The following is a 144179-nucleotide window of genomic DNA, read 5'->3' on the forward strand; positions in this document are numbered from 1 at the left end:
TGGCCACCATTCAAGTCTGAAGAAAAATCCCTATCTGTTGATTCCAAAATCACAGAAAAACAGAGAAACAAGCCATTTGAGAAGATTATTTGTCACATGTTCTCTGTAGCTAGCGCTGTCCTCCACATTAGAGCAATTGGTAAGGACCAGCTTCTTTCAGAAAAACTCTCCTCTTCCCTCTTCAGTAGTCTGAGGCTCTCACTAGCCAAAAGCAGAGACATGGAGTAATCTGGCAATGCAAACATGCTTATTGACTTGCCAGCCCATATTTGCTAATCATCCAGTCGGTTGCTGCAAACTAAAACTTGCAATAGTTGAGCTCTTACTGCCTTTGTCATGAGTGGGCACATTTTGTCACGTCTGTGTGGCTGTGTCCATACTAAGAAAATAAACAGCAAAAGACCTTCCTGGGCATTGGACTGCTTAGCATGGGCCAATGGGCAATTCAAAAGTCAGTTTTGATGGGACTTTTCTTGAGGGTGAATGGGTTGAGCTTGATGGAGAAGGCCAGATTGTTGCCTGGGACCTCATGGACCACAGGAAGGGCACTGACCATGGTGACTTTCCTTGTAGGCACCCTTTTCCTTCTCTCTATTAATTTTGTTTTGAAGAGGCCTAGAAGTTGAACGGAGCACAAAGAAATAGATAGAGAGAAGAAATTAGAGAACAGGACTGTAAGCCTTATTTAGCTAGAAAAGGAGGAGGAAAATGAACTCTGAAATCCTTCCTTTGCTCAGATTGGTTTCAATATGGCATCTGGGGTGCTAATTTTATGGGCATATTGCATTTCGTGAAGTTTGCTGAACATTTCTGCAAAACCATCCTGTTGAATCTGACGAATCTGAAGCCTGGGTTACATCCTGACTTCAGATCAGGTGCCTGAACATTAATTAGTATTTTTCTCTTGTCTGTACAGGATGGCAAAGTCTCTCAGACTTGTGTTTGAGGTGGACTTAATCACTTACCATTGCTTTCACACTGGAAGTGTAGTAGTCATGTTGAGAGATCACAGTGTTTGACTTTAGGAGATATGTAATTATCCAAGTGACTGAAGTTAGGCTTGGGATCAGGGTGCTGTTCTGAACTGGAGTCATAGTCCCTGCAAGTCATCATGGCTTTAAGTCACATGTCTAACTGGGATTTTCCTATTTCTCTATGTGGAGAGAAATCTTCCCAGTGGACAAAGGGAAGATTTACAGTGAGACCATCACCCAACCAGGCTAATAAAGTGCAAACGAAGACACCTGTTGTAAAAGATGAGGCTACAAAGATAAACAATGAGATGGCTGCACAAAGCACTCCTCATATATCTGTGACTGACAAATGAGTTGGTGACAATTAAAAGTCTGTGCACAGACAGTTCTTGAACAGAAGATGCTGGGTTGTTTTTTTTTTCCCTCCACAGTATTTTGACTTTTTAGGTGGCTCCAGATCTCCAATGATCAAATGCTGGACATGCAGCTTTGGAGCTTCTGTCTTTGCATATATCAGTTACCATGCAGAAAAAAGTGAAAAACATTATTTCTTAAGTTCCAATTATGTCTAGAGTCCATCCAAGACTCTCTTGAGTTTTGCTAGATGTATAGATATAGAGAGACTAGATCTGTGCCAGAGAGCTTAGGGTAATCACATTTTGCCATATCATCTAAGGTGCTTTCGTGTTTCCAGCTTCCACTTAAAGGAAGTTAAGCATCTCAATATCCTGAAAAAACAAGGCAATGAATTACAGTTTGATACCTAAATTCTACAAAACTAGTCTTTCTGACTGTACAGCATCTCTGAATGCTTTGAAACACCACTGGAAAACACTAGACACATGGGCTGAGGAGGACTTCAAGCTAGTTCTGGCTTGAGTGACTTCAATCCTGTGTTTACTTGGGGGCCTGGGTATCTAGAGGATTTGGTGATGGGTTTTGTGGGTCATAGGCTCTTCCATTGTCTAAGCACTGCTGGAAACACAACTGCAACAAGCCAGCCATGCATGGGGAAGGCAAAAGACACACGAGAAGGGATGTGGTTCACAGGAAGTCCGATGGCAATTTGAGCCCTCATGTACGTTTCCTTGGTAGGGCTAAAATCTGGTTGTGCTCTTCTATGGGTCCATAAGGTGTCTGTCCTGCTACATGCTTTTTACTAGTCTTTGATTTTTTTCTGCATCTTCAGAATTTGTTTACAGTCATCTACATTTAATGAGATTAAAAGAAAATACTGAATAATTAATTTGAATGAATAATTGAACTGCAGTGACCTTTATGTTAATAAAAGTGCCCCTTTCCTCTGTTCAAACACTTTAGCCTTTGCAAAGCAGGGAATTCACTGCATCTGTTGAATTCACAAGTGGCTTTTTTTGTTTCTGTTTGTTTTGTTTTAAATAACTGCCTAATAGCTGGAACCAGCATTGTGTTCCTCGTGCTGACTCGCTGGTTTCAAAAAGCTCTGCAATGAGTGTGACATCTTTAAACACCACAGAATGTACTGTTTCCTTTCAACTGGACATAATCTGCAATGATTGAACTCATGTAAAAGAACCATGTGGGTAGAAGTATCCCAACTGAATATGGCAGCCTCCATACCTCCAGCCTCCACGCCTCGCACCCCATGTGCTATGCCATTCAAATACTATTTACTATGGCAATCTATAAAAAGACTTTGCCTTTGTTTCAAAAATCATGTAATGAATGTGGAATTTGGCTGTGGCAAAACAGTCCATTCTCATTAAAGTGAGTAATTCTAATTCTTGCCTCTACTAGGATATGAAGTGGATTGACACTAACTATAAAGTAGTTATACAGGGTACCCTATATAGGGTAGCACATTGCTTGGAGTTGTTAAAGAGTGTAAGGCCAAAAATCCATACACTAAAAAGTCCCTAAATCACTGCCTGGTAAAAAGTATCTAGATCTGAACATTGTTCATGGATGGGAATTCAGAGAGAGTAGAGGTTAATTCTGTGATTCTGCCATTTGCTATCGAACTTAGGGCAAGCCTCTCCATTGTGGTCAACATCAGTTCCTTGTCTGTAAAATGAGGACAGTGTCATGTCGGGTTTTTTTGTGCACTTAGATGAAGCTCTTCAGGAAGGAGGTAATTTTCCATCCTTGCATCTAAAGAGTTGAACACAAGAGGGCTTTTCTTCTGGGTGAGATTTCTAGATAGTGCTGCAAAATAAATAATCTGTGAGCGTTTTTGTGCTTACGTGCAAAACCTTTTTATTTGCTTTTTTGAGATTGTTTGAGTGTTTACTTGTAAGAATGTCTGTGGAAAGTTAAGTTGTCAGGAGAACTGGTGAGAATAAATATTCATGAGAATACTTTCGCTGCAAACGCTTTTGTGGCAATCTGTAAAAGCTTTTTGATTTTTCAAACAATGCTGAGATTTTTGCAGATAATTTGCCAACACAAAAAAAAAAAGGAAAGATTTTTTTTCTCCTTTTTTTCTTCTTTATGAGACAGCTGATGCTGTAGTGGCACAGTCATAATTGCTGGTGTGTGATTTAGTATCCAACACATGGCACAAATAGCCAGGAAGGAGTAATGAGAACCCTACTGTCCTGCTATCAGAGAGACAAAAATATGTTTACAACAACTATTTGAATAAAGAACACATTAGTAAAACTACCACCTGTTTATGAATAATTAAGGCAAAGAAACAAGATTCTCAGTTTATCAAATAACTTGTTTATAGCAGCAATTCCCTTTAATGTTGGTGTGATGCCTTAGTGTTGTTACACAGCATCCTTCTGCTCAAAAGGAAAATTCTTCATTGTGGGAATTTTCTTCTTTTTTTGATGTGAATCAGGAGTAACATGACTTTTAAACAACTTTTCCTTTATTGGTCTTTTCGTCTAGTGTCTGTGTTTTTTACCACCACATTAGCAGAGCATCTCCAAAGTGCTATGGCTCTGTACTTACCACACCTCCTTTTTAAAGAAGACTTGTAATCTCTTTTTTATAGGAAAGGAAGTGTGCAGAGGTAATATTTGCCCTTTGCTAAGATCGTTCTGGAAATTTCTGGCAAATCTGAGAAATGGAATTTTACCCAAATCCCTCCTGTATTGCCATTGCCACAAAACCATCTTCTCTGTTGACCATTCTATTCCTTCTTTACTTTATGTTTGGAGCTGAAAGGGAGGAAAAATTGGGAGGATCTCTCTGTTCTTAGACTTTTTCCCCGTGCAGCGACTTCTCACCATGGTTGGAGAGATGTTTGTGCACCATGAGGGCTATCGATCTGACCCAGCTATGAGTTTTGTCATTATTTTTTTTCCTATTCCACAAGTGTTTCAGTAAAAATTGCTAAAACATTTGGTGTGCTGTTAAACTCTGTACTATCCTTCAGCAGTAAGTTCCACGAGTTAGTTAGAATCATAGAATCATAGAACGTCCTGAGTTGGAAGGGACCCACAAGGATCATCGTGTTCAGCTCCTGTTCCAGCATAGGACAACCCCAGAATTCACACCATGTGTCTGAGGGCATTGTCCAAATGCTTCTTGAATGCTGTCAGGCTTGGTGCCATGACTGCTTCCCTGGGAAGCCTGTTCCAGTGCTCCACCACCCTCTAGGTGAAGAACCTTTTCCTAATATCCAACCTAAACCTCCCCTGGCATATCTTCCTGCCATTCCCTCGAGTTCTGTCACTGGTTGCCAGGGTGAATAGGTCAGTGCCTACTCCTCCACTTCCCCTTGTGAGGAAGTTGTAGACCGCAATGAGGTCTCCCCTCAGTCTTCTCTTCTCTTCTCCAGGCTGAACTAGACCTAGTCGCTCCTTGGACGGCTTCCCCTCCAAACCCTTCATCATCTCTGTGGCTCTCCTCTGGACACTCTCCAGTATCTTCATATCCTTTTTATACTGTGGCGCCCAAAACTGCACACAGTACTCAAGGCGAGGCCGCACCAGTGCAGAGTAGAGCGGGACAGTCACCTCCCTCGACCAACTAGCAATACTATGCTTGATGCACCTGAGGACACCGTTGGCCCTCTTGGCTGCCAGGGCACACTGCTGGCTCATGTTCAACTTGCCATCGACCAGAACCCCCAGATCCCTTTCTGCAGGGCTGCTCTCCAGCCTCTCGTTCCCCAGTCTGTATGTACATCTAGGGTTGCCATGTCCCAGGTGCAAAATCTGTCACTTTCCCTTGCTAAACTTCATGCAGTTGGTGATCGCCCACCTTTCTAATTCATCTAGGTCTCTCTGCAGGGCCTCTCTGCCCTCAGGAGTGTCAACAGCTCCTCCCAATTTAGTGTCATCGGTGAACTTGGATAGTAGTCCTTCAAGTCCTGCGTCCAAATCATTAATGAAGACATTGAAGAGCACTGGCCCCAAGATGGATCCCTGAGGAACCCCACTAGCGACCCGTCACCAGCCTGATGTAATCCCATTTACTGTAACTCTTCGAGCCCTACCTGTCAGCCAATTGTTCACCCATTGCATTATGTGTTTATCCAGCTATATGCTGGACATTTTGCCCAGGAGGATACTGTGAGAGACAGTGTCGAAAGCTTTACTGAAATCCAAAAGCATTACATCAATTGGCTTCGCTTGGTCAACTAGGTGGGTAACCTTGTCATAGAAAGAAATCAAGTTTGTCAAACAGGACTTTCCCCTCATGAACCTGTGCTAGTTATTCATTGCATGCAAAGTTTTTCAAATTTTTTAATTGACTTTTTTTTTTTTTTTTTTTAGCTTATGAGAATGTGTAGGAATTTTTGCTTCACTGCGCTGATCTCTTTTCCAGCCTGTCCATATCTCAGATTCCTAGGTTGTGGCTTCTGCTGAAGGTCCTGGGGCCAGATATTTACCTCCGTATTGAAAGGGTAAATCTGCTTGGAAAGAGAGTCGTTGGGATCTCTTACTTTTTCTTTAAATGGGGATTTTTCTAAAGCACCTTGAATCTGTAAGAAATTTCTGCTGAAAACATTTCAATATAATCTGTTTATGGTATTTCAGCTTCTCTGTAACCAGTCATTGAAAGCTTTCAAAATGTCATAGGAGCAAAGGAGAGAGTTTCCTCCCAGCTCGTTGCATCAGGGTGGGAAGAAACAGGGGCGCCCAACCCCACATCATGGATGAAAATCAGGGCTCAGGACAAATGGTTCAAATCGTTCAGCAATTAGGGGAGCCCTGTGTGCTCTGAATCCCTGCTCTGTTCAGGCAGTTGTCTCTGGGGAGATGAAGGCAGCACGATCCCAGCCTATTTCCTTCTGCAGCAGCAGTGGTGAACACTTGAGGGAAGCAATGTCCTTCTGGAGGAGGCATCTCCAGCATTTCAGGGGAAAGGGCCAGCCCTGCCATCAGTGTGGGTGCATCTGCATGGGTGCACGTCCTTGCGTGCCTGCTTGAGTGTCTGTGAACGTGGCTGTGCTGCTGAACCGTCCCTTGGTTATTGGTTGAGCTGGAGATAAAATAGGTTACTGCGAAAACCAGGGAATCGGTCCCCAGGAAAATCCTGTCTTCTCCCAAATGAATAATTTGCAAGACCCCTTTTTTTTTTTTTTTGTAAAAATATCCTGTTCCCCAGCTTGAGCTATCGTTATCATTTTGAACACTCCTCATGGACTGACTCTGTGTCTGCTGCAGACTTTGTCCTGATTCTGACTGATCAGCATAGATGTAAATCAGGAAAGCATTGCATTTACACCAGTGGTAATAGCAGACCAAACTCAAAATCTTTTTTTTTTCCCTCCAAATCTCCTCTCTGTTGCCTAACCTTAAAATTTTAATCTACCTTTCTACCTCACCTGGCCATTCAGAGTCATGACCACGCGGAGGAGTTGGGTACTGTGCAGATGGATTTTGAGCATGGACTTCACAATGCTCTCAGTTCAGAAGGACTTCACATATACCAAACATGAACCAAAATCAATAAGGATACATTTCATCCATGGATTTATACCATGCCCTGCCTTAGACCCCAATCTGAATGTCACACACACCAGCGTGAGTTTGGGCTCAGACTCTGAATTTATGATGAAAAATAAATTTCCCTCTCTCCTCCGAACAAAACTGGCTTGCACTCTGCAGCTCCTGTTCTCCTGCTCTCTCTCCCTCATCAATTCTCTTTTCCCTTTCACACATCAGCTGCAAACATCTCATTTGGCTGGGATGTTGAAGGCAGGCTCATCTCTAGCAGTTCCAGACTGTTAATTCAGTCAGCTCTTATATCGGCACTAACATAAGTAAGTGAAAAAGGCACTCGAATTTCATCACCTTGTTAAAAACTCGGATAGATTTCTGGAAGGATTATTTGATTTGCTTCACTAGGTTTTATAAAGGTTTGTACACAGCATTTAAACTATTATTATTTACTGTTAACAAGCTATTTATGTCCTACTCTCAACTGCATAATCAATACTGCTCTCCCATCTGTTCAGAGACCCTGACATCAGCAAATTTCAATTCTCTGCTGACTGAGTAAAAAGGAAGGAATAATTTAAACACAGTAAATGAATGAGAGAAAAAGAGCCCAAGATAGAGTGATATGAACAAAATCTCCATGTCCAAAGATGTCCAGGCACTCAGGAATTGTGGATCCAAGTCCTAAACTTGCTGAGGACATTGCTGAGAGCATTGAAGGAAGGTGCTATGCCTGGGAGTAGATTAACGTGCGTTCTATCCCTGACAAGAAGAATATTTTGATAGCAATTAAAGTTGCTTGAATGAGTTTTCTTTCAGATTAATTTCTTGAGACTATTAAGATTTTTTTTACTTTGCCCTGGAGCAGACCAAGGGGTCTCACTTGGGCATGTCCAGCCCCTCCGCTGCATGGTTGGCACAAAGTAACTTCTGAAACCATTTTGGCTAGATGAAATCATCCCTCTGTATGGTGAAAGGTGACAGAAGGATGAACATCTGCATGTGCAGAGGGATGCAGAGGCACAGACGGGTGATAAAAAGGGAAGAGGTCCCAGTCCATTGCTCCCCCGCCATTGTCAAGGCCTCAGGAGATAGATACCCAAAATGATGGGGACCAAAGGATTCTGGCTTAATTCACAGAGGTATAAATCTGGAATAACAACACTGAAGTGTCTGGCCAAGGTCATTCTGTAGCAGCAGTTTTGACTGAAGAAGCACAAGATGAATCCAAAATCTCTAACCAAAGGGATGATGGTTGGGTCTGAATCCCTGGTGTAAATTTGGCATCATACTAGGGACACTAAGAGCTTATACCTCTGGTAAGACATGGCAGGAATCTTCCTCCATCTGAATGCTTAGTTATTTCTTCCAAAACTGAAGAGCTTGATCTCAGTTTTACCACTATTCAGGGTCAGTGTTTGGTTGAGCACTGACAGCAAGGAAGAAATGTATATTTTAGAGAGCTACACCATAGGGACCAGACTTGGTTGTTTCTCCATACCAAGAACAAACGCACCTTTTCTCTTGCAGTGGTCCTTTGCAGCCCCAGCCTGTACCTTGAACTTTCCTAGTCACCTTCTCAGCTATGTCTAGACCCAACATTTTGGCAGGCTTTGGGTGCAAGAGATCTTATTCTCCTGTATGCTCCTGTGCTGATAAAGAACCACGTCACAGTTCCCAAGAGGTCCACAAAAGACCCTTCATTTGGAAAATGGTAAGTGGTTCAAGGTAGTTGCTGCTGCTAAAAATAGTGGTTTGAGCTGATATAACTGGCTCCCTTTAGTGGTTAGTCCACATAAGTGTGTGAAAGTGTTGCTGCTTTTCAGCCAAGGCATTCAATTGAAATCTTAAGGCAATGGCTCATATTAGCAGGTTGAAGCCCTGCTTTTGGCCAAAAGATAGTTGTTTTTCAGCTAAATGTGCTGTGGTCTTTTGTGGAGACGTTCTATTTACTCCTTTCTTTTCAGTCCACCCAAAGAAAGAGAAGCAACTGTATTATTTGGTGTGGAGACAGCCCAGCACAAAGAAACAGCTGATGTTTCTCTTCCCATCTGAATTCCAGTGTCACCGGATCTCCTGCAGAACTAAAACGCATTGTTATGTTTTAACATCATCTTTTTCAAGAAAGATCACTTTGTGTCACTGCTGACTCCACCTCACCATTGCAAAAATGCCACTGTGGTCTGGGATTTGTTATCCTTACGATAACAGCATGCTCCATTTTTCCCATTTTGTCAGTTTTTTTACTCTTTTCATCATGCTTAGTGTGACCAGAACTGAGTCAATTTGCTGGGTGGATTATTGTTTATTTCGAACAAGGGTTGCTATTTTGTCCCTTTTTCACCACTATTTTGGCCCCGTGACATTTTGGAGAGGAAGGAGGGTGGCAATGAGAGGTTATATCTTGAAGAATTTCACCCTGGTGGAGAATACCAATATTTTAAAATAAATATACTCTCTGAGATATCACATTACCTTGCCGAGCTCATGTACAGCAGAGATAAAATGGCTTTTTTAGAACTGATTTTTCTTTCTCTACCAGCTGAATGGAATATCAAAGTATGCAATTTAAAGTAACTGTTAGAAAAAAAGGTTATACACAACGCTATCAACAGAAAGGAGCTGAAAATTAAATGGAAATGATTACCAGAGAACTCATTTCCTTTGCTACGGGGAGGCTAACAACAACAATAAAAAAGAATTTAGAAGTGAAAGCTGAGATTCTTCCTTTGATGTCTGACTATTTTCTGTTTATGTTCCTTTAAAATGAAGGGCCACATCATAAATTAAATGTGAAGTTTAATTTTTATTTTCCCTCCACTCAAACAGCATGTTTTCCTTTAGGTGATTAAAATACTGATTCACCTCTCCAGCTGCCATATATTGGCAGGTTTTTGTTTAGGCAGCGGAGCAGCATGGGTTGAGTGATAGCTGGGTCCCAGACAGACAGAATCCAGTTGCCTCTTGGAACAGAGATTAAGGGTTTTTAAATTTAACACGTGAAAATGTAGAATGAGATTCAGCTGCTTACACAGAGATGCCCACTACTATTGGGGTGCTTTGGGGTAACAGGGCTGTGGGATATGCCACAGGTTGTAGGAGAAACTCATGCTCAGTGGAAGTCCTCTGGGGTACCCCAGGGTGTCTCACTGATGCTAGATGACTAAAGGTGAACAGCTAAACTGCATTCCTATGCTGTAGACAGCTGAATTAATTTATTTGAATCGGGACCTGAAAGCAGATTCGTGACAGAAATACTTGGATTTTTGGAGGAGACGTCAGGGTAGGAGTGGCTGCTCCATGTCACCCAGGAGGCCAGATTAGAGCCACTCATCTGTTCTAGTCTCAGGCTGTCTCATCCTTTGAAATCTCCAAAAATCCTGTGCTTCATCTACAAAAGCAACTCTACGATGGTACTGGTGGCTTTGAAAAAAACTAGCAGAATTGTAATTGAAACCATTGAATGAAGGGAAGTGTTGCATAAAATTATACCAAACTGTATCCCTCCTTTCTCCCCTACTTCCCTTTTTTTAATGCTTGTTTCATCTTCCACAACTCAATGATGTTTTTTCTTTGTTTTACTTTCATTTTTAAATTATTTCATATCCTTGTGTGTATAAACATTAAGGTAATATAAAGGATAAAGGACTCAATTGTGCCTGTTACCAAACAGCAGACTGGACCCCAGCATGTCAGGTACAGTCTCTGAGCTGTACAGGACCACTGGTTTGCAACCAGTGCCGGTTACAGAAGAGCCAGAAATACATTAATTCCTATATTTCACCAGCTCTGCATGTGCTGTCTTGGCTGCTGTGATACAGCAAAGATAAAACTTCTTTGTAAGCAAGGAAGGTAGAAAAGCTTCCTGTGGTCTGCACTGAGACGTCCGCTGGCTTCACAACACCTCAAGGTACAGTTTGGGTCACATATTGATTATGATCTTAGCTTCTGTAGGTGATACACTAGCTGAGCTGGCATCTCTTGGAGTGAGAGAGCAGTTTAGATCCCAGCTGTGATTTCTTGCTTGGGTTTTAAGTGTCTAAGGTACAAATAGAATAGTAAAGGGAGGAGCGTACCTACTTGCAGTACCCATTATTTGGAGCTGCACTGGCAGACAGGAACTTTTGGTGATACCTCTCCACTGCAAGATGTGCCTGGTAACCACTGGGTGAAGTTGCCTTTCCTTTGTGGATGGGCAGCAAAGAGCATGGTGGAGTGCAGGATGGAGCTTGGTCTTCCCTGTGGGAGAGACAACCATACCCCTGGGCTGCAGGCTGAGGAGCTGTGAGACCAACCAACCTCCTCTGGAAAGCAACTTGGAGGTCTTTGCAGGAGGGCTGAAATCAGGGCTGTCGCTCACTGGTGACTCCCACTCATCCTGACATGTTTATCAGTCTGAGATTTGGTTTGGTGAATGCCAACAAGGAGGAATTTGTGCATCTGTCGAGTGAAGCAGCAAGACCAGGGAAGAAGCAGTTGGGTGGTGAGGACTCCCAAAACTTGAGCTGAAGCAAGTGGTGCTGGAGGTCGGACCCTGATGTTTGCAGGTGCCATGCTCCTACAGCAGTACTGTGATCCCATGGGGCTCCAGAACAGGACTGGGCCTTCAGCAAATGAATAACCAAACCTGGCAAGCCCCATCTACTATGCCATAAAATGAACATTTTATGGAGGAGTAGAAAGAAGAAAAAAAAAAAAAAGAGAGAAGACGAGTATGGAGGTGCCAGGTTTAGCCAAGGCAAAGGAGCATCTCGAACTACTGGAGAGAGTCCAGCGGAGGGCTACAAAGATGATCAGAGGACTGGAGAATCTCTCTTACAGGGAAAGGCTGAGGGAGCTGGGTCTGTTTAGCCTGGAGAAGAGAAGATGGAGGGGGGATCTTATCAATGCTTACAAATACCTTAGGGGTGGTTGTCAAGAGGATGGGGCCAGACTCTTCTCAATGGTGCCCAGTGACAGGACAAGGGGCAATGGGCACAAACTGAAACATGGGAAGTTCCATCTCAATACGAGGAAAAACTTCTTTCCTTTGAGGGTGCCAGAGCACTGGAACAGGCTGCCCAGGGAGGGTGGGGAGTCTCCTTCTCTGGAGATATTCAAAACCCGCCAGGACATGACCCTGTGCAACGTGCTCTGGGTGACCCTGCTTTGGCAGGGGGTTGGACTGGATGATCTCCAGACGTCCCTTCCAACCCCAACCATTCTGTGATTCTGATTCTGTGATCTCTGTGAGTACCTGGGCTCCAGCTCATTTCCGTGCGGGTGTTTGGCTTTCAGCCCTCACCGGCTCCTATCTCTCAATCGCTGCCACCACAGGAAAATGCTTGCTGCTTACCACGTCACTCTTCGCACACCACAGGCACAGCTGGGAGGGTTTTCAGGCTGTGGCACCGGTGAGACACACAGCACGCACGTTCATGGTGGCTTGTACCCACATCTCCCCATCTCCCTCCCCCCATCCTCAATGGGTTTATTTGGTTTTTAAGCTGAAGACACATCGCAGAGAGAAGCAGGCACTTCTTTTTGTGGTTTGCATCAAAAGCCTAACACCGTGTCTGCTCTAGCAGTTACTCAAACATGCTCCTTTACAAATCACTCTTACGTTTGGCTGCTTTAGCTATACGGGATCACAGCTGGAGCGCAGAGAGCCCTGCCTCTGGTCAGAGAGGTGTTAAACCCTGTTGCTCTTCAGTTACTTAACCACAAGAGGTTATTCAGCACCCTCCTTAGTGTATGCTCTTGGGCTGTCCCTGCATTGGTGTCAAGCACAAACCACTGTTCCTTTGCAAAGAAAACATCCCTAACAGTCATTTACAGTGGGATACTGCCAATCTTCAAATGCTTAGAAATGCACTCTCTAGTCTGGATCAGGCCATCCAGACCCCATCCATATCATGTGGACAGAGTCAGGCCCTCCCAGGACTTGGCTGATCCAGCCTCATTCAGATGTCAAAGGAAGATGGCGTGAATCACCCTCTAATAGCAATGACCTCTGCACATCTATCTCTTGAGACACCAGACACCATTTACAGCTGTGTCACCTTCTGGTAGTGAAAAGGAACATTTTACTCTCTTCTTGGATACCTTTGCACAGCGCCAAATCCTTGGTTTAGATACTGATCTGTGGAGCAGTTAACAGTTGCTCAAACGCTTGCTGATCCTGTGTATTTATGGGTTGAAATTCCCCTGTGGAACATCCCCCAGAAAGCACAAAGCCATTTTAATGGCTTTTCTAAGCACTTATGTTCTTTGTCCCCATTTAATCACTTCAATGCCCGTTTTCCAGTTGTACACAACATTTTATTAAACTGTACAAACAGCACTGGTATTTAAAAAATTCATGTTCTAATTAAACGTGACGACCAGCTGCACAAACTGTGAGCACAGATGCCCCCTGCGTTTCATACAGCACAAACAAGGATTTCATGAGAGTCACTGGACTGAAACCTTTTTCAGGGCACTCTGCTTTTCTTGTTGACGTTAGGCACTTCTGCTCTTGGTCCTGCAGGATTCGGTGCCTGCAGTCACTGCCAGCGATATCCCAGCACTGCCTGCAAGGCTGCATTCGTCCTGTTGGGAGGTCCAAGTTGACAGCCTGGTCCAGCAGAGCCAGAAAGGCACCTCTGAAGGGAATCTAATTTTGGGATGATTCACCTTCCAGAGCTTCTCTTCTCCATGGACTGGAGGGGTTGATGCAATGAAGCTCCAAATGTGTACAATTCAATTAGAGCCTAACCCCAACTTGGGTGACTGCCTAAGTCTAAGCTATTACAGAATCCTCTGTTTGGGCTTTGACTTAATTTTGACCCGGTATTTAACTGATGTCTCAGTGACAAGCAGTAACTGCGCGGTTCTACATCTCTCCAACCTCAGAAAACACTGCATCTTTATTTAAAAGGATCCCGTGATGAAAGGATCACAGAAAAGACTTTTTTTTTAACCCATCTACATTTCCACAGACTGCAAAGGGATAGAACACACAGCAAAATGTCACGAAGTGAAGGAGAATACCACCCTCACTTGATATGCTGTCCTGCCCTGAGACCGTTGGGTGCAGCTTGTTGACCTACATCTGCAATGCGTGCCAAAGAGCTGGGACATCATTTAGAGCAACAGAAAGAATGTCAGCCTTTGCGAGGACTGATTACTACCTTTCAAGTAGAATATGGCAATGCTGTGACGGAAGGCCAGTTTTACGACGCTTAAACAATGGTTTGAGGAAACCTCTTCCACCTTTCTCATGCAGTTTTAGGATAAAACTCCAGAAAGCCCAGTCCAGATTTGCTCTGAGTCTGGTATGTGTGAGGACAGTTAAATCTTCAGAACAGGGGTTCTCGAGGCTTTCTGCTGGACTGCAACTTCTCATCCTTCCTGCTCAAGTACTAAGTGTAAACCATTGGTGTTCTGTATCGATCTTGACACTTGCCACGGCAGCGATCCTCCTTCGGGGTTGAATCCTTAGCTCCAGGGCCTCTGATTGAGATGTACGAATGCTGGAATGGGCACCTGCAAAGTTTCTTTGTCCCAGTGGAGCAAAATTGAATCCTAACACCTGTGAACGTTATTTTTAAAGTGTGTAGTAGGGAGTGAAATTGCTTCTTCAAAACTCCTGTGCACACATGCACAATTCTGTACATGTACAAGTGGAGGTTACCAAAGCACCCAGCCTGAAGTCTTCCCAGATGCCCTCAGGCCTTGAGCAAACCTCTTGTCCTTCAGAAGGAGGTGGGCATAGGTGAGAATTGTAGAAATGGACACTGACATCACCAGAAGCTCAAATACACTTGTTTTTTCTTACAGAGAAACCCACTGCTGTGTGTACAAGTAGTGAGGAACACGTTTTGGCACCTCCTCATTTTCAGATGCTCTCAACTTCAAGAACATTGGGAAAAGAGAGAAGAGAGACCAAAAGATACCACAAAGAAACTTCGTCATTAGTGAAGGGTGGCTGGCATCTGCTACAGACTGGAATAAACTGGAAGCCTCCAGGCATAGTAAAAACTTTCACTGAGGTGTTTTTCTGGTGAGTTCTTGATAAAAATGACCTTGCACAGTCTTCAGTTGACAAAGTGTTACTCAAACCATTACAGAGAATTCCTTCAGTAAGGCCGATCTCAGGAAAATATTTTCTCCATTTTAGGGTTCACGAAAGAGAAGTTGCTGAACATATTTTGGTCCATGCTGTTAATCAGTGCTCTGTCGGCACAGGACAGTCTAGGTTTTTCATTTAGAAATTCCTTGTCGAAGTTGCTACAGTCACTCGGAGATTTCTTTAAGAAAAGGAAAAAAAAATGATGTCAAACCTCTAAACCACTAATATTCAGATCTTGATTACATCGGTACTGGCCCTATCAGGCTGCTTCTTAAGGGCTCAGCTCAACTAGTTGGGAGCAAGCTCAGCTCAGCCACGGAACTCTGCATTTGCTCTTGGCCTTTTGCACAATGATTAGTTATTCCAGCCCAAATGATGCACAGTAACATGTCAAACTGCAGTGAACTTCTGTCTGAACTCTTAATATCCAGCAGCCAGTGCTAATCACTTGCTTATTACTATCCTATTGAAGTAATAATGGGAATAAGTATTATATAGGAGGCACTGAACCTGTGATCCATGACTTCTGCCATTCGGGGATGTTACAACTGTGCAACACGGCAGACTGGACCCATCAATTAAATAAGACTTGTGAAGGACTGTAATATGAAAGTATTATGCACTTGTCAAATTAGATTATGTTACTATTATTAATAGGATTTTAATAGCTTAATAGGCCTGTTATTGATAGTCAGGACCATCCTGACTTAACCAATCACCTGGTTACCTGAACTGCTCTTCCTTCTTTACCTTCTGGAGTGCAATGAAAGATAATCCCTATAGATGGGCTGTACTTGTGTGGTTAAGGGAATGTGTTTTAAGTGTCATCCAGACCCCTTCTGTGATAGGTAACTGAGAAAGTGATGAGTAATTTATGGTTTCTCAGGTCTGGGCATGCCAGACCTGGGCTTATAGCTATCAGAAAGGAGTAGACATGATGACCAAGCCAGGCAGCCCAGCCAATAGAGGTACATAGTTCACAATTATCTTTCCAATGACCGGATGCTGTGGCAGATCCAAACTGTAGATGGTTTCAGCTGCTTGTATTTGATGCATACAATATACTAGACAGCCTGTGAACAATTTAATCTGCATTTGGACATTTAAGTAAGAGCCAACACTTTCTATTCTGACTGCCCAAGACCAAGGTACTCCATCTACTTTTATACAGAGAGGCTGCGTGTGCAGAGCAACTCCAGAAGATAACTCTGAAAGTTTGAGGGCATTTTGAAAGCCTTAACTTGGTGCCTAAAACTGTTAGTTCCAGCGTGAAGCAGACATTCATCCACCTCTGAAGTGCTGACTCCATGGATCTAAACAGGCTTTGAGGTCTTTGACATTAAAGACCCATGTCTGAAGATTTTGGACAGCGCCCCTGAATAAATGGGTTTATAGCATTACTGTGAGTCCTGGTTTTGGTTTATTGCTAGCATGTGCTGGAGGGTTTAAATATTTGGGGAATGAATGATTCAGGAAAGAAAGACATGAGATGGGTGGAAATGAATATGCATCCTTACCACTCTTGGTTTGAAAGGAGGCTCCATCCTTCTTTCTTCTAAAGCCTCCCAGTTTATTTCTCGGAAAAAGGCATGCTGGCGGATGTTCCCTTTTGCTCCCAGTCTCCTCTCAGGTTCTCTCACAAAAAGCTAGAATGTTGAAGAAAGATAAATACCTCAGTCTTTTATCAATTACAGTATGTTCATTAGGACAGTCCTACCAGATAGGGTCTCAGACTTCAAACTCAAACATTGTTCGTGAGAGTGTGAAGACTCTTCTAACTTGCTAAATTTCTGATTGAGGAACCTGTTCGGATTCTTAGTCTAATATGCCAAAACTGAGAGACCTTGGCCATATTTTCCCTTTGCAGGAAAGAGGGGACAAATTTGCTACAGCATCAACATATGTGTCTGAGCATGCAAATATGCTACTACACAGGTGAAATATCTGGATTGCACTTGCAAACTTTTGTCTGGACAATTTCATGTTATCAGGAAATTTTTTACAGTTGAGATATAAGCATAATTTGTGAAAATACTAGTCTGGCCTATGTGGGGCTGCATTCACCTCCTATACCTTTGGGCACTTGGAGTGTCAGTATTTGACCCTTTATAATTAATAAAGAAAAACAGACATCTTAGGTGAAAATCATCTAATCTCCTTTACATACTTAAAGACGAGATAAAAGACACCCTGGAAGTACTTGCTTCTCTCCACTGACTAGCTTAGATGATGACAACCATCTACTCTGTCGAAAGACTCCCAATTCAGACGGCTTGTGTTTGCTGCACACTGCAGGCTACAAGTCCTGTGGATGACTAATTCTGCTGAAGGCAGGAAAAAGCAAGAACTGCGGGCATATCTTTTCACCATCAGCTACATGCAGGTCTGAGCCCACTCTTCAGTTTAGTGTAAACATCATAGCCTGTTTTGTCACAGATGTTTTTATGGTGATGCAGGAGCCATTTGGCTCTGGAAGCAGATGAAGTGTTTCTGGGGGAGAGTTTCAGGAGTGCTAAATGCTTCAGAGCTCCTCCCAGTGTTTGTGAGCAGGATGCAGTGCTGAAATTTTGCTGTAACTGTGCGTGTGAATAGTTTAAAATTTATCTTTACATCTGCAGTAAAAAGTCTGGGGCCTCCAGGCTAGCTGGTCCATAGCACACCAGATCCTAGATCCCTCTAAAGTCAATGGAGAGGAATAGTGACATCACTTGATAGCAGCTGACCTGAATACAGCCAATATGTCCTACTTTAGAGATAAAGGCAAATTTTCAAAAGCACTTTACTCTTGGAGGTCATCTCAAAATAGACTTGGGTTACATATGTTAGAAGTTTCTTGCTACTCTATTTGGCCAACAGTGAGCATACAGTAGACATCACTCAGAAAAGAACAAATAGAAATATCTAATGCCAAAAGTGGCAGCAAAAGAATCTGATGTAGGGACCATTGAGGGCCTGTCTGAAAAAAACCACAGGCACTGGGTTTTGGTGAACACTGTGGGCAAAGCCTCACCAAAACTGAAGTGTCCTACAGATAACTGGTTACAAGTGCAGATTCCCTAGGTTAAATTCTGTGCTGATAATACAGGCATTAAGCAGGGTGGAATATATAATTATCCAGTCAGTGGCAATGAGAATAGCCTATAATGCAGAAATTTTTTTTTTTCCTTAGCAAGGAAGTTTATTGATTGGTATAAAGACGATTACTCTCTCTAATCCTGACAGAAGTACAGGTTGTTTGCGCAGAAAGATGGCAGTGTACGCCCCAGAAATAGATGTTCAAAATCTCAGTTCGCTACGGTATGTCTTCCTGAACAACTGCTTTTGATTGTTTTCATTATTATAATTTTATAGTAATACCTAAACATCTGAGCCCTGCTGTGCACAGCACAGATGTTAAAATAATCTCCTGTTCTCCATTTTTTTTTGTAGTGGAACGCTGCATGTTGTCTTGTCGCTTTGTAAATGAAAAAGTCAAGGTAGGGACTGTAGGTCAAAAATGACCAGAATCTTGTGATGAACAAGTTACCTCACATCAGCTGAGCCATTATAACCCTCTGTACATGCTCTCTTATGTTCCATTGCAAGGTAGGGTGTCTTAGGATCACGTTCAATGTCAGTCCGAAGCCTGACTGACGGATGGTAACTTGTTAGACTAGTTATGACTTCACTGCATTTTTATCTTGCAACTGTAGAATAATTTGCATCCCAAACCAGAAACGCTACAATGCTAAATGGCATGGGGCTGAAAAAGAGGCAATGAAAAAATCAGTGTGTTAATGGAAGGGAACCTAAAAGACGAGGAGGATGCCCATTAGAGGGACACAGAAGAGTGCTCCACTCACAGAGGTCACTATGCATTGCTATGTAGGAGATTAAAAGGGCCAAAAATACAGATGACACGGTGCTAGTAGCTTCAGTGGGCTGTGCCACTTCAGGGCACAGCTCAGGCTTTGTTAACCTGCTCTTTAGCTCAGTGCAAAGATGTAAAATATTCTCTAATGAAAATCAAGCCGAACACCCATCTACCTCAGATGTCCTCATATCTCTGAGGCACAAGAACTGCTTCAAACTCATAATTTCCAAGCAAGTCACTGTAACCCTGAGTTTGAAGCCTGGCAGAATATGTTTTCCAGGAGTTAACATGCCTTGCACCTAAAGGTTTGCTCTGCAAAGAAACTGATCTCTGCTGGTATCTGATACTCTGCGATCCTACTTACTGGATGTGAGGAGCCATCATAGCTCAAGAGAAAGAAGACACAAAGATGGCTTCATGACTTAGGTCAGGTGTGCTTTGAGGTCCACAGACAAGAAAGTGACTCTTTCTGGTCCTAACACACTAAATTTGTTTCTCTGAACAACAGCTGAAGATGCACATATCAAAGACGACAGTTCTGGCAAAAAGACTTGTTCGATGCATGGTAATTCTTACCTTCACCAAAATGTCCTTTGCATCCTTGTCAAGCCAGCGAGGGTAGAATGGGTTATCCATACGTATAGACTGGAAAAGCTCCTCTTCATCTTGGCCATGGAAAGGAGATTGGCCAATAAGCATCTCATACAGGAGGACGCCAAAGGACCACCAGTCAACAGAGGTGTTGTACTTCTGCCCCAGCAATATCTACCCAAAGAGATGCAAAATGTCTGATGTCAGTATTTCAACTTCAGAAGGGTGGCCAGATCCTGACCTTTCAACAGCCGCTTAGCACTGAGTGGGATAGCAGAGGTTCTTCTCCTTGCCCACAGCATGAACCAGAGCATCTGCCAGTAGTGCAGAGGCTGTGGTTGAGTGAGCTCCAAATCGCAGCCACACCTGGGTGCCAAAATAGTCCTTCACACTACAGATAACAGGTTGCACGTTTGTGTAGTTACTCTTTAAGTTACTTGAACAAACCCTTGGCTACCAGGGAGATCTAAAGCATGAAAAGTGAGGCAAGTCATCTTTTGCCTGCTCTCCAAATTATCCCAAGGGTTCAAATCAGGCTTGTGAATTCCACAAAGACAAACAGTTAGGCATTAGCATTTTGGGACTGATTTAAGTCACACAAGCCGTATTTTAAAATTACAAGTTTGACAGTGTAAGGGTACTTTAGCACTATCAGTCAGTGGAAATGGTGTGAATCTATCCCAGCAAAATTTGCCCCAGCAAAAGCATGATGAAGTGGTTGCTGATCTGTCCTCTTGAGACCAACTGAGATATAGGTAGAGGAATGGGAGTTTGTCCTCAGCCAGTCCATTGGTTTGCACCTGTGTCAGCTATGAAGTGAAGGCTACATCCAGAGTGTGGGGGCCAGGGAGGGTCGGCTGGAGTGACGATCTCCACTAACAAGGGATGTGGCATTTTCCTCCCCTACACACTTGGCCTGACACAACTAAGTTCTCAAACTTCCCCTCTGGGGAAGAAAAATTAATCTCACCTGCCTTTAGCTATCTGTTACGGAGATACCTAGAGCTGAACCAGCTATCATTAGCTCTTTTTATAGTCAAGGAAGAGAATTAGTCCAGTTTTAGACATCCAGCTAAGTATCTACCTGTTGCAAAATACATCCCCCTATTTGTCTCCTTTGGTTACCAAGAAGCCTAGACAACTTGCTCATATATAGATATTTACATTGCAGATGTCTAAAGGTACATGTGATGTTATGATGTCTAGGCTCCTTATCAGGATTTTAGAGCTGGAGAGGGGAGTAGTTCATTTTAAGGTACAATCTTTACTCTGGAGCCCACAGCTTGGTTGCAATGTGATCCCCTACACTATCACTACTGTGTAGGTATCAATGACAAGCTTAATACCAGTGAAAACTATCCACATCAGTACATCTGAAACTGCTGATAGTTGAAAAATTATGATTTAGAGAGGTGATCTTCACTGCTGGCTCTGAGGTACAGCGGAAGTGGCTGAATAATTTCTTGACTGTTTTTATACCTTGTCTTCATTGCTTGTAAACTGCCACCTGGGCCCACATTAATCTTATTGCCTAAAAGTTAAATGTCTTATTAATTCAGTTATCCAGAGTCTCTCTGTAGTCAATGGAGGGAAAACGGTGATTTAACTGACTTACACACCTAAGATAGGAAGGGATGACTTGTCTTCTGGGATGCTTGTCCTTCTACAACACTATAAAGTGTCAGTTAATGCTTCATTTTTAGATGAATTTTCTCACATTAGGTGAGAAGTATCCCCCTCTGATGTAACTGTGGCACCTAGCAAAGCAGGACCTTAATATCAGAAGTCTGAACCCAAGGTGATGTACAGTGCTCATGACTAACACATCTGTCTCCAAAAATGCCGAAAGAGGAGACACAAAAAGGACAAAAAAGCTATTTGAATATAAGATGTAATATATACAATGTGTTTCATTCAGAGCCAAAAAAAGGAATCGGCAAGACTCCCTAATGTATTTCTTCTGGATCACTTACAAACAAAATCATCCCAGTCTTTCCTTCTGAAAAAACACATTATTTTTATAAGGCTTTACCTTTTAAAGTATAAAATGTCTGGAAATTGAAATGAAATGTTTTATGGCAGTCAAAGAAAAGATTTATTAGCTTTGCAATTCTCTGGAAAAAATAAATAAACTCAGCAATTTCATTTCATGTTAAGTCTGGGTTTTTTTTGGTCAAATATTTTTTGAAATAAAAAATTGCTTGTCTACTGACCCAAAGCCTCCTTATTTTCACGGCCGTAGCCAAGGTGTTGGGTCTGTAACAAATTACACTGCTAGCAGCTGCACTGAAATACTGACAAAAAGTCCAGTGCTCCTGCCTCTGGCGGGAGAGATGATCCATAAACTCTAGCAGTGCTTTCAATTTAGAGGTAAAATGTTTTATATGCACTCGTTGAATCTCTAAAATAAATGATGGAACAGAAATAAAACTCTGAGCTATTTTAGCCTTTCTCTTTTCTATGAAATAGAATCACAGATAATGGATTATCACTTGGCTCTCTTTGTTTTAGGATCAGAAAGTAGTTTTTTTTAAAAAAAAAAATAAAAGCATATTGAAGTGGAATAAAAGATGATTGCAGCTTGATTGCAGAGAACACTGACACCTGCTCTTAGGCAATACAAATCCAATTGATTTGAAGAGACCAGCCCTTGTGTCAGCAGTGGTGTAGCCTAGATCAGAATCGAGCCCTTGGTGCACAGTAAAAGATCAATGAATTATATTGGAGGGGAAAAAACCCAAAAGCTTTAAAAGCTATTTGGAAAGTACCAATATCCATCAGGAAAACACTAAAATCAGGAAATGGGATCTCGAAAGGCAAATAAATGGATTTCAGAGCGATGTCAGACATGATTCGTGGATAACGTGTAGGTTCTTCTCTGAGCTGAAAAATGTTTTCTTTGGATCTAATTTGCCATCTAATCAGTTAAAGCCTCTTCACAGTAAGATCTATCATTGTGTGAAGTCACCAGGTTAAGGAAGCTTTCTCTTTTCTGGAGGGATCTAGTCCAAAATATCTAAATTTACTAGGAAAAAAAAAATAAAAAGAACAAGTTTCTGTCTGGGAAAAAATGGAAAGAAATAAGGGGAAGGGCAAAGGATCCCGCTATGGGCAAGCTGGAGCCTGGTGTCCATGACCACCTGGTTTTATTGCATGGGTACATGGAGGCCAGGTTCAGCTTTTCTCCACCAAATATCAGTAGATATCAACTGCCGAAGGAGCAAAGGAACTGTTGGTATGTTTTTGCATGGAGCTTGGAGACTGACTCCATACAAGCCCCAGACTTCCTGAGTCAAGGGGACAGAGCAGAACTTTAACACAAGCTACAAGCTCTGCCTTGCCATTGTTAGCTCAAGCACAGCCTGGCCCTCATACAACTCCATCATCTCCAGTTTCAGAGCCTCCTTCACCAGGAGGCAACCTGTGGAGGCATGTCCTCCAGGGATGGATTCATGCAGTGACATGAGGTGCTCTGGCACCATGCACAGCCAAAGCAGAGATGTAGTCCACAGCCCATAGTTACTAGGTCGGGTCCCAGCTGTCCTCCAGACAGCAACACCTCTGCTCTGACTGCTGGCATTTAGAGGGGAAAAATCAGGACGTATGACCACTCTCATGTTTATGTCTCTGAGTATCTCCATCCCTTTTACAAGCAGCTATTGTTGTTCTTTATCTAGACAGACCTTCAACTCTGTGCTACGTTTTAAGGTCATGCCTCTGACAGCAGAGCCTTTTCAGAGCATATAGTGCCTTATTCAGCTCTGGGAGGATGCTTGTGACGCAGGCTGTGTTTGCAGCCAGCTAAGAACCTGTCTGAGTAAGAAGGAAGTCCAAGCTTACAGGTGCCATCCCTATTCAAGCATCAGAGCATATTCCAGAGGGACGGTGAACCCCAGTCTCTGCTTTATTGTGGACCCAGCCTCTCTTCTCTGTCTAAAAGGTGGTTAATCAATGAGGAGGGAGAATCAACTCCAGGTGAGCATTTTGTCCCATGTTTCTCTATTTTCTCTCTTACGTTGTGTCATTCCTTAGAAGTGCCCATAGCTCCCTACCAGCTATCAAGGAGCCTGTACAGCCACGGAAGCCTACTGTTAGCTAGCTAGGGAATATGCTTCCCATTCCTTGTGCTGTTTCTGATCCTGCAGGATCTACCTCTTGGAGCTGCTTCTGCTGTGGCCCAAACTGGATTTCCATTAAGCATTCTGTTTCTTGGTTAAGCCAAGCACGACTTACTTCCCAAGCCCACTTGCAAAAAAAATGAATTAGCCAGAAAAATATGCAATGCCAGACAGCAACGTAGACTCTGAGTTAAACTGAAATTCAGTTTCTAGCTTGGAATTGGTCAAAAGCAGGTTATTGCCCTTTGCACTCTTCACCACTGACTGACAGTTGTGTTTTAAGATACGTTCTTTGCCGCACAGCAGCTTGCTGACCTCCCCAGACCCCACACCTACCTCAGGAGCAATATAGTCAGGAGTCCCACAGAAAGTACTTGTCTTTGCGTCTCCAAACATGTTCTCCTTGCACATCCCAAAGTCAGCAATTTTGATGTGCCCCTCGTTGTCCAAGAGGACGTTGTCTAGCTTCAAGTCTCTGTGGAGGAAGAGAAGGAAATGCCTTCTTTAAAGTGTTACAGAGCCACACAAGTTATTTTAGCAGTTTACACTTATTAACTTGCTGTCTGCCTCTATGTAGTGCCTACATGTTGCAATTACAAAGGAAGGCTGAGGGCCGAATGAGGAGCTGCTCTCTTGGACTTTAACATCCTTCTTCCTCATTCCTCCTGTCCCAGCACTGATTCATTTGCTGGAGAAGACTTTACCCAAGACATCTTCTAAAAGCTGCCTCCTTCAAGGATGCAGAATAGTGAAGCTAAAAAGGGCTTTGCACCAGATGGTGCTTCTGCCCTAACAGAGCCTGGAGAAGGTGAGCAACAAGGGAACAGCTAATGGTCACTTTCTCCTTCCCTGGGAGTCTCAGTACTCTCTCTGCAGCTGCTGCCAGCTCTCCCTCCCAGTGCAGGCTCTAAAAATGTTGGAAGAGGTAAGGATCCACAAGCCCTACATGGCTTGCAGAGGGTCATAATAATCCCAGACATCAGCAGAACACCCATCACCTTTTCACTGCTGGGCTGCGCTGTCTGAGCCCTGGAGATTTACAAAGCCCTTCACACAGAGCTGCCAAGCTGTTGTCAGAGGTTTCAGGCTCTGAGCCACTGTGGGAAGAGAAGAGCCCAGAGAGGGAAAAAAAAGAAATGCACAGAGAAGGAAATAAAAGCAAGTGAGCTGATGAATCATGCCCATTGACACAGAACAAAGAGGTCCTCATGTGAGAACAACCTGTGAAAGGAGAGAAAAGTGTGTAAAGAAAGAAAGAAAAAGGCACAAAGAAAGGAAGGCTGGCATGGCTTCTATTTAATTTTTTTATATCTTACCCAAAAGTTTTGCTTTTCATTGAAATAATGACTCAGGGACATGTTTGGATCAATGATGCTGCACTTCACTTGCGATGTAGGTAGAATTTGGGTTACCTGGTCTCAGAGTACCCACGTTCCTGCACTGTGTATCCCGTGCTATCAATGACTGCTCCTTCTCAGGGCTCCCAAAGCACCCAGACACAACATTTACTTGTGCCCACAGCTGAGGATACAACTGGTCTTTTGCAACCTCTGCTGATTCACAGCCTACACACATTTTCCACATCTCAGTCAAGAGTCCTATCCATGACTCTGCTATATAGCTACCCTCCCGGTGACAACTGTTTTACAATGTGTTTTTTTTCAGAAATGGCTTTGACTCCCTCAAAGAAGGCAATTTCTAATGCATGATGCTCCTGAGATGATCGCCTACAGTTGCAGGAAAGATGGCTGCTCAGCCTCTCTCTGTGCAAAGCTCCTCATCTTGCTTTGGCCAGGTCCCAGTCAGGGTGGGGGACCTCATAGCGTCTACACACTAAATAGTTGTGATGGGGCAATTGTTTGTTGCTGCTAGAATATGGCCCAAGAAAAAGTGGGAGTCATCAATCAAAAAGAAATATAGAGACAACTGAGACATTTCCCTTCCAAGTGGCAGACACTCATGTTGTCACAATTTCCAGCTGGAATGACTTATTTTAATTACACCACTGAGATCAATCTCTGGCTGCCAGCACTGCTTTTATTCATCTGGTAGATCGAAGCAAAACAAAAAACCCATCACCTACAGTTCACTTTCATTATTTTGATGAGTCTCTAACTCACTGGCTCCAGGGATTGGAGTTTCTGCCAAAAACGCCTCGGCTCATTCATTAAAATTTAAGCCAACATTTCCAAACGTGGGTGCATGAGACAGAACAGCTGGATTCATTATTCTTACTACATCACAAGTGATGTAGTTTCAAAAATTATTTCTATTCACTTTCCTAAGTGCTTAGTTATCTCTGACTGAGATAGTGATGCCTGTGTGTTCTCAACTGACCTTGTTGTCATTGCCTTCAATGAAAAAAGGAAAAAAGGAGTAGGACTGGTTAAACCTTTTCTCTCAGAGCTTGATACCCAAAGCAATGCTGCACCAACTCCTGGGAATGAGCTATTTCTTCCCCTCACCATCCTATCCAATGTCTAGCTATCCCAATTTGCCCACATTTCCAAGGCTCCAGACCCTAAACATCTCTCTCCTTTCATGAGGAAACATGTCCCAAGCCCTTACACACCATTGGTGTAACAATTCCAAATAAAAATGTGAATTATAAACAAAATGTCAGCATTAACAGTCCTGCCACAAATTCACAATGTCCTGCAGATATTTTTAATCAACTTTTCTTAGAAGTCTGTGTAAAAATAACAGACATGGCTAAGTGATTTGGGCACTTCAGAAAATGTTTCCCTGCAGTCACCCAGAACAATAATTAGAGCCAGAAACATGCTGAGACACCAGAGATCATCTTAGCTTAATGCCATTGATATTGATCTCATGTTTACACAATCACCATCATTTGTCAATAAAGACTATAAATGGCTCCCACATGAGTACTAATAATGAATAATAAAGTGAGTTTATATGAATCAAAGCTTGCGTTTTAATAGGAGAGTGGATTGTAAACAAGCTATTCACTTTTAGCATTTGTTCTAATGTTCACATTACATGACAAACATTGAAATAAGCTCATTTTGGTTTCAGCAAACATTGTTGCTTTAGTGAGCTTTCTCATTTGTTTGTGACAAGCTATTTGCTTCCTCCTTTTACAGAAGGCTGCAATGTAGTAACTAACTTTTGCCACGAAGATGAGATGGACTAGAGCTCCCCAGAAATTCGTCTCCTCCTTTCCGCCATGGGAAGCAGACTGTGGCCTGATTTCTGCAGCCCTTCTTGCTCCCATCTTGCCTCTGTCCTTTTATATAGGTCTGAAGCACAACACTTGTGCATTAGATCAAAGCATCCGTGCATGACTTTGAACCTCCTAGGGAAGTCAAGCAGAGGCTGGAATGGGCAATTTTGTAGTAGAGGACTTCTCCTCCTAGAGATTTGATAGACTGATGCATTGTGGACTAAGTTCTTCGTGAGAGGACTCTTCTGTCTGAGTGCAGTGTCCCACCTAGTCCCCATCAGCTCCCTGTAGAGCACGCTGGTAGAAATGGACACTTCTCATACACTAACACACGTTTGATGAACCTAAAAAAGCCCACTCCTCTCTGCGTACTACAAGAAAAGCTTGGGCAGCTAGCTCAGATTCATGATGGTAGGTGAGATTAATCCCATCTCCCCATGGAACTGTGCACAGCAGACCTGTTAATAACCCAAAAATTAAGGTATACCACTGTCTCCTTGCTGTTATTACTCGAGCTGAGCTTGTCCCCACTGTCCCAGGGTAATCAGCACATCAGATACACCAAATTTCTCATGGCTAGCTTGACCTTATATACCTTCATACATGGAAAGCGTGAACTGGTTGCATATGCTGGGTCCTATATGAATGACTCAGTGTAAATGCATCAAAGGGCTTGTTTTAATGTTAACTGAAATAGGACTAGATTCTCTAAAAGTGCCTTTTCTACACTATATCTTCAAAATAAAACAGCCAGACTCTGTAAAAAGGAAATCTGCACAGAAATGCAATACCAGTAGGTACAGCTAGGCAACAGTCTGTGTTCCCATTAGCACTTGCAGGGAAAGCAGAGAAGGTTTAACATATTAGACACTAAAGAGTAAAATTACCTGTATATTATGCCCTTGGAATGGAGGAACTGGAGCCCACATATGATTTCAGCAGCATAAAACCTGAGTGACAGAAGGTACAAGTTAGAATGGATGCTTCCCAACAGGCGCTTTCAACTAGACCCAAAAAGATGGAAACTTTGTCTCCACAGGAACCAAAATTTCATTAAGTTCCCAGAAGGCTCGGAGTGTCTCCAGAAGACTTGGGGTAACTGGGTTTTACAGGTAACTGAAGGATGATGTGAGATTCCCAAAAGCATGCCACATGTCTAGAAGCCCAACTCCACCTGAAACCACTTTGCAAAATGGCAGGGATTCGGAGTCACCTTTAGGGATTTGGAAGCCACACTGTACGGCTAGCTGCATTTTTTTAATACGTAACTGACTCTGAGGACATGTCCTTCAGTGACCAAGGATGTCTCCAGATCAGCCGTGGAGCAAAAAAACACCACCCAGCTTCTACTGCCTACCCTGCCTCACCTCAAGATATGGTTCCTGTCGCAAAGAAGGCAGACCAAGTGGTATCTATGCCTCTCCCTTATTTACATATATAAAGTAAATCAATGATTTACAGTGATGCACCAGAGTACAAACTGCAAATTCTAGTTAATGCCTCAGATCTTGAAAGAGCAGCTATAATTATTGAGCAAGGGTTGTCAAGCATTGGAACAGGCTGCCCAGGGAAGTGGTGGAGTCACCATCCCTGGAGGGATTTAAATGTCAAGTAGATGTGGTGCTGAGGGACATGGTTTAGTGGTGGAATTGGCAGTGCTGGGTTAACGGTTGGACTCAATGATCTTAAAGGTCCTTTCCAACCAAAATGATTCTGTGATTCTGTGATTCTAATTTGCCATGTTCAGTAGCTGCTGCACAAACAGTGGAGCGGTCCCAGCAAGGGGGCAGGCAGGTGGGCATCTGGGTTTGGGGGCCACAGACAGTCTCCTTGACAGACCTCTTCACTGCTCGGATTTATGACTTGCTTTTGAAATTTTACCCAAGATGTGGACTAGTTAGCAGCTTGGTGGCCTTTCTCAGGAGTCTTTTCGAATTGGAGACCTTTGTTCCTAACACAGTTCTGCCTAAAGGACAATACCACATCCTGCTGCGAAGAGGCAGCACAAGGCTGAAGCACAATTGCACAATGAAAGTGCTCTTCCAGAAGGCAATGTAACCGCAGGATCGTATGCCCCTCCAGTGTTGTACAGCTCTGCTCCCTCAGTCTTCAATGCATTGGCCCTTAATTCTGAACATTCAAATGCTTTTGAAAAAATCATCAAATTAAACACTGATTTAAATGAGGGTTTGTTTTTTTAAAAAAATTATTAAATAAAAATTAATTCCTATAGTGGTTTCAATATTGACTTTTAAATTATCTTTTTCTCGCAGAAGGATTAAAAGCACCTTTCATTTATTCTAATTCTTATATTTACTTTAATCAAAGTGAAATAAATTTTTAACTCCCTGTTGGTGTATAAATTTTTTATTTAAATTTACCTTTTGCACTTTTGATAGGTTTTATGTCTTCCACACCCCCCCACCCTTAAACCTTAAAGGGAAAAAGGGAAAAATCCCATTACTTCTAACAAACAACAGCTTCACCTCTGATCACTGGTCTGGGAACCTCAGCTTAAGCAGGTCCTGCAGCTTGACTACAGGTCACCCAGTGTTGTAAACAAGACATTTGGTTCCACGGATGGCTGATAATGCATCTGTGGGATTCCTTTGACGGTGGTAAATCTAGGGTGGAAGTTGGGTCCACAATGTCATTATTGGGGCCTCCAATTATGGGCTGTGCAAGAACTCAATGAGTACAACAAAGAGCAACCCCAGGGCTGCTGTAATTCACAGCAGACTTGCTTTAAAATGACTCTCATCCATGGGCCATGCTTGGGGCTGTTTATAGACAGGGGAGGCACTTCCAGAGGTAAGGTCTCAGCTGGATTGAACGGTCCCTCTGGAGCCCCTCTCTGTCTGAGGGACTGCAGTCATGGGAAGGGGACTTATCCAGCAAGCAGGGCAGCCTAAGGGACAGCTTCTATCTACCTCAACTCTCGTCTCTGAACAAATGTTTGTGGGACTATCCTGAGGTTAGTGCAAAATAGGGGAGCCAGGTCACAGGCTAGAAGGAGGTCGCTGATTTGCAGGCTAAAGGATAAGCCTGCAGGCAGATGCAACGCTGACGAGGGTGTAGCAGCATCTGTAACACTTCCAGACAGAAATAGCTTCCCTGGTTGACCAAGAATGCAAAGCAAGGTCACGTCTGACTGAAATCAGCTGTGTGGATGGGCTCTAAAAAGCTTTCTGTGGGAGGGGAAAGAGGACAGGAAGAGGAAGTGACTTGCTCCAAGTCCGTCATTGAGTGGTGACGACCCGCATGTCTGTTTTGTTCAGTTTGGAGGGAGCTGGGATAGCGACTGATTCTGCTTCCAGCACAAGCATTATCCCCACTTTGCAGCTGGGTGAGGTGCAGAGAGGTCAAATGATTTGCCCAAGGTTTCCTCTACAGGACAGTAGCAGAGCTGAGAATAAACTCAAAATCCCTGGTGTCTGCAGCTGCTGCCCTGCTTCTACCATGTGTGTGACCTGCAAGCCAAAAGGTAATAATAACACCTTACGTTGCTCTGGGAAGGTCGAACTTATGACAACTCTGGATATGGAACATGAGGTCTCCTCCATTGAGGTATTCCATCACAAAAAACAGGTTTTCCTAGAGAACGAGACAAGATGACAATAAGGGGTGGGGAAGGGCAAGATAAAAGTAAAAAAAATCCCACCCAGAAAGCACTTGAAAAGAGGAAGGAAAAGATTACAGCGAGGGTTTTGGAAAGAAAGCAGTTTCTTTTTCAGATTCCTCATTTCTCCTCTTTGTTCTCTAAGCCCACACTCACCCTCTCTGCTCTGATTTGTATAAACAGCATTAGCAAACATTGCAAATCTGCTTAATAACCAGCTGGTGCCATTGATTTTTACCAGCAGACCTCATGGCTCACTAGAAGGGGATGAGTCACTCTACCGTGCCTGTATGACAGAAGGACAGATGGACAAGCTTCCTGGGGTACTAGCGGAAGAGGCAGAAGTAAACCCCAGGTCTCCTCTGGTTCCCAGCCCAGTGCATTACCCATCCAGTGGAGTGATCTCAAGCTGGTGTTCCCTGCATTCCTGTACATCTTTTGTGGAGGCACATGGGTCTGACTTTTTCCAGTTATCAGAGACACTGGCCAGATGCAGCAATCTGTTTTAAGCACATGTTTGATTTTAAGCTTGAAAGCTGCTCTGTTAAACAAGGCAAGATGTAACTGGCTAGTGGGAAGATTCATGAATTAATCATGAATCCAGAGAAGGGCAATGAAGCTGGTGAAGGGTCTGGAGCACATGTGTGATGAGGAGCAGCTGAGGGAACTGGGGCTGTTTAGCCTGGAGAAAAGGAGGTTCAGGGGAGACCTTATCGCTGTCTACAACTACCTGAAAGGAGGGTGTAGCGAGGTGGGGGGTCAGTCTCTTCTCCCAAGTAACAAATTGACAGGATGAGAGGAAACGGCCTCAAGTTGTGCCACGGGAGGTTTAGATTGGATACCAGGAACAATTTCTTCACAGAAAGCATTGTCAAGCACTGGAACAGGCTGCCCCAGGTAGTGGTGGAGTCACCATCCCTGGAGGGATTTAAAAGCTGTGTAGGTGTGGTGCTGAGGGACATGGGTTAGTGGTGGGCTTGGCAGTGCTGGGTTAATGGCTGGACTTGATGATCTTAAAGGTCCTTTCCAACCAAGGTGATTCTATGATTCTATATTTCTGGATATCTACTGAGTGCCTGTATGTCAGAGGAGCCTAGAAAAAGATCCAGTCCTTGTCCCCAGTGGCATCCAACTGTCAGCTGTTCAACCAGGGCAGTGGAAAACTCTCCTCCTGGTACATAGGAAGGACAGGGGGAATCTCTGCATTGAATAAAGTGCAGAACCAATCACCAAGGTTTCTTTCCAATACTTGATGTACACCACACTGATCTCGCTGCTTCATGAGCCATAACTTCACCACCAGGCTCCCACAGAAGCTGAAGGCTGATTCAGACCAATCCCTTCCACATTGAATTGCACCTACGGAGTAGGAGGAGTGCTTTTTTCTAGAAGAATATCTGTGCAATAAGTTATGCTCCCAGTTTAAACTTCTGTTTTGGGAATCTCAGCTTTTGTGCATAAATGCATGAATAAAATGAAATAGCTGCAGGTTTTTTTTTCTCAAAAGCCTCTCTCTGTTCTGTACACATCTGAAGTTAGTCACCTCTATGCTATGTTAAAGTTTATGAATATCTTCCCTTTGTTGTGTATTGCCCATTACAATTTTTTTGGGGGGGAAACAGAGTTCTTTTCACTTACATTTTTAACAGCTAAAGGAAGATTTTTATCCGTAAGATTTGATGTAAGCATCTCTGGCAGCAAGCCAAGAGCTGGCTATTTAAAAAGCCAAGTGTTTGCTCCTTTCAAATAACATCTGTCTGCTCTAATTTGTGTAATTTCTTTAGCCAGATTCTTTTAATTACAGTACTCTTATTTAAATGGATGTCTGGCTGGAAACCCCACCTGTCATCCGACAAGCACAGGGCCAGATCTGGCCTTCCAGGGAACAAATACAGATTTTGCCGATAAACCAAATGGGTGCAGGTTTTCTGTTTGAAGGTCTTGCATCCGTAGAGGTCTGTGCATATAAGTCAGTTTAAGTGAGTAAGAAGGCCACGTGGAGATGGGTAATTTAGTATAGAAATGCATAAATCTTGGAAGCAACGTGAGCTCAGGAGCCTGTTCAGGAAAACATTTGAACAGATGCTCTCTGCGAAGGTACACGGGGAGGTGATGAGGTTTAGCCAACAACAGACCAGAAGCCACATGTATCACACTGGGACACAAGAAACCTCATGGGTCTTCAAAAGGGCCAGATTCAGCTGCAGTGGCCTGGGAAGGAGAAAACCCCTGGGTTTCCTTGGAAAGTCCACTGAGTTTGGCTACACCTTATCACACATCTTTAGGCGTAACTTGAAGTCAATGTGGTCATGCTCTGCTTGCTGATAGATTTGAGCAATCACCTGATGCACCTATTTAATTGAACTGGGGGCTCTAACTGGAAACAGGGGACTTTGGCAGCATCCTTCTGCCACCTGAGGAAAGAAAAAGTGGACAACCTTTCACATTAATTGGCATCCAAAGATCATTATATAAACTCTGTTGCTCAACTGTCTAAAGCTATGAAGCTGAAGACTACAGACTCAACTTAGGCATGATTAGTCCTGAAGTTCATGGTCTACCAGGTGCTATAGAGTGGCACATAAACACTACTGAAAAGAAAGACAGCATCACTTTGACTTTTCTGCTCTGAGACATGGAAGTTCCCCTTGCTTCTTACAAAGGTCAGTTGTCTGGAACGGCCCATGGAGAAAAATGGCTTGAAATCAGCCCAAAGTACGTCATTATGAGTAGCAAAATATAATCAAGCAGTGCAAGCTGCAACAAATCATTGGAGACAGCTTCCTAAGCCTGAGATCTACAGAGCCGTAGAACATGTTAAAAATGGGAAGTGGCAAAACCCATGCTTGAAACCACCGAAAATTCAACAGTGTGCTAGAGGTTAAAGGGTCAGAACAGCGTAGATGACGTGTTTGCAGATAGGCTCCAACCTACACTTCCTCTTCTCCTGGGAAAGTTATCTGACGGCTCCTGTCTGCTACTGCCAGGCTCTGAAGTCTGTCAGCACCTGAAGCAGGTGAGAGTGGGTTAAGCGGGTATTTCTCAAGACACAGCAGCTGGGATGGCATAGCTTTATCATGCCCTTATCCCCTGTGAAGGTCCTAGCTCAGGGATGCTAAGCAAACAAACAGGAATGGTGTTCCTCAGTGCTGAGACCTACACAGCTCTGAAGGAGGCTTGGGAAGAGCCCCTCACCTTCACCCTACCTGTCTGCCTTGCAGACAGATAACAGACAACTTGCTGACTGCCCATGACAGCATCCTTGGGCAGCAAACGCTCAAGCCAAACTTCTGGTCACAGCTCCAGACTCGCACAACAGAACAGAACAAGTCTGGTCTTAAGGCAGAGTTTGGGGCCATCTTTTACAACCATAGAGCTGAAGGAGGACAGTAAAGGCATTTCCTGCACTCAGCGATGGACACTGCCACAGGATAGATGGCACTAGCTGTCTTAAGGACATCCATATGTCGGCCGTTCCCTAGTTCTAGATCATCTTCCAGGGGCCTTCTCCATTGTAACAGAGGGAACATGACAAACCCTTCTGCAGGAGGACAAAACGATGCTCCTATAGCAGACAGAACCATGCAACTTGATGTTGTACAACACACAGTCAGACACACATGGGTGTGCATCCTGCACACAAAATAACATGGTTCCCTAGTCGACTCAATCCTGCCAGGTGCTGAAAGACTTGATTACTGCAAGAACTGAATTTCTTCCTCCATCAGTCCCTCAGTGCCTGTGCTGAGCTGAGCTCCTCTCTGCAGAACCACCTACTCTCTCTGCCTCTCCAGGACATGGCAGGGATGGAGTTAAACCAACCTGTTCTGCACGCAACTGCTGTGAGAATGAATAGTCACTATCAGAGATGCTTTCAACTTTATAAACAATGAGAATAAAGCAGGCAGAATTTAAATTGATCTTTTGAAGGTACATCCTATAACAGGCTCTTAAAATCCTCAAACCAGCTGGAAGCCCTCCAGAGCACTTTTCTGCAGAGATTTTCAGATTTTGTTTTCTTTGCATTTGAAAGCACTTGCATACATACAAATACACAATTTAACACCATTTACTGAGGGGCAAAAATTCTTCTTCCCAGGGCTTCCAGGAGGATGAATATCAGAATAATTAATGCTGCATGACAGTACGGCTTAACCCTTATTTAGAACAGTTACCCTAGCAAATGGCTCCACGCGGAGAAGGCTCCTCAATGCATGTTAAGTGACCTAACCCCACTGCATGCCCATTGAATTAGGTTGGCCCTGGCCAAGAGAAAGGTTTGACACCACGCAATTCCTGCAGCTGATTCTTGTCTCACATTTTCACGCAGCCGAGCCCAGCCCAGTCTGGGTGCTCATCCACGCTTTGGATCTATTATATTTCATGGGACAGATGGAAGCCAAAGGCCTCTCAGCCCTTCTCCACCACATCACCCACTGAGTGTCGCAGTCCCATCACAGCATCCCATTCAGTGGGAAAGAAAGCAATGCACGTGCCCCTCACTGTGTCTACTCCCATGAAAACAGCTAACGTGGAGTCACTCCTTGGTAGTAGGTGACCGTAGGAGGTATTAACATTGCTATTTGCACCATCTGGGGATGAGCAAAGCCATTTTGTTACAGATTAAAGTAACCCCAGGTTTAATTTTGTTCTCTTGTTTAAATATTTTTTTTCACCTCTTGTGTAATATCAGTCTGTCTTCTGGAGATGGCAGCATTTCTTACAGCTGCCAGATAATCCAGTCAAGTCCTTCATCTCACAGTTTATTTTTTGTTCTAATCTTTGTACTGTCAGCATTTTTGACTGTATATTAAACTGCTCATTTGGGATGCTTAGCTTTGTAGTGCCCATCCACTTGGTACAAAGCATATGAATATATTTATACACATATATAAAAATACATATGTATACATAAAGGTGCAGACATGGCTGGCAATAGCTCCTTTCACTCGGGTTCTGAGATCCCAGGACCGTTCCTCACAGCTCAAAGCAGGCAGAGTACACTACTCACAGTGGTAAACTGAGGTACTATCAGCCTTGTCTTGCAAGAGAAAGTGGTTTTCCCTATCAGTATTGGGTGGGATCTTGGAAAGAAACTGATTTTCTCAAGGCTAGAAAAAAATTTCTGTGAAAATCTGGGGATAAAAAAAGATCGCCAGACAAAAAGCTAAACAAGAAGTAGTCAAATTTCTGAAATATGAATTTTTTATCAGCTGAAAAATAGGGGAAAAAAGTAATGTTTTTATTTTAAAAAGTCAACTTTTTTTCAGGACAAAAAGCAGCTACACTGCAGACTTTTAGAAATCTCAGGCAAAGCTGAATGCATTTTAGGCTGCTTTTCCTCAGAGCTGGACAACAGGAAGGCAATTAGAATACGTATGTTTAATATGTCGATCAGCTATGGCTTAAAAAAACTATGCTTGTGAGCTGGCCCCCTCCTTTCCTTCCCAACACACTCCACCTGTTTACACCACTTGGGCTGACACCACCTAGAAGTGTCTTGTAAAGACTTCATAGTTTTTGATGTTATAATTACAGCTGCTCACACCTTCTCTGGCAGAACCTTGCTGAAATCCCAAAGCTCTGCCGAGACGCTGCTATTTCTACTGAACCATGTTGAAATTTTGGCCAGGATTGAATGAGACCTTGCCAGTTTGCCTGCCTGCTGGTTGCAAGAGGTAAAATCCCCAAAGCCTCCTTAAACTTCCTACTTCTCCCCAGCTTTCCCAGCAGCTGGCTCAAATTTGGCCAACTAGCCTTGAATCAGATGTTTCCACCTGACTTATCCCCCACAAAATACTAGGAGGATGGAGACCTAGAAACCTTGAAGCTTTGAGATCGTGTGTCCCAAATTGTTTAGTCTGGAGAAAAAGAGGCTCAGGGGAGACATTATTGCTGTCTACAACTACCTGAAAGGAGGTTGTAGCGAGGTGGGGTTTGGTCTCTTCTCCCAAGTAACAAGTGATAGGAAAAGAGGAAACAGCCTCAAGTTGTGCCAGGGGAGGTTTAGATTGGATATCAGGAAAAATTTCTTCACTGAAAGGGTTATCAAGCATTGGAACAGGCTGCCCAGGGAAGTGGTGGAGTCACCATCCCTGGAGGGATTTAAAAGCCGTGTAGATGTGGTGCTGAGGGACATGGTTTAGTGGTGGGCTTGGCAGTGTTAGGTTTACAGTTGGACTTGATCTTAAAGGTCTTTTCCAACCAAAATGACTGTATGTTTCTATAAATGGCTGAACACCAAGGCATGGGATGGTTTGTGTAAGGGAAAAATCATTGTGTTGCCCTGTACTCTCTTCCTTACCCTTCCTTCCTGGTCAATGCCAAAGACTGGATGCTGGCCAGAAAGATATCTGGTCTGACCTCATAGGACACCTCATCCTGTGACCAAGATTTTTGTTACGCTTTTAGTTTAGTCCATGTGATATTTTGTTGTGCTTCAGTGGTTCAGCGGTGCTGGAAGTCAGGGCTTGCAACCTCACCTCCCTGCAGGATGACTTCTCCTTCAATGCATCAGCATCCTGCAGCATGCTATGCTCAGAGGATCCTGCGTTGCCTGGGGAGGGCATGTGGGCCTGATGCAGGGCTGCTCACAGGGTCCATGGCATAGCCAGGCAATGGAGCTGAACATTGAATGGGTGTGAAACACGCATGTGCCAACCCACACACTCTGATTCACGTCAAATAATTCAGCCCCGTCCCTCTAAGGGCAAGACAAAGATAGAAGAAAGTGGAAAGGGGGAAAATGGATGAGGGGGAATGGTTTTAAACTGAAAGAGGGGAGATTTAGATTAGATATTAGGAAGAAATTCTTTGCTGTGAGGGTGGTGAGACACTGGCCCAGGTTGCCCAGAGAAGCTGTGGCTGCCCCCTCCCTGGCAGTGTTCAAGGCCAGGTTGGATGGGGCTTGGAGCAACCTGGTCTAGTGGAAGGTGTCCCTGCCCGTGGCAGGGGGGCTGGAACTAGATCTTTAAAGGGATCTTTAAGGTCCCTTCCAACTCAAACCATTCTGTGATTCTACGAAATTGCCCTTGAAAAAATTTGCAGGAATTGCAATTTCCTCCAAGGAGATATTTTAATGAGAAATCTCCTGAAAATACTCATGGAAAACGCTTCAGAGCCTAAAAATTTTTAAATTAGGATCACACTCCTTATTTACAGTCCTTTTCTCATTCCTGCCAATGTAAGAGATTTTAAAGTCAGTATTAAGCACATTAGAACAACAGAGCATGTGAAAATGGCTCAACACCAGGAATCTGAAAAGATATAATACATTAGTATAGCAGAAAAGAAAGGTTTCTGTAATGTTTCCCTTTAAATTGCAATACAGATCACTTCTCTTCTGGGCTGAGATAGTCCTCTGTGTTGCTATTTTGTGCTACAAACCAAAATGCCTATGGACTTAATTTGCATTTAGGTAAAGGGTGTGAATAAAAACTTGGTCAATGAAGTAAAGAAACAGTTAGAAACAAAAGTGACTTTCAAAAAGGGAAAGCCTGTTTTTATCACAGATCAGTGAAATGCAAGAAGAAGAATAAAACATAGGCACTGGAATGCTAGTCACTGTTTTGGCATTACTAATTTTCAGATTTCACAGATTTATAAACATGTTTTTCCTCCTCTTTAACATAACAGCGTCCCTTTAATACAACAGAATAGCTGTCTGAGCTCGTTGTTAAAATTCACACCATATAATTATGTCAGCTGAATATCTGGATGCAAAGATTACTGCAGTAAAATAAAACAGTGAAGCTCAAAAACAGATCGGGGAAAAAAAACCATGCATTTGAATTTATTCTCACGTAGCAAAACATGACAAGTATTCTGAGTTTCAAAAGCACTGATCGTTCAGCCTCCGCAGGAATAAAAAGGAGCATTAGGTGCCTGGTGCCTACAAAAACCTGCCTGAAGGGCTGTCAAGCTTTATATATTTCAGCATCCACCGATTACCTGGGTTGAGGCCAGGAAGAAACTCATCCCAGAGGTCAGAGAACTGTCAACAGATTATATGACTATTTTTTTCCTTCTGGAGACATGGTGACTACTGAGGTTCTTGTTTCAGTGTAGGAACATTCCTGTTTTTACTGTCCTCAGTACCTGAAGCAGTTCAGAAACGTCACGAGTCAAAGCAAAGGCTTTGAGCAACCTGGTCTAGTGGAAGTTGTCCCTGCCCGTGGCAGTGGGGTTGGAACTAGATGATCTTTAAGGTCCTTCCAACCCAAACCATTCTGTGATTCTATGATTCTATGATTAGAGATTCAGAATGGCATTGACACATGCATTTCTGTTTGAAACTACTCATCTATCCAGCGAAAGTTAAAAAAAAAATTCAATTTTTCAATTGAAAAGTCAACTTTTCAATATTAAAGTCCAGAGAGGGACTACACAGCAGTGCCCTGGCTTCTAAAATGATTGCTCTAAAAGATATTACGACTGAACCATGCTGTCCTTTGAGCAGTGAAAGACCGTCCACAGCTCGTCACAGCTCTCCTGCTCTGAATGGATGCCACCTGTTGAGCGATTGCTGCTTGGCTTGCAAAGGTCAGAAGAGAAAAACATAAGCTAGAAATCAATCACAGCCCAGAGCGGCTTTGGTCTGGCCAGCCACAATCCAGCTTCTGTATCTGTGCACTTGAGGGCAAAATGGAGAGATCAAATAACTTTAAAGTGGCAATGTTGACTTGGGAGGAGATGGATGGAGATGCTTTCTATATGTCAAGCGAGCAATACTGTGATGCTGCCCATAAGACAGTGTAGGAAAAGATCACTTGGGGTTTTGAGCCTGGCACCTGTGCTTTTCTCAGACACTCTTTGCTTTTCCATCCTGCAGGTTTTCCTTGCCTCAGCCAGAGCTGGAAGCACAGTCCCACCCTAAATGGTCAGTCAATCCCAGCCGGCTCCTGGCACGTCTCCATTTGGTCTGTCATCTTTCTGTTGTGATCTCATGAGGGAAGCGGACACTTGCATGCACACACTGCCTGAAACCAGATCTGCAGGCTGCCACTACTGTATCCATCCCAAACCTGACCTCCAGCTTCCAGACCAGGGCTGGACCAGGGCTGGACAAGAAGGTTCTGCTGCTGCATGCATCAGCCACTGGTATCAGTCAACACCCCCCTTGGCACCTGGAGTTACAGGCAGCACAAGCAGCTCTCCCTGGGGTATAAGCTCCCTTGTAGAGCTGTGACTATTTTGTCTTTTTAATTAAGTCTTGATTTTCTCTGCTTTTGGAGTTGGGTCATTTATATTTTCCTCTGAAATCTAGCCCCCCAAAAAAGGGAATTAATTCCTTTCCTCTCCAGGTAAGGATCCATTCCCAGGACATGCTGTTCTCCCTGACGGTCCTGAAGGGGTTAAACATGAATGCCTGGGCTTAGCGTCACATCGCCTATGGCAGTTCCCAGACATTCCCTGTTATAAATCTAATCTGCCTTTAAACAGGTGCTGCATCCCACGGGTGATGGGGATATACTGCAGAGGTTATATTTGTTTCTCCTGACCCTGCAGAAGCAGCAAGCCTCTTGCTGAGCAGGTCCTAACCTCACACCGAGCAGTATTTTGTATCGCTAAATCCTGGGACTGAGAGGGGACTGGGAGCACCCTAACAAAACTGAACAAGCAGCCTTGAGAGAGTGATGTTCCTCTGAATTTGAGCTTTGGGACAGCAAACATCTCTCAGGAGTGGTTTGGGTAGGTTGGACAGACAAGACAATCTCTCAAATTTCCTTCCATCATTTTTTTCTATGCCTTGGGCGTGGTTTAGTGTTAAGATGATTGGTGTGGCTGTAGGAAAGGCTCTGGAAAGCTGATCAGTTGGTGGTTTGTTGCCACGCAGGGGCATGAAGATATACACATGACTTAAATGTCACTTCAATTTTGGTTTGGAGTCCTGAGCATGATTTCAGGTGAAGATGCTTTGTGCTGCCCCTCTGAACTGCAGCCTTCACCACCAGTGGTCCTGCATGAATTAGGAAGAGTCTGATGCAATTTAACAGTAATTGGGGGAAAAGAAGATTCCTAAAGTGAATGACAGCGTGTTCATTCTTCATAACCAGAGTTTCTTGAGTTAGCTCTGATCCAGGCTAGTCGCTGCAGCATGAAGGTACCACTTCATGGTCCAAGAGTTCAGATAACACCACTGTGGGCACATCTGCACCCTGGCTGTGGTTGTGGCCTTTGCACATCCTCAGCCCAGGATACCAGGATGTGGATTTTAATAGTGGGTCTCTGAATAGCCACCTCAGTCAGTCTTGGATGCCATAATCCTCAAATGCACCCCCAGGTTAATGTGGGGAAGGTAGATGAAATTTCTGGAGCCACTTCTCAAGTGGTTAACCTGAAGATCCCTTCCCTTAGCATCACCTCATGTCCAAGCTATTCCTTAACATCTAGAAGACTTAAGCACTTCATCAAGCATCTGTATCTGAGCAAAGCATCCTCAGTCTGTGGAGGAAGGTGACAGATCCTTGTCTTACCTTGGTCTGGAACGTACAGAAGACATGAGTCAGGAATGGGTGCTCCCAAGCTAAGGAGAGGACTCTCTTCTCCACCATTGTACATTCAACATCATCATCCATTAGCACCACATCCTTCTTCAGGGCTTTCACGGCGAAATACTGGTCTGTGCTCTTCAGCTCAGCGAGGAACACCTAGGGTGGAAACAGCTGCTCAGAAGGAGCAATGCTCTTCTCTCAGAGCTGACAACACAGCCATGTGAGGATGGAAGCTGAGCTCTGGGGAATTCACTAGGGTAGACCTTAAAAAAAGCCACGTTTTAAGTCCCAATTCTGCCATTAAGACTGTGTAGACTTTGAGATTTTTCCCCACACCCAGAATAGTTTTATGAAGCTGAACCACAGGGAAGGATGAGAAGGTCTTGGTGATTACAAGAGCAGGGGCTACACGGCCATATGGACAGGACATGTCAGAGAGCCAAACACTTCTGATAACAGAAACCATTTTTATGCAAATATTTGAGATACATTTCCTGTTTTCTGACTTTAAACAAGAAAACATAGAATGTTGCTTTGCCAACATGTGAAATGTAAATGCCCTGCACCAGGTCCTCAGCAGATGCAAACTGATGTCTACCAGTAGTTAGACTGATCAATATCAGATGTGACTTTCTCCCTTTCCTCCCAGTTAGCAGGAGGCCTGAGCAGACAGGCTGGGTCCCCTATGCTTCTGCAGGACTTCTTCTCTGAGAAGAGCAAAACACACCCCAGTGGAGTTAGGACCTCTATTTATTTTTATGGGCAGGAAAACTGAGACATGAAACAGCAGAGGAGGGTTTTCTAGAGACCATAGAGCAAAGAAGTCTCTGCTGGAAGGCAGTGCCAGTCCTGATCTTTACGCTAACAGCCTGTCAACACTATTTCCCATAGACTGAATAAATATGTAAGATTCATCAAAGAGGACTTTGAAGTTCTCTACCAAACACTATTTACTGAGTAAGCTCAGACATGTTTTAGCCCCAACAAAAGTTTTATTTACCCTTTTGGCTATTGCTGCATTTCAATTTGTAGCACTAGACAGAGAGTAGAGCCTAGAGCCTCCCTCTGTCTCTGCAGTGAATGACCAGAAACGCTAACAGTGCTGATGCTGCAGGCACCCTTTTTACCCCTGTTTTTGTGCAGGGCACTGCTCTGCTGGGGAAACTGGGGAACACAGTGTATTTGTGACTTGTGCTGAGACTTCCAAGGTGCAGGTAGGCAATGCTAGACCTCATGCAGAGTGGGCTTCCCTATGGGTCTGGCCCTCAACCTCCCTGGTCCATGCAGAGACCCCTCAGGCACTGAGATCTGCACACCCTGTCCCTTCTATGGGGAAGTGAATCTCACTCCAAGCAAATAAGGGCATCAGGAGGAACACCTAAACAGGAAACTTGTGGGTGACATTTGTTGCAGAAGGGCATGAAATAGCCCATCCTCTCCACACCCACATGGTGCACTGCAGAGAGATGCAGACATCTGCAAGCTTGGAGAGTCCATGTTAACACAGGGGGCTGAAGCAAGGTATAGAAACTGCTTCCATGGAGGTATTCAAGACTTGACAAGACAAGCCCCTGAGCAACCTCATCTGATTAGACCTGTTTTGAGCAGCAGGTTGGATTAGATGACCTCCAGAGGTCCCTTCCTTCCAATGTGAATGTTTCTATGATATCTATGTTCTTGAGTCCAGATTAGTCTGGGCTGTGGAGTTTGGGGTATTTTGGCTTAGCTCTAACTCAGAAGTCTCAGCTCTGCTTCCCAGGCAAACTGTAGACATGCCAAATGTTTTCAAGTATGGAAAGCCAACATGGCAAATATTTCACCAGTTTAAGAATTGGCTGCCGTAATTCCTCCAGCTCACTTAGCAGGCAAAAAGCAGAGCTTCTTTAAGGCACAGTTTCCACCTTTGGAAAGGTTTGGGACCTGAGCAATGCGATACATGATGATACTCATTCTCCTTATTGGCTGTGAAAACACAATGGTGAGTTCCTCTGAAATTGCTTCATGCAGCTCTGCGCTGGCAATGAGTATCATGAATCCCCTTCCAGGGGACATCTGCAAGAAGGAGGAACAATCCACAATTCATCAAGATTAATGAATCCACTGAAAACAGGTCGTTCTTGTTTCAAAAGCACAAACTCTTGGCTGTTGCAAAAATTGCTTTACGCTCCAGCACAGACTGGCACTGGGAAAGAGCAGTTAGTGTTCCCAGCTGGGGACCTGCTGCTTCGGAGAGGCGAGATCTTTCCCACCAGCTCCCTCTGCAGATGCCCAGGTCCTGTCAACCTGCACAGAAGGGGAAGTTGCAGCTTTCCTCAGCTGCTTTCCTCTCCTGTTATGGGCACTCAAGAGAGAGCAACTAATGGGGCAGAAGGAAGGGCAAGGAGGATCTTTGTCTTAAGCAAGGAGAAGACCATGTTCAAGACTCAGCTATGCCAGAGTAAAGGCTCTTTGAAGGCTTGGATATGTTCTTTCCTAAGTGGCCTTCAAACCACATGCCATTCAGTGCCATAATTAGCAATATGCAAATCTGTGCAGTGGTGTCTCAGTCCCCCAATGCTTACCTTGCCAAAACTGCCTTTCCCCAGCATCTTGTGCAGGACAAAATCTTCGATGGTTAATTTTAGCTGCACTTGGTGCTCTTGCTGCTTCTGGGGCTGTTCTCCTCCCAAGTCTGATTCTATTAGAGACTCCTCCTTTGTTGTACCCCCCACCGGAGTCTCCCAGGAGATGCCCTGTGGCTCTGCAACACACATCAAAGCATTCAAATAAACCCCTGGAAATGAGCAGAAAATCCCCAGAACACTTACAGGTATTGTGCTTAGAGTTTTAAAAGGGTATTTCAAATAAATGGAAATGTGGTGGCCAAATCTACTGATTGACTCTGCTCCCACATTGCTTCCTCTTCAGAGGACATTCTACTCCAGTGTAACTCCACCTTCTTCAGTGGTATTACTCCCAGCTTGCAAACTCCTTCATCTCTCTTTCTGTTTTACAACAGTAAAACATGACCAAACCCTTCATTTCTGGCTGCCTGTGTTCTTCATTCCTGCTTGCTGGTTGCCATTATGATGTGGTCCCATTTTTTCAAGGCCTTTTCAAGACTCTTGGCAAAGCTAGCACATGAAACAGATGGGACAGCATTTTCATACTGGGTCCCTACTCCGAATGCGAAGCTCTGATCAAGTACTCCAGCTGTCCTGGAGTGGAACTACTCAGAGTTTCTTCAATACTCCATTCACTTGGATGTACGTGAACTTCTAAGAGATCCTGTCCCTTACTGGATTTATCCCATGCACTCAAGTGCACATTTGCTGTACTGTCCTAAATTGCAGAACAGCAAGAACACTACTCAGTAGACAAACAGACCCACGTGTAAACCAGATGTGAAACCATTTGGGGCTTTACCGATTCACATCAGCATAGCCAGTTCTACTTGTAGAAAAGAAAGAAAATAAGCATAGATAGGGATATTATTTATGTCCCCTTAGCTCAGGTGGTACCAAAACCAGCCTCTGAGACTTGATAGCCTGGTGCTGCACAGTATCAAACCCAGAGCACTGGTACAACGTGGCTCTGCCATGCTTTAACCAGTGGCTTCTGACATTTTGCTCTAGGTTCAGTTTCCAGGATATTATCTCCACACAGGCCACTATTAACTTTCATTGAGAAAGTAGATGATGGTGGGGCCTGGGTTCTCAGCTTGACCCTTGGTTAGGGTTGCAGACGAGGACCTGCTGTCCCAGTCCTTGCTCGGTTTAAGTATTGATTCATTTGTACTCTTCTTTTTTTCCCTCCCCTTTCTGGTAGATGAATTTTAAAGCTTGTGGGAGGCAGAAAAACATCGTGTCAGTGTCATCAGAGGTCTTCTGCAGTTACAGTACAGCTCTTGGAAGGGTACCATGAACCACGAAGCTGGTGGGGTCTTGAAACTACCCTTTACACGGGTCACATGAGTCTAATGAAAGCTAGCGACATTTTTGCTCCTAATATTCAGAGTTCTCTGACCCAAGCACAACGCAGACAAACAAGGGATCTCCCCAGGAGACTGTAATTTTCATTTCAGACCCCTAAGCCCCCAGTAGCTTTGCCCAAGGTCTGTTAGTCAATGCTTTTCCCCTATTTCTCATTCACCCTCCTAAATGTCCGCTTGTGTAGCACGCAGGGCTGTGACACCTAGATCAGCTCCTGGGTGAACGAAGTGGGGATCTGTCAATGACTTTCAAACGTACTGGATGTCAACCCCTACACAAAAATCTGAAATCAGAAAAAGAACTGGCCACAGTGATCAGAAGGACTCCCAACCTCCTGTTTAGAGCTTGGTTTATCTTTTAAAGTTCCCATATATCATGGTCTACGAGTTCCACGAGGGGATTAAACACATTATTGCCAGTGCTGGGTCAGAAAGAGAGTTTAGGGGTTAGCTGAATGAGTGGTGGTTGGTGCCTCATGTCACCAGAGGCTGGGATGGCATGGGGGAGTTGTAGGTTTATAGAGGAGAAAGGAACAATGTTGGGATCCAGGGTATCTGCTGCGCCCAAGTGATGTGGCTGGGAAAAGTTGTTGATATCCTGAGATGAGAAAGGACATGTCTCGCTCTAGGCTGGAAAGATGCATGAAAGATTCACTGGCTAATAAATTCCCCACCCTTGTCACCTCCACCTAATCATGTACAAAACCAAGAAGTATCAAAGCCTGCTGTTCCATATCACTGACACTACCTTTTTTTCCTGTTGTAGATGCTGGCACTGCCTGAAGTGGTGTTACCTCCTTCACAGGAACTGGGAAGCCAATTTCAAGAGGTCCATCCCTGGAGATCTGTTCAGTGTCACGCTGAGAGCGAGCCTGGATTATAGAAAACAGCAAATGACGTTTGAGCCAAATGTTCTGAGATTCTGGACACTGATGTTTCTTGAGTGTGACTACCACACAAACCAGGATCTAGAAGAGGTCTTTGTTTATGAGAAGAGCATCTCTGTACCTAATATTTAGGGGTTTGGTAACCTAGAGGAATCCACAGCCTTCTGTGAGACATGTGTGGGTGTCAACAGGTGTTTGTACCTGCTTTTATGAAGCATTTCTTCTCAGAAAGGGTCATGAGACATTGGTATAGGCTGCCCAGGGAGGTGGTGGAGTCACCATCTCTGGATGTGTTTAAGAAAAGACTGGACATGGCACTTAGTGCCACGGTCTAGTTGACATGGTGGTGTCAGGGAAATGGTTGGACTTGATGACCCCAGAGGTCTCTTCCAAACGGATTGATTCTGTGATTCTGTGATTCTGTGATTCTGTGATTCTGTGATTCTGTACTGCCAATATAGAGATCCTCTATTTTGCACAGGAGTTTGAGTCCCTGGCTACCCACACAAAGGACATTTTAATTAACAACTTCCTTCCCAATAGTCCTCTTTTGAAGAGAAATCTGGAAAAATACTAGAGGCTGGAATACGCTGAAGCCTCACCCCTGTGCAGTGTCTGGATGTCACTCTGAAGTACTCCTTGTAGCAGGATGTTGCACAAGGTAAGAGTTTGGATGCAAGGGTGATGAGACACCCTTGAATCATGACAACCCCATGCACCACTACAGGCTTGGGGAAGAGTGGCTGGAAAGATGCCTTATGGAAAAGCACCTGGGGGTGTTGGTGGACAGCCAGCTGAATATGAGCCAGCAGTGTGCCCAGGTGGCCAAGAAGGCCAACAGCATCCTGGCTTGTATCAGCAATAGTGTGGTCAGCAGGACTAGGGCAGTGATCATCCCCCTGTACTCGACACTGGTGAGGCCGCACCTCGAATCCTGTGTTCAGTTTTGGGCCCCTCACTACAAGAAAGACATCGAGGTGCTGGAGCGAGTCCAGAGAAGGGCAACGAAGCTGGTGAAGGGTCTGGAGCACAAGTGTGATGAGGAGCGGCTGAGGGAACTGGGGGTGTTTAGCCTGGAGAAAAGGAGGCTGAGGGGAGACCTTATCGCTCTCTACAACTACCTGAAAGGAGGGTGTAGTGAGGTGGGGGTCGGTCTCTTCTCCCAAGTAACAAGTGATAGGAAGAGAGGAAATGACCTCAAGTTGTGCCAGGGGAGGTTTAGATTGGATATCAGGAAAAATTTCTTCACAGAAAGGGTTGTCAAGCATTGGAACAGGCTGCCCAGGGAAGTGGTGGAGTCACCATCCCTGGAGGGATTTAAAAGCCATGTAGGTGTGGTGCTGATGGACATGGTTTAGTGGTGGGCTTGGCAGTGTCAGGTTAATGGTTGGACTCGATGATCTTAAAGGGCTTTTCCAACCTAAATGATTCTATGAGACAAAAGCATGAAAGATAAATCCTCTGAGGGCTACTAAACACTCAGACTCCAGCTATGTCTCAAGAAGTCCCCAAAGCCTAAATTTCTGGAGATTAGAAGAGTATTTTGGGGAAAGTATTTAGTGTTTGTCCTCTTCACCTCTCAGTGGTGACTCACAGTATACAGTACAAGGAGCCGTAGAGACAGTAGGTAAGAAATAGAGAAGTAAGAAAGAGCAGAAAAAAACTCTTCTTTGGAGGTTTGGCAGCACTATCTATTGCATAAAGGTGAGAAATACGCAGAGCTAAACGTGGTAGATAGCCCCTCAGGAAGGTACAGACAGAAAAACACCTGCTGTATGGATTAAGATGTTGCCTTGGGATACTGGAGGAACCTAAATATTGAAGACTGGGTATGTACAGATTTTGTCCCTCTCTAAGGTTACTCAAGAGCTGAGAGGTGTCCTAACAATCCTGATTTTGAACTAGTATCTCTAAAATCTTTGATGGTTTTGGGCTTGTGACAAGCTACTTTTCCTTCTTTTTAATTCAATTTTCTGTGTCATACTCTGTTTATATGACAGTAGCATCTAGATCCTCTACCCAGGGCCCATGTGTCTTCATGAGAGCCCCTGCTCTGGGGAGTTTAATTCCAAACAGATCAGACAGTCACAGGAGAAACTGCTAAGTGACAACCATGGAGCAAGGCAGCGACAGCAAAAGGACCAAACCAAGTTCCTCTCACTCTGCCCTGGACCCTGTTACACAACCTCCGTTATGAACGTAATGTAACTACAACTGTACCAAATCAGGGTGAGAGTCCATCCAGGTCCTGTCCTGTCTGCAACGGAGGTCAAGTAAATACCAGGTAAAGATACAAGAAGAGTACAGGCATGCAAAGTTATCTCTTCAGAATATTCCCCCTATCTCCAGAGATATGCGGCTCAGAGATTTCCTGATTCAAAGGTAGTGCTTTTCTATTAACAGAATTAACTATTCTATTAATCTTGAATGGATTTCTCTTCCATGAACACCAGATTGTCACTTGAACCCGTGAAAACTTTTGGCCTCCAGAAATTTCTGCAATGAGTTCAACTACCTGTTCCATGAAGGACCCATTTCCTACTCTTTGCTTTGAAGTTGTGTCCTGGTTTGGCCTAAACCAGGCCGATTTTCCTTCCAGTGATTTTTACTTTCAGCTAAGTCTCCTCTAAATAACTGCACTTTCTGAAACTAACTGCATGTTTTTGCAGACAGTGTCTGCTTCCAGGACTGATAACGCTCGAAGTTTGTAGTTATCGCTGAGGCACCGGTAGGGATGTTGTGCAGTAAGGCTCTTGCTGTACTTTTTCTTAGAGAAACCAAGGTCACCGCTGAATTCCTCACTGCTTACAAGTGAAAAGCCGAAGGGGGGTCGCAGCTGCAGGGGGGAGCAGACAGGGCAGGTGACCCAAAATTGACCAACGAGGGTATTCCATCCCATACACGTCATTCTCGGTATAAAGCGGGGGGATCATGAGGGTCTCGGGCTTGCTCGCCTCCTGCTCGCTCTTGCTCTTTCTGCTATGGCCGGTGTCCAACGAGGACTCCGACTGTTTTCCTGCTGCCCCCGATTTTGATCTGCATCCCTGAATCCAGCTCTCGACCGTCGCTAGGCCCAGCCTGGGCCTTCCCGGAGCCTGCCCTGCAGTGCCGGTGGTGACGTTGCCGACATCGGGGGAGCTCGATCTTGGTTTTGTATATATATTTGTATATATTTGATTATTCCAATATTATTATTATACTCTTTTTCATTATTATAGGTTTATTAAAACTGTTTTAACTTTCCAACCCGTAAGTCTCTCTCCCTTTTCCCTTTCCCTTTCCCTTCGGGTGAGGGGGGGAGGGTTAACAGAGAGCGTCTGCTGCAGGTTTAATCGCCAGCCCAGCTTTAAACCGTGACAAGTTGTTGCCCACAATGCTCCCTTCAATGCCCTTATTTCTTGCACTGAAATAAACATTGAATAATTGATCCTCCTTTCTCCAGGTGACTCACAGCTTAAAAGTATTTACCTGCTGGGTGCTCTCTATCATTGCCAGAGCTTCGGCCATTAGTTTCTGGTTAACTCCACAAAGGTTTGCTACTTTTGTCTGGCACTTGTGATGGACGTTCATGCCACATGCTGAAAGAAAGAACAAGAGGCATCAGGACAACAGAGGATAGCTCAGCTGTAAAGGGATTGACATTAGGTTGGGCAGGAACATGCACTGCTGTTGGCCAAGGGCAAAGATCAGTCACGTAAACAGCTCAAAGCCTGGGCACCATTTATGTCTCACGAGATGGTACTTAGGTCATTTTTTGGTTCTCTGTGGAGACGAAGTTTATTTATATCTTCTTCTGGGCAAAAGGTTTTATTTCCACATCCATCAGCCTTTGCAGCTACAGGCTACCAAAACTCCACAGTCTATCAGCTCATAGATAAACCATAATCACAGAACAGGATCTGCCCGTTGGTATAGGATTATGAAGATGGTGAAATGTCTGATAGTGGAAACAGAGCATGAAAGTCGATACTAGGAGTGACTTTGGAAGACCAAAAGTGGGCACTGAGATGTTCTTTGCCTCTCTGGGAAGTGACTCAGTCTCATGGACCACACATCTTTCTATATGCTGACAGTGGTCCTCATCCTTGAAGAATGATTCTCCTTGAAGAATGGTCCTCTTGACTACTCCTTCACCACCCCGGATGCCATCTCATACAGGTCTCGCAGAGAAATGTGATAAATGAGATTTGTCTCTTTAGATTGCAACTCTCTAAAGCCAACATCCCACTCCTGAGCTCAGCTCATGCAATATACACCAGGAACTCACCATCACACTTCAATCCTTGCCGTGCAAGGCCCCAGAGGAGTGTGCCGCAGTGCTCACAGAAAGTCGGGCTCTTGTAGTTGTAGACTTTGAAGCGGTGAGGCATGTCGATCTTGAACCGCTCTTTATGGAACTGCAAGAGAAAAGCTGTGTTGGCAATTCACTCCTCCCCACCTCAGCTCTGCATAGAAAACCAACAGCCCCCAGGTTTGTACCACAGAATATGGGATGTCTACTGCCCTTTTATCCCTGGGTATGGCCATCAAGAAAAAAATATCTATAACTATCATTCAGATATAGAAAGCCAAATATTGATACATAATATCTGTGTAATTCAGTGGGAACGGGGTGATTTAATCCCCAGGCTTGATTTCCCTAGATCACAACTCTGGATCACAATTCCTAGAGCCCAAGTCTTTTGAGGAGCGGCTGAGGGAACTGGGGTTGTTTAGTCTGGAAAAAAGGAGGCTGAGGGGAGATCTTATTGCTCTCTACAACCATCTGAAAGTAGGCTGTATCGAGGAGGGTGTTGGTCTCTTCTCCCAAGTAACAAGTAATAGGACAAGAGGAAACGGCCTCAAGTTGTGCCAGGGGAGGTTTAGATTGGATATCAGGAAAAATTTCTTCATGGAAAGGGTTGTCAAGCATTGGAATAGGCTGCCCAGGGCAGTGGTGGAGTCACCATCCCTGGAGGTATTTAAAAGATGTGTAGATGTGGTGCTGAGGGATATGGTTTAGTGGTGGACTTGGCAGTGCTGGGTTTATGGTTGGACTCAATGATCTTAAAGGTCTTTTCCAACCAAACCAATTCTACGATTCTGTGGTGCTATGATTCTATGATTTATCTGACCAGATGATAGCTGTTTGCATCTCAACTATACATCCAGACTCCCTTAATGCTCAATGGAAAAGCAGGAGTATTTCTAAAAATTATTCATCCCATCCTGAAATGGATGTCAACATTTGTTGTCATGAATCACTCTTTGGAAGAAACTATTTTTCTTCTTTTAGTATACAGGGAGTCAAAGGTGATGACAAAGTTGGATACATCTACTCTGCAGATGTCAGAAGACAGGTGAGATGAATCTCATCTCTAGACTGTAAAAGGAGAACAGGAGCCAGGATGGGACTGGAAGTAAACAGAAGCTGTGGGACACAATTAAGAAAAAAGGAATAGTCCTACCAAGAGTTAAAGTCCCACTTTTGCCCATCAAAAAAAAGGTTTATTATAAACTGATATAAGAAATATAAAATAAATAATGGTAGAGATGCTAGATCTTCCACTGACCATTTGGAGATCTCAGATAACACAGAGTGGGATGTTAAAGTACTGCCTAACATTGGATAGCGAAGAATTTCCTCCAGTAAATCTCCACCTCATGTCCATTGCTTCCCTCTGAGCTACACTTCATGCATTAGACAAATGTCAGTCCTGATTCAGCAACTGCTCATTCAGTGGCTGCATTTGAGTAAATCACAAGTAGGAGGTAATGAAACCACTGGGAACATAAAAAACCAAAGGGCACAGATCAGATCACACAGCTTTTAGTTCAGTTCAAGCACCTTTTGCTTCATCAGAAGTTGTTTTACAATGATGTAGGAGAGATCTGAATGACACCTAAGTTTTTTAAAAGAAGTCAAATAATGATACATACCATTGTTTCTCTGCTGTTGATTGCTGATCCTGTACACTTGGCTATTACTTTATCAATGCACTTCTTATGAATGGCAGCGTTACATTCTGAAAGAAAAAGTGTGTCACGGTGTTAAGAAAAAATGCCTTAAGGAAAGAACAAGTGAAAAATGATAGTAACAAAAAAAAAGGTTTCTTACGTCTACACTGATAGCCTTGTTTATTCAGACCCCTGAAATAAATAAACAGAGAAATGGTTAATTCTGAATTTTCTGAAAGTCTCGACAGAATAAAGGAGAGCAACATTTATGAAAGAAACAGAATAAAACAGCTTTGCTTTTTATCAGTCTTTATAGACCTTCTCTAATCTAAATATCTTCATTCCATCTAACTGTGGAGTGATTCTCTGTGGTTTTCACAGCCTTTTCAGCACATGTTTACATTCTGAATTTCACAATATCCAAATAGCAAACTGGGATGATGAGAAATGTCTGAGCATTTGGCCAAAGACAAAAATATTTACAAGAAATAAACTAAAAAAATAAAGGGAATTTTCACAGTTGGAATCACAAACTGTGAACCTCATCCTTGAAGTAGTGCAATAATTCTACATGTGAGATGCCAAGGGTCCAGTCCTGCTGCCTCTACTGACTGCAGATATTCACTGGAGAAGCAGAGCTGGTCCCTAGAGTTAAAAGGGGAAAATTAATAGATCTGTTTTCATTTACCAGACAAACTCATGACAGACAGAGCAGAAGGTGGGTTGTGGAAAGAAGGTGGCCGTGAACTCATGACACTTGACATTATGGATTTTGGCCTGTTTGATGGCTCCCCTGCGCTGGTGCAAGGAGAAAAGGCCTTCAGTCTCACAGTCAGCCAGGTCCTTTGCATCTGGGGGGAAAGGAAACAGAAAATTTATTAGGGTACCCTGTCCTGATCAGGCACCTTGAGAAAATGCAGCTGCCAAAATACTAAGTGACCGAAGCTGATGATTCACTCATGGGAATGAGTATTTTTAAGAAATACTGTATTCTGAAACTCACACAAGGCTTGTTTGGATGAGTTTTTATCTATCATTCCTGCAGGGACACTAAAACGACTTTAAACTTGGAACTCTGAGCTCCCTTGAATATCCATAATGCTGCTTTTGAAATGTAGACCAGAAATTTCCCAAGGAGAGACAATTTTCAGTTAAACATAAAATTCTGACTTTGTCTAGCACTGAAGAAACATGCTCTAAAAAAGATTAAATTACATGAAAAAAAAATTATCTATATATGCACACAAACACACATGTAGAAATATATATGTACATATATTTGTGGGTATTTAACTGAATCCTTTATGTGTGCATGTACATGTGTGTGAGTAAGCATGTATGTATGTTCCTAGGATATTCTTTTTCTTGTTATTTTTCCACGCCAACAATCACTTTGCTGTTTGCTGTGTCCATGCCATTATTCACAGTTCACATTTAAACTTTTTAGTACCACAAACAAACAAATTCTGACTACACGTGCATATACATGTGCTCTTACATATGTGCTTGTGTCTACAAATCTAGATACGCACACAGTATCTCACTCTCAGTCTCTGTTTTGTTTTACTCATGCATTACACAGCAAGTTACATAGGTATTCTGTGGAAACTGGCCCCCTGTGTGACCTGGCTGATGTTGCTATTTGTAATACAAACACAGCTTGTATTTTCTATGCTTTGGCCTCTCTGATATCTTATACAAGGAGGCAACAATAGTCTATTCCATATTAAAGGTAGGAACGGATGAAGAAAATATCAGTCTGGACATGCTATTAGCTGCTTTCAGTAATTCTATGTTTCTATAAATGGAAGGTCCTTCTAGGTATTTACACCTTACATCTTCACTCCACATCTGAGGGTGTGAGAATTTTGGCATCAAAGACAGGAGAATAAGACTGAGCTTTTGGCTTGCAACTCATTCTCTTCAACAAAGCAAAACGCATTTCACATGGACATTGCACTCTGCAGGTGGGATTTGGTTCTCAGTGAAGACACATAAATGATGGTGTGTCCCCTGTTCAGGGTGACTAAGCCGCTGCCACGTCCCTGGAGGTCTAGCTGGAGCAGGCAATGGAGCCCAGAGAATGATTCCGCTCACCTTGCAGCAGAAACCTGCACTTGATCAGATGAGTCATCCTCTAGGTTCTTTTCCTGTTTTGCCTAGATTGCTCTTGATCTTGAAAGCCCAACTACCAAGTGCACTCAGGTGTTGTCAGTCATAAATTGCATCCCAGCCTCTACATCTGCACTATAATGCATACCACGGCACATGTCACATGCATACCTACAAGCAGAATGATTTCAGATGGAGCTGTCTCCTTATGTGTCTATTCTGTCTTGCTTAGTGTAACAAGAAAATCTACCATTTTAGTGGTAAAACGGCCAAAAATCTGCCTTGCAAATCACAGAGGAACAGTCAATCTTCATCCCCACCATACAATAAAAATTGCTTTTCTGGACCGTTCATTTCAAACCATTATGACAGTTTCTATGCATAAATCAGTAATAACATAGGCACTGCTTTCCGTCAAGACACCATGTCTGCCCCACATAACCAGAAATCACATCTATCAATTAACAAACAAAATCACTTGCCACTTATTTCCAGGAAGTATCTTGCATTCATCAGCATTCGCCCTTGAGGTTTCAGTTCTAGCTGGTTGAGATAAGTGAAAAACAAGAAAAAAAGACCAGTGCAATCATTAAACGGTCATTCAAAGAAGCAACAGTCATTTCAGATGACTCAAGCTATCTCCTTTTCCCAGTGGGAACTGATGAATGCCAATGAAGGCTAATGTTTGCATCACTCATACCTGTGTGGGGCAACAAGGCAGGGTAGGAGCAACCATAAAGAGAGGAGGTTAGATCACCTCTTATCAAACACTTGGAGTGGCATGATAGAAGAGATACATGTGACTAAACCACAGAAGCTATAGGCAGGTTTTTAGACAGCAGCTCAGGACCAGCACTATCTATAGAGAAAACTTGTCATTCCCAGTGGATCCTGCAAGGGGGAAGTGGGAGCACCTTGAAAAAAAAACAGTCAACTTCAGACAGGTACTTAAAAGATGCTGAAATATTTTCAACACTTGGTTCTGCGAGTCTTAACTTCCATTACAGTCAATGTGAGTGATGCTACAAGCTTACTAGGCATTTTTCTGACCTGGAAACTCCTGCCTGTCTGAACCTCTGTCCATAGCTGCCTTTGTAAATCTGGATCCATTTGCCTAAGAAGACCTACATTCAACGATTTCTTCAGCCTGAAAACCACAACAGTGCCTTCCCCACCCACCTCCAGCACAGCCTGAGCAAGGTTACCTCTCTGCCTTCCAGGTGAAACAGTGCTCTTGCACAGAAAAGTGAGAAAAATGCTGTTCTCTCTCCTCATGACCCTTGCAAGATGAGTTATCTGGGACCACCCTCCCCAGGTTGTAACTTGATTCAGAGAGTGAGTGGAGAGAAGATCTCAGGAGCTGCTACCAGGCTGGGATATAACAGGAGCAGGGTCTCCCAGCTCCACTTGACCTTGAGTCTATTACCCTTGCTCCAAGCAAGTAGCACCCCAGACTACATGCCCCGTCTCCTGCTCACCAGGCTACTGCCTCACATGGCTTTGAAGTCTGGGGTTGGAGTCATGTTGAGCAGAGCCTTTTGGTTTTCAATTTCGTCCCTAAATATCTGGATTCCTTCCAAGTTATGTGTTAAATGTGCAAATCTCTACCAAATCTTACTCTTAGGTCTGTTAAGTGACAAAGGCCTTTTTGACTGTTCTACTCTCTGCTTAACCCAAGCAGCTCAGCCTGAGAACTGGCATGAGAAATAAAACAAACAAAAAAAAATCCCAGGAAATCAGTTTCTCTGCAAATGCCTTTCCACTTTATTGTTATTCATGGCATGGCTGCTGAATACTACATGTTAAAGACTATTATAAAGAACTTTCTTGCTTGGACTACCAGGGAACACAACCTTACATTTAGCATCCTTATGAAGACTGTTACTTCAAATTTACTCCACTATAACTCCAATGATTTTGAAGGAGTTCCTCTCACATAACTCTGAATTTAGGCAGCTGTGAATCAGTTACTTGATATTAGATTAATTTTTAAAGCTGTTTCCCCAGGGCACATAAAATAATTCACATTTAGCCACTCACATTACCATTTATGCCCAGTGGGTTTCCTCAGCAAAGATTAATACATGGGCACGGCTCACCTGAACCAGCATCCTTGCTAACGGAGGGCATATGTTTCAAGATAACAGCAGCAGGTAACATAAATGTGCCATGCTCTTTTTTTTCTAATATACTTGGAAGTCCTTCTTTCCAGTCATACCCAAGTAGACTCAAAACATTACTCCTTGGATGGCAGACAGTTCCTGCTGCCCTCCTGGTTACAGTCACAGCCTGGCATAGACACAAGGCATTCCCCTACTCCACAGCAGCTCCCCATCACATCCTGCAAGAGGAGATAATGATGCTCACCCATATCTCTGTCTTCCCATTACTCTTTTTGCACCTCTCTGCCAGCTGCTTGAGTTCCACCGTGGTCTCTGAAACCATTTCGGCACTTTTGTCCTTGACGACGATGTGCATGAGCCTGCCATTGTTGATGTGGGCATCGAAAGTGCTGTTCCAGGGTGGGTACATGGTGGGCTTCTTCTGCACGTACACTTGGCCATTTTCTGTCAACAAGAAGTGGTTCGGATTGACTGGACTTGGTTCTCAACTGCACTAAGGCCACCACTCTACAGTCCCTGAGACAGATCTGCATTATTTACCCACTTTAAGGTCTCTCTCCAGGCAGGGTGTGCAATGGATCATGTTAGAGTGTCTTACAAGGTTATTGTGTGAAGTGAAACCTAGGATGAGATTAATCTCACTTAACTTTAGGTGTTTGCAATGTGTATAACCATATCTGAGCTGTCTGAACACTGGGGCCATTCAGAGCCAGTGAAGAGAACATAATCAATATAAATCAAATGAGTTAGGTTGTGTTCATTTGACCAAATGCAGATATCTACCTTAGAAAAGATAATTTCCACCCTTGACTCCATTAACTATTGAGTAGACCTCAAATGTAGACTCTGACACCATAGATACCCACTTCTAGTGAGGTGAATCTCATCACAGATAACGAGCTACATGTATCATCTCTCCCATGGCAACGCAAAATGAAACAGGTTTGCTTCAATCCCCCCAAAACCTGGATGCACTTTATGATTAAGGTTCCGCTGGAGCTCATGTCCAGTCAGTTGCTACATCTCAGTTAACTCAGGGATGTTAATATATGAACTTTCTTGCAGACCTATAACCACACCCACAGCGGTGTAGAGTTTTCAACCTAGCAAACTTTTCCTGCACCCCTTTCTCATGTATTAATTCCTTTTCCTTCACAGCAGACACATCTTAAAACGGTGAAGGGTATCTCTGAGGTTTAGCATTAGCTTGCACAGAGTTATCTCTAGTTAATTCTCTCTGAAACGAGTCTCAGCCAGCTTTATTTATTTCATACAGCCCATTGTATTTCATAGAATCACTGAATCATGGAATGGTTTGGGTTAGAAGGGACCTTAAAGATCATCTAGTTCCAACACCCCTGCCATGGACAGGGACACCTTCCACTAGACCAGGCTGCTCCAAGCCCCATCCAATCTGGCCTTGAACACTTCCACAGAGAAGGCATCCACAACTTCTCTGGGCAACCTGGGCCAGTGTCTCACCACCCTCAGAGGAAAGAATTTCTTCCTAAGATCTAATCTAAATCTCCCCTCTTTCAGTTTAAAACCATTCCCCCTCATCCTGTCACTACTTGCCCTTGTAAAAAGTCCCTCTCCAGCTTTCCTACAGCCCCTTCAGGTACTGGAAGGCTGCTAGAAGGTCTCCCCAGAGCCTTCTCTTCTCCAGGCTGAACAACCCCAACAACCCCTAATTCCATATAGCCCTGTAGGGGCTTGGACACTTACTCGAGGTAAGTTCTATTTCACAGTTACCCTCTGCAAATTTTCAACCCATCAAAAGCCAAAGCTGGTGGAATAAGAGAATAAAAAGCAGTCGTGTGATCAGCAGACCTGTGACTCCTGTCTCCTAAAGACCCCGCTCCTATTTCCAATAATCCCAGCCTTTCCCTCATCCCATCCAGCTGGAAAAGCACATGCAGCCGATAGCCTGGAACATGTCATGGGCTGGAGAAAATCTTACCCTAGATGGGAGGACTAATTCCTCTGTTCAGCTTTCATTTACACACCTTCAGGATGGATTAAAACTGGTAAACAAGCTCCAAAGTTATTTGAGGCAGGAGAGGAGGAGAAAAAAGGCAACAGTGTCTCCTGATTGTGTAATATTCATCTCCGGAAATGAGAGAATGTTTATTGGGGAAAGAACAAATATTAGGGCTGTGAGATTATAACAAAAATCTCCCTTCACCACCCCGTATACTGGTTTCCTACGAAAGGAGAAACAACTGCCAGAGCCGCTAGATAGATTTAGGTTGAGAAAGTAGCTGCCTGAGGAAAGGCATGCAGGATCCTGCAACTAATACAACCAGTCCTGACTTGCTGAAATATAATCCACGACCCAACACCTGGCTCTCACAAAATAGTCTTGGACTTGGTTTGATAACATACATAAACTTGATTCGAGCTGCAGTCTGCTCTGACCATCAGCACCGGTCTGCCTCGCAAAAACGAGAGAAGATCGTTCCTGCAGCGTAAAATCACTTCTCACACTTGTCCTGCCCGGTTTGACAAGGGGTTGTGCAGCTAAAACTTCGGTTCAAATTCAGTTTCCCCAAAGTTGAGAGCACCTCAATCTAAGGTGAATCCATCTCTATCAGTTAAATGATGCTGACTTTTCACATATGTGGATTTAGGCAATCATATATTGAGCTCATTGTCTTCAGGCTTACTTCATTCCCACCAAGCTTGCAAATGTATATTCAATGCACTCTTTCAACAAAAGCAGACAAAATGAGACATAAAAACAAGACATAAACTTCCCAGCATCGCGGAGAACAGAGATCTCAGTAAGGACCATTATTTCTTTGCTACATCAGTGAAACTCCACGGATATGAAACACAGCACTTGCAAACCAAGTGCTTTCATTTCCATTGCACTCCGAAAAGTACGGCTTAAATAAACAAACCCTGGAATGTGAATGAACTGGCCACTATATGGGATCAGACGGTCACCCCTGGTGCATCCCCGCTGACATCTGTGAAATTCTGCCAGGGATTAATCTAACCCTGGGTTCCTGAAAAATAAAATCGCATCTGTCTTTCCCGGGCAGCAGCTTCCACTGTAGCTGGGAGTGCTTTTCCTGGAGGCTTGCTGAGTTTAAACATGGAGCAGGATCTTTCACAAAGCAAATGTCACCAAGACAGGTGGTGAAATGGCACGGGGCCGGGTGGCTCATGAAGGCAGAAGCCATTTTTAAAGGGCAGATTTTTTTATACCTCAGAGGTGCCTATGATCTCTGAAATGGTTTGTCTTCGGTAACAAATTGCTATAAGACTTCTCACTACACAGAGGCATTTGGTTGTTTTTTTTTTAAGATTATATAATAAAATACTAGGATCCCTTTTACAGAATGAACAAGTGGGAAAAAAAAAATGCTGCCCAATCTTTCCTGAACTTCTGGAATTTCCTAGGGTGCCCTTGTTGTGACACCCTTGTGTCCACAGATGATGTGCACTACAAGACCCTTGGTGTCCCAATGACTTATTCATCATGGCTGGTCAACAAAGGACAGCCTTTGGCATGAACCCAAAGGTAGACTCAAGCTCCCTTTTTGGGGGAACCAAACACATCTATCATCTACTAATGCTCCATTTGCAAAAAAAAAGACATCCCCTCCCAAAAAAAACCCCACTTCCTCACACTTTGCTAATGCTACACATGGTATATATCTGATCCTTAATAGGACATCGCAAAAGTCAGAGCAGAGTCATCTACCAAAACAGTTCCAGCACAGAGCCTGCAGGGATTTGGGACTGGATCTACCCTGGATTCAGCTCTGGGTTTAGGCACGTCCTGCCCTATATTCTGCACTCACTACCATATAGCAGTCATTTGTCCTGAAGAAACCTTAATGGCCATGTGTCAGAGCACAAGGCTGGGAGTCAGGATTGTCCACATCTCTTACCAGCTTTGCAGCTCATTCACTCCTGCTCCTTGGACATGCCACTTTAGCCAAAATTTGCATATCAGGGCATCAATATAATTTTGTTTTGATCCCATTATGACTGAGTAGCAAGTGGTCTGTGAAAACAGAGAGCTGGAGAGCAAACTATGGTCAAAAAAATCACAAAGCAGGGATGCAGCTATTTCAAATATACTCAGCTAATGGTTGTTCTGAGACCTTCATTGCCTTTTGCCTTCTCTAAGCCTGCTTGAGCACGATAGCTCCTTGGGATGGTCACGTTGAGAGCATTTCTGGCATTTAGAGTCAGGCTCATCTCACTGAACGTCAGTCGCGTACCTCTGAGTGGACTGCCTAAACTGCCCTCAGAGTCAGTGTAGAGCACTGGGCTTTTCTAGGGTGTGATCCATCAGACCCATTATGGATGTCTTCCTCAAGATGAGAAGAATCCCACCATGGAAATCCCTGTTTGTTCTCGTGGGCTATAATGCAAAGGTAGCTGACTTGCTCAGATATCAATATCCTTGCAGAAGACTGGAATTATAGAAGAGATGGAGCCCATTGTGGTCTCGTCTTGTCCTAGTCACCTTAAGGTGAGGTTAGCCATCTACACATTTAGACACCCTCCACCAGCAGTAGATTAACACCTCCCAAGGGTGATTTAACCTATGCTAAGAAGGGAGTCTGACATGAATCGGTCTCGGGAGTTTCCTGCTGTATCACTGACATAGAATCATAGAATCATAAAATCATAGAATGGTTTGGGTTGGAAGGGACCTTAAAGATCATCTAGTTCCAACCCCCCTGCCATGGGCAGAGACACCTTCCACTAGACCAGGTTGCTCAAAGCCCCATCCAACCCAGCCTTGATGAGAAGTCCCTCTGGCTGCCCCACCATGATCTGAACAAAGGCTAGACAAGTGCAATTACACCCCAGCAAACAGAAATCTTCTAATAGAAGGATGTCATTTTCCTATATTCAGTCCTCGCTAATGGAGAAAAGTTCCCCCAAAGACACTTTTAAATTTCTTGTTGGTAGAGGTATTACTATTATTATTATTATTATTACTATTATTATTACAATTACTATTATTATTATTATTATTGACTCTCAGGAGCACAAAAATTATATCCCTTAGTACATTTTTGTTTGTTAGATGCCAGAAAATGCTTTCAGCTCTGTGTAAGACAAATAAATATAGGTCTGTGCTGACCAAATGGATTTTATTCACTTTTGAACTGACAAGATACTTCAATTTGAGTTATGGCTTTCAAAGGCCTCATTAAAGCAAACAGCCAAGCCCTGCACAGAGCTGAAATAGGACATATTATCAGTAAAAAGTGAGATCTTAGGGATATCTTGTCATGCAGTATTTTCTTTCCTCTTGAATTTACCAGTCACCACATCCTCAAGAATCATTTAAAGTATAATTTAAGCCAAGACAAAGTTCAATGTTATAAATACTGACTCTTTTTTTTTAAAAAAAACCCAACACACAAACAAAAGGTGAAATGATGAATTGTTTTAAATTTCTAAAATTTCTTTTTTTTTTTTAAACTACTTTAACATCCTCTAAAGGTTAGAGTAATGGGTTTCTCAAAGTATAAAAAGGGATTTTTGAGTTGACTTAACTTTTAAAGGAATCACAGCAGTCAAGTTAGGAATTTATCAAAGTTTTAAGATACATAACAGCCAATATGAGGAATTCCCTATAACTGAAGGTCTTGATCTTCATGATTCTTGAAAAGCAGAACTGAAGAACTTTTCATCCTCTCGCTGGGACTATTTTTATGCAAAAGACATATAAGAAATGTTTTCCCAATGAGGATTCATCAGTGTTGTTCAATCAGGAAAAGTGTGCAATAATCCATATACACGGACAAAGAAAACAGCTCAGCAGGAGGTTTCACTTTCAAACATTTTACATATTACAGCAAATACACAGATAAATTAACTCTCTCTGCAAAGACTGGGGTTGTTTGAGAGCTGTTTTTTATTAAACGGTGGAAGTTGCTGGACCTGTCAGTTCCTCAAAAAAATGTGACAAACAAAGACAGCTCTCCCAGGATATTTCTAGGACTCACAGATTTCATCTGTCTGGACTCCCACTGACAAACCAACAACTGGTCATATAAGAGTGAAACTGAATACAGCTCAGCTCATCTGCTCTGTCACATGCTGGGACCTCCTATTCAGTTGATAATAACCTCAAACTGAAGACACAGGCTTGTTAGGCATCACCTTAAAATTAGATTGTCTTGCAGGCCATGTCAAACTCAAACTTGCACTGTGCTGAGACACAAAAGGCCCTTCACAAACCCTTATAAAGATTTACCAATGTGCTTCCTACACACCAGTAATGAAACAGTAAGGCACACTCACGTCTTATAAAAGCTCACGTGCATATTTAACATCTCCCCACTTACCTGACTCCACAGCTTCTTTAACCATCACAGCACAGTAAGGGTTAATCACCTCCCCCTGGGACGGCAGGTAAGGGCCACTGTCGTAGTTGGATAAACCAATACGCAGAAAAGGAGACATGACAAGTCCTGTGTCAAACAAAAGACAGGCGATATTTGGGAAGAGTCTAAAAATTCCCTTGGTTTTAACCAGCCTCTTATCTCCGTCGGACAGGGGTACGCCGGCTGTTAGTTATCCATCCAGCTGGAGACTCTCTGACTTCCTCCACTGTCCAGCACGATGACGGACTGACCGAGCGCCGCTCAACGTGCGTAAGGTAGCGTAACTCAGCTGTCGGCTTAACCGCGTAGCTGAACTCATCGCAGGGTTGGAAAGACCTGCAACAGCAGCTTTGAGTACTAGTGACTTGACGCCAGCCGTCAGGAACGAGAACGACAATACACAGAAGCCAAATCAGGACTTTCTTGGCTGGGATAACCTCTGCTGTAATTTATGTTGAGTCACGCGTTCAAGAACCCGAATGCGATGAGAATAGAAAGGGTTTCGGGAATACAAGGCTGTTGGAAGCCTGCAAGCTGAACATGAAACTGTGAAATAACTGTGTACTATTTATATACAGCATGAAAATGAACTCGGGCATTCAACTGCCTGGGTGCTGACCCATATTCATAAGTGAAGCTCTAAAGAGAAAATTCAGCTCATATGAACCACACTGTGTGGAGTGGAGCAAAAAAAAAAAAAGGATCTCAGGATAATTTTAAGCAGCTGAAAACAGAAACATATAAACCCAAGATGCCAGGAAACACAACAAAGCCTTTGGGTTGGTCTTCTCTGTAGGCTCTTTCAGACCTTCCAGAGAGAAGATTTAGTGAAACAAAATTATGAACTGCTGTAGCTGGTGCCCATCGTTGTCCCATCTGGGCCCAAGCACTGGGATTTACCACCCAACTTTTGTGTCAGCTTCTGAGCTTGTCATTCCTCGCTCCCCATCTAGACAATGAGGAGCAAGAAGCACTTTGAACTCAGCTGTGTCTTCGACCACCAAAGTTAAAAGACATGAGTCCTATCACCAGCTTATACCTAACAAATATATTGACAACAATATATTGTTCAACTACAACAGCAAAAAGTTGAATGACTTGTGGGGTGGGATGCAGCCCAAGTCTCTTCTTTTTACACATAAAATACTCTATCCCAAGGGCAGCTTCTCTAGCCTCACGCAGAAGAAGATCCAGATTAATTGCTGGGAATGGCATTTTCTTACCTGTAAATGGTATCTTCCTGACAGACAAGTTCAGTCTCTGGCAAGAGGGGCTTCTCTTTTCATCACAGTTGTGGACAGCATGGAAAGGATTTTCTCAGCTGAAAGAATGAGGATAACTGCTCCTCTGGCTGGGTTGACTTTAAAACTTGGACTCTCTGTTCAAGGAGACAGGAGGCAAGACCATCAAGGAGTGAGGAAAACTTGAGAAACCAAAATGTAGCCCTTTGCTTGAGTGTCTTCTCTCTTACCCAGCAGTGTGGAGCGATGAGTTTCCATCAGCCCCCTGTGCAAAAGTCTAGGGCGACTGTAAAACTCAAAACAACTTTCTGTTAGTGCGTGGCCAGGTCTCAGCAGGTTGTTGTTTTGCTTGTCTCCTGGATATGGTGAGATCTTCTCCTTCCTCCTGTTTTATAAAATGAAGACAAATGGCTACAGTTAGCACTGGGACTGAAACACCCACTATTCTGGCGTGAATATCCATAAGTACTGAGCACTCATGCTGCAACACCTTCTGACACTTTGGCAAACAAGCAGCCCGTGCAGCCGACAGCAGCTATTCTCTGACAGAGATTTCAGCAGGGGAGGCTTCCCAGGAGGTTTCTCTAAATTTGTTACCCTACTTAAGGCCAATCTATACAATGGACAGCATAGGAAGACTCTCCATCCCATTTGAGTTCCTGGGTAGGTTAGCTAATAACCAGGCTGAGTTTTCATGAAAACAGCGGACTCCTAAATCCTCTTGGATACTGTGCTTAAAAGAGAAGAAAACCATCAGGTTTCTGGGGAAGACAGGATAGGACATAAAGAGAGAAAAAAAATCCTGCGACTCATGTCTACTGTGTATCCCTAGGAATGCACAGATGATGGGCCACTAGCAGCTATCAGCCCTCCTCTGAAGATTGTCCAAGGACCTCTGCATGTGGCATTGCCGTCAACTGGGAAAACATCAGCACTTTTGTAATTTTACAGAAGTTAGTGGGAAAAGAAAAGCACCACCTGGGGCTGGATGCAGGAGATAAGGATGATCCTGTTCTCTGGATGAAGGCAGCATCTCGCTGCACGGTGTTTCAGAAACACATTTAAAAATTTCTTTAACAGGAAGAAATATATGTATGTCTATTTCTCCCCTCTGTTTGATGCAATTATTTAGCCATTTCCTTTGTTTCAAAAAATAAGCAGCCTACTTAATCTAAAGACAAAAGGAAAAACAAATCAAAGGATCTCTGGCAGCAGAATGGAAATCCAAGTAGTTTCATGTTCTGTCTGTGCAATGTAGCGTCACTATGGAACATCAGTATGGAAAGCTAACAAGACCCAAAGATGAAGGCCAACAGTCAAGACATCTGCATCAGGCCCCTTTGTGTGAAAGGAGATGTATTCTGTTTGCTTCTACCATAGTCCACTAATAGTTCTGGTGACTGCTGGGCAAGAGAAGATTATGTATACTCTTCAAAATCCCCACTTCCCATACCCTTGGCTTTAAGAGCCTATTGTTCCATGGACGGGATGGGGAGGAAGTGCAGGGAGGGCTGTAAGCACTCCCTTACCAAGACATTCAAAACTCACTTTGAAAAACTCAGGGTGCTAGACAGAATTACTAGTCAATATGTTGGGCATCTAAGAACATGAGCATTGCTAAAGGAAGACAAAGGTTTTCTGATGACTCCTCAGCACTAAAATGTAGTAACACTATTGGTTCAAGTTCTAAAGAAACAAAACTAGGGCTAAAAGTTTGAGCCGGACATTCATCACATTTCAGTGAAATCAATGTAGTTACAACATAGTTAAAATTGTGAAAGCATCTTGTCCTGCTAAATACTAACATCACTGCTCCAAAAATCACTGGTTTGATGTGCTACAATATACCCACGTTCAGATCTGTGGATCTGCTCCCTAAACAGTGGCATTTAAGACTAAGCAAAACTAAGCTGAACACCCCCTGCCCTCCCCCCACGTGCAATATTCCATTCGTCTCTGTGCAATCAAGCACTTCATGAATGGGTTTCCCAGAGAGGTTGTGGAGTCTCTGTCCTTGGAGATATTCAAAAGCTGTCTGGACATGGTCCTGGGCAACTTGCTCCACGTGGCCCTGCTTAAGCAGGAGAGTTGGACAAGATGACCTCCAGAGGGGTCTTCCAACCTCAAACAGCCTGTGATTCTGTGAAAACATGCGTGGGACAGATCTCACGCAATCCTAGATGTCTACAGCATCGGTGTCTCCATGTTAGGTAGTTACCTGGGCTTCTGAGAGAGGAACAGAAAGAAACTGGTACCCACAGATCATGAGCTGAACCCATTTTAGACCCTTCCATTAGCATGCGATGAATCCATTTCTCTCCTTTGAGAGCAAATGGGAATGCCTGGGGATGATCTGTTCACAGGGAGCACCTCCACTGTAGACATCTATTTTTGATCAGATTCCTCAAGCCATTAACTTTCAAAAAATCCACTGCATCTTATCGGATCTAAAAGACTTATGTTGGGACTTCACATAAGCCAGTCTATTGCATGAGATGTTCTGCAGTCACCAGCAAACAGGCGAGCATTTTCTACCCAGCTGCAAACCTTGTAGGTTTGGCACACCTAATGCTAGCACTAGCAAACCAACAGCTGCCCATATAAGCCTTGCAAAGGCTGGCTAAAAGCTAGCTAAAATCAGATTTATACTGTTGTACCAGCCTCGTATGAGCACTCTGCCTTGCGGTGAATTTCTTCACCCTGTACAATAAATCAGAGAGATAACTGGTTTCCCGCTTCTCTCTCACTGTCTTTCCTGAAACCACCTTGGCTTTGGCCCAAACATCTGTTTTCCAGGTCATATCTCCAGCGTTTGCCACTACAGGACTGCTACTTGGCTCGCATCCACAGCCATAAACAATTAAGGAACAACACAACTCAGCTCCAGCAACGGCTCACTGTAATAGCAGCAGTTTAATTTAACACTAGAAGCAGCTGCAATGCATATGGAGAGCGTCTGCTTGATTTCCCAGTGGAAAGGATATTATATCTGAAAACTAAGGATCAAATGCATCTTTCTATAAAGGACTACCTGCAACCTTTCCTCCAATAAAACACTAAATACAGTGTAATTGGGGTTCAGCAATACTGCACCCTGCTTCGGTGGCACGGGGGAGCTTTGCCCACTCTGGAGAATAATGTTAACATATGGAAATCATTCCCAAACGATATTAGGAAGTAATAAACTCCTTAATATCCTTAATCAATTGTGGTTAAGGAGAGAGGAAGAAATGAGTTCCTGCTCTTAGTCAGCGGAAGAACTGTGTTGAGGACAGCTGCCTTTAGTGGGATTTATGCTTTTCTGTTTTGCTGAATGCAAACAGATGCACGAATGATGCAGTAAAGATGACAATTTACTGAATGAGGGCCAACTGTGGGGGGGAAGTATTTCTGCATTTGAGATGCTGCTTTCCTAATGTCATCAGACTCTCATTTTCTAGAGGTCAGAGGGATTATTTCCAGCTCTTTCCCCTTTCTGAGGCAAAACTGTGCATGCAAAATGAGTTCATAATCTGAGGATCAGCATTGTCAAGTGGCAAAGGAACCAGGAGTTGTAGCTGAAGGGTATGAACTTTCCTTCACCCCCAGATGAAAGGTATCTCCCAGCCAAAAAGGCAGGTCCTGATCCTGCAAAAATCTCTTTATATAGCTGGTGGAGACCTGCACGTGAGCGTAACTCAACACACCTCAGGGTCTTCCTGCAGATTTGAAGAGCGACATTGAACGCCAACAGCGATGGCTGGGGTCCCCATCTCTGCCCCCTGACAACTGATATCCCGCAGACCATACAGTAAGGAACAGGGGTCTAAATAACTCTCGAGTGACTTTCATTTTGGGTGCTCATATTGTCTGTTGTTTCAATGGAGATCCATCCAGCCTGTTCATAAAGGAGGAAGTTCAGAACCCCTCTGGGTGCCACCCAACATTTCTCACATTTCCTTTTACAAGGGTGTGGATCAGAGAAGGAGGAAAAGGAGGGGAATTCACATAGATGTTTAATTTTCCCTCTCTCCATAGTCAGTCACCCCATCTGAAGCATCTCGCAAAGGTGGTGGAGAGAGAGGGCAAGGAAAGGCAGGACCAGCAGTATCTGATGGGATTGGTACAATATCAGACTTTGTGCAACTAAAGAGCATCCCAAAACTTCATGGAATAACCTGATTTCAAAACATAGGTGATGGTCTCCCCGCAAACCCTTCCCCATGGCTTGCAGACACAGAGGAAGCAGGCAAAGGATTTCTTCTGTCATGTGGAAATGAGGCTTGTAGACTTTTCTGGGGCCCATGGCAGGCACAGGAATGGGCATTTCTCTTTAAAAGCCTCTGGGCCATCTTGTGGTGCTTTGTTTAGAGCAAGTCACGTGTATCGGTAACAGGACCTGGTCTCTCATATATAGCCTTACAAACACGGCGGTTTGGACTCTGCTAAGTTCACATGGTTTCTTCCTGTTGCAATTGATGTGCACAAGACAAGACTGGAGCCTCAGGTCTATTTTCAGATCTTATGCGTGATTTAGCTACACTGGAGTTAATGCAGATGAACAGATTCACAGCTGTGAAAGGGTTGGTATTCATCCCACTGGGGAAAACGCGGAAAATTGCTGCTGGGAACGCCAGTGGTCATTGCATACATCCACAGACTCTAGGAAGGGATCTACAACCATTCTAGCAGATACATGAATAGCTGGGTCTTAAGAACAGGGAATCTGTGCTTTGCTCTCCTTAGGTCTCCTCATAACAATCACTTTAACCTGACCTAAATGCAGGCTACATCCAAAGACATGGTTCAGCTTTCCACCCCATCTCACACTGCAGGTTCCCAACCTCTTCCAGCACAGCCCGGTGTCTGTGTAGGGTTTGGGATCAGGGGACAGATTTGTCTAAAAGCAACCCTTCTTCTTTTCTTTACTCAACAAGCAAGTTTGCAGCTGCATCCATCCCCTGATTCGACTGACCCGTCACAGACGCGGGGGCCTGCACTAAGCAGGAATGATGACATGGGGGATGGTATGCAGCAACTGCATTTTGGTTGGGATAAAGAGACTGAGAAATCGTGGTCTTGCTGTCGGTGAAGAGATTAAGGGTGGATTCACATGAATATACTCAGACAACTGCAGCGCACATATGAGCTATCACCCCAGCTCTCATCATACACAGTAAAAAGATATAAATACTTGTAGGGGTGCATCACCCCATGCTAAAGAAGACATTTAAATAGGCTGAGCCAATCACATCCTGGTATTTCTATTTCCCCACTATGATTATGTCTACCCCAAAGATGCTCAAAATCAGGTTAAGTCCTACTAATGATGTTCTGACGTCCAGCGAAAAGGACCCAGATTGTAGGGTTGATCCGGGAGCAGATGCACTCATGTCTAACAGTTACGATAGCTTGAAAAGACAGTGAAATACATCTGGGTGGGGACCCCATATGTCCTGCCTGTCCAGGGCCATCTGCTCTGAAAGTCCCTCTAGAACTGGAAAGAGGGTCTAGTGCCCAGGGACATTCCTCAACACTTCTTAATTTGCTCATCTAGAAGGAGCCAAAGTCTCCCATCAAAAGGAGAATCTTTCAGATAATGCCTTTTGTTTTCCAATAGACAATGTGAATTTGTCTCCCTGTGGAGAGGCAAGATTTTTCAAGCTAAAATCCTTGCTACTTCTGCAAACTGGAAAGAGAAGCAGAGTAGACCCACCAAATCTCTATTGGGAATAAACCCCTCCAGGTCCTGTCCCTGGAGCTAGGTCATAACCCTGTTTTTCCTCACATTTAGTGAACATTTGTCATGTGTGATCCTGAAGCAAAGCAAACTGCACCCTCCCCTGTCCCACCTGAAGCATGCACAACTATTCAGTTTACTCTCCTTTGTAAATCTTTTCTTTTTTGTGCATTTTTTTCCCTTTGGGTTCAGATTATTAAAAGCAACTTGTTGGTTTTTCTTTCTTATTTTCCTGGAGCTTCTGGTTAATTTAATTTCCAGCATCACTCCATTTCTGCAACACTTGGGCCACACAAACTCAAAAGAAATGTTTTCAAACTAATTATCTCCCTTGTATTTATTTAGAAATTTTAATACTGACTTGTCTTTTCAGGTTTTAGATGCCTTCTAACAAACACAGGACAAACTTGAAGCAACAGTGCCCAGTTTTTCAAACACTGCACACAAAATGTCTTCAAAGAGCTTTTCAATATAACAAGGGAAACAAAAATATCTTGAACTGAGATGTAGCTAAAATATCTTCTTTCCTTTGGCCTCTTGTTCGTTAGCCCAGCAGTTCCTGTATTTCTGTAAGATTTTGGCGCTGGTTCACAGACTTCTTGTTATATTTTTTTTGTTTTGGTGGGTTTTAAAATGACACAGGTGGAGTTTGCCTCAAATACTTCACCATCTTGTATCATGACGGTCGTTAATGCACTGAACTTCCTTCCAGTGCCAGCATCTGCACCTATTTTTTATTTTCTTTCCTTTAAAAAAAAGAAGTCCCAAGGAGGGGGTCAGGACCACAATGGGACATATTCACAGAATCACAGAATCACAGAATCACACAGAATCACAGAATGTTAGGGATTGGAAGGGACCTTGAAAGATCATCTAGTCCAATCCCCCTGCCGGGGCAGGATTGCCTAGACCATATCACACAGGAACGCGTCCAGGCGGGTTTTGAATGTCTCCAGAGAAGGAGACTCCACAACCTCTCTGGGCAGCCTGTGCCAGTGTTCGGTCACCCTCACCGTAAAGAAGTTTTTCCTCAAATTTAAGTGGAACCTCCTGTGTTCCAGCTTGCACCCATTGCCCCTTGTCCTGTCAAGGGATGTCACTGAGAAGAGCCTGACTCCATCCTCTTGACACTTGCCCTTTACATATTTATAAACATTCATGAGGTCACCCCTCAGTCTCCTCTTCTCTAAGCTAAAGAGACCCAGCTCCCTCAGCCTCTCCTCATAAGGGAGATGTTCCACTCCCTTAATCATCTTCGTGGCTGTGCGCTGGACTCTCTCTAGCAGTTCCCTGTCCTTCTTGAACTGAGGGGCCCAGAACTGGACACAATATTCCAGATGCGGCCTCACCAGGGCAGAGTAGAGGGGGAGGAGAACCTCTCTCGACCTGCTGACCACACCCCTTCTAATACACCCTAGGATGCCATTGGCCTTCTTGGCCACAAGGGCACACTGCTGGCTCATGGTCATCCTGTTGTCCACTAGGACCCCCAGGTCCCTTTCCCCTACGCTGCTCTCCAACAGGTCTGCCCCCAACTTGTACTGGTACATGGGTATTAACCTCCTTCCTTCTGCAGGCACAGTTTCATGCCTATCATTAACCTCGTTCAGCAGTAGAGGTATTTAATTGCTTTATTTAATCTGGAAATTTGCTAAAGGAAGGTATTTCGACCCAGAATCATAGAAATGTTGGGCTGGAAAAGAGCATTCCGCTCATCCCTCTGCTTCCTGGCAGACTGTCTACATCATCCTTGACATATCTGTCTAACCATCTGTCAGGAACGAAGCTTCTTGTGTGCTTGGTGTTGCCACATGCTCCTCAAAAACGTGGACAAATTTGTCACAGAGGAGCCTCGGATCGTAACTGGAGTCCACATTGGACATCCACACCTTACTTCTGTGCGACACAAAGGACTTTGGAGATGTATTTTAGGAAAACAATTTTGATCTAGGGTTGTCCCGTGTTTCTCCAGAGCTTGCCCTATTATTTAAGGAGAATTAGTGTTTCCTCCTTGCTCCTTTCCAGCACTGTACACTTCCTATTAGACACAGCAGATAGGAACTGCAAAAAGGTGCCTGACTGCCACATAACTTCATTTTATGCACATCAACACCATGAGCCCAGCTCTGGTCCACAGCCCTCAGCCGCCTTCTCCCTCCCCTGCGGTCCTCCCAGTAAGTCTGCAGGAATCTCTGCCCCTGCAGGCACCTGGCTGAGCTCACACTTTACAATTAACACCACCACGGATATTTCAGAAAATTCAGCCTTCTCCACACCCTCACAGTTTCATGTTTATTCCTAAACACCTTAAAAGCAAATACTTCTTTTGCAAGGCAGAAGCTGGCAGACCTGCTCCATCAGTCTTCGTTTCCATGGCTTCACCAAAATGACCCTCAATTAGGTTTTTTTTAAACTCCCATCAATCTCAGGGCTCCCTTCTGCAGATGCCACACCTGTGCCCTCTCTTGTCAACCCCATCCTCTATGTCTTTCCCGCTCCCAACGCCTCTGGACTCCAGCCACCTCCTTAAATGTACTCTTGACATATCGTTCCCTCTTTCTCAGTCAGACCAGAACTCAACGTAAAACTATACTTCTAGTTTAAATAAGGAAGCTCTGGCTCCAGGTAGGCTGAAAGCCCTCTTCTCACTTACAGTTTGGTGTCCTGTTCTCAGCATCAGAGGCTCAGGTGGGTTCCTGAGAGACTGTCCATCTCTGTCTCTTCATATCTTTCCACCCCACTTACCATTTAGCTCACACCAACTCTCTGAGAGGTCATTTGTCCACCAGTTTCTTTCTGTGCTTCTGCTCATAGTTATCTCTTTGACTGGGTGGACATAGGACACACAGTGGGTGGAACAAAACATAGTCAAAATTAATTTTAGCCCAAAGAATCATTTTTTTGGTTTTTGTTGGGTTTTTTTGGTTTTGGTTGTGGTTTCAGGTGGGTTTTTTTCCGTATCACCTCCTGGCTGCTGAAGCAAACCTTCATGGGTTCATCTTCACACTGTGTGAAGAGCTAAGTCACGATCGTGCAGACAATATCTGCCTCCCTTCTACCCAAAATTCACACTCTTTTCCCTACTAACTAGCCCTGGCTCGTACTGTCCCCTGAACTCAGGAGGTAGCACAGAGACTTGCATAAACCAAGCCAATGTTCAGTCAGCCCTCACTAGCTATCTCAGTATTACGGTGGCTCACAGTCCCCAGGAACCATGCAGGGTTCACCTCAGCATCACTCTCCCAGCTCAGCTAAGCAATGCAGAGCACAAGGAAGACGTGCCGTCCCTCCTGCACACACTGCCAGAGAAAAGCTCAATTACATACTCAGATATCCAGGTGCAATAGCAGAGGCAGTCCTGGTGCACTCAAAATCCCAAACAGGGACTAGCTCAAAAGCTGTGCTACCTCTGTACAATGGTACGAGTTACAACCACAGCAGCACTTGCAAAGATGCAACAGATGATTGTTTATTTTAGACAAATGAGGTCACTTTTATTGTGGTCAGAAAAGGAAGGATTGACCAAAGAAACCAACGTGGTGCTTTGCTCTAGAGGACAAAGGTTAAAGTCAGTTACCACCCCTTCCTCACCACTCCCAAAAGCAAGAAAGTCCCTTTTTTCTGAGGTGATAGCATAGCTCTTGTCTAACATAGAACTGCAGAGACAGACGGGTTGTGAAAGTGGGAGCTACACCATGAAGAGGCATATTGGTGGCTACTAGGACTTCAGCAAGCACATATGGCACTCCCTGAAAGGATTGAATTCAGAGGCTCACATCAGTACCGTGGTCCAAAGCTCATTCAATTAACACCACATCCTCCTTGTCTACCATACCACTGCCCTCTGCTCACTCCTCATGGCCTCCCTCTGTGTGATTAGCAAGAGAGCTCCACGAGCATATGGGGCTGTAGCTGGTGATGCTTCTACTACTGGGGTTCGCTGCCCAAAACGGACCACAGTCCCCAGGAACCACCCTATGGCAGCTTCTCCCACAGAGATATGGGTCCATCTACTGATCCTGACATGCTGGAGGTCCCCTTCCCTCCACTCTTTGCCCAAACAAACCAATATACGGCTGGGATTCCTGACACCTAACTTTAGAAATTCACTCTACCACCTACTCCATATACATCTGCATATGGACTATTCACCCCAGGCTCCCTTCATAAAGGACAGAAAGAAAGAGATCTGCTGGGTTTTCAATTTCCATTATCTCCATGTAGCTGACTAAAATGGGTCAAATGCCTGGTGACCTCAAATGCCTCTTTGTCCCCACAGCTGACAGACACCAGACAGCTAGTTCAGGTGGAGATGTCTGTCTGGCATTTAGGCTTCTGAGACAAGAGGGGATGGCTCCCAGTCATGGTGTCTCACCTGCCAGCAGTTAAGCAAATTCAGAGATCAGCTTACAGGTCTTTGTCTGCATCGAGACCCAAATGAACTAACACATATATTGCAGAGAGAGACAAATAAGCTGAGGAGAAAGTGATGGTCTACAGCTTTGCCTAAGTACAACAGACTCTGAACCAAAGCTCACTGAAACCTCTATTTTACTTTCTATGGGGTTTGAATCTGGTCTACAAATAAGGCAGAAGGACAATGCTAATAACTAGGAACTGGAAAAACTGACATAAGCCGTATAACTGAGTTTTCTAATTATGAGATTTGGTAAAAGCACCGTCCTTTCCAATTTCACTAGAAAATACACTGCAGAGAACCACCTTGCTTTGATGGGGGGAACAGGGAGAAACAGAGCTGTTTTCAAAAGACTTTTTCTACCTTATTTGCTCAAATGTTTTAATAAAAACATCTGTAGCTGCCCTGACAAACACCCTCCCCTTGCACGAGGGGGAGGAGGGGACAGGGGAGCTGAAAACGGAAGCTGGAGGATGCACGTTCTTTACTATTTCACCAACGTTATAAATCAAAATATAAATAGCAAGTGTTACTGCAAGGGTGGGAGGGGAAAACCTGGGTAAATTCAGCTCTCAATGTGTGCACAGTCCTTCAAGACAAATAACGACGACTCCCACATCAGCATTTGTCTCTCTGGTTTCCGTGGATAAGTAGGGTACGACCTTGTCTAAATCCCATTCACAAGCCAGAACAAATCTCTATAAGCCCCAGCTGCTCTTTCTGTTCTCAGCATACCAGACCCAAAATGCCTCCTCTTTCACTCAGACTGATTCTTCCCCCATTGCAGCTATTCCTGACTTTGTCCTGCTGATTTACATCAGAAGAGGAGCGGGCTCACCAGCACATAGAAACTCCACAGCAAAATCAAATGACCACATCAAAAAACTCCTCAGGAGAAAAGGCTTGGATCCAAGTGAAAAACCAATCATATGCAAGTTTAATTTTGAAACAAAATAGAAGTTAAGTTTCTTCTCCCAATGCACTCACAGAAGTCTGGAGCAAGGTTCATGGGGACTTATGGTGCTGGATGGCCCCAAAGCTTGGCCTCATCACTGATGTGACAACCGTCCTGTTGCTGGCTGTGGTGTCCCTGAGTAGCCCTGTAGATTGTTATCTGCTATTTATAAAATCACGGGGTCATCAGAAGACCAGGCTGAATTAGGACTTCACTTGTGCCAAGGCAAAGCCGCAACAAGCCTGCACATTTCAGGAAAGTTACTCCAGCCCTACACGTGTGTGTCTGCAGATAATCCTGCTGCCACTAGCATTTCTCTCTTATTTTTTTAATTAAAAAATAAAATTAAGGCCACATACCTGGGCAGTTTATTTAGGTTACAGGTTAAATTTTGCCTCTCAGACAGAGACATTTAGTTCACAGTGACGCTACAGCTGCTGCGTGTTTGGTCCCAAGGACAGAACTGGATCCAAAGTGCTGAGTTACTGCATCAATGAGGACACATAGGGACAAAGTATACATCTACTTTTCATATTTTACATTTCTTTACATGTATTTAAAAAGTACGGTTGTTTGATTGCTTACTTTACTAGTAAGTGGCAAAGCTCTGGTTCCTTGACCACTCCAGTACCAACCATTTCAAGACAAGAGGAAACGGCCTCAGGTTTTGCCAGTGGAGGTTTAAATTGGATATCAGGAAAAATTTCTTCACCGAAAGGGTTGTCAAGCATTGGAACAGGCTGCCCAGGGCAGTGGTGGAGTCACCATCCCTGGAGGCATTTAAAAGACAGGTAGATGTGGTGCTTACGGACATGGTTTAGTGGTGGGCTTGGCAGTCCTAGGTTAACGGTTGGACTTGATGATCTGAAAGGTCCTTTCCAACCGAAACGATTCTATGATTCTATGATTCTATACCAAACCCCAGAAAAACCTTACTGTCAGTCCAAAGTTACGAGTACATTTGTTAGAGGGGTTCTTCTCCCACAAAAAACCACAGAATAACTTCACAGAACAATGAGTTGGCCAAAGCCCTACAGCCAGTCTGCTTTGAGAATACATCCTCTTTCACCCTTGATCTCTGCGCCCCGAGATGAGCTACATTAAACCCACACTCTCAGCAAATGCATGCATTTACAGTGGTGCAACAGCCCTTCTGCTTATTGGGATGGACTGGGTTTTTGCTTTTCCAGAAAACCTGTGGTGCAACGACATATGAGGGAGGAATTGCACTTCATGGCCTGGGCGGGTGGCTGCTCTGCAATGAAATATCCAGGCGTGACAACAGAAGAGGAATCTGTGTTTGACTTTGAGCTACTGTTTGGGTTATAATTTGTCTGCTGTACTGTTACTGGATCTTTCAAATGCCTCATACTTACAAAGGTAAGAAACAGAGGAATCCAGAGGAGTCTATGCCCTCACAGATGACTTTTTAGGGCTGTGATTTAGTCCACAACACTCTCCCAGACTTAGCGGTGAGGGGCAGGTCCATGCTGGTAACCAGGGAGAGCCATTTCTCTGCTGAGGTCCAAAACTTTCTATATGCAGCATGTAAGGACATTCATCAGGTTCATTATCCCCTTCTGGCTACATCCCTTCCTAAGGGCAAGGGCGTATCTCCTTTCTGTCCAGTGACGGTCACAAAGGTTCCACTAAACCCAGACTAAGCAGTTTGGTCTTGTGAAGTGAAGCCAATGCTGGAGGGATCAGCAGTGCATGGACACACATGTCGCACCCTGAGTGGACCAAGATATCTTCTCTGGTCCCGAGAGCAAAAGTATATCCATCCCTGAGGTATATCTCCCTTCCCTGAAAGATTCTCATCCATCCTGTCTACAAGGAACAGTCCCATCATACGCTGTCACTCAAAGTGCTCCTGCCAGAGCGCTGCTCAGACAGGCCACAACCAGACCTGGGACTCTGCTGACACTTAAATGGTCTTGCTGACCACAGCACAGTGCTCAGCCCTGTTATTTTACTAGCATAGCCAGTAACTCCAGACACACAATAAAGAATGGGACATGCTTGCTCTTAGGAGCACATCCACTGGCTCACACCGGCTATCAGGTGGAGCTGTGCATCCTGCCCAGCAGGAAAGAGTGGGCAGCAGGTCCCAATCCTCTGCTTAACACCAAAGGTGGTCCAGCAAGGAAAAGAAGCATCACTGGGGGAACATGACCAGGTATCATTGCTTCAGTTTGGACTGGGACTTGGTTTGCTCTACATAAGATGAACATTTGGGTTCATTAAGTTCACCTGTATCTCAAGAGACCTCACCTTCCACCCTGAAAGTAAACAGTGGCTCCATGTTGCCCATAAGGTGGGAGCTTGAGGAAAAGGCACGCTTGCATTATTGCAGAGTCCGAGTGGGTTCACTCTAGTTGTGGGGCTATAAGGACTCCTTTCCATGAAGAAGCAATAGGCAGAAAGGTCTTATGCCTTGGATATCACCCAACAGAAGGTAATTAGCTCACTCTGTCCCAGACACATCTTCTGGGAGTGCCTCTTTCTTACTTACAAGGAGCAATGAACAAAGATGCTCTTGTCTTAGCTGTTCTGGTGAGGTGTGTAAGCATGAATCTTCATGCCCAGGAATGATGCTAATGAAGCCAGGGAAAGAGCCAAAGCTTCAAGAAAACTGAAGAGCACTTCTGTACAATGTGCTAGACCTAAACATAGGTGAATCTTTACCTTAAACCTTCACCCTTCTGCAGTAGGGAGGAATGTACTAGCCATCCCCAGTCCCACACCCACCTCTCACCATATACCTATCTATCTTCTACCCACCTTGTTGTAACCAGAGCCTTCTTCTCAGCCTATCTGTCTACACAGGGTTTTTCCTGCCCTAGATTGTTGTCATGATGAGTCTGATGTCTATCCTACCTCCTCCACTCACTTCTGCAGGCACGCTCACATCTTCTCCCATGTTACCACCAGTGGCTGGAATGACCTTTTCAAAGCAGTTTCAAACATCATTTTCCTGCCTTTCTAAATAATAAAACGCTCCATGAGCAGCAGGTGGTGAGCCAGTGTTTTTTGTTGCCATAGAAAATTCTGTCAAACATATTTGATACAGAACCACTTCTTCAACTAAAAAAAAAATGTTTTCTGAAGAAATGTTATGGTTTTTGCTCTAGGAAACTGACGTGCAAAGTCTGAAATGTTTTGATTCAGCCAACCTATCATAATGCCTCATAGAAAATATAGATAAGGTTCCCTCACATCCTCATTCTTTCTGTCAACCAGGTTTATCCACAGGACTACGTCTTCCATGAACACTATTGCCAGGGACACTGGGGATGGAGCCCACACCTTTCTGCACCACATAAAGAGGTCATGGTGCATCTTGGAAGCTCCAGGAAATCAACTGAATGGAAAAGCGCGTACCATCTCTAACTAAATTCCTAGACACACAATAATGGCATTCAGAATCAAAACATTTTTGTTGTGGACCAAAATATTTCCACTAAAGAACTAAAAAAATGTGAATATTTTCTGTGTTTTGGACCTTTATTTCTCTTGTCTTCTAAAACCAACTGAATCTGCAACCCTGAAGCTTCCAGCTCAGATCCAGCTCTTCTAACACCTTACCTGGGAGCATGTCACTATGCCCATGAACAGCTGTGATCTTGCAACACACAAGGCTGCAAGACTTCCTCCTTCCTTCCATCTCCTTCTTTCACCATTTCTACTTCCATATGTACCATGTTTTTGTTACCTTTGCTATAGCTCATTCTTATGTACACTGTAAACTCCTTAGGACCAACTTTTTTTATGCATTCATGCACTATCTCATTCTCAGCTCCTAGTCGGGGCAGTTGTAGTTATGGAGACAGTCCTCCTACTGTTGTGTTTGCTGAAAATTATAATGTGCCAAGTACAGAATGGTTTTTATTGCCATCTTTGAATTCCTTTACACATCATGGAAGATGTTCCAACCATCTCCTGTAGGCACCTCTCTTTGATGTCACATCAAATTCATTCCTTTAACTGTTCGTGGTCTGGCAACTCTGGATGAAAACTATCTGAATTTTTCATCACTGTAGGTGCCTCATCTATGCTAGGAGATGATTTCAATGCAGCAATACTTTGGTAAACTAATACATATTTCTCATGAAAAAAAAGACACTTCTTATAATTGCTTTTTCTGTTTTTCTAGTTTGTAATCAGTGGGGATAAGATGCAGGGCTTTTTCTTTTGCTAAACTCAGGTATTCAACAGACATTACTGATGAGATGCAAATAAAAAAATTATGCTGTGAAAGATACAGTTTCTCCACAGAGAGTCTCTTCTGCTCCTGGAGAAGTGCCGTCATCTCCTGATGGAAGGGCAAGAGTGCTCTGGCCTTGGGTGACACAATGGGACAGAATGGGGCTGAATGATCTTTTCTGCTCTGTTTCGTCTATACACAGCCTCAGTAACACTGCTCAGTGAAGTTCATGGCCTGGTTTGTGGATATTCCGAGGTCTTTCACACTGTTCTGCTGGCTGAGACGCCTCTTTTTGTCTGCAAGCACCTCCCAGGCAGTTCAGAGCTACTTTCTCCGTAATCTTTATGCAAAGCATGGAGGTTTTATCCCTGTTTTATAGCCAGGTCCAGACTGACATGCAGGACAGGTCCTCAGAGTGTCAGTCAAACACCTGTAGGTTAAAACACTTGGCCATGCAGGAAAAGCATTGCAGAGGACACAGCACAAAGTGCTCACGTGATGAGCTATACCCACCAGCCCTTCTCTCCCCACTGACCTGGCAGGGTGAGGATGCTCTAAAATGGTCTTAGCATTAAGACTCCCTTCACTTCCCCAGTGAAATGGCAAGTTCAGTAGACATAACAGAAGTCACAGGAGCAACAGAATCAGAATGAGTATGATACACAGATGGCCACAAGATTCATAATGTCCCTGTTCTCGCTTGTTTATCAGCTGGAAATTTTTTTGTCTTTTAGGGCTGGTATTTCCTATGCATATGCTCTGACTATATTGTTGTATCTCCTGGAGATAAGTGGGACATTTGCACTTGACAACGATAAGGAAAAGGGGATACACTTCTTTTGAATGAATGCCAAGCAAATTAAAAGACATAATAATCGAGGCAGCTGATTACTGAGAAATAATCCAGCCCAAAACAGGTCAAATGTGATGTGGAAATGACCATTCACAAAAAACAGAGAAATGTTTTGTAGATCTTGTAATCTGTAAATCTCAGGGCTCTTTACGGCTCAGATAAGTATCAAGAAAGTCACCTGAGAGAGAACTGAACCCTACATCTGCACCACACACGTGGCACCATGGTGAGAGGCAAGGTACGGTTACATGAGAGCTGCACCATTTGCTTTTCATCCTGCCCTGGGTACATCGTATATAACCGTACACTTCTTCCACGAGCGTTTCTGGCCAACAGGAGCAAACACAGGAGAGTACTCTTACACATAGGTGGAACTAAAAATATCCCGAAATGGGATGGCACAATTCTGTCCCAGCAAGCTGCTCCAAAGCAATGGTGTTGCTACAAGGTACGACACAAATCAGAGGAGTTATCCATGGCCAAAACAGCTGTGCGTAAGTTGAAAAACAATCTGGGTTCGTTCCACACACATCATAGAACCATAGAATCGTTTTGGTTGGAAAGGACCTTTAAGATCATCGAGTCCAACTGTTAACCCAGCACTGCCAAGTCCACCACTAAACCATGTCCCTCAGCACCACATCTACACGGCTTTTAAATACCTCCAGGGATGGTGACTCCACCACTTCCCTGGGCAGCCTGTTCCAATGCTTGACAACCCTTTCTGTGAAGAAATTTTCCCTGATATGCAATCTAAACCTCCCCTGGCACAACTTGAGGCTGTTTCCTCTCATCCTATCACTTGTTACCTGGGAGAAGAGACCGATCTCCACCTCGCTACAACCTCCTTTCAGGTAGTTGTATCATCAAAGTTAATAAACATTATCTCTACTGCTGGATGTGATCTGGTTGGTGGTGACAAATTAAAAATCTCCAACAGGCCTGATAAATCACAAAATTAACACAAACAAGCAACGATACAAAAAGCACCTTGCAATTAGCTACAGAGAAGGATTTGCAGTTCATGCTGCCTTTGCCAATGTTTTCCTTCCAACCAGGCCTACAACCAAGAGTCAGATGCTCTGGTTAGGACACAAGTGCAGGCAAACAGAGAACAACCACCACGGAATGGAAACAAACTGTGACGGCAAGCTTGCAGGCTAACACAGCCTGCCTTCTGATGTCAACCACGAACACGATCCGGTGGACATTTCTATGTGAGAACAGGCAGGTAGCACGTGAGTAACCCTGTGAGGGAACTGGGCATGCACACTAAGCTGTATGTACCTGTGATTACAGGATCAAGGCTCTGGTTAGTCCTATAGATGATTTCACACATACAGGTTTTGGATGTTCATACTACTGTATTGACTTTCTCTTCTATTTTGAGAATCACTTTTTCGAAGCTTCGGCAAAGAACAGCACTCTGCTTACACAAATCCTGGTTTCAGCAAAATGGGAAGCAACAGCAGAATGTGCAGTCAAGTGTTTTAACTTACACCCACAAATGTGTATGTAAAAAGCCAAAAGCAGTTCCTATAGAGCAGCCCTCCTGGCAAAGCCCTGGAAAGTGGTTAGTACTTCACCTCCTTCATAGGCTGCTGCAGAGCGCTTTGCAATTAAACCCGGACAATAAGAGAAGAAACCAAAAACTTTCCTTCAGAAGTTGCATTCACCATATCACCTTCTTCAGAACAAAGTGGGAAGATATACAGAGACTAACCTGAAAAAGATCCCAAGGAGGAAAAATAAAAACTTGTCATGCTTGTAAGCTAAGATGCTGGGGGTCTCCTTCCCTCCATCCCTCCTTCCTCATCTCTCCCTCTAAGCCTTTCCTTTGAGACCCTCCACCTCTGATGTGACAGTGGGGCACGCACTGCATCCGTGAGAAGCTCTGAGAGCCGACTGAGTGACTTTGAAAGGAAACACACTCGAGGCAGAAAAAAAAAATAGTTGGCTCCACCCTGGCAGTGTAATAACCTTCTGCTCAAAGCTCCCCTTGGTGTGAAAAAAAATGAAACGTTTTACCCAGTGTAGCAGTGTGATTACAAAAACAGCCTGGGCGCAGTGGGGCTGCTGAGATGCAGGATGGAGGTTCAGGAGGGGGATCTGAATCTTCTACAAGGCTTTGAAAGAAATTCGCAAAGCACATGTAGAAGCGGGGAGAAAGTCTAACTAAACTCTGCATTGTCTATGTCAGTGCAACTGTGGCACCATTTTAAAGCACGGAGTCTTTCAAGTCAGAAATCTCTGCACAGGCTGAGCATTACTTGCTTCATTCATGATGTGTCCTCATAGGGGTTGCCATAAAGTCATGTGAGGAAAATGAGGGTTCAGCATGGCTCAGGGAGCTTTGTCAAGGGAAGGCTGGTGGATGTCAAAGTCTCGTGTCCAGCCTAGACACCAAAAAAGAGACAGAGGCAACAACCCAGAGCCTACACTGGGATCCAGATTCAACTTGGATGTCAGGCGTCCAGCCAACGCCAGCTCGGTGGGTCTGTGAGCTCCAGGAAAGCAGCTATCTGAGGAGGCCATCTGATACCTCCAGCTGAATGCAGTCGGGCTCCACCGCAACCAGATGGGACAGGAATCTCCTTGGAGCAGGTGCTCCTTGCTGGTCCCTTGGCTCCTAAAGCACATTCCCCAGAAACTCAAAAATGCCTGGCAGCCTCAACTGGGATGTGGATTCGTTTCTTCAATCAAAAAGAAGGATAAAAAGAGAAATACAAAAAACACAGGTCCAGGACCTCAAGGATTTGGCTGTTCAACAATACAACAGTCAGAACATCACACTATTCACCACAAATAGTTCTGCTTCTCCCTCCCCCCCCCTCCTTTTTTTTTATAGCAAGTTCAGTGAAACTTTATCTCTTCCTGCCCTAGTAGCCCTACTAAATAATCTGCTATTAGCATGACTCAATTGAGTGGCTTTCAGCTGCTGAAGTCATTTTCTTTGCTGCCGTTGTTTCAAGGGTGGCAATTAAAAAAAAAAAAGAACCTGTAAAAAGCTTTCCGCCCCTGCAAAGTATCACATTACTGGAGACTAGAGAAAAGTACAGTCAGGAAGTTGGTTGCACTGTAGTTACAATTTAAAGGGTTCATTAAAAAGGGTCCAATCACACCTAAGAGTGTAACTTCATTAGCATTCAACGTGCATGCAGGGAACACAACCCAAGTCTCAAGACGGAGCAGCCACGCTGGGGTTTCAAGTCCCCTCCTTCAAAAGGAAATGCAGCTCACAACACTACGCAGCGGAGGAGGGATGGAGACAGTTCATTTCTCTTTACCGCTCAAATCTGCTTTCAAACTTCTCACAGCGATAGTTTGTAGAATATTACAAATTTGATACACTGAGATACAGTATCTCTAAAACTAGATTTCTGTCTAGCTGTCTTATTACACACTGCTGTAACTAAGAAACACCTACAAAACACCAGAGATCCTAGCAGGGGAAAGTATTTTCCCCTCTATATTTTCCCCAGTTTGTTTACTGTGTTGAATAACACTTTGGTTATAGTCGGTTTTCATTGTTTTTCTCATTTTCGCCTCTTCTTTGTATTGCATGAAGGCACATGGGAGAAAACACTTTTTTAAAGGCAGGAAAATGTGATTACGAAACCACAAACACTTGCAAAAGACATCAGGTGTAGAACCTGAAAGTAATTTAAACTCTTATTTGAGAAAAAAAAAAAAAAAAAAGAAAATAAAAAGCAAAGAACTCTCTGGCTGTATTTCAAGCTGACAGCTTTAAAATCCCGTAACGACCGAGGACCGGTAGCTGAGGCAGAGTGTCCTGAGCAGCACCCCAAATGCCAACAGCACCAGGATGTCCCAAACTTTCTCGCTCTTGTTGCCCCGCTGGGCACCTCCTGCCCGCACACGCCTTGCGCTCCGCACCGCGCTGCCCTGCGCAACGCCTGCGCGCCCCGCACCGCGCTGCCCTGCGCTCCTCCTCCGCCCGGGGGGTCTCCCCCGCTGCCCACCAGCCCCCGGCAATTCCCCCGCAGTGGGACGCCCTGCCCGGCCCTGCCCGCGCAACCCCCGCCGCCTTCCGCACCGCTCCGCACCGCAGGCAGTACCTGCTGCCCGCGCAGCGCCGCGCAGCTTGGGTCAGCTCAGCTCGGCTTGGCTCGGATTAGCCCGGTTCGGCTCAATTCAGCTCGGCTCGGCGCAGTCTGGTTCAATTCGGCTCGGTTTGGCTCGGATTAGGCCGGTTCAGCTCAGTTCGGTTCAGCTCAGTTCAGCTCTGCTCGGCTCGGCGCAGACTGGTTCAGTTCGGCTCGGATTAGGCCGGTTCAGCTCAGTTCGGTTCGGCTCAGTTCAGCTCTACTCGGCTCGGCGCAGACTGGTTCAGTTGGGCTCGGCACAGCCTGGTTCAGTTCAGCTCGGCTCGGCACAGCCTGGTTCAGTTCAGCTCGGCTCCGCACAGCCTGGCTCAGTTCACCTCAGCTCGGCGCAGCCTGGTTCAGTTGAGCTCGGCTCAGTGTAGCCTGGTTCAGTTCGGCTCAGCTCGGCGCAGCCTGCTTCAGCTCGGCTCTGCTCAGCTCGGCTTTGGCAGGGCTTGAGCCCAGTTCAGCCCGGCCCTGCTGGGCTCCGCCCGATGCAGCCCGGCTCGGCTCGGCTCAGCCCCGCTCGGCTCGGCGCAGCGCTGCCGCCGCAGCCGCCCCCGCCCCGCCGCCGCGGCCCGCGGGGGAAGCGCCCGCCGCCACCGCCGGGGCTGCCCTCTTCCTCCTCCTCCTCCTCCTCCTCCTCCTCGGCACCACCCCGCTCCGCGCCCCGCCGCGTCCCCTCTCCGCCCTCTGCCCTCCTCCCGCGTTTGCCCCCAAAAAGAGCCCGATCCCCGGGGGCTCGGTGCTGGCTGGGAGCTGAGCATCGTGTCCAGCCCTGCCAGGGACCCCGCTTAGGGGCTGCGCACACAGAAGCCCCTTTTGCGGACAAGGAAACCACGGCTGCAAAGAAACGGCCACCAAAAAGAACGAAATAATTAGGACAACCCGAAATTTTTCAGGCTGCAGAGCCTTGTTGTTGTGGCTTGCAGGAGAGGTGCGCTGAGGGGTGCAGAGGGGAGTTCAACAGGGAAGACTTCCACAGAATCACAGAGTGGTTGGGGTTGGAAGGGACCTCTGGAGAGCATCTAGTCCAACCCCCTGCCAAAGCAGATTCACCCAGAGCACGTCGCACAAGGTTGCGTCCAGAGACCCTTTCCTCATTCATCTGTCCCATCGTGTTACATTCTTGGCCGTGGGTGTTTGAAACATCCCTCTTCCAGGCAGGCCCATCCTCGGACCAGGTTGTTGGATGAAAGAAGGCCAGGAGGTACCTGTTCGGTGCACCCTTTTCAGGGCTTGAGGGTGTTAGAAGTGGGTTTTGCTTGGGACATCTCCTGGGAGACCTCAGCTCCACTGGTCCTGTGGCTTCATCCTGTGCTGTAAGATTAGGTGTGATGCTGCGGATTGTGGACAAGTGGATCTGGAGGGGGAAACTGGCCTGGGAACCTGAGAGAGGAGCAACAAGAAGGAAAGGAAACCCCAGAAACTTGGGAGACAAAGGGTTTTGGAGAAGACCATGCAGAATCTCCACATCCTAGAGGAGCACACCAGCCCCTTGAGACTAGTGGGCTTTGCTGCTGCTAACAACCAACCAAACAGGATTACTGCTATAGCAAGGAGACCTGCAGATGTCCTTCACACCCCTGACATACCCATAGAAGACATGAGGCCATGTTCAGGTACCTTATGTGGGTCCTAACGCTCTCATGAAGCATCTCAAATGGTGTTTCCCTCGAAGGTCAATGCACCATTAGAGGTGCAGAACATGCCACCTGCCAGACCTGTAAAGGTGTTTTGTTTGAGATCATCCAAATGAGGTGCTTAGAAATTTTAGGACCTGTAAGCGTTCACTTTGAACAGGCTGGGATGGTTCTTCAAATACCGTTGTGATTATTTTGCCCTTGCTGCTGATCCCTAAAATGTGAAGTATGCACTAAAATAAAGAAAAGGGAGGTGAGGCAAGGCAGAGGGAAAGGCTGCTGGGATTTTGGGAATCAGGGGAAATCAATTGCTTTCAGTAAGTGGTTCTCTCCTATTTTCTGGAACAATTTGAGCTGAGTGTAATACCTATTCCTGTTACCAGCAGGAGAGAAAAAGACTTTCATGAGGCAGATGATTTTGCATTTTAGTTGTTCACACACCATTAACTTATATATCCATCCTTCCTGTCTGCATCAGGGTGCGTTATACTGGGGAGACTCTGGGTGTGGTGTTGATAGTGCAAGCATGCAGAAGAGGTTCTTTCACCCCCAGTGAAGGTGAGCTGTAAATAACTAAAATCCCATGTATTCCCATCCCAAGGTTAAGATTTTGCTCCACTGGTTGCTTGTGCTGTTGCTACAATTTGCACAGGAATGTGACAGTTGGAGGACCATCGTATCCACCTGCACTTAGACTGGATGAGTGCAAGCTTCGGGCATCATAGTGATGTACGCCCAGCTGTGATGCAGCCCCATGGTCTCTCCCCCATTCCCTGACCCCACTGATATTGCCCCCACACATACACCAGATCCCACCTGGGGGACAGAGCGTGACACAGCAGCCGGTTATATGAGGATCACTTTGCCTATAGGAAATGTTGCAGATCTGCAAATATTTAGGCTCAGGATTAGTTTCTGTGTATCACACACAAAACAGCTCATGGGGCCACTTAGCTCCAACGTATGGGCAGAAAAAGGTTTCAACCTGCATCCTCTCCCAGCAAAACATTTGGCTGTGCAATGACAAGGTGTCAGAGCAGGAAAAATTCTTGGCAGGACACCTTCCAGACCCTACCCCAAGGAAAAATCCACAGGAGCTCTTTCTAAGGGGGCATTCACCCATCTTGTCCATCCAGACCTCTGGAGACAGCTCCACGCCTGCCCGTCCCAAAGCTTTCCTTCACTGCCAGAAAGCATTCCCTTAACGTGTAATCTAAACCTTCCTTGCTGTGATTTAAGCCCATTTCTTGTTATAGAATCATAGAATCGTTTGGGTTGGAAGGGACCTTCAAAGGTCATCTAGTCCAAGCCCCCTGCAATGAGCAGGGACATCTTCAACTGGATCCTGTCCACTGGAGGCATGGAGAACAGATTTTCCACTGCTTTTTTGCAGCAGCTTTTTGCATATTTAAAACCAACAGCACTGTGGTCTGGGAGGCAGCTGCCATATTAATTACCCAGCTGACACAGAGCGTCCACTGAAACACCCATCAACTGCTGTGTGTTATTATTGTCCTTTAACTTGACTTGTACAACTGATCAGGCACTGCCTTCTACAACAGACGAGGCCACTCCTGTGGGTGTAGGTATTTGGAAACCAAAAGCCCTTAAAGCTGCATCTTTCTGGTGGAAAATATCACCACAAGCCATCGTGTTTTCTTTCCTGTATTTGAAAACCACCCACATTTTCAGTAAGAAAAAAAAAATCGAACTGATTGAGCGTTTTGCCTGGGCAATGGGCCTTTCTGAAGAGTTTCGTTCTCAAAATATTTGGTCTCTCAAGTTTGGTTTTTAAGGATGATTATTTGCAATTTGTTGCTAATTTAAAGGATGTGTGGGGAAAAAATAACAAGGGGACACATTTAATAACTGCTGCGAAAGAAGGTAAAATATTCCTCTTTTCTTTGAATTAATCGAAACTCAGTTAATGAGTCAATGCACCTGAAAAATAAAGAAGAAAATATAGCAGGTTAGGTCATTTTCAGTGTTAAAATAACACTAAAACCGGGATTTTTTTTCCTTTTCCTCCCTAAAGGTTTCCATTTCTGCTCAAAGTGTGCACTGCATGTTAACACGAGGTTTACATTTCAGGGTCTTCTAGCAGCCATAAGAAAAGGACTTGGAAAGGACCAGAGACCTTCAACCCTTCTACTGTAGAAGGGACCTTCATTCCTTCTACTGTACAGCGGGTCCAACACTCCCCAGACCTCCTGCTCCTGAGAGAGGTCTGTCCACCCAGCTGTTACACTTCCAGCTCGGGATCTCCCCGGCCTCCGCAGAAGAGGACAGGAAATGCAGTGAGCGAATCAAACCACTTGCAAAATCCTCTGTGACGGTGCATATCTCACAGGCTTCACGAGAAAAGATTGAGTAATTATGGGAGAATCTTTCTGCGGGGTCCAGTTTGATTTTGCTTCCTTGGAACTCCTTGACTGGAGGTATGTATTGTCCCTTTCAAGCTATAAACCAAGTGTGATGCTGGTCTTATCGCTGGTGTTGTCGCAGTACCCTCCAAGACTTGTTAGTCTCATATGAAGGACCAACTGAACATATGAAACAAAATGTATTCCCAGTCCATAAAGTTTGCTCAACTGTGATTTTGTAAAGGTCAAAGCTCTTCCTCAGTCCCTATTCAGTTATTTCAGGCTCAATACTATGGTTTGTCAGCAGCTATGAGCTGGTGGCACTCAATTTAAGCAGATGCATGAAATGCATTTTAGGGCACAGACTTAAGGAGGCAAAGCCTCTGCCTGCCTTCACCTCCTGGTTCCCACACTCTGCCTCCCTCCTGCCTGTGTCCTTCCTCCCCACCCCAGGTTCTGGCTTCCTCACTTTGCTGACTCAACTGATGCCTCATCACACTCTCAGTCAGGGCAGCAAAACGGTCTGGATTTAAGAAAAACAAGCAAAGCAAAACTGAAAAAAAGAATTAAAAAAAAAGGATTGCCCTTTGCCCGTAACAGGCATCATTTTCACAGGGCATGGCCACATGAAGGGCTGAGTGAACACAGCGGTGGTGGGGAAGAGGTGGGGTGGGTGGTGGACAGGTGGGAGTGGGTGAAAACCTCCCCAGCCAGCTCCATAGCCAACAGGTTCATGCTGTGTGACCACACACTCTAGTTCACACTGCATGAGAGGTGTGGTGCTTTGAAACTGCTAGAAAAATACAAAGTCATTTGTGAGCAAAAGCTCCTCTCGTTTCGTGGAGAATAGTCCCCTGTTGCTTGTGTGAAAGCAATACCCCTTCACTGACTTCTGCACAAAGATGCCACCTCTAGTAAGTCTCCCTGAAACAGGGATCATTGAAAGCCGACTCCAAGATTGGTCTGTTCTTATGCCTGGGCATTAGCTGTTGGCCACCCTTGGAGACAAACTGCCCGGTTTGGGGGCTGCACGACTGCTGGCACACATATTCTGCCATTCCTAGCTCCTTTGGTAACGTCAATTAATTGCATAGGGAAATCTGAAGGAAAATCAACAGTAGTCATCTTTGAAATCACAAGAGTCACGGAATGGTTGAGGTTGGAAGGGACCTTTGGAAGTCACCTTGTCCAACCTCCTTACTCAAGCAGGGCCACATAGAGCTGGTTGCCCAGGATCATGTCCAGACAGTTTTTGAATATCTCCAAGAGTAGAGACTCCACAACCTCTTTGGGCAATCAAATGACATTGGGCTCTTTTTGTAATGTGTTTATATATCCTCTGTATTTACTGTCTTCCCAGTTAAAAGAACTTTAGTTTAAAGTCAGTTGGGATTAGCAGAAGTCATTGCCCAGGGGGCTCACAGAGGTTAAGACATCAGCAGCATTTCAAGTGTGCTCACATTTATCTTTGTAACTTGCATTGGTATTCAGCAGAGAAATTTGCACCTCTATAGAGGGTACTCTAAAGATGACTGGGAGGTTGATCAATCTTCTGCTGCCTGTGCTAACAATACCCAGCTTTTTGTTTTGAACATGGGACTTATTTCAGTTTTAGATCTGGATTTTTGGGTTTTGAGCCTGGCTGCTGACAACTCACCCCATGGTGTCCTCCCATGGCTGATGTCTTTACCAAGACTTAAGCTGCAGCATAACTGAAATCTGAAATCAACATCATGGCTAGAAGGTGCTTTTGATGCTTGCTGAGGTGAGGCAGATGTTCTTCTTGGATACATAGTCATCTCCTTCAAAATAATGACTCCAGCAGCATAGCTGGTGAGGGCTCTTCCATTTGATCTAGTGATCTTGCACTCAGAACAGGTTTGAACCATCCTCACAGGAATCCAGAAATGGTTTTTTTTTTGCATTAGCTGTGCAGTTTCAGCACACAGACAGTCACAGATTCCTATTTTTCAAATAAAATAGTTCGTCAGAAAGAGCAATAAGACACCATAGAGTTAATACAAATTTGAGTTTTAAACAGATGCTGTCTCATGTAATGGAGGGGAGTTGAGAGGTTTTGCCTGGTAACTTTGCTTCTGGGTTATACACTGCAGTGACTCAAAGCAGTTTATCACTAATATTTCAGAAGTGCTGAGTGTCCAACACAAAACCCCTTAGTGCTGGGTGCTGTACAAACTCCTAAAAGGGATCAGCTCCTAGCAGCAAACAGCCTCCTTTATGCAGGGGAGACTAGAGGAGCAAAGTCCAACAGATCACGTTACCTAAGGCAGGACCAAAGTCTCTCACATCCAGTATATTAGTACTTTGATGTATTTATGCGCCCTCAGCAAGTTTGCCGATGACACCAAGCTGTGCTGTGTGGTCGACACGCTGGAGGGAAGGGATGCCATCCAGAGGGACCTTGACAGGCTTGAGAGCTGGGCCTGTGCAAACCGCATGAAGTTCGACAAGGCCAAGTGCAAGGTCCTGCATGTGGCTCGGGGCAATCCCAAGCACAAATACAGGGTGGGTGGAGAATGGATTGAGAGCAGCCCTGAGGAGAAGGACTTGGGGGTGATGGTTGACGAGAAGCTCAACATGAGCCGGCAACATGCGCTTGCAGCCCAGAAAGCCAACCGTGTCCTGGGCTGCATCACAAGCAGCGTGGCCAGCAGGTCGAGGGAGGTGATTCTACCCCTTCACTCCTCTCTCGTGAGACCCCCCCTGCAGTGCTGCATTCAGCTCTGGGGCCCCCAACAGAAGAAGGACGTGGAGTTGTTGGAGCGAGTTCAGAGGAGGGCCAAGAAGATGATCAGAGGGCTGGAGCACCTCTGCTCTGGAGACAGGCTGAGAGAGTTGGGGCTGTTCAACCTGGAGAAGAAAAGGCTCTGGGGAGACCTTCTAGCAGCCTTCCAGTACCTGAAGGGGCTACAGGAAAGCGGGAGAGGGGCTTTTTACAAGGGCATGGAGTGACAGGACGAGGGGGAACGGTTTTAAACTGAAAGAGGGGAGATTTAGATTAGATCTTAGGAAGAAATTCTTTCCTGTGAGGGTGGTGAGACACTGGCCCAGGTTGCCCAGAGAAGTTGTGGCTGCCCCCTCCCTGGCAGTGTTTAAGGCCAGGTTGGATGGGGCTTTAAGCAACCTGGTCTAGTTGAAGGTGTCCCTGCCTGTGGCAGGGGGTTGGAACTAGATGATCTTTAAGGTCCCTTCCAACCCAAACCATTCTATGATTCTATGATTCTGTGATTATCCTTATTTGTGCCCTAAAAGGAACAGCTTTCCCTCTTTTATAGATATGGGACTGAAGCCTACAGACACGAAAGGGCAATGTGTATCTCTTGGGTAACCAGTCACACATCCCCACACTATAAGTCCCCAGATATTTTGTCTCAAGGTGCCTTTTGCATTTGGACGTGTCTGGAAGGCAGGTGGTGAGAACTGACAGGTCAGGCCTGGCAGGGGAGAAGATGGAGACTTGTCCCAGTGGGGAGTCTTTCCTGAGGCATGGCACGAATTAACACCAGAAGCAGCTCTGGGTGGTGAAGACGTAGCCAAAGGAAGAGGTGATGTAGCATGGGAAAGACTCCAGGAGCTGCAGTATCTGGAAGAGGTGCATGCAGCTGCTGATGGAGGTATAAGCACCAAGCGGACTCTTTCACCAAAGGCATATGCAGATGCTCATTAGTGGTCTTCATGATCTCAGCGGTGCTTTTTCCGAGAAAGGCTCTGGGAGAAGTCAGCAGTGATTTAGCAAATGGGGCTGTGAAGCTGAGACATAGGCTGAAAGGTGTGGTGGGCTAAGCCTGCTAAACCCTGACTCAGCCCGCTCTGCCTCCCTCCCAGTCCAAAGTGGGGATGCTGACCAGCCTCTTGCCCCACTGCCATCCCGCTACTCCACTGTGTGCTGAGGCCACACTGTCACCTTCTTGGTGCTGCAAAATGAGCGGCAAACCTCCTGAATTTGGTTTGCACCAGTGCCACCTCTTAGCTGGGAACAGCCAGCAAAACCCCAGACCTTTCTGTATTTTTTACCTCTTCTCTGTAACCTATGCATGAGCAGGTGTGAGCCAAAGATGACCTGTGAAGGTCTTTATTTTATTTCTCTGAATTCTGTTTCTCATCTGAGCTGGCCTGCTAATTATTTTGAATTGGCCTGTTCACAAGAAACAAAGACAACAGCAGACAGTGTTGTTTCCCAGTGAAATTTTGCTAATGATGAGTTATTTGGTTGGGTACTGTGGTGTGCACTCTCCTCCTAAATTTCCCAGAAATCTATCTTCTCCGCTGCAGAGTTAACGTAAGCTGGGGTGAGCAGAGGCTGCTGACGGTAACATTTCAGACCTGACCTCCTTGTGGTGAATATTTTGGGTGAGGAGTGGGTTTTCTGGCTTGCTTTCTTTTAGTGGTTAAGGTGAAAGGTCAAAACTTTTTCTTCTCGGTGCTATGAAAATGTCTGATGTGAGTGCATTTACCATCAGTGCTGGCTGATGGAAACATATCAGGCTCTGGTTAACGGAACCATTGTCACATCCTTTCTATTATGGCCACAAAATTCTCAAAATGATGACTTACCATGGTAGCCTCTATTCACCAGAGGATGCTGAGTGTCCAGGATACGACCTCATCTTTGGGATACCCAGCAAGAGACATGATGGACTGAATTTTCAGCAGCATGGAAGAGAACAAGATTAGATGGCGTTAAACGTGATAGCTTCCCTCTGAAAACCAAGTGCCCTCAGGCCAACTGTGGCAGCCAGGAGAGCCAGTCCCAAGAGGTAGATGCTACAGAAATCTCATCTAGGATCAGGAGGAGGTACTTGGAACAATGTCCTGAGCAATTGCAACATTAGGAAGGTACCTGAAGGTAAGGTAAGCAATGATCCTCTCTTTCTGTCACTGGCCACAGTCAATGGGTTATAACCCACTTGGGTACCCAAGTGTCTGCAGCATTGCCAGCAGGAGTAGAAATGGGACTTCAGCGAGGGAAGAAATAAAAGGGAGATCTCCAGGTATTTCATGGCTATGGCATCGTTACGTGCGCACTGTTCATTGCCACTTTCCTACGAATGACTGAAGGCCACTCCATCAACCCCTTAGAAACTCTCTGCTTTTTGTGATCCTCATGTCAACTGTGGTCAAGGGGTCTGGCAGGGTAGAGAGAAGCACTGAAAACTCCACACTCGTGTTAGGAGACCAGAGGAGAAAAAAAGACAAAGAAATTAAGGACAGATGAGTGCTGTAGGTGGCCTTCAGTACCCTGTCTAAGCCATGAAGGGTGGGAAGATGAGAGGGCTGTGATGGAGGGACAGGAAGAGCACACGTACAGAGTGGTGGTGATTTGGGGCAGCACACAGTGGGGACACTTGCTTTGGGTAGGTGTGAACACAGAGGATGTTGCCTCACTTGGGTTGGTTTCGGGGATGCCAGTGCTGCTGCCTGCCTTGCAGTACGGTGCGGAAATACCTGAGCTCGTCTGAAACACGCTCTTGTAGCTATTTCAAGGAGTTGCTCTGTAACAGTACAGATGTGGGGGAGGAAGGGCTGATTGATCATATCAAGAAGTCGATATCTGTGCATTAGATCACAGTTGTCTTCGTAGATTGTCCTTGTCACTGCAGCAGCGCAAATGCAACTTTAGGATAACCTAACAACTGTCTGCAAGTTGGACCCCTGGCATGCAATAAAGCCCGGGCTGCTGCGTCTTCAGTGCTCTTGTGTTTTGATGAACGAATGAAAGCCACGGTACTACTTCGTGACCTAGTCACATCTCTGCTTAGGGAAGGTCAGGATCTGAGGACTGAAAAGACCCAGAGCATCCTTTCCCATAGGATATCTCCTAGCCATGCTCCAGGGCCTCACAAATTTACCCCATCCACCCAGTTCTGAAGTGTTCGCTTATTAAAAGTAGGTCATCACAGTCATAGCTCAGGCTATTTTGTCTTTAGCGGATTTGGTTTGAACACTTTACTTTCCAGACACCAATAAACATGACTGTATATGAATCATTTTTTACCTCTGGCTTCATTTGGTTCTTAGAGAGAGCTCTTAGAAAGGATTAGATGGCTGGAAGCCTGCTTGGTAGTGCCTGCTAATGAGAGGAAAAACAAAAGATGGAATGAAAAACAAAACTACAATCGCTTTTCTGCTGTCTGATCCAGAGTGGTTTATGCTGTCATTTCCTTCAGGATATATAAGAAAAATCTCAAACATACTCTGAAATTAAATGACTGTATCACAGAAGGTCCTCCATGCAGAAGGCAAATGCAGCACTCTAGTTGTACTTGAAGGCTTAAGTGGGACTTAGGTAATAAGTCAGCTTTGTGTTTTATCTTTCAGTAGAGCCTTGCGGATTTGGACTTAATCTGGGTGTTGTGTAAGGCATCAAGGTGTTATAACACTAAATGCCTCAAAAGCAGCAATTGAAACCAGCGATTCTTTTCATTTGTGCCTCTGATTTGTACTCAAATGCTCTTATAATTGCTGAGCACTCTTCCATGCACAGTAACATTAGTCAAAAGTCCTTTTCCAGGTGAGGGAATCCAGGGCTCCATTTATTAGCAACGGAAGAGACTTAATTCTCTTGAAGTCCCAGAAGGAATAAGGCTGAAGAACCAGAGGAATCGTGCAGTGACAAAAATGATTTTTAAAGGTCACCGCACATAACCGAGAAAGGAAAGTCAGGTCCTACCCACCAACTCTAGGAAATGCAGGGGCTTGTTTAATATTCATTGTGGGCTTTCCCTAAAAGTCAGTGCATGTTTAAAAATGTCACTGCACAAACTCTCAGTTCATATTATTCCTTAGGCCATTGCATGTTCGGTAATGGAGAGTCAGCTCCATAATGCAATTGGAAGGTCATGCAGTACACAGGGCCGTGACTGTAATGTCAGTACGCTTAGCATTGAAGACTATGCAGCTGGTTTTGTAATTTCATTCTAATAGTGTCCCTCTCTTCCCCCGGTTCTTTTTGGTTTGAATCTTCAAGCTCCTTGGGACAGCAATGTTCATTTCTAGAGGTCTGGACAAGTTCCAGCTAGACAGTTTTTCACCATGGCTGATATCAAGATGCTAGTGTAATATGAATGCTAAATAATAACTGTAATGATAAGGCAGTATATATTCCCTTTAGGAGTTATATCTTTGACTTCTGAAATTCATGTAGAATTTCGCTTTCATGAAGAACTGCCAGTCTAATTCAGATCCAACTTGTCAAGATGGTAAAGTCAAAGAGACAGCTCCTTGTAAATCAGAAAAAGTTCCTTGACTTGAACAGGGTTGTGCTCATTTAAACCACATTAGGCACACCTCTGATCATTTTAGAAGTCTGGATCAATAGAAATATTTGCATGGTTTTAGTTTAGTGTCAGTGAAAAGGATTGTTTCTTCTGAGTCTCTTGGGACAAGAGGAATGTGGTTGTGGGAGAAAGCAACATGGTGAAATGGCTGGAATCAGAAATTAAATGGAGTGGTCTGTGTTTGGGGTTTACTAGGAGAGTCAGGTAAGATGCAGGCTAAGAGCTTAGTTTAAGGGGAAAAACCACACTTTTTAAGAGCCAGAAAACTGAATAGTGAAACCATTGTGCATTAAACATACAAACAACGAAAGGCAAGATATTCACGCATACAAACCCATGTTCATATATACCTGTGTGATATCTGCAGAAATGTTTAGATGCAGGGCTGTAGCAAGGGCATCATTTACACAGGATATCAAGAGCCTACATATATATATAACACCCCCGCACGCCCCAGGATATCGCCATGGTGTCTGCATCTACAACCAAGGAGGGGGCCTCGTCATCTGCAGCAGCAGGGCAAACAGGAGGTGGCAGCAGCTTAGAGATATAAAAAGAGATGCCCAGATGACAGAGAGCTGCAGTAACAGAACAGCCTTGTGTGCCATCTGCCTACACGAGTATTTATACATGTGTATATTTGTATTCTTCACCAGTCTCACTATCGGTTTTGCAAATATTCTTGTTGCTCTTGTCCAGATACTGGAAGAGAGGGGACATACTTCGCAATACCAATGACGTGACTGAGACAGGGAAACTGTTTCAGGCTGTTATATCTGTACAGCCATTTTTCCCTGTCTAATGTGAAAGAAGCGTGGAAGTAGACAGACTGACTCTTCCATGCTTGAACCTTTAATCCATGCTTCAGTGCCTCAGTACTGTGTCTGAGTCACCATCAGTCCCACAGCTGAGAAGACCTATGGACTCAAGGGAAAATGAGAAAAATTGCAGAGATGGGCACAGCCGTGCGCAGCAAGAGACTATGTAGGAGAGCTTTCAGAAGGCGTACGTCTGTATTTGGGGAGATAATCTGGAATACGTGGAGCAGGAGGGATACAAGATTGGGAACTACACCACTGGCACAGGCTGATGTTGCACAGCCATTTGCTTGCCACTTAGAGAAGGTTGATGCAATTTTATTTTTGCTGTTCCTGCCAAGGACTGTGGGGCTGTGGAGGAGGTGGCTGCTCCTGTCTAACCTGCCCAAGTGTCCCCAAAGGTCATATCTTGTTCTCCAGGTTCTTTGCAGTGGAGATGGCACTAGCTCTGCAGCCGACCAAGCAGAGGGCTGTCACCTACGTGTCGGAGGAGTTGTACCACTGTCTATCTCACACTGCCAATCCACTCACTCACCATGTGCTGGAACTGGTCTTCCTCCTGCAACCTAAACTTTGAGATATCACTTTTATTATTGCACATGTCTGTTTGGCTGTTCTTCGTCAGGGTGCTCTGCTGAGCCCGTTAACAAGCATTTGTATCCCCTGCTCAAATAATGTTCTTTCCCTCCCTATGAGCATTTGTTCAGTTTGGGTAGGGGCTATTTTTCTCTGTTTGTGCAATAATTTGCAGTGTAAAGGGAGAAAGGGGAAGCGATCACTTGTGACCGGGCACTGGGCACTATAATAAGCAGAGGGTGACGATATATACGAGGCTGAAAGGAAGGCAGGAAGTGCTCCTTCGTACATGAGTAGGTTTTATTCTAACTCATGTGACATATGACCGCATTAACCTGGGATCAGGCGGTGGCATCCTAGAGCAGTGAGCACACTGAAGGCCACAGCAGAATAGAGATGGATAACCAGGATATCTCCATCTAACCTGCCAGAGATACAGTCAGGTGTCAATCACTCTTCCAAGGCAGCTTGGTGATCAAACTGTAGACCACAAAAAAACCCAAAGGGATCGTTTTCATACGTTTGTGTGTGTGACTTTCGCTTTGAATCCTTCTGTGCTCAATTTGACACCAAATGAAGAACAGAGCAGCCACTGCTCAATCCAGCAGTGCAGGTGAAGTGAAAAGTCAAGGTCTTCACCTGCAAATTAAAAGTGATTTAATGACTGCCTCCTGGTGGGAAGTGTACAAGCCAACTGTTTCACGGGTATTTTTGGAGTGCCATTGGACAATATAATATTGGACATGCTTGCTTCTGGTAGGTGCCTCGTATTTTATAATAATTCAGGCAACATCCTTGACTTTAGTAAGAACTAGTTATCATGCAGGGAGTTTCAGTTTCACTGTGATCGCCTTATCTGAACACATATCTGAACCCTCCGTACATCGTCAGACATAGCTTAGGACACAAAAATACCTAGCATGCTGTTTATTGCCTTACCACCTAATCATGTTTTTCTAAGATATTTTTTCACTGGCAGGTTGTTGGTTTACTGCTTCCTAGGGTAGAAACACAGTGATTTGGGTTTGCCCTTTGCTGTCATGGATTTGGATGTCAACATAGTCATCAGAGTCACTGGGACATGTGAACAGTCCGTGGTACAGCTCCAAGGAGGAATCTTAGACATCCTAAAAGAGCTTTTGCACACTCTCAGCTGCTGTAAACAGAAAAGAGCAATGCTGTGCTTTGTTTGGGGTGAGGCTGTTACTTTAAAGATTATTAGCGTTTCATTAGTGATGTGCTCCTCATTGTGGATTAGGAACCCATTGTGCTGTGAGTTATGAGAAATTTCTGACTCCAAAATTTGAATGTCAGGTGTCTAACTCCTGCTAATCACCTGGGGTCAGTGGAGACAGACAAGTGCACTATGAGTGCTCTCACATATGTTATGGGTTTGCAACTCAAAATCATCTCTCTTTAGATTAAATAGACCTTAATGTCTTTCCATAGCTGTTGATCTGAAGAGTATAACTCAGAATAGATACCCTCCATGGTGGATGTTAGCTGAACAACGGCTAGAAAGTGGCAGCTGCATCACAAACTGGAAAGCTGGCAGCTGCTGAGGCTGAACCTGCAAAACCACAAATTTCCTGGAAGTAGAATGGATCTGGAAATATTCATGCAATCACAGCTCTAGTAACCTGGGCTTGGTTACTCTCGGCAGCAGGGCAGCCTACTGAAGGAAAGAAATTATCCTCAAACTCTTTCTACTGAATGTAGTGGCATATGAACGCTTCCAGCAGGAGTTCCCAGTTATAGGTGCAGTTGAGCTCCAGTATGGAGTGAGGTCCTCCCAGCAGGTTCATAGGTGAAGCTGAAGGATTCAAATTTCATCATGAATGGAAATTTCATTGGGAGACTTTTGATCAAACCCTTGTTGTAAAACCCTCACACTCCCACCCCCTGAAAACTTTGAGCAAATGATCAGTCTCTTCTTTGAGCATGGAAAAGCCAACATTTCCAATGGCAATTTGTTATTGGAGTTTGTGGGCAGTTTTTTTGTTTTTATACCCCCAGGATGGGAAAAAATAATAGAATAAAGATATTGACTTTTAAAGTAATCCTTTCTGTCGATATAGGCCAAGCAGGTTTTGACTTCAAACAATTTACAGAGATTTGCACACCTCATTTAAAGTGACATGCCTCGATCTTGCCTCCATGCTGCAAGTTGTTTAATTAGCCACATTAATCCACTAAGTGGTGGCAAAATGTTTAGTAATGATGTCTAACTGGGGCATTGCAAGGGAACTTTGTTGTTTAATTAGCAGATAATTAATGATAGTACAGAGAGTACTGGGTTATAAAAGGCTTTTGCATGTCAATTTGGCTTGTGCTAAGCTCAATACAATAGCTTTTAAATGGCCTGTTCGAATTAATTGCTATTATTATGGTACATAGATTTAAGAGGTGTCATTATTCATGAAAAATTTTATTTTAGCATTCCTTTAGATCTAGGTAATTAGACGTAGGGATAATGAAAGGTACATGGAAGGAATGGAGAGATGGTGAATTAGCCATCTGACATGGGATTAGCCATAGTGGTTGCACTGACTGAGAAATCAGCTCCATGAGGGACCTTGGACATGGAACTGTTGAGGCTTCATCTTTCTACTGCTCTTAATGTAGCTACGATTTAGGAGGCCGAATACTCATGTGGATCTGGGTTGTGGAATCCAGGTAGGTCCTTGGTGCTGAGGATGGTTGTGTCTTGGCTGAGCTGGTGATGCTTGTCAAAGCCAAGGTCCTCTTTTAGTCACTTCCACCATTCAAGTAATTTTGGGTGAATTTTGAGTCCCTTCACGGACTTTGAGGGCTTCTGATTTGGGGCCTAAGGAAGGTCTGAAGGGCAAAACTCAGACAGAAAAGGTACTGAAGACAACTGGGAGAGGCAGAGGCCAGCTGTGGATCCCTGAAGTTCCTGTAGGTTTGGGACAGGAGGAACCATTCTAGTGGGCAAAGCCACAGCATTAAACTGTCAATGGGGAAAATATCTGTTACAGGGCTCTGCTGAGCACAAGGAAACTCAAGTGATGCTATCCTTTCCTACCATAGTTCAGTGTCTTGGTTCCACTTCTCCTCCATGATCTGGCAGAGCACAGCCACTGTTTGCATCTTCACTACACAAAATTGCAAAGTCAGAAGAATATATGAGAGTTGAACTGGAGTTATGTGTGCTTGACATCAAAGAACACATAGGGAAAACAAGTATTTGAAGGCATTAACTTAAATAATTGTTATGGCATTTCAGTAGATTTCAATGATTGCTATAGTTTTGCTAAAGATGGAAGTTTGGCAGTCCTGCTTTGCCTGGGTTGACTCAAATGGGTGGGATTCTTCCCCTCTAACTTTAGCTGTCTCCCTGTGAGGAGGCTGCTGAGGCTCCATGGTTGTCATTGGAGATCTCGTCAATAGTCAGTGGAGTTTAAAGTGCAATTTAATTGACTGAATGTGAACATATACTTCAGAGTGGGATAAACTGCACCATGAACATCATTGGTTGTCTGCCTTCCTGACACCTATGCAATCAAGCTCAATCCTCTTACCATATAATCTATTTCAACATCTCATTCTCTTTACCACTAGAAAGATGATTTTTCTTTAATGGCCAACTCGAATCCACCACAATGTAGCTGAAGGCTCTGACTTCTTATCCTGTGATATGACACAGACCCATAAAATCATGAGTGCCATTGAGACAACATATAAGAGATGATTGCCCACAGTCTTCTCTAGTACAAGAACATCAAATTACCATCAAGTCATACAAAATAAATAGATTGAAGGAAACATGCAGCTGTAGTTCTTCGTGCAGCATGCAAGACCTGTAATTAAGTTGTGAAACCTCTCACTCGAGGATGTTGTGACCACTGAAAGCTTAGGCAGGTTTAAAAAGCACTTAGACAAATACACGGATAAAAATCCCTTGAGGGTTATTAAATTCCAGCAGACCCTTTCTGGCTTAGGAAGTCCTGGAAATGCAAGTTGCTGGAGGCTGGGAATATTGAAGGACGTATTACTGTGTGTTTGGCCTATTATGATTTTTCTTACTTCATTTGCCATTAGTAACTCTGAGAGACTGAACGCCCACCTGCCTGCACTGAGTTTGTCTGTCTTGATGGCACATTGCTCCAGTTCAGCCTACTTTTCCTTGTAGATGATGTTTTCTCAGCCTCTGAGGTTTTTCTTGCCACCCTCTTCTGTTCCACACCTTTCTTGAAGAGTAGGCTCCAGCCTGGACCTCATCCTCCGTGGGTACCAAGCTGACATCATACACAATAGGTTTACCTCACTTCTTTTTTTTTTTTCAGTCTGTGCTCTCATTTCTACACCCCAAAGTGCTGTTTCCTTCAGGTATAAATATCTCTCGTGAACAGACGCAGGCTGGTGTAATTCTATGGTGTGCAAATCAATATGATATAGGAACATCTGCTCTGCCAGCATGCTAATGGGGGAAGGAAAGTAAGGGATTTAAAGTCCTGAGAACTTTCCAGGTAAACCCATTCCTGTGAAGATATAGCTATCCACCTCTAGTTGTCCTCTCCATGTTCCACTCTGTCCCTGGTAAATGTGGCTGGTACACTGAACAGCTGAGACAGAGATGTCAGTTATACGGTTAAAGGACCAGTGGATGGTTATAGTACATCCGCATTTAATTCTTGTAGGAGTTAGAGATTGATGTATGATCTTCTTCTCCTGATCCCTGAATTTATCTGATGTCTGTGCCTCCACACCTGACTTGCTCATCAGAGACCCTGGGTGCTGGGACCTCTCTGCGTTGCTGGTAGTCTTATTTCTAATTTGTTTCTGATGTTTTATTCAGCAAGATCCCAAGCCTGGAGCTCTTGACACTTCGTGAAGTGTAAGATCTAGATCCAGACTCGAACTTTTAGGCTTGGGGCCATTTTCCAGTTATGAGACAGATGTTATTTGCATATACTTTCTTGCTTCAAAATGATATAATCCTCTGAATTAGCATAGGTCTAATGAAGAACATTTATTTCAGGACACTTTCTAATAATTCCCAGCTATACTTTATAGCAGATATTACGTTCTAACAAATACCCTCTATAGAAGCATTGCCTTCTGGTGCTTCTGAAATCCTTTAGTGGGTGGAATATAATTATAAGGAAAAAATATGTAAAATATGCAAAGGTTAAAGCAGACAGTTGTTGTGAAGTATTTTCAGATCTGAACATTTTGATCTTTGTGGTAATTTGTATTCAGACATGCTATGTTTGCTAAAGAAGAGCTTAAAACAAAAGTGAGTAAAATACTTCAGGGACTAGCTGGTTGGTTGTGAAGTGCCAGACTGCTCTTTAACTTTTCTCGGCATTTACAGGATTATCACTTGCTGGATTGCACTGAAATGTCACATTCTTGGCAGAAAATTGAGCTGATTTTGTAGCAGGGTGCCTGGACTTCGAGGGTGCCAGACAGTTGCTCTGTCATAGGTGTCTAGTACCATTTTTGATGCGCCTGAGGATTGTGCTACCATGCTCAGCTTCTAGCCACACATCCAGAAAGGCACAGGTCCTACGTAGCCAGTGTTATATGAATGTCTCAGTTACCCTGGGCATCTCAGATGGCCTCAGGCATCTATGTTTAGGTAAGCGAAACAAGCCCTGACTCTTTCTCATGGGAATTCAATTGATTAATGACTGATTTAGAAGCATTCCACAGAAATACAGAAATAAAGAAGGCAATTAAAACATGATCCATGTTCTTCACTGAAATCACAGAATCACAGAATCAACCAGAATCTCTTCCAACGAAGAGACCTCTGGGATCATCAAGTCCAACCTTTGCCCTGACACCACCATGTCAACTAGACCATGGCACTAAGTGCCATATCCAGTCTTTTCTTAAACACCTCCAGAGATGGTGACTCCACCACCTCCCTGGGCAGCCTGTTCCAATGTCTAATGACCCTTTCTGAGAAGAAATGCTTCCTAATGTCTAACCTGAACCTCCCCTGGTGAAGCTTGAGGCTGTGTCCTCTTGTCCTATCGCTAGTTTCCTGGGAGAAGAGGCCGACTCTCACTCCGCTACAACCTCCCTTCAGGTAGTTGTAGACTGCAATAAGGTCACCTCTGAGCCTCCTCTTCTCCAGGCTAAACAACCCCAGCTCCCTCAGCCGTTCCTCGTAGGTCAGACCCTCCAGACCCTTCACCAGCTTGGTCGCCCTCCTCTGGACTCGCTCCAACACCTCAACATCTTTCTTGAAGTGCGGGGTCCAGATGTTTGTCTCCAGGTTCTTTTCTGCACTTTTGAACTCTAGCCTGCAGTACCCTATAATCATTAGTTTTTAGAGTTGATGGTCTATGGAAGGGAATTGTACAAATTCCCTCACTCAAAGGCTGTCTGTTGCTCACTGAAAATGCAGGATATGGCTTGGGTTCATATATCCCTCTCACTTTCCAATCTTAAACTTGCAGTTAGAAATAAGATTGTTTTCTCAGGTATAAACCAAAATCCTGCAGCACAATTCTCCTGGAAGGCAAAAAATTCGTTGACCAATTCTCTGACATCCAAACAATGCTCTTAATCATGTCTGGTGGAGATAACATCCTGTCTTCTTTTGTGTTTTCACTGATGATTTCTACCATGATCTTTCATGATTAGCCACCTCCCACGTTCTAGTCAAGTACACTGGTTTCCTCCTCTCCCTAAACATTGACTGGCCTCCCTCCCCCTCAACGACATGAATATTTGATGTTGGTAGGGGAATTGTTTTAGACTGGGGAAGCTGTGGGCTGTCCAGATGCTGGCAGACTACACGAGAGCTGCTGAAAGGAGTTTTTGGGGCTCCTCTGTAATCACCCCCTGCAGCCACTGTCCCACGAAAGCAGAGCTGGCAATTGTACGGCTTGAATTGTTGCACGGCGGTGCGATGTGGGGGATAAAGCACCCAGATCAGGAACTCTGGGTTCTTCTTCCTTTTGACAGCACAGAGAAACTTGCGTGTCTCAGTTTCCCCCTTTCCCACAGAAGGACAATGCAGTGCTGGGGTGGATTTTTTCCAAGCTGACAGTTTAAGGAAGGAAAGAAGTAATTCCATGACTTACCTGTGGATTTGCTGTGGGGGACTGGTTTCTTTCACCAACTTGCATGGCCCATGCAGCAGCAAAGAGGTTTCTCCTGTGTGGATTTTCCAAGGTCTAATAAGGGTTGTGTTTACCACTGCAGCGTTTGTAAGTGAGGATGGGTCTCCATCTTCTGCCTCTTTCTGTGAAATATAAGATACTCAGAGCCCTCAGTCTGATCTTCTTGAAACTGTCACAAAGGTATGAAGCAACAGACAGATGTGGGATGTGGCTCCACAAGCCTTATTAGGGAGTGGAACATCTTCCTTATGAGGAGAGGCTGAGGGAGCTGGGTCTCTTTAGCTTGGAGAAGAGGAGACTGAGGGGTGACCTCATTAATGTTTATAAATATGTAAAGGGCAAATGTCATGAGGATGGAGCCAGTCTCTTCTCAGTGACATCCATTGACAGGACAAGGGGCAATGGGTGCAAGCTGGAACACAGGAGGTTCCACATAAATATGAGGAAAAACTTCTTTACGGTGAGGGTAACTGAACACTGGCACAGGCTGCCCAGAGAGGTTGTGGAGTCTCCTTCTCTGGAGACATTCAAAACCCGCCTGGACGTGTTCCTGTGTGACATGATCTAGGTAATCCTGCTCCAGCAGGGGGTTGGACTAGATGATCTTTCGAGGTCCCTTCCAATCCCTAACATTCTGTGATTCTGTGATTTTTACTATGTGAAATGACGCTGAGACACGGTACTGAGCATGCGCTCCAGAGGAAGTATTGCCCTGTAAGGCTGGAAGACAGCAAAGATAGCTCCCTCAGTAACGTGCAACACTGCAATAAACCCCAGAGGTGCTCTTGCAGGCCAACAGCCAGGCAAAATAAGATCAGACTGAGAAATGAAACACTGATTTAATTATTATAATGAATTGTTTCATTGCTGCAGGGTTACAGGTCTCCTTATGGCGCTGGGCACAGCGTGCTTGGGGCTGAAAGAAAAATCAGCTACACAGGTCCATTGGCCTGCCTTGAGGAACCAAAGTGTTTGGTCCCAAAGTGTTTTAGCACAGCCAGAGGTGGCTAGAGACACAGGAGAATAATGTTTGAAAAATAGAAATCACTTGGGAGAAGGAACTGGAAGTCTACTTCAGCATCCAAAGGGAGCCTTCGAACCATTGGCGGGGCAAGGAATAAAAGGTGGTTTTCCACTGTAGACTGCCCCTGCTTGAGCCTCTGTTAAGGTTTTTTCTTGACCAGAATCGAGCCCCTTAAGGCCTTTGGTCTCTCCAAGGTTGTTGCTGTGTGGAGAAACTTAATTGTATTTATTAAGCCCTGATCCTGCACCAGTGGCTATATCTAGACTGCTAAATCAAAACAGGCACCAGTTGCCTGTCCTGGGAACAGTTCCTGGATATGTCCACACTGCATTGCACTCGGCCATGGCTCTTCTCCATGCCATGTCTTGTGTTCCCATGGTCCTGAGAGAGGTTTGTTCTCTGCATTGTCTTTATTATCTCCATACCTTTATTATCTTGTTTTCAGGTCAAGGTCACAACAATAAGGCAGCAGCGGAGCCTGCTAAGGTTGTGCTTCATAGCAGGAACCTGACAGCAAATGTTTTACACCTTGGGACATGGCATGAGGATATTTTGGTGGGCGTGAAGCCTGCAGGCAGCAGCCCACCCCTTGAGCTTATTCCTTGTCCCTCTTTCATTTTATAGCATCTGCAGAGCCAGGAGAGCCACTATGGGAATGCTCCTTGCAGTCTGTCAGTTTGATGTCAAACAACTGAAAACCGTTTAGCAGAGGGATAGAAGTGTGGTAAACCTTTCTCATACTCCCTTAACCACCTCTTCAGCCTGGGAAGGAGTCCAAGGTTATTTAATTGTTCCTCCTCAGGCTGCTATTCCTCACTTTTTTATCATCTTTGTCATCCTTCTCTGCACCTTTCTCTTGAGCTGTAGAGCAAAGCGCTCTTTTTTGTGGTTTTTTTTTTTTACAAGTAAGTAAACACAAGACATGAAAGACATGTTTACAGAGAAATCCTCCTTAATGTATTATTCATTTGACTTTTTAATAGGAATGTTTCTATAGCCCTGATGTCCTGAGGATATAAGTAACACAAGGTTTGTAGAGAGAGGTAATGTTTTTATTAGAGCAATGGATAGACTAGGGAGGAAAAAAATTACCAAGGTCTGGACATCGAAGCCCAGCTTAAAAGTCGTTTGGAGAAAGGTTTGTGTAAGCAGAAATTTATCTATGTTCCAGCTGCTATATGGAGTCATACCAGATTTGACATCGTTCCCCAGCATTGCTTTTTCTTTTTTAAGAGAGAAAAGAACATGACTCAGACACTCAATGCAAAGGTTAAAGGATGTGCAATGCTCTTGACTACCGAGCTAATTAACCCAGTACAGCCTTGTCAATACAAATTGCTGGGAAGATGCATTTCTTTCATTGACAGGCTGATATATTTTGGTTTGCCTTTAACCTGCTTTAATGGACTTACTCTACAAGAGAACATTACCTGCATCAAAATAAGTGTCCATTTGAAAATTTATACTAGTTTTACTCTGTTGATTCCACTTTGCACGTTCAACAGCATCATAGTGGCATCCTCATACTCACAAAATTTAGGTCTGTGGATCTGAATTTTAAACATTTCAGAAGCTAACAATTCTGGCTGGTTTTACCACCCTCCCCCACAGCTGACCAGTGGCTTTCACTACAGAGTTTGCTAGAATAGTTTAAAGCAGTGCAGAGGACTGATTTCACAGAATCAGGACCAGTCCTGTCATTCATTCTGCAACTCTGCTCCAGGGATGGGAATATCTGGTGGAAACAGAGCAACAGGCAGGAAGAGATGGCAAGATCTGAAACACAGCACAACACACAGCTTCATGGTTTGTGCCGCTTCCAGGGCTGCTGCAGCAAATGAATCCCAGTGGCTGCAATCCCCTTGGGTTCCTGTGAGTTTCTGAATCATCCTGAGATACTAAATCAAACAAAACAAAACAGGGGGACAGGAACTGAAGAGGAAACCAAAGTATTAGGGAAATGCTTTCAACCAAAGCTTAGTTTTTTGCTTGAACAGTAAAAATACAGCCAGACTGGATGCAAGGGACAAGTCCCTCTGAGCACAGACTCTGTATGAAGAGAAAAGCTGCTGGTTTAGTGCAGCCTGGGAAACCTGTATTTAAAGGCTGGAGCATTTAGAGGTCATCTTCTCTTTGACTGCAGTGGGTCCCAGGTGGACTCCGAGGTTTTTTGAGGAGGAAGCCAGAGGATGCTAACAAGGATCAGGCTGTAGGGAACATGGCCCTGGCAAAGGATGGAAGCAATTGGGAATGTTTAGATATACCAAGGCACGTGGAGGATGAGGAGGTGATTCAAGACAGCCAGTATGGCTTCACCAAGGGCAAGTCTTGCCTGACCAACCTAGTGGCCTTCTGCGATGGGAGTGACTATGTCAGTGGACAAGGGAAGAGCTATGGATGTCATTTATCTGGACTTCTGTAAGGCCTTTGACATGATCTGCCACAACATCCTTCTCTCTAAATTGGAGAGATATGGATTTGATGGATGAACTGTCCGGTGGATAAGGAATTAGTTGGATGGTCGCATCCACAGGACAGTGGTCAATGGCTCGATGTCTGGATGGAGATCAGTGATGAGTGGTGTCCCGTAGGGGTCCGTACTGGAACCAGTGCTGTTTAATATCTTCATCAATTACATAGACAGTGGGGTTGAGTGCAACTTCAGCAAGTTTGCAGATGACACCAAGCTGAGTGGTGCGGTTGACACACGTGAGGGCCGGGATGCCATCCAAAGGCACCTTGACAGGCTTGAGAATTGGGCCTGTGTGAACCTCATGAGGTTCAACAAGGCCAAGTGCAAGGTCCTGCACATGGGTCGGGGTAACCCCTGGTATCAATACAGGCTGGGGAATGAAGGGATTGAGAGCAGCCCTGAGGAGAAGGACTTGAGGGTACTGGTGGATGAAAAGCAGGATGTGAGCCGGCAATGTGCGCTCACAGCCCAGAAGGCCAATCGTACCCTGGGCTGCATCAAAAGCTGCGTGGCCAGCAGGTCGAGGGAGGTGATTCTTCCCCTCTGCTCTGCTCTTGTGAGACCCCACCTGCAGTACTGTGTCCAGCTCTGAGGTCCTCAGCACAGGGAAGACATGGACCTGTTGGAGCAGGTCCAGAGGAGGGACGCAAAAATGATCAGAGGGCTGGAGCACCTCTCCTATGAGGAAAGGCTGAGAGAGTTGGGATTGTTCAGCCTGGAGAAGAGAAGGCTTCGGGAAGACCTTATTGTGGCCTTTCAGTACTTAAAGGGGGCCTACAAGAAAGATGGGGACAAATATTTAGCAGAACCTTAGCGACAGGACAAGGGGTAATGGTTTTAAACTAAAAGAGGGTAGATTTAGACTAGATATAAGGAAGAAATTTTTTATGATGAGAGTGGTGAAACACTGGCACAGGTTGCCCAGAGAGGTGGCAGATGCCCCATCCCTGGAAACATTCAAGCTCAGGTTGGATGGGGCTCTGAGCAACCTAATCTAGTTGAAGATGTCCCTGTTCACTGCAGGAGGGTTGGACTAGACTTTAAAGGTCCCTTCCAGCTCAAACTGTTCTATGATTCTGTGATTCTATGAAGAGAAGTGAGCAGGAAAGCAGGATATGCCAACAGCTTTCAAATAAGCTGATAGTGACAAAGAGAGAGGTGTATCTCTTCTCTGTGTCTGCTGAGGACAAGACATCTTGGCCTGAAATTGCAGTAAGGGCTGGTTGGGTCAGACATTTGGATGTACTTTCTAATCCCGCTCTGAATCATTGCTCTTTAAGAAAGATATCCCCAGTGACTTCCTCAGCTGACTTTGCCTTTGGTTGTGTAGGGTGTCCCAAGAAGATCAGATTGGTTCGGTTTAGCTGATGGCTGTGGTTTGACTGATAGCTTTGACTGATAGTTTGAAATAGTGGCTTGTTTCAGTTTTGTCCTGACCCTGAAACCTTTAGGTTACACTGTTATTGAAATAATCCTAGTAACATCATAATAATAATAATAAAATGATACTTTGGTGAGAATGTTTACAGAGAAATTTTTTAGAGTTTGTGACTGAGAAATCATATTGAAATTTTTATCTTGTATTATTAGTTAAGACATTGAAAAAATAATTTAATGCTAGGACTAGTGATACACTGGAATAGCTTTCATGGGGAAGGAATGGGAACTCCATAATTTCTTTTTCTTTTCAAAATAACTTAGACAAACATTTACTGAGAAGGTCTTGGGTAGGGCTGATCTTGCCTTGTGATAAAGGGATGGAGAGGATAATCTATTGGGCTCCTGCCAGCTCCATCTCTTGTGAAGATGCCTTCTCCTTCCAGCCTTTCAGATATCATACTTCTAATGAAAAACAGCGGCCTTTTGGGGCTGTTAAAATGAAACTAAAGATCCGTGTATATTTTGGTTTGTGTTCTTGGGTAGCGATTTCCTGTGTCTTCTGTGCCACATATCTGAACTGAAATGAGGTGGAAGGGCTGCAGCTGGCCAACCCTAGCTCCCTCATCTCCTTGGCTCAGCTCGGACACCCGTTCTGGGAGCGAGCTCCTGAGGAGCACCAAGTCTTGGCTTCACAACTGCCAGGCATATGTGTCACAAGGTTGTCAAAAGATTTTTGAGTTTTGTCCACCAGTTAAGCCTGACTTGCAGTTCTGGATGTGCTAAGGTCTCATTCCAGCTCCTCTTTCCACTTTTGTTTTGCAAATAGTATCAGCTGGTCCATGTATGTCGAGGTGACGATGTCTATATGGACCATGGGTGGACTGCAATGGGTAACTGAAGATAGAGTGAAAGGTGATAGAGACATCATGATGCCAAGAAAGCCAACACAATATGAGTGCTAAAAGGGTCTTTGCAGGTACACAGCAAAGGTTTGTGGGATACCTGTCCTCCCTGAGTTACCCTTATGTGGTGCTGCATACAGTCTACACAGTGGGCATATCTCAGCCACATAAGAAGAGTCTTAAATGATGCAGGGATGTAACTGGAGGAAGGTGACAGTGGTCATTTTGGGGGTTGCTAATGTACAACGTTACAACACGGTGGATATCTGCTGTCAGCTTGGGCTGCCATGGGCTGCATTGGATCCAAACAGGCTGGATAAAGCAGAGCTGGGCTTATGCAAAAGCCATGTAGATATGGCTCCCAGATCCTGCAGGATGTGGGACCAATGAGTCCATAAAATTGATCTTATGGGCAAACAGCCATGAATGCTTGCAGCAAATGCAAATCATTCACTTTTTAATTTATTCGTTTTTTCATGCCTCAGATGATAAGATTAGGTCAATGTTGCTTGTATTCCCTGTCATACAAAATACAAGCTAGTTGAAAACCAACCTCGAATCAGTCATTCTTGTGAGAAGTCTTTGAGGAACGCATTTTCTGTGAGAGAGTCAAGGGTTACAGATGCTACAAAGGAAGAAGGAAGCCTGACTTTCAAAAGAGTAGCGGAGTTTTTATAGCAGCCTCAAGTTACAGCATATGAAGTGAAAAAAAAAAAAGTATTCCCAGCTGAAAAGCCTGGGAATAACTGAAACTAAAATAAACCTCTTCATCTTCATGCACAGAGAAATGTTATTCTTCTCTCAGCTGGTTTGCTTTCATGCTGATGTAACTCCAAATAATTCATTTGGGTTACTTCTGTTTGTGCCAGCTTTGGGGAGGAGATTCAGGCCCAAGCACTGGGTTAATGATTGACTCATCTTTTCCATTACAGAGAGAAAAAGAGTGAATAGAGTTTTTATGGCTGAATCTGGCTTTCAAACTGCAAAATACATATATATAAATATACACACACACATATATGTGTGTAGGCATACATATGTAAGTGTACATTCTTTTGAATTTCACTACAACACATTGGACCCTGTTTTTTTTTGACAGGCTCCTGAAATGCACCACTTAAAGGGAATTTATGTTTGAGGCAGATCTCAAATGTGAAATTTTTGAAGATTGTTTAACAGCACGATTTGCCAAAACAAAACAGATGATGCAATCTCTAAAATTGACTGGACATTGGCACGTTCTGGTAACCTATTACTCATGTAGGTTTTTGAGTAAGTATGAATATCTTCTTATTTTTTTAATGCAATAATTCAAGAGAAGGCTGCTTTCCAGCATATTTATACAGAAATATGAGGATCAATTCAGACTTCAACTGTTTGGGCTTATAAATCAGGCCTGGAGCCCATGAAGAAAGATGTTTCTATGAATGAATGTTGCCAATATTTATGAGTCCACAAGCTTACTGGAATAAAATTATTCAAGTGTTTGCAGGATGAAGCTATTAATTAAATGAGAAGTAGTATGGGATAGTGTATAGTACACGACCTTGCTGTCTTTCAGTGTTCTGGCATTCTTGGAGTATCACCTTCTCTCTCTTTCCTTTCTTTTTTTGACAGTAAGCACTTATGGGGAAAAAGTGGTGCCTTATATATTCTTCCTTTGAAAAAACTGATCCACACTGAAGGTAATTATAACCCTAAAATACTGAAGGGCATCTGCTGTGATATGTGTTCACTGGCTCCAATGATAGAAACAGGAGTGGCAATAACAGGTTTAAACCACAACAAGGGGGAATTAGGGCAGACATCGGGGATAAAGCCTCATCAGCTGTGACTGAGAAGCTCTGAACAGGTTGCCGCAGGCATGTTGCAGAGGCTCCATCACTTGGGGTTTTAAGAACAAGTCAGGTAACCTTGCACGTGTACAAAAACTTGTGCAAGGTTTTAATGAGGAATTAAGAAAACTTACATAGAGAACTGAAATAGGTAGGGCTGATCACATCCTGGGACAGATGATGGAGGAGGTGGTCTCTCAAAGTCCTATTTTACTATGATTCTATGATTTCTGGGAACACAGACTTACACCGCCTATGAGTCTAGCTTTATATTTTTCTGTAAATATTTTTGTACAGCACAAATGAGAGCAATTACCGTAGACAAGAAAACCCATGCATTTCATTGGGCTATGTAAGGTTTCAACCCACATTGCATTTAATGGAAATTATGCATCTGAGTCACAGACCAAACAACGGCATAGAAAACCAAAGGTGTTAGAAGACTGTCTGTATATTTGGACGTTGCAGAAAAAAGTTTTAATTACAGCTAGCTTAGCAAAATTTTGCTGTTGGTCTATGAGCGATTAATCCTGAGTTCAAAATCCTACGACTGGTTACAATATGCATTTGCAACAGTGCAATGGAAAAAGGGCAGCGCATAAAAAATCTCTTTCAGTGTGTAAACGACTTATTTACTTACTGAACTTTATAAAGTTGACAATAAGAAAGAGTTTCTCCTTTTTGATCTTAATATCGATAGCGATTTTCTCTTTCAGAAAAATTGGCACTAGAGAGGAAATAGCAACATTAAATAGACATATTTAAATTGACATTGAAATAGATTGGCCGTGAAATGTCAGAGACATGTTCACCTGAAGTCAAACTAATTCATGCTGAACATGTCTGGAGAATCAGAGTTCACACCCCGGAAATTCAAGACAAAAAATAAGGAAACCCAAGTGGTCCTCTTAGGACAGGACTTCCAGAAATCCTTTGGAGCTGCTGGTGGGTTTTTGTGCCCACACGGAAAGTGTGTGGTGGGGACAGACTTCATGAAAAGCTGAGTGTCATCCCCTGGAAGTGAGGTTTTATTAAGATTCTTGTGCTGAATACCCAAAAATGAAGCCTCCCACAACACTGGCAGCTTATCGGATCTTGGGCAATGTGCTGGAGATGAATCCTTGTGAACATTAACTCTGCAGGGATTAAGGAACTGGAAGATGCCTGAAGGAATGAAGCTCTCTCCTCAGCTTTGCAAATTTTCTAGAGCCTTTCAGGCCTTGATTTATTGGCTGACAGGGCTGGCAGGCAGCTTAAACATTATTCCCATGGCAATCATCTCATGTACTTGTGTATTATACCTAACAACATAAGTCAGGTAATGAATCTCATTTCAGAGAAGAGTAACAAGCCAATCAATATGCCAAGTGTCCTTCACACATTTTTTTCAGCAGCAATGGGAGCCATTATCCTGGAAACAACATTCTTTGCATACTAAGGTGAACACAGAGACACATTTACTGAAAACCACCAGGTATGAGCAAGACACCTCAGGTAGCTTCAGTTTTGTTCCCTAAATAAAGGGAACAAAGATCTTTGCATTTGGCAAGCTCTTGTATGGCAAGCTACCATGAACTGAAAAACATAGAAACACAGACAATTAATCAGGAGCAGCTAATGTATGATAACACGCTACTGCACAGCAATTCTCATGTGTGAAAGTACCCTAGTCGCACGATGTGAAATAATTGAAACTCAGACCATAAAGAATGTGGGGCCCTGGCACACTGCTTGGGAGTGATTAATGAACATTTCATGGTATAAGGAGTAAACTAAACTAATGAAAAGTAGTTACACACTGGTTGGAAGTTGAGCCCGGTTACAAACCCTAAAAGAACTGTACCTTTAGGGAGAGAGGAGAGCCACTGCTTCATATTGTATCACCACATTAAATGTGCTGCAGAAAGGAAAACAGTCAGAAGGTTGCTTTATTTCTGACAGCAGCTGGCTGTAAAACACTTTATGCTTTTAATGTTTTTCAGCTAACTCAGAGGAAGTTAACTTGAAAGTGTGCAGCAGGAATAGGAGCACTGCACTCCACATCAAGATGAGACATGAGAGAGTGATGCTTTAAAACAGCTATTATCAAAAGAAGCTGAAAACATAGAAGACCTTGTGACCGATCTGAGATTGAAGAGAAATTCTTGCTTTGTGGGAGGCTAGATCCCTTGATAGGAGATCAGAGTGTGATGGTGATCAGGAACTAAAAATTCAGAGAGAAAGTATTGGCAGATTAAGAATTAACCCTTGACAATGTGGTTAGGATGCACTAAGGAAAAACTAGGAGACAATTTCCTCTGAGCACAGCCAGAACTGTGACACCTGAACTTGACACCGTGAAGCCCCATGCACAGCTGAGGATGTAGTGAGGGGTTTCCAGTGCCATCAACACTAGTGGCAACTGGTGTTTCCATCCCTGCCTGCAGTTTTGGGTTGTCTATGGGGCCAAGGAATACCTAGAAGCATCTTGTGTAAGTGTACCACAGAGTTTATGTGCATGGCTATTTGATTTCAAGAGTATAGCACATACCTACATAAATCCTGTGGCATAGTAACATTAGATTAGGTGAACACTTGTGAAAAATAAGTGTGTTGGTAAATCGCCTCACTCTCAAAGTCCTCACTCTCACACTCATATCCAAATGTTTCCACGGACATGATCTGGCAGCTGGAATAACTAAATGGAGTGTTGCCCTGTAACAATATCTACCCAAATGGGATGCAAGCCTTCGCAAAACTTTTCAGAAGTTGAACAGAGTCATTACAGAGCCCCTGTATTACCTGTCCAGAAGTAATAGAGATAAGATCATAGAATCATGGAATTGTTAAGGTTGGAAAAGACCTAAAAGATCATCAAGTCCAACCATCGAGCCAATGCCACCATGCCCGCTAAACCATGTCCTGAAGCGCCACATCTAGATATTTTTTGAACACCTCCAGGGATGGTGACTCCACCACCTCCCTGGGCAGCCTGTTCCAATGCCTAATGACTCTTTCAGTGAAGAAATTCTTTCTAAGATCCAGCCTGAACCTCCCCTGACATAACTTGAGGCCATTTCCTCTCGTCCTATTGCTGGTTACCTGGGAGAAAAGACCCCCCACCTCACCACAACCTCCTATCAGGTAGTTGTAGAGGGCGATAAGGTCTCCCCTCAGCCTCCTCTTCTGCAAACTAAACAACCCGAGTTCCCTCAGCCGCTCCTCATAAGACTTGTGTTCCAGACCCTTCACCATCTTTGTTGCCTTTCTTTGGACACGCTCCAGCAGCTCAATGTCCTTCTTGTAGTGAGGGGCCCAGAACTGAACACAGGATTCGAGGTGCGGCCTCACCCATGCTGAGTACAGGGGAACAATCACTTCCCTTGTCCTGCTGGCCACACTATTTCTGATACAAACCAGGATGCCGTTGACCACCTTGGCCACCTGGGCACACTGCTGGCTCATATTCAGCCAGCTGTCCACCAGCACCCCCAGGTCTTTTTCCACCAGGCAGCTTTCCAGCCACTCTGCCCCAAGCCTGTAGCGTTGCATGGGGTTGTTGTGACCAAGATGCCCATAAATACTTCCAAGAAGGTGCATGAGAACAAGAGCTCAAGTCAAACCAGTAGTAGGTCAGAGCAACACTTGCTGTTCATAGACTTCCTGTAGTTGTGACTTTATATTCAATACCTCTTCATGTATCTTTCTTCCAAGAGTTTGTCTGTTTGCTTCTTGCATACCAGCAATCTATCAATATTCATGACATCCCATAAGGAGAACTATGTGTGTTAGCCTCCTACAAGTATTTACCAACATCACCACCACCAACAGTGAAGTTATTGCACAGGAGATCTGAAAGGCCTGTGACTCCAGAATCTCATTGAACTGTTTAACCAAACCTTGGTAGTTAATGAATATTTTTCATCATTTAAAGTTCTGCTTTCTGTTAGTGCTGACTTTTGTTACTGTTGTCACTCTACTATTGTTATTACGGACATACGGGTCTGAGAAAGGAATATGTGAGAACTGTGTTTCTAAGAGGTTTTGTTATGACCCTGGTGGACCCTGGAGTGCAGCTATAACCAGGACCTGAAATGGGTAGACCTTTGCTGGATTACTTAGCTCTGAGTCACAACTGAACAAATGTCTTCCAAGGACCTCGCAGAGCTGTCTTGTCTTCGGTTCCTTCTGACTGCTGCAGATAAGTCATACCTCTTTTGCACAATAACCTGATTTCCAAAGTCATGACTTTTGCCAAAGCACCCTAGGCTAACTCTGTGACTCTCCGAAGTATCTCCTCATTGCACGGCTCGTGGTGGCATGGTGCAGCAGTGAGAAGCAGGGCTCTGCACCACACTGAACGAAACCACAACCAACCCCAGCCCTCCCTCCACCCAAGCAAGTGGGATACCAAGCCGGTGGTGCTGGGGGCTCCTCCCTTGTCAGCATTCTCTGACAACCAAGGCTTGAGTGCAGGAGGGCTTTCACCTCCCAGCTGCTCTCCTGCCTCCACAGCATCAAGGAAAAGGAGCTCGAGTTGAGTTAAGATGTGAACAGAGCTGGCGCAGTCATTAACTTCTGGCCTCAGTAGCTGAAATTAATAAAATAAAAATATGGGAGGGGAGTGAGAGAGGATTTCAGAGGAGGAAGGCATTGAGGGGCATTCTCTGAAAATCAACAAAGCAACCCAGAGGAGGTCGTTTTAAGTCAGGCTGAAATGTTTTGTTCCTCCCCAGGTTCAGCGGTTTCTTTTATTTCCCCTGTATTTAACCTCCTGTGTGTTAGTGATTGCAGTTTGCTCCACTTTTCAGAGGAAACAGGCTGCTTGAAGTCCCAATGTTTCGTTTTGGAAAAGCAGGAATGCATCATCTTAACATTTTTATTCCTCTTTTTTTGGGAGTGAGTTTCTTTGTTGAATTCTGCCCAAGTTGCTGAGTACTTTTGGCCACCCCACTTTTTCCTTTCATTCTCTTCCTCACAAACTCCCACTCATCATCCAGAACCCATCTCTCTGTCTTCTGCTAACTCACCCCACCAGACTTGGTCACCACTTCTCATCATACTCCACATTAGGCTGAACTGGCACCACCTGGGATGGTGGCTGGAAAGGTCTGGAGGGACCTGAGCCTGGCACTGAGAGTCTACATCCCTCCTGTGATGGTGACTACTCATTTCTACTCTGCAAGACCCCCTTGGGAGCATGATTCCCAGAACCAAATGAAATATCTGACGTCTTTGTGCAAGGAGCATGCGAGAGTTGGTTGCATGATATGACCACAGCCAATCTGAGCATGACATCTTGAGTCCTTGCAGGCAATAAATGGTCTGGGCTGCTTTGTTAGCTGCTTTGCTTCTCTCCATGGAAGACTTTGATAAGGGGTGCTGTGATGTGGTCCAGCATCAGGTGCAGGGGCAGGAAGGCACCCTGTCCCTCTTCCCATGTGTTACTTGTAGCCTAACAAGCCTCTCCTGGACATCTGGAGCAATGGATTTGGATCTCCACAGGTCTGAGGGAGGCTCTGAATCACAGACTCTTCCACAAGGTTGAAATCCTCTGACCAGGCCTCCATGAGGGTGGTTCTTCTTTAGCTTCCTTATAGATAAGTACCATAATCTTTGATTTTCCTTCTAGGAAAAGCAAAAGATCATGAATCACAAAGTTCATTGGTTATGAGAGCAGCTCTCTTTCGCCTTTCACTCTGGGTGCCTCAGAACAGCCCTTTGATGCCTATTTCCTGTGGCAAGTAAAAAAAATAAGAATAGATGTATGGGTACACATTTTTATTGTTTTTCTTTCACCCTGTTTTTGATGATTTAGTAGCACCTGTCAGACCCCAATACCTTCCCCTGCTCTGCGTTACCATTCTCTGTGGCGAAGGCATGGGAGGGAAAATGGGAACCAGTAGGTAGAGCCCAGCTGTGGATTCAGTGGGACTTGGGGCAGCTGTGCCTGGAAAAACTGCAGAGCCCCATGGAGCAAGGCCCCAAGATGTAGCTGGGGCTGATCGGAAGACCACAGTATAACTGCTTGGGAGGTTTGTGCTCTCGTTTATTTTCCTGTTGCCCAGGCATCTCTGAAGGTGAATGAGTCAGGGGAGGTGAGGGAAGAGTGAGAAACGCTCCAGCCTCTGCCTCCCCACAGAGCCCAGAGGAAGAAGACATTGTCTCTGTGGTTAGAAAACCAGACACGTGTCAAACGTTTGCATTCGAGTCCTCAGAAGAAAAAAAATTATCACACGAACTGTATCATAGCTTGTGGTAAAGTTTTATCTGCTGGGCCCACCAAGGGTTGGTTTGAGGTGGAAAAATGTAACACCCAAATGCATCTATTTGCCTTCTGCAGAAGGACACTTGCAAGCTTTTCCATCTTGGGAATTTCAGGGGTCTCGCCTTGATCGCAGCGGAGCAGGGTCTGGGCATCAACTCTCCCTGATTTGTGGCCTGCAGCTCTGGAGGGGAAAGACAGATGACAGGAGCAAAGCAACTCCCTGAAAATCATACTTTCTGTTTGTACCTTTAAGAAAAAGGAGCATTCAGTCTTTTTCTTTTTTTTTTTTGGATAGGTGAAATTCAACCCCTTGATGAACCGCTCTGTGCTGGCTCTGTGCTGATAAATAGGCATGGTCTGGCATACGATCTTTCATCATGGGGAAGAGGCACACAGTCATGCTCACTCTGTAATTGTTTCGGCACATAGACTGGAAGAGCATCCTTCCCACCACGGTCCCTAACTGCCAGCTCTGCATAGACCTGTTCGTTGTCCTGAATGTACCTTCTTCATGCTGACTTAGCATGTGAGAGATTGGTCTGTCTTTGTGTGTCTTTCCTGGCTTAGACACCAGAGAGGCCATGCCAATGGGCTTGGGAACAGAGAAGATGTTCTGGCCCATTTAGTTCACTGTTACAGATACAGCTTTGCATGTCCCCTTGGCTTTCTAAGGCCTCTTTTAGGTCATTCCCTGTACTTAGTTCCCTTACTGGGACTCTACATGACCCAGGACACAGAGGGAAGGACAGTTCCTATACTCAAAGTTTTCCTTAGACAGCAAATGGTGTTAACTGGTTGAGATGCCTGATATGCAGACAAGGTTTGCTCCTAAATGTGTCAATGAAAACAAAATTATCACTTTTATTTAATATTTCCACCCATACTTACTGTTGGGTCTCCAAAACAAAAGCTGCAGGACAAAGTACACGGTGTTTGAAGTGGGCACGAATCGTCATGTTTTGCCTCAGCAGACGGTTCCTTACAGGAAGCAGATACAATTTTTGTTCTGTAGCTGAACAGATTATGAAAACCCTCTCCACTGCCACCTCACTCATCCATGTCAGTAAGCAAGGTTAAAGGAACCGTTTTCTTCAGCACTTTGAGGGCTTGAAAATTCGGCAGGGACCATTTTGTAAGTCACTGTTGTATTTCCCTCTTTCTGATGCAGTGTCCTTGCACATTGCAGAGACAACGGCAAATGTACCCAAGATATGAGTATTTGTGATGCTGGGGGTTGTCACTGGCAATGCAGGACGCAGTAAAGCAGCAAATCTATTCCAGCCATTTGTAAGGGAAACATCAACTTTTTAGTGGCTGGACGGTTACAGACTCTCCAAAGTCACTGAGTCACTTTGTAAGTTCTTTGATTTTCCTTTGGTGGAAATGACATTAGATGTCCAAACCACCTGGTTAGTTTTGCATAATTTTTCTACCAAACTGTGGTTGCCACAGCGTCATGGTTTCAGACTTGGGCTGCAAGGCTGAGCAGTGACAGTTGGAGGATATTAGTACTGTTTCTTTTATTTTTCTCCTATCAGGGAACTAATCTGGATTGTTCTTTGGTAACAACTACTCAAATAGAAAACATTATATAAAATCAAATGACCGTAACAGCCCAGGACATAGGACCAGACCTGATATTTGCTTCCCACAGGTCAATAACTTGTGTTTATAGGGAAGGAAGTGGGTCACCATGCAGAGATTTCCAGGCTCAGCCGAGCCTGGATATGTGCAGCACACAGCATGGCTCCGCATGGCACTGCTGATGTGGGGTGCAATGAGTGCTTCTCCAATCCAGCATCCCACATCCAACTCAGAGCCTTTCTGTGGCTTCTTGGGAAGTCTGGGACAGTAATTCCAGTTCTCTTTGAGATTTTCTTCTGAGCTTAACCAGATAGGAATAACTGAAGGGGAAATATGAGTATGAACCATCTTGAACTTTTGGCAACAGCCCAGAGCAACCTGTGGTGGGCTGGTCACCTTAGTTTAATAAATAGGATCAAACACAGATAAGGGAATATTATACAACTTTTAAGTGACGGATAATGTGGTCAGGAGGTAGTAGGTTAACCATTATCAAAATAATGTAAGTGAAATCAGCATTTCTCAGATGTATGGATATCTTCAAGACCATTCATAATAGAAGATAATGTAGAAATGGAGTGTGCTTTGCTTACAGATAATCCAGATGTGGATCCATCAGAGCTGATGGACACAGCTGAGTGAGATGCTAACTGAAGTTAACGGCAAACGTAACAAGCGTCCTGTAAAAGGCCACTGAGATATCTTAGAGATGAGCAAGAGGAATTGATTTTTCCCCCAAATAAAAAATTTCTAGGAAAACTATTATTTGTTAAATGTCAATCTTATGATTATACAGCTGTCTGAAGAACCCACGCTGTTTCAGGTTTGTAAGTTAAATACATGTGTTGCATCTGTTGATAAGTTTGAATTATAAACAAAAATGTGATCAGGCACGGGATCATAATTTCCATCTGGTCATCAGTTAGAAGAAGGGAGTATGTGCTAAAGAAATACAAAATCTGATCAAGTCACCGTCAAGTTGAGGAAGAGACACTAGGATGTTTGTGGAAATAAATTAACATGTTATGTGTGAAGGGTGCAGTCATTATTTAAAAAACCCAGTGACAAAAAGCTAATCAAATGACAGTTATAATGACTTGAGCCTGAAGGGAGCTGTTATAATAATTATACAACATGCAGAGGATTGTAATAGCGGGGCTTCTTCTGCTAAAAGATGAAAGGATCATGTGAAATGGAAGCATTTGAATTCTAAAAGATGCTAGGAAGGCACAAAGAGAAGAGCAGAGGAAAGCGGCGCCAGGAATCAATTTACCTTAAGTAGTTTTGGCCTCGGGGGCTGCATAGCTTCAGCTGTTATTTGAGTTGAATGTGGATTGCTTGGTGCAGTGCGTGAACAGGAAGAGCAGCTTCAGATCAAAAGTACTTGTGGATGGTGATCCAGGTCTGCAGTTGGGGTGACTGGTGGTCCGACTTACCACCTCTGATCGTCAGGGTAGGAGGTTCCAGTTTCTTAGAACAGTATTCAGTGAATGACATCTCCTTTTATCCTCACATAGATCATCTTTGTCTTGCCTAAGGTGGTACTTGCAGTGTCTGTGAATGATGTTCCTAAAGAAAAGAAGACTCAAAGTGCACAGTGGAGTGTGGAGATAATCTGAGCACTAGAATAAAGGTTTTTTTTCCTAACATAATGCTTGTTTCTTAAGACAACTTTCTTGATTTTTCTTCATCTATTCAAGTCTGTTGCATGAACTCACTGTTGCAGCAAAAAATAGGTGTCATGGCAAGAGAGGGTAGGTAAATTCTTTGATGCACAGTCATGTTTTCATATATAGAGAAAAAGTAGCATGAACTAGGGATCCATATGCTTCAGGCAAGGCCTGTGATAAGTTTAAAGGTGTTGTGCTCCTTGTATTACCATATATTTAATTACAATATGAACTAGCCTGTGGAATATTAGCGATCATCATAGAAATTGAGAACTTTGTAGGGAAAGCTGCACCACAAATCTGATGTGCTGCATTTCACAAGCCAAATAATTCTATCATCAAAAGCTGAAGCCACTTACTCTTCAGACTGGGAAAGAGAGAACATGTTCTTCCTAAGTGCTTTCTGATTTTCTTAAATACATGTTAGCTTCATTTTTCTTCAATTTAATACTAATAATATGTGTGGTTTGCTTTCCCTTAAACACTGATTTTCCTGGTAGCAGATAGGAACACTTTACTCCAAAGCTTTTGATCCTTCAGTCTATCAATCATCTTCATCTTAATTTGGGTGAAAGATCCTCCCTAACAGCTGGGGCTCCCAGCATTATTCCTAGATTTCTGAGGAGAAATGAGATAGCTGTTGAAAAGCCAACAGATAATGGAATAAGTTTGAGATGTGGACTTGAAGCTTCAGCCAGATGGAAAAGGACAATTTCATAACTGAACATTAGTGACACTGGAGACAGAACCACATGTTGGATCTGTGTTTTGATTAAGGCGTACGTGTTCTTATCCTATTATTCTCCGTAGTAACTTTGTGATAGTTTAGCCCACTTCTCTGAGTAATGCATCTGTTTTTTCCTCCGTAGCTCACAATTGTTGAAAAACCCTTGTACTGAAAGGGTCTGTCTCACTCCTAACTAGTACTGTGTCAGAATTAGCCCAGGGATATATATATGACAGTGGATAAGAGCCAGTGTCTCAAGGCTGGCTCAGGGAGGGATTCACAGAATCACAGAATCAACCAGGTTGGAAGAGACCTCAGGGATCATCGAGTCCAACCGTTGCCCTCACACCACCCTGTCAACTAGACCATGGCACTAAGTGCCATGTCCAGTCTTTTCTTAAACACATCCAAAGATGGTGACTCCACCACCTCCCTGGGCAGCCCATTCCAATGTCTAATAACCCCTTTCTGAAAAGAAATTCTTCCTCATGTCCAAGTCCAGCTTGGATGGATTCTGGATTGCATATCCTACAGTAAAAAAATTAGCTGAAAATACCATTAAAATCTCAGTCTGCATTTTGTCTCTGTGGTTTCCTTTAACATTTCTTACTCTGAGCACTATTAATTCTGCAAATTTCCAGCTGTTGCTTTTTGAGAAACATGCACTATGATCAAGAAACAAATGTTTATTCTCTCTTGGCCATGGTAGCTAGGTATAAAGGATAGTTCCATTAATGCTCTACACCAAAGCTTTACCACAACATGACATATGGTTTAATTTATCCCTGTTGACAAAAGGAACTGAAATCATCACGTCCTTTTTATAGCCTAATCCCGTACTTTGTATTGATGTGTAAACAGTGACATATGAGAATTTTACTGCGTGACATAAAACATACATCAGTATTGAGGGGATGTGTCTGTGTGTTGGAGGGAAGTCGTTTTCCTTCAGGGAAGACTGCTTTCTTCGCACAGAAATCTTGATGAAATAAGATCAAACCACCTGAGCTGGAAAAGCAAACAAATGTTGTAATATGGGGAGGAAAAGAAGATAACACATATCTTTTTGGTATTCAGAGAGATTTAGATGTTCACATTTAAGGATATAGAGTGCAAGTGCCAATCTACGAGTTTGATGGATGCTCAGCATCTGCTATAGTCCACGGAGTTTTAGCAGAGGCAGTCAGCAAAGCCTAAAGAGTGACTCAACAGTGACCCAGGCAAGAAGATAACCTAGAGTATTTGTGGCCTCTGCATTAGGATTCCTTCACGCTTCTGGATCAGCAGCTGGAGTCCAGGTGAGCCCCATAACTGAGCTGTGCCCTATATTCCTCCTATCTACAAAAGAAAGCTCAGCTACATAACACATGCATGGACCTTCACGTCTCTACAGTGTGTGAGGAATTCAGCTGCAGATTCAAGCACTTAGCTTTGAGTGTCTGGAGTTGAATGTCCCCTCAATTTTTATAATTGTATGGTTATATAGGCGCTACAGCAAGGACCTGCTCATGAATCAGATTGATTCTGGAGTAAAGACTTGTAACAGTCTTGTTAAGATGACCATTTCTGGTGTAAATACTCTTATCTTATTATCCTCCATAGTAAATTTGTGATAGTTTAGCCAACTTCTCTGAGTAATGCATCTGTTTTTCCCTTCGTAGCTCACAATTTCCCTATGCAGCTCTTCATATGCTGCAGAAGTAATTGAACTAAATCAAGCATCCAATTTGACGGATGCCTAACATAAAGATGCCTGTAACTTGTATGGAAAAATCTGGACCAAACCTAGAATTTCTAAGGTCCATTTAGCCCATTAACAACTGAATGTAGACTCTGAACAGTACTTAGCTGTCCAAAACTTTGTGTAGATTTTGGCTTGGAGGAATGGTAAGATCTTCTTCTGCCTTGGTTCACATATGCTCTAAATTCTTGCCACCTGATTTAGCACAGATCCCCACCTTTCATACAAAAGTTGCCTGAATGCTAGACACCATCGTCTCTACAGGAAGAAAAAAGCACAGAGACCAAGTTCCTTTGCCTTCTTCGTCTTGAACCCAGACAGCACTGAGCCTGCGTTCATGAGCAGGCTGACTGCTCCTGGAAAATAGTGTCAAATCCAGCTAAGGCCTAGAGTCCTTAAATCAACATAAAAGCAGGTGAATTTCTCCTGGTTTAAGCTTTCTTGAGACTCCAGATACCAGCTGGGAGGGTAACATGGATAGGGTTGTTGGGCATGAAGGATGGGATTTGTCTGATCAAATTTAGGTTTGTATTCTGAGAGAAACAGGCATGTCCAAACCACATTCAAATCAGACTAACATATATATGTAAAACAGGTCAGATGAATCACATCTTAAAAATTACCACGTTTTCCAACACAGGTGACATCAGGTGGGACGAATCCTACCCTCAGTGTCTCTGAAAATGAAGCCATTTCAGCTGATGGGACACAACATCAATGTCCCAGTCATAAGGGACCATATGCTGTAAGGGACTGTCTGAAAAATATGAGGCACTCAGGATTTACAAATTACAGAGAACCACAGCATTACTATCTTGTGTCTATCCGTGTCTAGGTATTGAAATGTGTCCTCTGAACTTCTAGTGCCTTGCTCTTCTGCATACTGTCTTTATTTTTTCCTAATGAAAAATGCTTTTTTTTTTAATTAAAGAGAGATTTCTTACTGGCTTTGGAAGGGAGAAAAGGCAGGCTGCAGAGCTGCACAGGCCTGAGGACTTCTCTGCAACCTGAATTCTCGTTATAGGAGAGAGTGAGCCATCTGTCTCCCTGACTAGCAAGATCCGTGGACAACCATAGATGTCTGCCTACAAACTGTGGCTTTCCTGCAAGGTCCCTGATGGATGTGATGGGCATCTTTTTGGGTATCACCCATTTTGGTATCAAGCTTTGAGGTTAAGAAAAGGGCCATATGTGTTCTTTTATATAGTCTTTGCTAATATAACAGTAACAGAAAACATCATTACACTACTCCATAAGTCTTTCCAGGGCATTCAGCTGATGTAATTTATGTTGCTGTTGTGTGTTCCTACCTGAGAGCGCAATATCCTGGGACTGAAAAAAGTGGGAGAGTGACAAAATACTAAAATGTAGAATTTTTTTCTCTATGATGAACAATTACATACAGTAGGACTTTTTGGTCTGGAAAAGAGGTCACTGAGAGGGCATCTGATATAGATCAATGAGAGGCTTAGAGAGGGGGAACAGGGAACAACTTGTATCTAAGATTCCTAATAGTGAAACTCAGGGGACCATCAAATAGCATTACTGTCTGGTTAGTTCAGAAAATTAAGAAGACATATTTCTTCTAGCAGTGTGAAGTGCAGATGTGAAATGCTTTGCCAAAAGGCAAAGGGATATTCTCTATTACATGGTTTCAAAAAGTGATAGAACATATTCAGGGAAGAAAACTCCATTAAGGGCTTTACTTACAAAATCATCCTGGTAGCTGCTGAAGGCCTAGAGCTGCAAGTTGTCAGGATGTTCCTGGTTCGCTTCTTTATACATCTTCTGTTGGCCATTGCTGGAGTCAGAACTTGACTAAGCAGACCTTTACCCTGATCTCATATAGCTTCATGCTGCTTTATTACATATATTCTGTATCCACAACAGTCATGTGCAGATGATGTTTATGCATTCTCAGGGAGTCCTCTTGAAGCAATGGTGTCCACTAAGTGCTTTACCCTGGCCTGTAGCAGTAGCCGGGTAAGGTCTTTCACAACAGCTGCATCTGATCCTACAGAAGAAGGCTACATCGAGAAGACCGTATCAAAGTCCTCATGATACAAAACCCCAAAGGGCTTCAGGAAACTCGACGTCTGGGGTAGTCTTGGTGAGGCATTGATTAACTAAGTACTCATGTGTGTTATTAGCTTTAAGTAGACAGAGACTTCACAAAGCATTTAAGGAAGAGCATGTTTGAAGGACTTCTGTTCTCCTGGCACTGCTATCTACAAGGCACTACAGTGAGATTGGGAGTCCAAATGTCCACAACGTGCAGAAGATACCCCTTGGCTGAAGGCTCCCCAAAGTGAGGTTTATCAGGATCCCTCATCCAGCAGCTTTGTCCACCCTTGTGGCTTTGGCTGCTTCCACGTAATGAAGTCAGTGCCACCTAGTGTTGCTCTCCTTCAACGCAAAGGAGCCGGACCTTCACGGACATTGAAGGGGACAGGAATAATTTTGTCTCTGCTTAAGAATAGCTGTGTTGGTGTTGCCCATTTGGCCATGATAGAGCCCAGGAGAGCCCCATTTTGTTTCGCCAAGGAAGGCTCTACGTATTTGCAAATCTGTGAAGCATGTCACAGGCACGGAGCATCACACGTGGACAGTTTCATGGCTCTTGTGGCAGCCTCACTGCTCTCCTCCTCTGTGACCTTCTGTGCCTGGCACCAAGACTAATCCTGACCCATGTGTCTCCAACCTGATGCATTGGATCCTTATAGTCATGCCACGGGAGAGAGGTCAGGGCACAGCACTGCAGACAGGACTATGGCGCATGGTGCCATGGGTGTAAGAAACCTTCTAGATATCCCCTGCTCAGCTGCTGTCTGTCACCATGCTCCTTCCACTACCACAAGGGCTTTAAACCTGGTGCGTTGCCCTCATGGTCTTGACAAATTCAGCACTCAAGGTGAAATCACAGGTGAAGTTGACACTCAGCTGCTTTATCAGAGGGTTGTCCTGCCCATGCTGTGGGAGCTGGCTTCTTTTGAAAGCAGAGGAACAAGAGCAAGAGCCCAGTCTTGCTGAGTTGATTTGGTTTTCAGCATAAAAAATGGACCAGAAAAAAATTTAGATGTTTCTGGCTTGTAATTCCTTCCTTTCCTCCTCCCAACCACTTCTTTTGACAAACTGTTTAAATGTTTCCCACATACAAGGAAAGCATGGGGAGCAGAAATGTTTCTGACCAGGCAGCTATCATCTGAAGTGTTGGAGGTCTGAGGAACGAAAGTTTACAGTCCAGCAGATCAGCTAATGGTGTCTCTCACAGAGAAGCAAACTAGAGGAATTCAACTCCTTTAAGCTGCTTATTCTGACAGAAATGTGGTTGAGAGCACGTACTGCCTGTTAGAGTACAGATCTGCTGTCAGTCCTCCCCTGCTAACATCTGAGCCCATCAACAAGGTGGACTGAAGCTTGTTATAACACCAGGATAGCAACCTCACAGCTGTTAGCCATGAGCCCTGCAAGGGTTCATAGTTGGGGGCAGAGAAGGTACCCAACAGACAACAAGAAGAACCCAAGCCTGTTGTGATTACATCCCCAGATCAACACACTCACTGTCCACAGCCCATAGCTAAATAGCTGGTGGACATGAGGATAGCTGAGATAATTCAGAGCAAGGGCATTGTGACACAGGAAGAAAATGAAGGTATCATAGGGTGGCCAAGACACTTTTGCCATGTGAGGCTTATGGAGGATTGGGCAGAAAGTGGGGGTGGCTGTGGAGAAGGAGTGTGTGAGGCCAATGCCACAAAACTGTAAGAAATTAGACTTTGTTAACCAGAATAATCATCCCCGAATGGATCCTAATTGCTGTTCTGTCATGCACCATGTTTGCCTAGTAATTCATGAACAAATAAGAACTCAGAGGATACTTTTTCTCACAGTATTTTCTTTAGCTAGGGACAGTTTAGCACTGGTGTCCCTCCCTGGCAAAACAACCTTCTCAAATTCCTCCTTTCTTGATGTATGAGACAATTGTCATGTGGTGGTCTCAAAATATGTGCTAGAAGATGCTCTAGGTGTGTTCAATATAGCTCACCCATAGTGTTGGATGGTCTCACTGGCTCTGGCATACTAACTCTGCTGGTCAGAAGGTTGAGACCGGGTGTTTCTAACTTGGGGTCCCAAGTGTGACAATATCTCCTGCTGCAGCACTGGCCAAGCCAAGTGCCTCTGGCCACAAGACCAGAGGAAAGCTGGGGCAGACATAAGGCCTGGCTGAGGCCAAAAAAGGAGCAGTGGGAATACCCATCACTCTCGCTCTGTCCTCAGCAAGTGAGACATGGCAGCTTTTCAAATGTGCATGGCAGCCTGTTGAAAGGGACATCAAAAGACATAAAACTAAGTTTGGTAGCTTTCATCCCACTGCTACCAGGAAAGGTTCCCAGCTCAGGCTCCATGGGTTCAACATCCCCTCAGGCAGGGATGGTCAGCAGAGGAGCATCAGAGGGAACAACCACAGCTGGGGCGGAGCGTCAGCTGGGGATGTAGTGCCAGAAGGTGCCACAAAGGAGGAGACAGACTGTGAGAATGAGGCTCCGCAAACTCAGTGGAGAGGGGCAGATACCATAGAAGAATGACTTAAAGAGTGGTGGTCAATGGGACAGAGTCCAGTTGGAGGCCTGTGTCTAGCGGAGTCCCTCAAGGGTCAGTACTGGGACCAGTACTATTCAATATATTCATTAATGACTTGGATGAGGGAATAGAGTGCACTGTCAGCAAGTTCGCTGATGACACAAAACTGGGAGGAGTGGCTGACACAACGGAAGGCTGTGCTACCATTCAGAGAGACCTGGACAGGCTGGAGAGTTTTAATGAAATATACCAAGGGCAAGTGTAGAGTCCTGCATCTGGGCAAGAACAACCCCATGTACCAGTACAAGTTGGGGACAGACCTGTTGGAGACCAGCATAGGGGAAAGGGACCTGGGGGTCCTAGTGGACAACAGGATGACCATGAGCCAGCAGTGTGCCCTTGTGGCCAAGAAGGCCAATGGCATCCTGGGGTGTATTAGAAGGGGTGTGGTCAGCAGGTCGAGAGAGGTTCTCCTCCCCCTCTACTCTGCCCTGGTGAGGCCGCATCTGGAGTATTGTGTCCAGTTCTGGGCCCCTCAGTTCAAGAAGGACAGGGAACTGCTAGAGAGAGTCCAGCGCAGAGCCACGAAGATGATTAAGGGGGTGGAACATCTCCCTTATGAGGAGAGGCTGAGGGAGCTGGGTCTCTTTAGCTTGGAGAAGAGGAGACTGAGGGGTGACCTCATTAATGTTTATAAATATGTAAAGGGCAAGTGTCAAGAGGATGGAGCCAGGCTCTTCTCAGTGACATCCATTGACAGGACAAGGGGCAATGGGTGCAAGCTGGAACACAGGAGGTTCCACATAAATATGAGGAAAAACTTCTTTACGGTGAGGGTGACCGAACACTGGCACAGGCTGCCCAGAGAGGTTGTGGAGTCTCCTTCTCTGGAGACATTCAAAACCCACCTGGACGCGTTCCTGTGTGATATGGTCTAGGTAATCCTGCCCCGGCAGGGGGATTGGACTAGATGATCTTTCGAGGTCCCTTCCAATCCCTAACATTCTGTGATTCTGTGAAAGCACTTCTGGGAGGTAATTAGCACCCCTTTGGCTATAGAGTAATCTACAGTTGACTGTGCTTATAAGTTAACTGTCCTGGTTATCTGACGAAAGTTAGATAGCAGTAGCCATGCCTTTCTGGTTGAAAACTGGGTAGCGTAAACTTCCTCCTCTCAAACAAATTACCACGGTGTTGGGACAAGCTGTTTAGTTACTGTTGTAATGCTGCTGCTTCTATTTCTGGACTATGGCCCTTCTCCCGTTCAACCGGAAAGATCCAAAGTTCACCCCTGTCAAGCCGTGGCTAAGCAGTATTAACACAGCATCTACCAGCCTGTTTTGAATAGCAGCTAATATCTATGCTGCTTTAAGCTAAAAGAAAAGCTTTTTCAAGTGTTGCATACATTACCAGAAACAGTAGGGAAGGATGTTAATAATTCATTCATGCTCGCAGACTCCGGAGTGTGCTAGATCTTTCAACTTATAACAATAGACATCACCCTGCAGGCTGTCATGTCCTGCTTTTAACAAAGGAAAAGAAAAGAGAGGGGGTGAAAAGGAGGAAGGTTTCCTGGGTGGAAAATCTGAAGCTTGATGAAGAATTAAAGCCTGTTAAATGTCTACTTGAGCTAGCCGTTGAGCAATAAAACCTATTTGCAACCGGTTGTTAGAAGAAAGAGCTGCATTTGTAGGAAAAAGCATTTGTTGAGAAGATGCTGGCGTTGCTTTCCGTTGGTTGTGGAATATATCACCCCCCCTAGGGCTCCTATTCAGCGAGTTTTTCTAATTCAGGCCAGAGCAGAGATAAAAGAGGGAGGAGTAACCCTGAGAAAACATATATATAGAATTGTTTTCATGTGACTGGCCCATTTATTGAGTATCTGAATAGCCTTCAGCTACAACCTACCCCCATAGGATGTTCCCAGTGGATGTGCCACAGTCCCATACACCTCTTTCCAGCTCTACCAGAAATAAAGGGAACCAGAAGTGACAAGTATTAAGAGGAATGGTTTGGGCAAAGGAGGCAGGAAAGCAGCCGCTGCTGAAAGCACAACCAGGGTGTTTGGGCTGGTGAGCATTGCTGAAGTGTGGTCACCCCCAGCAGCAGTCGTTGTGCCCATCACACAGGGAGAGCAGGCACCCATTTCTTCAGGACTCATCCTCGGTCTTTATTGCTCTGTATCCCTCTTCATTCTCCTTCCGTGAGTGGAACAACCTGGCCCATCCCATCACTCCCAAGGTGGTAAAATCCTACCTGTCATGTTGAGAAACCCCACAGCAGTCCAAGGGTCAAGGAGTGTTCCTTGTCTTGGGGTAAAAACATTTTTAAAGAGAAAGATTGAGGCCCTTTATGTGGTGGGCGCTAAACTACACCCCAAAATGACATGAAGATCCCTCCAGCAAAAAGAGGTCCATTTGAATGAACAGGAGAGTGAGACAGAACTGAAATATCTCCTGCTGGGATAGGCAGGAGATAAAGAAATAGAATTTGATCCCTCTGAGGTCCACCCAACTCCCTTATTTCTGTAACCATGTCAACAGTTTTGCACTATTTAACAAATTCTTCATGTGACTCCCCTCATCCCCATTCACAATTATCCCAAATTTGATGACAAATGGAGAAGAGGGCTTAAGTCCTATCACAACTTCTAATGTCTTGATGAAAACCCTAGTTTTCATTGCATGAGCTGGCCCGTTGAACACAGTGTTTTATTCCCTGGAGTTCCTTTGCTTCTATTTCCCAAGGAAAATTCCCCATGGACATTTTTCTGTACTTGAGAGAAGAAAAGCAATGCTTTAATTCTTCCCTTGTACAAGTCTGCACATCAACCACAGAACAGTTAGTCTCAAAGTAGAATTACAATTTGAGCACTGCTGCACATCATAAAAACAAATTGGAAATTTCAGGCTTGCTTCACTCTGTTGTACTCTAAGTTCAATACAGGCAGATTCTGCTGGAAAGATATTCACAGCTGTGTGCAAAGACATTGGGCTCCTCTGAACAGAGGAGTGGGAACACAGATGCCTTGGAGAGAAAGCCAAGGGGAAAGCACTTCACAGGGCAGGGAGCAAGCATGGTAAATGGTGTTATGTAAATAGCTTAGGCAAGTGGAGAGAAAGATCCAACAAAATTTTGCTGATGCATTTCTTTTTTTGTAAATATGAATGAAAAATCCATCTGGATGGCTTGCACCTTACATGATTGTAATTTGAGTTCTCCCTGTGGTTGGGCTTGAGTTCGATTTTTGCTGTTCCTGCCACTCCAAATGCTCTTTTAAGTTTCCTGCTCAGACTGACACCCCTTTTAAGAGGGATGGTTGCTGAAGTTGTTCTTCATCCATCATTTCACATCCATGAGAAAACTTCTCTCTTACTCTGTGAGCCAACGTAGAGACCTCAGAAGGTAGGGGTAAAGGCTGGCAGAGTGAAGTAGCCTGCCCAAGATCACGCAGAAAGGGAGTGGTAGGGCCAAGCTCACATCCATCTCTCTGTATGTGCACTAAGGCTTTGGGAGGATGACCACAGGAATCATGCCCCCTGTCCCCGTCCCAATTTTCCCTAGTTTTCATGCCTTTCTGCAGTGAAGACATACAAGACATACAGTGACATACAAGAGACCACAGAGTTGGGAATTCAGATAAAGAGTTGTGATATAGGAGTCTCTGAAAGACTGTGACCATAAGGAGAAGATAGCTGCACAAACATGTCCTAGCTTTGCCCTACCCCTTCTCCATTTGCTGCACTCTTCCAAAATGGTCTTTTGGAACCTGTCAGCTCCAAGTTTAAAATCAAATGAGCCCTCTAAGGACACAAGGTCTCTCAGTGGGCATTGTTCTGCTGACTTTCACAGAAAAAGACTAATTTACACTATTTGTGTGCCTGTGGTACAATCATTTTTTGTTCATGTTACAAACAAAAGCTCCACCAGAACAACACTACCAGCTGGGTTCATCTCGTAGTGAAGGCAGCCCAGTTGCTATTGAATTTTTTCCAAGAGACACTGCTCACAGGGCTGGTTTGCAGCCAGTGGTGAACTGTGTTGGGAGTCCTACTATACATCAGAGCAGTTAACATTTTCCTTAGGCTTCTCTGATGAGGTGAAGGAAGCGGATTTTTGCATGGACAGGGTTGCACAACATACAAATAATGTCTAATTTAAGGACATTGGGACCTCCAGGCTAAGATATGTGACTGTGAAAAACATCACTTTAAAAGCTGAAAGGTGTGCAGCTAATGATTCCTCCAGTTTTTTCATCCACAAGTGTGTGAGACCACCTTGCATCCAGACATGCATTGAGGAAGCGATGGCAGGTCCCTAAGGCTGCCATACATAGTACATAGAAGAGCTTTCAGGCCACATGACAGGGGATGGAGCAGTGGTAGAAGGCAGAAGCTGGTGCAGTGCAACCCTTGCAGCCACCAGCTCCCTGACCTGCCATGCAAGGTACCTGGTGGAGTGACAAAGTGAGGAGAGAAGCGGAGAATAAGAGGGCACGGGGGCTTAGGAGAGAGTACATGAGGTGACAATCCCTTGGAAGAGTCTTCTAAGACACTAGGCTTGGTCTTTCAGAGCTAAAACCATCTCAGGAAGGAGATGTCAGTTGTGCTGTGACCTCACTTTGGCTGGAGCCGTCATCCCTGTAATTACGTGTTGAACACAGATGTCCCAGGAAGCTTTAAATCAGCATTTGGGATTTGCCTATTTGATCCCTTGCTGGCCAGCTCCCCAAGCTCCCTAAAACTCCTTTCATGGGGCAGAGGTCTTCTGAGGTAGAGGCAATCCCTGGACTCTTCTGAGACAAATGAGGTGTCACTGTGTCTTTTGGAGACATGCTAGGGACCGAAGGATGGAGATAGCCTGAGGAGCTGGCCTGCCCTTTCACTCTCATGCAGGGAGGGCGACACTTCAGGATATTCACAGCTCATCCTCATCCCCCAGCATGGACATGGAGATCTTGAAGAAGGAGACAGTCACTGCCATGCCTTCCCTTGGTCCCTGCATTCACCCATCTCCTCCCTGTCATCCTTGGCAGAGTATGCCAGTACGATGTGACAAGATTGCAAATAATCTTGGCACAAGAGTCCTGCTTTCTTTTTCCTTCCCTCTGCAGGGACAAGCAGCCAAGAAAGTGTCAACTGCATAACTCTGCCCCAGCAGAGCCCTGCAAACTCCCCCAGCCAAAGCAGCTGAATAAGAAATGTGATGGAACTGGAAACTTGTCCTTGTCAGCTGGGTTCTCCATCCAACAACTCATAAAAAACCCGATGTAAAAGCAGCCAGGACCATTATAGCTCAGTCCTATCTGAGAAATGGCATTCAATTCCCTGACTGTTTATTTAACTCTACAAAACAGTTGTGTAACGTCACGCTGCTCTGTCCTGATCTAATTCCACAGAGCAACTTTTTGGCTAAGGAAATTCATGGGTCAAACTGCCAGATCTTGGTGTTTTGTAGAGCTCTGCCATGCAAGTGATTATTTTAAAAAAGAAAGCCCTCTAACCCAGGGCTGTGGAGAGCTGCAAAACAAAATGCAGGTTTAGTTTTATTTTCATTTTAGATACATTTGTGATGAAACACTTGCATTGAGCCTAACCATGCAGGAACAAGCAGGAAAACCAAGGCCCCCAGGTGTAGTGACTTTTTTACCCGTCATCCTTGTTAAGGTTGTTTTGGAACTCTTGAATCCTTGGACTGGGGTATTCTTTTTCCTTGTTTACACCTGGATGACTTGATTTCCTATTCAAATCACTCAGCTGAAGCCAAGGAGGACAGCACAGCTGAGAACAAGATTTGGTCTCATGCTCCTCAAACAGGACCTTGAGAACTAAAGGCTGGAGAGCTGGGCGGAGAGGAACCTCATGAAGTTCAACAAAGGCAAGTATAGAGTGCTGCACCTTGGGAGAAATAACCCCATGCACTGGTACAGGTTGGGGTCTGATCTACTGGAAAGCAGCTCTGCAGAGAAGGACCTGGGTGTTCTGGTGGACAACAAGTTCCCCATGCGCCAGCAATGTGCCCTTGTGGCCAGGAAGGCCAATGGTATCCTGGGGTGCATTAGGAAGAGTGTGGCCAACAGGTCAAGGGAGGTTCTCCTCCCCCTCTACACGGCCCTAGTGAGACCACATCTGGAGTACTGTTTCCAGTTCTGGGCCCCCCTGTTCAAGAAAGATAAGGAATTACTGGAGAGAGTACAGCAAAGGGCTACAAAGATGATCAGAGGACTGGAGCATCTCTCTTTTGAGGAGAGGCTGAGAGAGCTGGGTCTGTTCAGCTTGGAGAAGAGAACACTGAGGGGCGATCTTATCTACACTTACAAATACCTTAGGGGTGGGTGTCAAGAGGATGGGGCCAGATTCTTCTCAGTGGTACCCAGTGACAGGACAAGGGGCAATGAGCACAAGCTGAAACATGGGAAGTTCCAGCTGAATATGAGGAGGAACTTCTTTACTTTGAGGGTGGCAGAACACTGGAACAGGCTGCCCAGGGAGGTTGTGGAGTCTCCTTCTCTGAAGATATTCAAAACCTGCCTGGACGCTACCCTGTGCAACATGCTCTAGGTGAACCTGCTTTGTCAGGGGGTTGGACTAGATGATCTCCAGAGGTCCCTTCCAACCATTAACCATTCTGTGATTCTGTGATTCTGTGATTCTGTGATTCTGTGAACTAACGCTTCAAAACCTGCTCACTTTCCAAAGCTGAAACCATGCAGAAGGGAGCTGGCTTGAATGAAATAAATTCCTCACATGTTCAGTAAACAAAAGAGAGAAGTTTGATTCTCTTCAAAGGGTGGACTGAAGAGATTTGTTTTGCATACTGTACTGTGACATTTTTTTGTGTTTATCCTCAGTTTCCAGTTTTGTCAGAATTTAAGCAAGGAAAATTTAGACCTAGGAAATTTGCTTGAATTGATTTACAAGTACACCAATACAGAATCTGTTCACTTATTACTTGGAAAGTTTGTAGGGACTTTATTCTGCTGTGCTCCAATGTATTTTCCTTAGATTGTTTTTGTGTAGTAGGAAGTTAATTTTTAACAATAAACACAAGAAGCACAGATGTAGGTTTGATAAAAGCAACCTGCATAGCCACTGAGAATGACATTTAAATGTAATAACAAATATGATGAAGAAATCAAGAAAGCGAATAGGTGGCATAGATTAAATAATGTCTAAAAGGTGCACATAAGGTTTGGACTGGCATTTTCCCTGGCATAGTGTTTTTGGATGTCGTGTTATTTTCTTACTGCCAAGCAGTGCTAAGACAAATATGCCAAATGATCACCGTTAAACCTAATCCTACACCTTGAGTTGTGCTTAGGTTAGCATGTAACTTTGTGCAATAATTCTCACAGTCGGAAATGAGCACATGAAACATTCGTTTTTAATTTAATTGTGTTGCAAACAAAATCATAGACAATTCTCAGGGAACAGAGTTGAGGGTCAGTGATCCTCTAAACTATCTGATGCCCCAAGGGAAGATGAACTCCATTTAAGCAGTTCCTGAAAATATGAACTTAAGGTGTTTTCAGAAAACACCTCCAATGGTGTAGAGCCCAAGACTTCTTTGGGCAGATGATCTCTTTGGTTTATCAGTCTCCTGATGGAAATTGCTACCCATTCCCCCAGTATTACATGCAGGGAGCGAGCGACAACACAGGGCTGTCTGGCCAACTCGGAGGCTGTCGGTGCTGGCTCGGAGCCGATCCGTCGTGTGGCTGCTCTCGCAGTGCGCGATCAAGGAACAGCCTTCCACCCGCAGCCCTTTTCCCCACTGCACACATGGAGCAACAAATGGTATCTAAACATATGACAAGCGACGGATACAACAAGCAGATGGAGGGAGAACAAGGGCCCAGATCCATTAGCAGAAATCTGGATCAACTCGCGGATGATTCACCAATGCAGATCAGGGGTAAATACATACCAGGCGCTCCACGCCAGCCACCCCCCCAGGAGCTGAAAGTCTTGAGCAGCAAATCCAGGGCTCTCGCATCCTTGCGTGTGTCTTTTTGCAGTTGTACACAGGAGGGCAGCAAACATTTACTCAGCGTTTGGCACCGCATCTCTTCCTAACCCCTGCCATAACTAGATGCTGTCGGGACACCATAAACTGTCCGTCATCACGAGCTAAATAGCCCCATAAAAAACCCCAAAGTGACTGTAATTAGACAGAGTGCACATTTCACTGTTATGACTAAGACAAAGGTTGTCTTGGATTTTTGCCTGCTGTCGAGCTAAATTCACCCCCCACCACATTATCTCTAGATATTCCTTTCTTTTCTCTAGTTCAGTTTTTGGGTGTTTGCTATCACTTGTGTAAGTTTTTGCAGTGGTTTTCATTCTCCAGGGAAATTACACTTTTATTCTTCCCATCGAGGTGCTGACACAGGCGTTTCAAACATGTCTGTTCCTCTTGTTTCCTGATGGAGAATATATTGGGGATGGGAAAGAGGGGATTGTGTTAGAAATATTCCTTAATTCCAGCTAATGAAGCTTGTCAGTAGGTATGAAAATAATTATTTTGGTTTTGAAAATAAAGGCCTGCAAGACAGTGTTTCTCAGCCACGGTTCTCTTTTTTTTTTGAGTGGGTATAATTAAAGCAATAGTGTTTAGCCTGAAAATACACCCACTGCCTCCTTCCTGCTCTCTGCCCTGCTCCATTCATCACTTTGACTTTGACTTTATCTTCTCAGCAACTTTGTTATCCAGCACAAGCAATTCTGCACATTTATATCGATGCCAATTTAGATTGAAGCGTTTCAGGTGGAGCAGTGTATTTTGCCTATGAATTTGCTCTTGTTGATCCTAATTAAAGTATTAATTGCCATGTGGTTGGATTCTCTTCAGCTGCCTAAAAGGAGTCCAGGATGGATGTCTAAGGTGAGATGAGCTGCCCTCCCCAGTCCCATTGACTGCGAGGGGAGCCAGTGGTGACTACCCAGTCTCAAACATCCCATTTCAGACATCTAAAACTGGGTAGGATGAATTCTGACACAAAGGCCCATTTTCTTTCCATTTAACTTTATGTACCAGACTGAAGGTGCATCGTTGGGATCTATAGAGAGCATCTCTATAGACCAAGGAGACTCTGAGCTCTTGGGTAGTTTGCACTGCCCTCCGAAAGCAGCTGTTTTCTTCAGCAGTAGAGAGGGATCTTCGGAAATCACAACCTCAGGTAGGTGCTTAAAATTAGACAGGGTGATCTGTGCCCAAAAGTCAAATTTTACATGATTTTTGAGCACGGAAATTAATGGGGTTTAGGAACTTAAGTGCTTTAGAAAAACCCAGAGTTGATTCATCTACCCCTGGTCATGTCAGTAAGTGTGTGATTGGAATTGAACACAGAACCACGGTCCTGGTCTAATCCACTAAGAATAATCATTCACCCTGTGAGATTCAACAGCCTCACACACAGAGAGCAAGCCCATCACAAGTAGAATGAGTCAGAAACCATTGTGGGAAAATAACTGGAAGTGTATGAAACGCTAATGCTGCCTGTTGCTGTAATCTTTACTATGATAATGTCATTGGGGACTGAGATTATGAGATGCTATGTGGAACAAGGCTGTCTTATGTCACAAGAGTCCACTAAGACAAAATATGCAATAATAATAATAATAATATGCAATAATAAAAAGCCTGACCAAGCAAAACCCAGACATCGTCCAGCTGTGATTTCATAGCAACAAATATGATTGGGGATTTTGCTTATCTAAAAGATTTATCCTGCCTTTTGTCACAGAATTACAGTCCAAACCATGAATTGTGATTTGGGGAGTTCTCCTCCTGAAACAGGAATGTGAAGTCTGGGGGTGCCAGGAGTACAGGCACAGTCTCAGTATGTTAAAATAAAATCCTGGCATGGTTTGCTCTTGCGGTTGTATTGGGAATATAATGTTAATTGCTGGACTAGGTTTTGGGCAGCTAATGAGTAAAGAATCCTCAATGGATTGGGGTCTTAATTACCTGATTTCGTTTAACCTTATTTCTTCTAACCCACCAGGTCAGTGGGACTAATCCCAGAACAAGAGCCTATGCTATGTGAGATCTTCAAACAGGTCCAAGGATTTCCAAAGATGAAAAAGGAAGTAGAAAAAAGTGCTAATCTCTGTGGAAATTAGGCATCTGTGCCTAATATAATGATCTAGAAACAATCCTCTGCTAACTGCTTACCAGCCTGAAAACCCAAAGACACTTCAGGTCTTGCCCCCCGCAAATACTTTGGTGCCTAGACTTCTGCTCCTGCCCCCAGTCAAGCTAAGGAAGCACTATGGGAGGCATCTTGCCTGACTTTAGAAGCCTTCAGTGTCAGCACAACTCACCTTCACTTCCCAAAACTTCTCTCTGTGATGTGCAGCAAGTCCTACAGTTTCCTGTTTCTCTCAGCTAGAAACCAAAATGTTATGAATTAAGAATCCTCCATAAATGCACAGAGGGAAGGCATGTGTCTGAATCAGTAGACACATGGTAAGTCAGGCTTGGTAAGACCAGCACTTGAGTTGACCACATGAGTTCCAAATCTTTATCACTTTCTTCTACCTGATGTTTGCTGTTCTTTACACCTTATGTGGCACTGGTCCCAGAAAGTGAAGTTTGCCCTGGATGCAACTTATTTGAAGTGATTTGCGTAACTCTGCTCATTTTTTCCCGTGAGACTCTAGGACTCATTTTGGTTACACTCTGCACCAGGTTTATCCAGGCAAGTATCTGGTCTTGCTCTTCACTTACCCTTTAAGGAGTAGCATTGGGTGCCACTCAGTGGTGAAAATCAGGTTAGAATGAGGTCTCTGAACCAGGTGGCAAAGTCCTTGCTGGGCTCTGTGATGAGGATGATAAACTCTGCCTCCATCTATCTCAGCCGATGTTATTACCACAGCAGGATGGTCAAAGGAATTTCCAGCTGTTGCTCAATATCAGAACCTGCAACTACATATAGAAGGCTCCAATTAAACGAAATATTAATCTAAAATAGCTCTGTTTCTGACTTAAGGGTATTTTATTGTTCTTTTTGTTTGTTTGGAGTTTAGCTTGTATTCTGTGCTCTTCATCTGGTGTCTTCAGCTCTTGTTTCATTAAGAGATAAGAGAAAAAGGAAAATAAATTTAAAAGAATCAACAAATTATCCATGAAAACCTTGAAGTAAAAATGAGTTGGAAATGCTCACCAGTTTGTAGGCTAAGTTTCACATTCATCTCACTTTCTTCAGCAGTCTAAGAGTTAGGCTGTTAGTCTAGACTACCTCTATGTCTAGTAGACATAGACACAGGAAAGAGACAGATCTCTCCAGAGACTGCTATCTAAGAAGAACTATCATTAACTGAATGGTCTCACAGGGCCATAAACTGAGTACGTCTTGTGCTTGAAGTGACATATATGCCTACATGACTGATTAGGAGCTACAATTACTAGCAGTGGAAGCTGGTATTCCTTGGGTTATGATGACATGCAAAGCCTTTTTTGCTAGGGAATCTAAGTTTCACTGTAGAGTTCTGTACCCACACATTTACAGTAGAAACAAGGTTTCTTCCAAACCTGCTCTTGGCAGCTGGTTACTTGATGTGTTCTTAAAATATCCAGTAATGGAGAATCCATCATCCATGTAGGTGACTTAATGCCATCTGAACAGAGTATCTTAGTACTTTCCTCTTTTAGCAGATTTTCTTATGTTTTTAACTGATGCAGATAATTACTTCCCATCATTAAAGCCCAGAATAAACATTTTTTTATCACCTTGTTTGATCTCCTGACAATAGCTGTCCACAGAATTACACCTCTCGGTTCCTGAATTTAGCATTCAAACATAATGTATGCATTTCATAAGAACAACCAACCTTGAATAAGGTTGAAGAAGTGAAATCCAATCAAGATCCTGATTTATATGCTGATTGCTTTTTTTTTTACAAATACAGAAAATTTGCAGAAAAGTGAATGGAAAATTAAGAAATGCACCCTTTTCCCCCCAGAATAATGTGAACAAGATTTTTTAACTCTGTTGCTTCTCCGCTACTGATCTGCTGCTCTGACCTTGTAATCAGAGAAGACTGCAAGCCCTGCATTTGTCTTTGAAGACTGCTAATAATTAAATCCTATTGTTTCATTGAAACAGAACATGGCTCTCACAATTTGTAACCAGAAGCAGTATAGCTGCAAAGAACAATGTTGGATAAACATGTCCTTCAAAGATCAAAGGATGGAGGGCTTTGTCAATTAAAAAAAAAAATCAGCGTAGCTAAACTGCTGTTTCTCAGCAACTTAGTGCGGGTTCAGATCTGAGGCTGCCTAGATTGCTTTGCTTTCATTTCACAGTCTCAAGGGCATCCTTATTCCCCAAAAGTGCATGGGCACACCCAGATGTGGGTTTGTGAGTCTGCGGGCAGAGGGATATACTACCCCCCTCATCACTAATTAAACGTTCAAAGGATTCATGCTCTCTCCAAGCAGCACATCTTTGTGACATTAAATAAAAATCAGCCTCAAAGAGAAAACATGCACAATATGTTCAACAAGGCAATGGGCAAGAGGATAACAGGAGGATTTGGCTTTGTAGTGACACTGTTTGCTTTCATTGCTTCCTTGTGAGAGCTCTTCCCTTCTCCACAGCTTTCCACCAGCGAGTTTGTCCTCCTCACCATAATCAGAAACTCACCTCCAATGCCACTTTGGCCATGCAACTCCAAGAAGAGATAGGAGAAGCCAGAGTTGCTTAAGGAGTTCATCCCTTCCCATGAACGGCCATGTGACTTATGGCCAGCAAAGCCTTCTCAAATTAATCACTATGATGTGACGCTCACTAGCTGTTTCCTAGTGGCCTAGAAAGGGGGCAAATTTGCAGCAAATGAGTCACAGCTAAACCTTGGCAGATCTGGTCAGTATTTCATAGCTTTTACTCTCTCTGTTGAACAATTTCCTTGGACATGAAGACTCCTTTGCTGAAATGTCTCTACTTGTGCAAGGATGGGTCACTACTGACAAGGGCAGATTGCATTCTCCATGGCCTGACCCTTCTGGTGGGAGTTGTGGGGTACAGGCCATCCATGTATTTATCTCATAAACTTCTCAAGTATCTCTTGTCCCAGTACATGTGTGTATGGACATGCTCCCAGCACATGTAGGTCATTGGCTAAGGGGTTGAGACAACCCCTTCAGCTGCGGTGTAAACCTAGGACCTTTCTCTTGTCCGTGCAGAGGTCCAGATGGATCACCTAGCTATGCCATGTGGGTCCCAAGGGAAAAGAGGTTATCTTGCAGAAAGAGTCTTGTTGAAGGTCAGGAGGAGGAAGGAGCAGATTGTGTAAGACGGAGGTGAAACTGGGCAGGTCACAGACCGTCAGTGAGGGCCTCATCTGCCAATCTTATGCCAGCACATTCAGGAAAAGAATGAGAATTTGGAGGACACTTAACACTGCTTTCTCTCATCCATCCAAACAACAACCTAATAGAGGCAGTCCTTTTGGAGGGGGCTCAGCATGGTGCAGGGTGAAATCTGCTCTCATGGGGTTTCCACGCAATAATTAATGTGTGAGTGTCTTTTCTGCTGTCACTTGTCTTTGCAGAATCAGCTACCACAGGTATCAGTCATGGTCCTTCACACTCCTTTGCTGTGATGAGTTTTCCTTGCAGACCTCTCCCAGCACTAAGCTGAATTTCTGAAGCAGACAGAGAGGGAAGAGATGAGAGGAGACTCATTAAGGCCCACTCAGACCATCTTATTCTCTGCTGTACTGTTCTTCTCTGGACTTCCTGAGTAGTCGTGGTCTTGCTTAGGTAATAAGGTTAATGATATGTCTTAATGTAAAAATGAATTTGACCCGTTTTCATTTTAGAGAAGGGGGAATTGAGGAAGAATGAACAAAATCACGCTGAAATCTCGCAACAGAGCTGTCTCATGCATAGCTCTGTGCTTTCTGCTATCGATCATGGTACCTCAGCTTGAGAGGGAATGAATGATCACACAGAATCAATCAGGTTGGAAGAGACCTCTGGGATCATCAAGTCCAACCATTTCCCTGACACCACCATGTCAACTAGACCATGGCGCTAAGTGCCATGTGCAGTCTTTTCTTATGATCTTCAGCTGTAGTTTTTTTAGTTGAGGAATCAGAGTTTATTAGCAAGTTATTGTAACAGAAATGCAGCATAGAGAAAAAATGACTGATTTTTTTCCAGTGATGATTAGGAAAAAAGGAAGTCTTTGTAACAGAACCACTCTCCTTGTCATTAAGTTACAGTGTGGATCTTCAGCTCACATTAAACTATGGTGCTTCACTCTTCATGGCATTGGGTTTGCAATGGACATGCAACTGGGTCTACTGAGGGCTACATCTGCGAATGAGTTATGTCTTCAAATGCTCCCTTTCCCTTGCAGATGGGGAGCAAATGACTGGTGGAGAGTGGGGATTGTCTCTTTTTTGAACTTAGATCTATGACCATAAGGTTTTCGTCTGAGGTAGGGGAGGAAAAAGCTGTTTTATTCTGAGAATGAGAACAATATTTGTTTCCCTTACCTCTTGTGCTTCTGGACTCCAATGCTGCTATTATATGTGCCAGGACTTAGATTTATGAATACAATGAGAGGAATGTAAAGCATGTACTGTTGAACCCACATGCAAGAGAGCTATATAACCCAGGAGCCTGCTGAAGAGTTACAGATATTTGTTGTTTCTTTGCTATACTTTTTGATAAAGCAGAGATAGTACATTCTGCTTCCTGTTTATACTTCATTTTTATTTCCCAGTTCTTAGACATTATCATTCCACCTCGGAGAATGTTTTACAGTTTCCTTGAAATAAATATCTCTTTCCACCTACCTGTCTACTAAAGACAAAATCTCATTTTAATGAGTTAAATTCTAATATCAGTGAAACTGAGGAAAGAATCTGGCCCATAAAGTTTGACAAACGATGATCATTTTAAAAAATAAAATGTACACATTGTGTCTAAACACAATTGAACTCATTCCCCTTGGCTGTCCTGATGTTCAGCTGCTTGGAAAGTTTCCTCCAGGGAAAATCTTTATTAAATGATTTGTGCTTCTTTTACATTTTGTTCCAAATTATGTCACTCCCTCATTTTATTTCTTCTTCAGGTTGGCTGCTTGCTACAGCTAATTTGGTTGTCCTTGCTGGGACTACCATAAATACTCCTTCCCAGTAGTACTTAGTAAGCTGAATTAGTCAAGTCATCTTTGCTATAACATTCAAGAAAACAGTCGATAAGATTAAAGACTGGGAGAACTTTATGGTTGGAGACACCGTTTTAAAGTCACCCGTAAAGGTGCATGAGCAAAAAAATGCTTATAAGGCTAAACCGTTTGATAGATGCTAAAATTGTGACATTCAGCACTGTACTAGCAGGGATAATTGTTCACTCACTTCATGACAGTCTCATTGGAACTCTTAATAAGGACCCTTCCACACAAGTAGATGAAATATCAGATTAAAAACAAGGATATAAAGCCTGACCTACAAAATGAAATACAGAGCATTGAAGCCTGCATGAGCCTCCAGGTATCCCCGTCCTTCTCTGACTGTGAAGTAGAGAGGGTGACATCCCACCTGGGGTAAGTGATACCAGAGTCACCCAAAGCAATAGAAATGTTGTTTCTTCATCTCTGTCTTTGCTCTTCAGGCTTTTATTTCCCCTGAAAGTACCTAAAGCTTTAACCTGTGCTCTTGGATGGGAGTCATTGTTGGATAAGTCTGCTGTTGGCTTCAAGGTGGCACAGATTTACTATCCCCCCGAGAATTAGTGGTGATCACTATGGCACACAGTCCTGCATTGCTCCAGGCAGACTGGGTCTGTAGTTACCCTTACAATGTTCTCATGTCTTTCTCTCACAAGGTCGAAGATTCTGCTTTTATTTTAAAGCTGGATGAACACTTCATTCACTGAAACTTAATTCTGGAGTAGTGGAGGGTGACAATAGGGCTGGAATTACTTGTGAACTGGGTGGAATTGATAAAGAGGTTTCTGTCAAAAATTCCATTTTTTTTTTATTTTTCCAGTCAAGCACCAGTTGGAACATTTCATTTCAGCATTTTCAAAAGCAAATATTCTTCCTTTTCAGTTGTAAAATAATTGTTTTCAAGTCTGTAATTGCCAATACTTCATTTAAAAGTGTTAGGAAAACCATTAAAAATGCCCCATCAGCCACAGAAAATGATTTGACTTGAAATATCTCTTTAATTAATTTTTACAAAATATTACTTTTTCCCCCCCTAGTTTTACCAATATGTTTTTCCTCCCTTCATCCCCCCCGCAAAAGAGTTTGCAAAATCAATTATTCCCATGGTTTGCTCAAAACTTTTGAGACATAATGGACAGAGCCACTTTCATGTCAAGGTTGACTTTAAATAAAGGAGTTTTTTAGTACTAAATTGAAAAGGCCCAGACTTTATTCTGATGAAAAAGGTGAACTATTTTAGTTTTATATTTAAATTACAATGAGAAAAGTATTAAAATATCAGTATTTCTTATAGACTTAAAAGTCCATATTTGCTTAACTCTCCTGTAC

At 44.1% G+C, this 144179-nt stretch overlaps 1 protein-coding gene across 2 annotated transcripts; it reads right to left on the reverse strand.

Moving 5' to 3' along the window:
• Window positions 1–13131: 13131 nt before the first annotated feature.
• Window positions 13132–84265, reverse strand: PRKCQ (protein kinase C theta). 2 transcript variants are annotated; one of them, XM_068400491.1, is made up of 21 exons: window positions 83672–84265; window positions 63672–63826; window positions 63424–63578; window positions 62162–62287; window positions 56080–56279; window positions 54195–54255; window positions 52289–52451; window positions 51761–51792; window positions 51583–51668; window positions 49931–50060; window positions 49132–49241; window positions 45525–45648; window positions 43368–43546; window positions 40789–40962; window positions 30197–30288; window positions 27582–27644; window positions 24506–24604; window positions 23844–23982; window positions 19375–19563; window positions 16463–16591; window positions 13132–15123 (listed from the first exon to the last, which is right to left on the reverse strand). In XM_068400491.1, the coding sequence occupies exons 4-21, from the start codon at window positions 62277–62279 to the stop codon at window positions 14968–14970; spliced, it is 2244 nt and encodes a 747-aa protein (XP_068256592.1). In that variant the 5' UTR covers window positions 62280–62287; window positions 63424–63578; window positions 63672–63826; window positions 83672–84265; the 3' UTR covers window positions 13132–14967. The 2 variants fall into 2 exon arrangements, with proteins under 2 accessions (XP_068256592.1, XP_068256593.1); XM_068400492.1 differs by lacking the exon at window positions 24506–24604.
• Between the last annotated feature and the right edge of the window lie 59914 nt (window positions 84266–144179).

Source organism: Nyctibius grandis, chromosome 5 (assembly GCF_013368605.1).
Source record: "Nyctibius grandis isolate bNycGra1 chromosome 5, bNycGra1.pri, whole genome shotgun sequence".
Lineage (NCBI taxonomy): Eukaryota > Metazoa > Chordata > Aves > Nyctibiiformes > Nyctibiidae > Nyctibius > Nyctibius grandis.

Excerpts from the sequence above, each read along its gene's own strand:
- PRKCQ (XM_068400491.1), bottom strand. The coding sequence starts at position 62,279 with ATGTCTCCTTTTCTGCGTATTGGTTTATCCAACTACGACAGTGGCCCT. Across the intron at positions 27,645-30,196 it reads TTCGACCTTCCCAGAGCAAC|GTTTTATGCTGCTGAAATCA; the intron begins GTAAGGTGTTAT and ends TCTGTCACTCAG. Across the intron at positions 19,564-23,843 it reads CTGACTATATTGCTCCTGAG|ATATTGCTGGGGCAGAAGTA; the intron begins GTAGGTGTGGGG and ends CTCTTTGGGTAG.